Here is a 121,067-nt window from a genome sequence, read left to right on the forward strand (position 1 = left end):
AAAATTTTGCGTGTAAACTCACTTTACACGCAAAATTGTTCCTTTATGGGCTCCATGTCTCCATGTCCAAAAGGCAACCATTTCAAATTTTCTTGCTAGGACAAAACACTATTCTTTGACAAATATTGAGGGCAAAATACATTTTTTGACATCATGATGAGCTCTGTCTGTTTTGATCTTTAACTAACTGTGAGAATAGTATTAATTTAATAGTTTTTTTAAAAACTGTTTCAATCAGAAACAAATAATGTTTTCATCAGAAGACTTGTATTCAGAAGTGCAAAACATATGCCCAGTGTACAGGGGTTGGACAATGAAACTGAAACACCTGCTTTTAGACCACAATATTTTATTAGTATAGTGTGAGGCCTCCTTTTGCAGCCAAAACAGCATCAATTCATCTTGGGAATGATAGATACAAGTCCTTCACTGTGGCCAGAGGGATTTTGAATCATACCTATTCCAGAACAGTGGCCAAGTCTCTATGATGCTGGTTGAGGAAAACGTTTTCTGACTTGCTCCTCCAAAATACCCCAAAGTGGCTGAAAAATATATTGATCTGGGCCATGGGAGATGTTCAACTTCACTTTCGTGTATATCAAACCATTCTGTCACAGGTCTTGCTGTGTGTATTGGTGCATCATGCTGACACACGGCACCCCCTTCAGGGTACAATGTTTGAACCATTAAGTGCACATGGTCCTCCAGAATGGTTTGGTTGTCCTTGGCAGTGACGCACCCATCAAGCACAGTAGGAAATGCCATGATATTGCAGCCCAAACCATCACTGATCCCTTGTGCTTCACTCTGGGCAGCAACAGTCTGGGTGTTAAACCTCTTTGGGGCTTCTTCACACTGTAACTCCCACGGATGTGGGAAAGACAGTGAAGGTGGACTCATCAGAGAACAATACATGTTTCACATTGTCCACAGCCCAAAATTTGCACTGTTGGCACCAATTGAAACCGACAGTTGACATTGGCACGAGTGACCAAAGGTTTGGCTATAGCAGCCCGACCATCATTATTGACTCTGTGGAGCTCCTGACGAACAGTTTTAGTGGAAACATTAAAGTCACATTTAATTTTGCAGGGAGTTGGGCAGCTGTGGTTTTATGTTTTTTGGATACAGTCCGGGTTAGTACCTGGACATCCCTTTCAGTCGTCTTCTTGGACGTGGTTTATCGTATGTGGTGGTGTGCCAACATTACCCTGGATACAATAACTTCTGATACACCACAAAAACTTGCTGTCCTGGTCACAGATGAGCCAGCAAGATGCGCACCAACAATTTGTCCTCTTTTGAACTCTGATTTGTCTCCCATTATGTTGTGTGGATTGTAATATTTTATGTACAGCTCTGCTAATTCAACCTTTACACTCTGCTCTTACTGATGGAATGTAAAACCAGTGAAGATTGGCCACCAGACCGCACATATATAGGCGTGAAACGTCCAACACTATATTGGCAAGTGTTTCAGGTTCAATACCTAACGCCGATATATTAATCATAATAATCACAACAGAATTTATCAGGTGTTTAGAGAGGGCATATTGGACAAGCTTGTATAAAGTTTGCAAATCCTGAGCCCAACACTCCATCATGCATCCAATTTAATAGTAATGCAAAGGCAGTATGCGGGGAACACTAACTCTAAATAACTCCAGCTTACTTTATTGGGTTTGAACAGTGTTAGGAATAGATACAGTATTTGAAATTAGAACAGCAGGAACTGGAGAAAAAAATAAATAAAAATAAAACAAAAAATAGAACAAAGGTAAAAATCAGCAGGACATAGGACATATTCTTAAACACAGTCAATAAAAACATCAAACTCAATCTGACATTCCAAACGAGACAATCATGCTGTATACCAGAAGCCCTCCCCCATCTGCACTGCTTCTGTCTAGCAGGCTGATTTTAACATAAAAGGTTAGGCATCATAAACATGACTAATGTCACTGGCACATGTGACTGGTGTCATTTAATAGACGTATTAATCAGCAGTGGTGGTGCTGCTGAGATCATGTCTTGCCAATGTAGCTGAACAAGTTCTTAACAAGAGTGATTCATCAGTTCACCATCAGTCATTTGAAGGACGCTGTGATGAGGAAAGCACTAGATTGATATTTCTTTATGTTTCATGATTGTTTTACTGTTTTAATTTTCCTGACACTATTGGGGAACTACCAATTTGACCCCTTTCAGTTGCCTCATGTTGCCATAAAATCACATATCAAAGTGCTAATTGTCAACCGTCTTTTACAACACACTCTCTGCTAATTGGCAATCAACATAATATGACTCATCTGTGCAAAAGCCTCAAAAGCAACTGAGATCAAAGTTAAACTTACTTTTCATCTACCGTTTGTATTATTTAATTCCCTTTATCTGCAGTGTGTATGTACATATTACACGGTGACTGAAATATTAGTCCTAACATATCTTGTCCTTAATGAAATTCTAAAATTCAGTGCTAGTTTTCATGTTGGATCACTTAAGTTTAAACCGCCCTTTTTTGTTGATTGTTTCTATAATGTTGTGGGATTGTCCACTTTCGTTTGCTTGTTTTTTAGTGACAAAATTGGATGGGATACTCAGTCAGTGCGTAACAAAGTCAGGTCAGTCTTCGTCATTCATTTCTCAAATTACAGGAAATTTATAAATGTGCAGATTGTATGAACCAACATAGGCATAAAAATCAGTAGCTACACTGAACACAGATATGCTGTAACTGCAACATGCACAACACACACACATACACCATACAGACACCATTGCCAAATAAGACCTAAACCTAACCCTACCCATAATTTATTCCTAAAAATAAAAGGGAAATGATAGGTTAATAACATTGATGTACAATAGAAGCACCTAACCGTGTTTGTAAGCCTAAACTTGACAAACTGTAAACTTGTCTCTCAAATCTGATGTTGTACTTGGTGAAATCACATTCACATAATGACATTGTGTGGACATAAAAGGGCACGTTTATATGTATGCACGTGATTTATTACCTTCAACTAATTTGATAACTTCGTTTTAGCAGATATTACTAATTAAAGTAGAAAATGCACTTGTAAGCAGAACAAGTTCTCCTCTAATGAATCCCATGAGTTGGCTCCTAATAGATTTTTAATATGATCTCCCCCCTGCCACCTAACTAATGGGGATATAAAACATGATCTTTGAGGTGTATCATTTTATATTTATCAAAAATAACATAGATCAGCATTGGGCAGCAGACACTAGGTCATTGATTCTTTTTTTGTTGTTTTTTTGTTTTTTTCCCTGTAATTATCATCTTTTTGAAATCATTCTTGTCAAAAAAAAATGCAACCCATTTAAGCTTAGAGGTGTGGTGTGGTCGTTATTAAAATGGAACCCCCTGAACTTGGAACTATAATATCCAGCTGTGAACTGCTCAATCCACCTCACTCTAACTTGCCAAGACTGCAGTTCTCTATGTAGGACTGACCTAGTAATGGAAATCTGTTTCAGTTGCAATAATGATTACATTTCAGTCCGTTCTTCGCACAAAGGTATACACTCTTAAAAATAAAGGTTCTTTATTAGCATCAATGGTTCCATGAAGAACCTTTAACATCCAAGGAAACTTTCCACTGCACAAAAGGTTGCCCTTTTATATGGAGTGTCTATTTACACCAAGTGAAAATAGCCCGCCTTGTTGGCAGAAGCTATTTACACTAACTCCTCCCACCATAGTCTTATTAAGCCAGACAAAATAACAAAAGAAATCTGCCTGATAACAGGATCAGTGGTGTGGAGAGTAAGTTGGGTGGCATTAGCTTTTGATGTGACTTACCCCTAGTTCAAATCCACCTTTTTCTGAATTCATTCTTCTCCCTTTTCCCATTGCATATCAGCTTGGAGAAGCGTTTGTTTTAAATAAAAATTACGAAGATACTCAAAAAGTGGAAATAAAGTGCCTAGTGAGTATTTATATAGTGGGAATAAAGTGTTTATCGGGTAGGGTTAGGGGTAGGGGAAGGTTTTAGGGACAGTGAGAAAGTAATGTCCCAATAAAGCATCATTCAATTATGATCTTAATAAATATAATCATCTACACTGATTGAATAAGTTGTTATTAATTCTGCCGCACCCTGGCGGATTACATCAATTTCACCCTATTGATTGACAGATCCTCTTTTACAGTGGGCGACGTGGAAGAGGATTCCGTTCCTAGTATCCAGTCACACGTAACATTAGTCACCACACTAGACCCAGAGCCCACGGCCGACTGCAGATAAGGAGCCAGAGCCCACAGCAGACCGAGAGACCCAGGTTATGCCCACCACGGACTTCATGCCTGGGCCGATGCCCGCAACAGAGCCAGAGCCAGCAGCCTCGGCCGTTCCCGGAGGATGAGTCTGGGGTCCCGGCTGACCAGGTGGCTAAGCTAGCCATTAAATCCATGCCAGTGGGAATATTAGTAGAACTGTAAGAAGAAGAGTAGCTCATAGACTGGGAAACGGAGGTAGCACTTCCTACCCTGATCCCCACCCATGTCCCGTCCATCACAGAGTGTTCTTCATCACCTCTGGTCCAGTCTATCACAGAATGTTCTTCGTCGCCATTAGTCCCATTCTGCCCAGATGTTTGTCTATCGTCACTGCTTCTGCCTGCTCCACCGAAGTCAGCCATGCCTTCGGCCCCACCGAAGTCTTTCAGCCCTTCGGTTCCTCTATTAGCTCCGCCAGGCTTCCAGTCACCAGATAGTCCCATTCGTCGCCATTAGTCCCATTCTGCCCAGATGTTTGTCCATCGTCGCTGCTTCTGCCTGCTCCACCGAAGTCAGCCATGCCTTCGGCCCCACCGAAGTCTTTCAGCCCTTCGGTTCCTCTATTAGCTCCGCCAGGCTTCCAGTCACCAGATCCGCCGTGGCGTGGGGATTCCCTGGCTCTGCCTCGTCCCTCCGAGCCCTCAGCTGTCAGCTCCGTCATGGCTCCTCGCCCCCCTCAGACCATCGTCCTTCGGCTCCACCGGGCTCCTTCATCTCAAAGGCTCCACCTTGATCAGTCGTCGCTCTATCATCACCACAGACCTCCAGGCCTTTAGCTGCTCCTCATCCCTCCACCCCTACAGCTCCATCAGGCTCCTCCTTCCCTCCAGCTCTGCCTCTGTCCTCACTCACACCGTCGTTGCCTCAGTCCTCCGGCACCCTGGCTCCACCTTGGCCTCGTCACCACGTCTTGTCATACTAGGTCTCCCGGTCCATCGATGTCACCTGGTCTCTCGGAATTTGGACACCACCTGGGCCTCCACATTTCCCAGTGTCACCACTGTCAGTTGGGCTCAAGTTTCCACCTTGGTTTCTCCCTCCATCAGTTCTGCCATGGGTCACCTTCCTCCTGGCTTTCTCCTGGGTTGCTCTGGGCTCTCTTCTGCCGTCCATTCCTCCATGGGTCCTTCCACAGTCAGCTCCTCCATGGCTCCCCACGCCGTCAATGCCTCCATGGTTCCTCTCACTGTCAACTCAACCCTGGTTTCCTCTACCGGCATCCCTGCCTGGTTCCTGCTCTGTGCCGGCCCCTCATCCCTTCGGAGACCTTCCCTCATCTTCATTGGACTAAAACGTTACACATCTATCGCTATTTACACTTAGCGTAAATATAATTTAATGCTATCTGCACAGTTCAGAGAAAATACTTTTTGTCATGATTTACACTTACTATAAATAGCATCAAACACTATTTGCACTTATTTGCACTGCCTTTTTTATTCTGGAAAGGTTCTTTATATATATATATAGGTTTTTTTTTTTTGTTGTTTTTTTTTTAAATATTCTTTACACTAAGAAAAAACTGTTCACTAAAAGGGTGTGTGTGTGTGTGTGGATTAGAGTATCACAAGAGGCCATTTGTTAATGCTCTTTCATTGCCCAGGAAACATAGTAGACTTATCAGTCATAATTTAAGCACCAGCTTTGTCTCAGACGTGTCTTCTAAAATAGAAAAAAGATTCAAATTAGATCACTGTTGAATAGTACAGAGCTATAAAATAAGTGTGGATAGCACAGCTCAGATAATGTGATCTTTTTTTTCTTTCTTTTTGGATAAAAAATGTTTGAGTTCATAATGAAATCTTAGCAAGACCTTGAGATCTTAGCAAATTTGAGTTTGTGATATTTGTGGTGAGATCTCATGATAATTCTTGGGGAGATTACATGTAAAGAAAAATCTGAGACGCAAAAGTCATAAGCGAAAGTCTCCAATGTCCTCCATTTAATCACATTGCTGTCTGGAAGAAACAATTGAGATATTATAAAAAATATAATTCAGTCAGTTCTTTCCTACTGGTATGTGGACGAAAATGACCCAAGTTAGATCATAATACAAAAGAAAGTTTAAGAATTATTCAAAAAATTTCAGCATACAAATGATCATAATTAGATCGTTACTGTGAAAACTAATGTCTCAGTTGTCTTTTAATGCAATATAGCTGCATATTCAGGATTTCATATTATTGCAGCATACAGTATAACAGTGTATACAGCAGTTCTGTGTTCTTTGTTACAGGATATTGACTTTAAAGCAAGCTGACTCTGTCTAAAGCTGACTCTTGTCGTTCAGACAAGAAATGGAGTGCAACATAAAAATTAAATCTTAGGTTTTGTGAATAAGAGCAAATCCTTCCAACCGCTTAATAGGTTTCATGCTTGAACAGGAATCTTATTATAGTCTGATACTCAGAGTTTTGGTCCCCCCTGCTCCACCCCCCGGATATTTATTTATTTATTTTTTTCCTGTTTACTTGATATATTTCTGACTAAGCTGTTTAGGGTTTTCAGTTAAATCAAAGATCTGAAAGCTATAAAAGTGTTACAAGCAGTGCCGTAGTTTTGATGAGGGGACATTTAAAATTGTATTCCTGAATTCTGAGTGTTTTAGCTAAAACACAATGACGCAAAACATGTGCTCACCTATAGCTACTTGTATACTGTGAATCAGCCATAGAATAATATTCTGTTATTATTTATTAGAGATGCACCAATATTAAAATTCTGCTATAAAAATAAGTCAGATAATCCAAATATTAAAAAATGTTAATAGTGTTAAGTCATTAGTGTTTTAAAAGATTAACTTTAAGTGAGTGCTTGGCCAATGTAATCTAAATGGAAAAAAATAAGGAAAACATGCAAGCACAATTAAATATCCAATATTTAAATAAAAAAAATAAGAAATTTACCATAATTGACCATTTACCAAATTGAAGAAAATTACAATATCAATCATTTGAGGGAAAAAAAAAAAAAAAAAAAATCCAGTGATTGATATGGTACCAATATATTGTGCATCCTTAGTTGCGTCTCAGGGACTATATTCGATCAATTTAATTAACATAATTTTTTTAAATAAAATAATATTGTGTCCTTAATATTTTTAATAAGTTACCATTTAAAAAACATTAAAAATGACATTGTATGAATCATGACTATATTCAACATATAGCAGGGTCTCTCATATCTTAGTGTTAAATATGAAGCTGTTTCAGCTTGTACTGTAATCAGGGCTCGATTTGAGGGGGGATTGTTTCCCCCTTGTTGAAAAAATTTAAAAAGAACCCCCTCTGTAAAGCCACCATCTCCAATTACCATTTCCTTTAGATTAACAGTGTTATGTATTACTATTTTGTAAATCTTATCATGTAAACGAAATTTTAAAATCCTCTGTATATGATAATTAACAAACTATAAATAACATCAATTGACCAATCAGAACTCAGTATTGTAACACAGTCACGCCAGAGCTCTGATTCAAGCAAGCTTTCGTCATTTTTCACGCTTGTTCAAAAGGATCAGGAGAATGGTTCAAGCGCATCTTTTGACCTTCTTTACAAAGAAGAGAACAGAAGGTATGATATTACTTTGATTAGTGTTTTAAGAACATTCCCCTGACACATTAGAACGAATAACGAACATACACTGTAAATTCTAAGTTCAGTTTACTTAAAAAGAGTTTGGAAACCAATTGGCTTATTTTTGCAAAGCAAACTTAAAGGGAAAACTTAAGTTAATAATCTGCTAAAAGTAAAGAAAGCAAACTCTTCCCAAGTAAATTGAGTAATAAATATCAAGTTAGTTTAATGTCAATTCTAGTTAACATTCTCTAGAATATTTACTAATCTTACTTAAGATTTAATAGTAAGATTACTGGAGGAATTCCATTTAACTAACAGATATATTGTGTTATGCAAACATCTTAAATATTATTCTAAACATGGTTTTAATCTGCCATTTTATTGAGACTTAAAAAAAAATTGTGCAGTGGTTTCCACATTTTCTTCAAGTAAAGTGAAAGAGGAATAGTATGTTGTACTGACAAAAGCTTTGTTAGTATAGTTCACTTACACGAGAGTTCTAGTAACTAAAAAAATAACTGTAGAGGGTACTTAATTTACTTTAAATAAAATTTAATTGTTACCATTGTTGTGGTTTGCATGCTGAATGTTGAATCTGTGTGTGACTCAAGCACTATCAGCTGCAAGATATTGTTACAAATACCCAATTAAAAGTTTCCCAAAATGTTCATAACCTCAGCATTAACAAAACAAAAAAAAAAATAATAATTAAAGCATCTAACTAAATGTTCAGTTAGAAATCAGATCACCTTTTAAAAATGACCTACACCTTGATGCACGGCTGCACCAAAATAAAGAGAATTACAAAAACATGAACAAAGCTCCAAGTGCCCAACCAAAGGTAACATGAATCACCATAATGGTAAGTAAAAAAAAAGGCTTTTAGGAAAATCAAAATCAATTTATGAAGTCAGCTTATGTGATGTTCTCTAAAATTATTCAGTTATATTGACAATTAAAAATTACAGATGACTTTGGGAAAAGAGTGAATACAACTGCTGACGTGAAGGAAATGGGTGAAAAGTCTATTAAGATTTGCCCCCCCCCCCCCCCTTTTTTTTTTTTTTTTTTTTTTTTTTTTGCTTTTCTTTTTTTTTTTTTGCTTGACAAAATGGCACTCAAACCAATCAATTAATTTTAACTTGGGTTTTCTGAGTAAACAAGCCATTAATTGGCAGCAAGAATAGCTTTTACCTTGATTTTACCGAAGTAGATCCACTCTGCAAACATAACGTTGAATCCCTTAGTCTGTGTGCTGCGCTGTGTGGGGGGGAGGGGGAATTGTCATCCAGTACGCATGTGTAACAGCATGTCTTGAACATTTTTTGTAATTTTACTCAAATTACGTTAGTTATGGGAACTATCTGTTCTAATATTTCAGCAACAATTAAAAATTTGTAGTGAAGTCAACATTTTGGTTAAAATCAAGTAAACATACTAGTGTTTTTATAGTAAGGAATACTATTTGAATTTAGAGTGTAGCTAAAGTGCATTGATGCCGTAAGGGATCGTTTTTGACAGTGAATGTCATCACTGAGGTGATAATGCACACATGCATATAGCTATATGTTAGCTACATGTACGTGTGTTTATTTATTTGTTTAATCAAAAACTTTACCACTAATTGTTCGTTATATGAACTCAAGAGTTGCATTTAATTCAGAAATAACTCTATTCTTTTTGTCCAAACTATCCAATGTTAGAGCTCTGGAGCCACAAAATCTTTATATTATTTATAGAATCATCTTAGCATTAACAAGCCTGTTAACACGCAGAATCACTGAAGGAAAGAAGAGAACAAAAAAAAAAAGAGACAAACAGAAACACAAGAGCTTCAACTGACTTCAGCCACAGCCTTAGACGAAATCAACTAAAGATAAAAGAAGAGTCAATAACAGTCGTTTTCAGTGTCAGTTTTGTTCCATTATGAGATTTCAATGACTGTTTGTTTTGTTCGGTTACAAGATTTCAGTGACGGTCTGTTTTGTTTCGTTATGAGATTTCAATGATCATCGGTTTGTTCCTTTAGGAGATCTCAAGACAGTATGTTTTGTTCTTTTACAAGATTTTAATGACAGTTGGTTTTGCTCCGTTACGAGAATTCAATGACGGTCGGTTTTATTCAGTTACAAGATTTCAATGATGGTCGTTTTGTTCAGTTGTGATATCTCAATGATGGTATTTTTTTTTTCCATTAAGAGAGCTCAATGATGGTCAGTTTTCATTGTCATTCGGTTTTGTTCCTTTGTTCTTTTACGAGATTTCGAAGACAGTCGCTTTTGTTCCGTTACGAGATTTCAATAACAGTCGTTTTTTTTCAGCTATGAGATTTCAATGACATCTGTTTTATTCAGTTACAAGAATTCAGCGATGGCCCGTCTTGTCCGGTTATGAGATCTCAATGACGGTCAGGTTTGTTCCTTTACATGATTTCAGTGACAGTCGGTCTTCATTGTCAGTCAGTTTTGTTCAGTTACAAGATCTCAAGACAGTCAGTTTTGTTCTTTTACGAGATTGTAATGAGAGTTGGTTTTGTTCCATTACGAGATTTCAGTGATGTCTGTTTTGTTCGGTTACAAGATCTTAATGACGGTTGGTTTTCATTGTCAGTCGGTTTTGTTCCTTTGCTCTTTCACGAGATTCCAAAGTCAGTCGGTTTTGTTTGGTTACGAGATTTCAATGATGGTCGGTTTTGCTCCATTACGAGATTTCAAAGACAGTCATTTTTTTTTCAGTTACGAGATTTCAATGACATCTGTTTCATTCAGTTATGAGATTTCAGCTTCGGCCCGTTTTGTCCGGTTACGAGATCTCAGTGACGGTCAGTTTTGTTCCTTTACAAAATTTCAAAAACAGTTGGTTTTCATTGTCAGTCAGTTTTGTTCAGTTACAAGATCTCAAGACAGTATGTTTTGTTCTTTTACAAGATTTTAATGATAGTTGGTTTTGCTCTGTTACGAGATCTCAATGACGGTCGGTTTTGTTCCATTAAGAGAGCTCAATGATGGTCAGTTTTATTTCGTTATGAGATTTCAATGACAGTCGAGTTCGAAACAATTCAAACTGTTGATTTTGATTTGTGGTGAGATATCAATGACAGTCAGTTTTCAGTGTCAGTTTTTTCCATTATGAGATCTCAATGACGGTCGGTTTTGTTCAGTTGTGCGATCTCAATGATGGTCGTTTTTTTTTTTCCATAAGAGAGCTCAATGATGGTCAGTTTTATTCTGTTACAAGATTTCAATAACTGTCGTTTTTTTCCAGTTACGAGATTTCAGCTCCGGCCCGTCTTGTCCGGTTACGAGATCTCAATGACGGTCTGTTTTGTTCCTTTACAAGATTTCAATGACAGTCGGTTTTCATTGTCAGTCAGTTTTGTTTCTTTGTTCTTTTACGAGATTTCAAAGGCAGTCGGTTTTGTTTCATTATAAGATTTTTTTGCGTGCCCGCCTCCCATGCTGGTGATCTACGTTTGAGTCTGCTCAGAGCGGGGTGGTTAGGACCGGGTGGTGTTATGTTAATGCCATGACCCGGATGGGAGTAAGGTTTAGAGACAGTGGTCTTTAAGCCCAAAGTACGTGTACACAAGGGTCAGCGTACAGTGCATGTGATGCAAATTTCTTCATCAGAAGAGTATCCAAATTTTTGTAAGCACGCATACTTGTATTGCACAAGTATCACACATTCCAAAATATATTAAGCAGCACAACTATTTCCAACACTGATAATAAATCAGCATATTAGAATGATTTCTGAAGGATCATGTGACACTGAGGACTGGAGTAATGGCTGATTAAAATTCAGCTTGCATCACAGAAATAAATATTTTAAAATATATTAAAATAGAAAATCATTATTTAAAATGGTAATAATATTTCACAATATTACTGTTTTTCTGTATTTTTGATCAAATAAATGCAGGCTTGATGAGTATATGAGACTTCTTTCAAAAACATTAAAAATAGTAATGAAGAAAATAGTGCTTCCATATAAGTTGTAAGAACTAAATAATTTACTATATCATTTGTGATGTGAAACTAACTATACCTATATGTGATGTAATGTAGGGATTATTTTTGCCCCAGGGTTACACCCCTTATTTTCTGGGGTTTATTTTATCCCTTTATTCAGTACAGTTTATGGCAACTGTACTGGGGCATTGGGCAGTATGTGATGTGCTGTATAGACTATTTTACACCAGGGTGACACCCTTTATACAATACAGCTTATTGCGACTGTACTGGGGCATTAGGACCCACTCAAACCACAGGTTGATCAGACCCGCTGGTCTCTCTAACACCTCTTCCCACAGCTACTCAGTCAACCAGAAGATCTCCCATCCAGATACAGACTGGGCTCAACCCTGCTTAGCTTCAGTGGGTGTGCAGGTGAAAGCTTCAGGTTGACCGCTGAAGGGCTTCTCAAGTATTTTTCCAACCATACACCCTCTTATGTAGAAATATAAATCTCAACAATGGTGACATGCTTCATGCCACAATGCATTCTATAACATACTGTTATTAAGTTGAAATTAATTGCATTACATCTACATGATCAAAAAAAAAAAAAAAAAAACTCTGTGTAAAATTAGACCACTAGATGATAACAACCTCTTCATCATCAAGTTGTCAACATCCCCTTTTCCCTTGCTATTTTTGCCACATCTAACACAATTTCAGCAGCAAGAGAAAAACACAAAAAGTATGTTTACACAACAACAATGTACTAAAAATGGAAAAGTTTTTTCTTTGTACAGATGACAACATTATCAAAAATCCCCATTCACATGGATCCACGCAAACGACTAAAAACACTATTACGCATGCCAGACAAGTGGCGATGTCACTTTGTAAAGAAAGACTACGCACCTGTGCATATACGCATTCTTTCACAGAGCGCTCGCCTCGTGCATGCCTATCCACCTTAGACTAACCACACACATGATTTTGAGCCCGAATTGAGGTTTCTCGCAAACATCCTCTATCGTGTGGTGTCAAACATGTTATATATTCACGACTCTTGATCGGGCTGCCTTTGACGTGATAACCGCGATAGCCAATGAGAGTGATGTGGCATGTTTGTGGCTGCCAAGTTTTAGCTAAAGAAGCACCCAACATCCGGTAGGTAATGCTTGCTCACTCTCATTGGCTATCGCGAGTATCACGTCAGAGGCAGCCCGATCAAGAGTCGTAAATATCAAACATGTTTGATATTTACAATTTGAGATCGGCAACGCTCCATCTCGATCGGGAGCAGTTAAATAATCGTAATGACACCACACAAAAGAGGATTTTTTTGGACAAAAGACGTTTGTGACAAGCTTGTTTGGGACAGAAACAAGATTATTTTTCTTACCCCATTGGCAGATAATTTTGCTTGTTTTAAGCAAAAACTCACTTCGTTTTGATTTTTTTTTTTTTTTTTTTTTCAAAAACCAAGAAAAAACATCTTATGTCATTTTACTTATCTAGTAAAAGCATCCGGATTAAAGAATTTTTTAGATATTTAGACTGGAAATAACAAAAAAAAAATTTTGCAGTGTAATACATTTACATTACAAACCCTGTGTTACTGCAACATGAAATCATGCTATGTTGCAAAAATCAGTTAAAAAATTTAAAGAAAATTGATAGAGACAGAGATAAAGATAAAGATAAAGATAAAGAAAAAGAAAAAGAAAAGAAAGAGAAAGAGAAAAATTCTAAGATGACACACAAAGACATCAAGAATCAGCACATGAATCTCAACAAGGGGTGACAATCAAAAGTGTCATGCCGCAATGCATACTGGGAACAATAGTACAAAACTCCCAGCATGCATCACAGCATGAATAAATTATGCAGCTGAATTGTCTAATTGTCTAAATTATTATTTTCTTTAATTCTATTTGCTTTTATTTTTGCTCTGGTTTTTTGTTCTGTCTTTTAGTAGCTTTATATGATGTCCAGAGTTGATCTGATTGTCTGAATATATTTTGTTGTCACCATTGTTGAGATTCATATGCTGATTGCTCATATCTGTGATTGTAATTTTTTTTTTTTTTTTTTTTAATGGATTTAATTTTCAATTTTTTAACTGACTTCTGAAATACAATGTAGTTTCATGTTGTAATAAAATAGGGATTGTAATTTAAATGTATTTATGGCAAAACACAATTATCATTTTCAAATGAAATCAGTGACCCAGACTATTTCACAAAAATCATTAAACCATCAACAGCTGAAAAATCAACATCTGATCTTGTTTCAGCTTTTTTGCTACCGTAAACCTGTTTGACAAACACTGTTTATTTCTTTGCTCTTGGTTGACGTGTGGCATTGCTATGGCCTGCTTGTGGCTCACATGTGGCCCAGATCATCATACCACGCGTGGCAGATGTGGAACGGATTTGGGCCAGCACAAAGTTGCTATCTGGGAAGTGTCATTTGGAACTCATTTATAGAGTTATTTTTTATTAAAAATATATGTTGATAATGATTAAACACTTTAGTGCCCTCCAAAGGCACCATTTTAGGGATGGATTGTGTGTGTGAGAGAGAGAGTCTGGTGGTCACTCCAATACTACAACGATATAAATAATTTAATGAATAATGCCTATTTTACTACTCTTTACACCAATAACTAAAAATGTTTAAGGTACAGTAGCCCCCCCCCCCTCCCGCCGATGATGACACCATCCCCCATGATTTTTTTTTACAATTCGGCCTCTGACTGTAATACCAAAAAAAAAAAAAAAAACTTTGAAGTCAAAACTGAAGTGTAGCATTCTAAAATGTTATCAATCATACAACAATGCAAGTTTAAGGAGGGCGAGTCACAATACCAGTATACCTATTAAAACAATCTCTGCATGGTGTATGTTTCTGAATTTCATAATGCACCGATAAGCACAGTTGAATCTCCTCTGAAAACATATGCTCCATATGTCTCTCTCAGCTGCAGTGGATGTAGTGGCAAATGTCATGGGAAGCATAATTAGCATGTGTGATTAATTAAAAAGCATTATCTATCGTTAGCCTTCAGCCACAAAGAATACTCTAAAAGGTCGAAATCTATAATTAGTTTATTTGGAGTAAAACAGATATGAGTGAGCAAACAGGAGTCGCTGACGTCTTCGCCGGAATTATTTTTCACAGTGCTGTATTAATTTGTTCAGTAATTGGCATATAAATGAGGAATCTGATATTCGTCGGTGAGGGGAAGCGCTCTCCGGGGGGAATCGTGCCATGCGAAGCAGTTTCCTCCTGGAAAAACAGAACCCTGTGGTTACAGAGTGCCCACACTAACAGAGATCACAGCACTATGACACTTTATTTAAAAATATCTGCATGTTAAACACTGTTATTTACCTTTTTCATCAACTAGATAATGTTCTGATGACAGAGCAAACCACACTGGAGGGCTTCAGCATGACTCTCACAATAGTTGATTATATAACTATATGAAAATATATGTTTCTGTTTTCTTTCACACACTAAAATCACACCTATAGGTGTGAGAAGAGGAGCAAAAGAAGCCCATATTAAATCTGACTTACTTGTGCTGCATCTGTAGATAGGAGGCCAATGAGTGGAGAGCTGTAGGGATGCCAATAATGTAGATTTTGGACTTAATAACGGACACCGCATGAATATTTGCACAGAGGGAAGTGTAATTAATCTAAATTAGCAATGTTAGAGAGATAAAATGGAAGAACTGGCGGTAGGGAATTTACAATGAGGCCAAATGGATGCATTGCAACAGAGGCAGTTCATTAAAGAAGGTCATTAATCACAAACAGGGGTCAAGTAGAAAGCCGTGCCCGCTTGTTCTCTTAAAGAGTACTGTAAATGTCAAATCTTGTAATGATGACAGCTGTTACTGTAATATGCTCACACAAAGAAACTGTAACGTGTTAGACATGCACGAACAAAGATTAATCAAAAATACTTATTTATTAAACAAAGAGAAAATACTAGGAGATAGATATAGCAATAATACATTCACATGAACAGTACCGAACATGGAACAGACTAAACTAAATATCTATCATCTATCTATCTCAGTTCATGAATGGGAAGGGAGCAAATTCTTTCATTCTGAATTTGGCACAACCCCGGTAAATAATGACAGCATTTTCATTCTTAGTGAAATATTCAGAAATAAATAGGATGGATTAGATGGTGTACTACATCAGAGAGTAAGGGGGTGTTTTTATCTCTCAGAATCACATGGGTTGCAGTTTCCCTCCAATAAAATCAGTCATAAGTAAGCTAAATTGTATGGTCTTCTGGTCTTCTGTTGTCCATTGGGCCACTCAGATGATAGAACCAGGCAGGACAGAAGGCTGTTTAGGGGTGATAAGGACCATGTTGTCTCTAACCCTCAGCGGAGCTCAATACCTTGTGATGGGTCCTGTACATAAGCACTTCTCCATCAGAGACTACCTAGGCATGGTGTGATGAACGAGCTGCTGTAGGGGACAACTGAGCTTACCATGATAATAAAGAAAAAACGGTTGGAGAAGAACCTTTAGTGGGAGAGTTGATTCCAGTAAATTAATTCCAGGGTCCGGTTCCAGTAAGATGGCATGAATAGAGTCTTCGCCTTTCCCGTGAAACATATTTAGCCCTGAAGCCAAACTGACAAATAGTTATTAGAAAAAATTCTCATCAAATTCCTCCATAAATCAAGATAGTAAAAAACAAAACTGTAATGAGAGGCAAATTATGGCTGTTTATGCAAAACGTGGCAGGCGGTGTGCCATTGGAATTATATGAGGAGTCTGACAGCTAGGTCACTCATATGTTTAATTCATGAAAATGTAAATCATAGTATTATGTGCACAATTAGCTTTACCCATCGCTGCTCAAGCCATTTATCACCATGGAATTGGTTGTAAAATACACAATGATAGTAGGCCTACAGAACAAAACATGTGTGAGCAAACAGGATTTTCTTTAAAGAACTTATACAGCAGTTCATAACACCGAAATACAAGTCATTATTCATTGATAATCTTCACCTCACTGTGGTTTTCAAATCAAATATGGCACCCATGCCGCAGGTTGGACACTAATAACGTCAAACATCATTGGTTTTCTAAATGTCTCGTAGCCAAGCACCATGATGTCAGACATGCAATAGACACTGTATTTGATTTGCAAGCCACAGCAGTGGTGAAGATTATGAGTGAAAAATGATGAGAACTATGCAAGCTGCTGTTTGTCATGATTGGTGGCAGTTTTGTGAAAAGTAAAAACTAAATACAGTATATGAAAACAATTCAGACACCATTCACTTTTGACCAGTGTGGGGAATTCTAGTTATTGACAGATGTTGATAAAAACAGATTCACACCATTCACTGAATATTTTAACTTCTGTTTGCAATCATTAGCACTCAATATGCAAAAAAAGTTATAATAAATTTATCAGCAAGTGGCAATTAGCAGGATCCAAGCAGATGGGATAATAGGGAGAAGGGTGATTGCTCTCAAGAATCAGAACCTTGCCAAATTTGTTAGACATTCTCAGAGTACAGGCTTACATATGTGTCCCATTTCACCTAATACTTTTTAATTGCCTGGAGAGTCATGTTGAATTCAAAATTGTGTTTTAGCTTGGTTTTTACAAAAAAAAAACAAAAAAAAACCTCAACATGGCTAAACATTGATACCAATTCCGTTAGATATTTTGACACTATGGATGTTAGACGTCAAAATTCAACTTTCTCAATCAAATGGTTGCAGAGTTATGAGGTTAAGTTATTGCACCCCCTAGAAGCTAATTTTTTACTAAATATGGTGTGTTTCCTCAAATTGATTTGGTGTCCATTTGCACCAAATATCTTTAAGTTTAGACTTTAGGTTCAGAAGATATAGATAGATTAGTGAGTATGGGCCTTGCCTAAAAAAGTCATTGTCCTGAGAATGGCCATTTAGAATTAAAAAAGTTCAACATGTGTTTGGTAATTATTGACAAAGGAACTCCAAAGAAACTTTCTACAATGGTTCTACAACCTAGGAATAATTCAGTTTTGGTAAAACTCAAAAACCTCAGCATCCCAGGCTCATTGGAAAAAAAATAAAAAAAAATATATATGTTATGTTGCTTCTTCTATGTTTCACAACACTTTCAAAATGAACCATCTACCCCACTAGAAATGTTATGTTCCCAGAACATTCTCAGAACGTCCCCACTGGTGTTAAGGACATTGCCTAGTAACATTCCAAGTACGTTCAGAGATGGTCACGATGTGGAGTTCTTTTAAGGGTTGGGGGACGTTATTTGGCGGACCTTCACAGAACATTCAAGATGTTCTCTGAATGTTTAGGAAACCATAATTTATTTGTGATGTTCCCAGAACACCCCTGCTGCCCTTGTCAAAAAATTGGATTGAAAATTAGCTAAATAGACTAACAAAAGTGGCTGTTCAAACATAAAATTTTTCCTAAATGTTTTACAGAAAGAAAAAAAAAGACTTTACAGGAAATTCCTGAGTTATTATTATGAAACCTTTTCTTTAAAATGCAAATCTCTTGCAGTACCTAAGTCATTAACTGACAACAGCAGATGCATGAGCTAATGTAACTACTGTATCACTGCATCAGTTACTGCCTTCAAATAAAGCAACATGCAGTATAACATCAGTGCTTCTGGATCATCACTGACTAAAGCACAGGCTCTACTCTTCAGCACAATGGTAACCCCACAAAATTCAGATAACAGAAACAGAACATTAAACACTAACAGATCACTCTAGATCTCAGCATCTTCACTTATTACAAACCACCCTGACTTTATTTCTTTCATTCAAAACTTCTTAATGAGGTGTTGATGTTTTATTAAAAATGATAAAGTTTGAAGTCACCGTTATGGAGGTAAGCGCTTGCTTTATTTGGGCCCCTGACCCTTGATAGTTTAACTTAAATTTTTCTCCAATGGTTGTAACTGTGTGTTTCTAAAGCGCATTTGTTACAAAAATATTTGAATATTGTATTTTTTTTTCACATTATTGTAGTCCTGTAATTCTAAATTCCTGTTCTGCTTTGATATTTTGAAGGTTTTTGTCATAATGCAGAAGTTATTCAGACAGGATCATAGACAGACATCAGACACAGCGTATGAACCTCAACAATGGTGACAAAATTTTCAGATAAACAGATTAACTCTGAGCACCACAAAACAAGCTACTAAAGTCACAAAAAAGATTTTTGTTTATTGTCACCATTGTTGAGGTTCATACGCTGATTCATGATGTCTGTGTGAATCTGAAAGACACTGCTCAAAACTCTGTCTGTATAATGAATAAAAAAAAAAAAAAGAAAACTCATAAAAATTAAAAAAAAAAAAAAAAAAAACAAGCAGCTAAAACAATCAGAGTCTAGACTCAGGAGAGGATCAGTGTATCACCATCATTAAATAACCAAACTCATCTGATCAGAATTTCTTTTGCAATTTTCACTGTAACAAGCACATTTTGAAAACACAGTTAAAGCAACCAGAAAAAATCTATTGTTAAAATGTCAAGAATCAAGAGCCCATCTAAAGCAAACGCTCACCTCCATAACGGTGACTTCAAACTTTATTATTTTCTATAAAACATCAACATCTAACCTGTCTAACATCTAACAACTTACACTTAACCCTATCCAAATAACAAGTCTCTGAGCTTTTTAATCATCAGTTGTGTTTCACAGGACTTGTATCCGAATGTTGTGCATCACAAGTACAGTGCTGTACCAGGTGAGCTACAAGCAAGTTTTGTACGTCAGAAAAGCCATACATATGTAGTTGGTTATGTGATGCAAACATCATCATTATTTTACAAATAGTTTACAAATTAGTTTTCAAGTGCTAAGTATTCTGTATTCACAGTATTGTGCAAGCAACCATGTGAAAATAAGTCTTCATTAATAAACTGCCCCCTATAATAATATTTTGTGTAAACAGGAATAAAATTTGTTGGTGTTTTACTGCCACTAGTGGTCGTTTCAGCTGGAAACGGCAGTGAATTTTATGTACTGTATATGTACATTTTTAAAAAATAAGGTAGGCACGTTTTTCCAATTAGCCTAGATTGAACTTTAAACATTTCCCAGATAAAAAATAGTAAACCATGTGACTATATAATTTGATCTCTCAAGGATTCAGATGAGAAAAAAAAAATACAAGACTTGCTGTCTTATGCCTACATGGGTTTTAATAAACAGCATTCTAACCAAAAGAGAAACTAATAAGTACCTGATTTCAGAAGTAACAACTGCATAAACTACCACTCAGCCTCACAAAACATTCCTCAAGTAAACTGTACAAAACAATCAAAAAAGATTCACAATTAATTCCAACATTAGCATCTGGCTAGGCTAAAGTCTCAATATTCTAATAAGCACAACAAATATTATCACACACAAAATTGGTGGGATGTATGTTTAAATAGATCAACTCTACAGGGTTGTATTTTCTTCCGCCAGAAATGTTTATACAGCATCTTAGATGGTGGATGAGGTCCACCAGTAATCCTGGGTTTTGAAAATGGCCTGGAGTCGAGCATTCAATCACCTCCTCCATTCATCCCCTGACCAAAAGGACTGAATCACTGCCCAATTGATCAGTCCGACTGCCAGAATGATAAATAGGTATCTGTCAAGAAGAGCCACCCTTTAGATATGAAGCCATGGTGGAGGCAGACTACAGCACAACCTTCACCAAACCCCAATGAATCAGTGACTTATGGGGAATAAAGGAGACCTTCTTGACCAATCAGCTCCACGAGCGGTTGAGGGCTAAATGGTCTGATAGCCTTACCTCTAATCCATCAGGCAGAACATTCTGGAACAAGCATTTACTCAGAAATTTCATCCATTTCCTCTCTGTCTGATCTCCAGTCCTGCCATGCAATCCTTAGGAATTTGAAAATCCATAAATGCACACTAGATCAACCAATGATTTTCTGCCATGGTGAACTGGGACTGCCAGTCCTATAGAGGACAACAGGATGCACCTCCCTACCCATGACCCTCTCTGTCATTGGTACCCTTGGGTTTTCTGGAAAGATTGTTATTTGGCATGTATCCCAGTGGGTTATCCATAGTATTCTTATTGGATGACTGTCTGTCCATCTTTCCTGTTATGGAGTACATTTTCATGTCTGTCACATATGAACATAGAACAATTTTATTTATTTTTCCTTTTCTCTCAGACATTCTGCATGAGATCTCTTTTTTTTTTTTGGTTTCCTTCACAGAAAAGCAGAAAATTAGAAGGATATTGGGTTGAGTAAAGTAAGAGAAACTTCTTAAGAGAACCTTTAAGATATTTACCAGTGATCGCAAAACATCATCAACCGTTGGACAACAAGATGGACCTGAAAAAAAAAACTCCATGTTGGTTTGTTCTCTCATCTCTTCTCCTCGTTGTTTACCTTCCTGCTGTTAAATGTCAACCCCTGTTCCTGTTTTAGATGTAAAGTGATAACATGAAGGAAGTACATGAGTGGTGAACTGAGAGCCAGGACACTGATATGCTTCTCTGATGGATGGCTAAATCAAAGAACAGTCTTATCCCAAAAGGAGGAAGTGGGGAGAAAAGGCAATGATACAATATTGCTATATATTCCTCATGAGATGGATTAGTTCATGATGTTACTTATGTGATATTATAATATGATTTTATAAGTGGCTAATTGTATCGTGGCACTCTCCCCAGCAATAATCTTTTCGTAATTACATTTTTTTTCTCGCATTTATTTCACTCTAAGGTCTCATGCATGTTTTCTCTCATTACAATTAAAGCATTTACTTAATGCCGTGGAGGATTTTGTTTTTGTTTAATTAACCAAACAACCGTTGTTCTTGCTGGAGGCAAAGAGAAAATGCATATCAAACAATAAATCACGATACAACGAATGCATGTTACAGAAGCGGATGTGGGTTGACGGTTTGTGCCCCTCATTAAAATCTCTGTACTTTTACATTATTCATACACTCCTGTTTTGTTATAACTGTTGATCCATAGCAATTGAAAAGCACCAACCAGTCGGTGGATTCGCGCATGATCTGTTTATTAAAAAGGAGTTAGCTTGCCTTGTGTTTCTGAAGGTATAATACAATTCCGGAGCTCCCGAAGCTGAAAACCCAAATAAATCAAATTCATTAACTCTGTAATTGATTTCATTACTTTTCATGCTCAAAACAGAACGTTTTTTTTTTTTTTTTTTTTTTAAGGTTTGCAGGAAGGGATGGAGGCAGAGCTTGGGTGCATGAGGCAAAGGTTAGGCGCATAAACAGTTTGGCCAGAGGGAAAGTCGCTCTTTAATTACACCACAGAAGACCTGTGAGCCGTCGGCAAACCCTTAATCAGACCAGAAGAAATGGCAGCACAGGATTAGAGAGTCAAAATTTAACCAAAAAAAGGAAAAAGCAAGAAAAAAATGAGGTCAATAATATTTATAATTTTTTATATAGGCTATTATATTAATAGAAATTGAGGAAAAAATAATAGTAATAAAATTGACTGGTCAGAGCACTGTGGTGAAACAAGATAAATAACTGGAATTTAGAAAGAAAAGGTATGAAGGAAATAAAGAGTGGGAGAGACTGCCTACTGACCTTTATCTGAACATTTGTAGCTGTGTATGCTGGTGCGTGGGTATGCAAGAGTGTGTATTTGTTTTTGGTTTCTGTCAATTCAGATTATGATCGGTTACGAAGGTGTGACTCCAGATTCACTGACCGCAGGCTCATTCCCATAAGCGCACGCTACAGATTACTGGCCACTTTTCACACAACTCTGCCGTTCGGACATCCCACTCTCCTGAGACACTGAAAACAATGTTCCCTCTCGGCTTGCCTCTCAATAGCATTCAGTGTGTTTACTCAGCTGCTGTCCTTACTGTTAAATGTCTTTGAGATGAAATTTAAAGGATTGTTGACTTTTGAATATCAGGACATGTTCATCCTGTCTTATGTAATTACTTTTTTTTTTTTTTTTTTGGAAATGAGAAGAGTTATTGAAATATTCCCTAGCTCTTCCATCTGCAGAAATTAAAATATAGTCTTGCTTTATCAATTAAAGATGCACTTTGTCATTTTTTTAGCCCCGGGATTCTCAAAATTCAATGGGGTAAAATGTTTTTGACAAACAAAAATATTTTTAATAAATGTATTCACTATTTTTTTTCCATGTTGAGTAATGATATTAATTAAATATGTTTAAGAATATTTTTTAATTTTTGCATTTATTTTTACAAATACTACAAACAGTAATACTGTGAAATATTATTTATTATAAACTTTGTATTTTGATATATTTTAAAATTTAATTTATTACTGCATGGCAAAGCTGAATTTTCAATTCTTCAGAAATCATTCTAATATGCTGATTTGGTGCTCAGGAAACATTTTTATTATTATCACAGATGAAAATGGTTGTGATGCTTAACATTTTTGTGGAAACTGTAATTTTTTCCCCCAGGATTCTCTGATTAATAGAAAGTTTAAAAGAACAGCATTTATTTGAAATTAATTTGGAAACCTTTGAACAGTGCTGTATACTGTAATAAGTTGTATACTGTTATATACTGTATATACATCCATCCATATCCTTGAACAAAGTCTGGACAGGGCATTTGAGGATTCTTAGTATGGAGCTGTGGTTTCAACAAAGAAAAAAAGATTAGAGCAAAAGCCTTTTGTTGTTGTTTTATAGCAGCCCTGGAGCACAATGGTAATTCAATAACAAATGCCTTTGAAACAATGATAAACCCATGCCACTGTGTTGATTTTGTCTGAATGCATTGAAAACAAGACTTTGCTGTTGTACTGCTTTACTGACTGCAGGCTGTAACTCTAAATGCCGGCCTGATGAGCGTGACGGTATCAGATAATAGTATCCAGAATGGATTGCATGGCATAAAAGGTTTCCTTAACCATATAAAAGGAGCATGCAATGCAATTTTATTTCAACTAGAAGTCCTGCACATCGTAATGGTGCTTTCATTTCCCTGGTATGTCTGAATGCTTTCCTTAACATATTACAAAATCAACCCTCTACACAAGTGGCTCATAACAAAACGTATTATTCTTGCATGAACCATGGCAGAATTCTAAGGAGATATGAAAATTTGCTGACATGGAAAGTTTACTCTTAACTATATATAGTGTACACTGAACAATGTAACTATATTCAGACATCAGGTTGTGCATTTGTGTTTTTGCGTGCTGCGCTGGCTCTCTGGAGTATTTGATTTAATTCAGAAATGTAGAAATTCCTGCCATATAGGTGATATATTTGTCAGAAAGAAAGACTCTATCATGTAAGTTAACTCATTTGAAATGATTGATTTGATTGTGTAGCTCAAGGAAAACAGCAAGACTTTCAGAGAATGTAAACTGAGTAACTTATTGTGGTGTAAATTTAACGAGTAACATGTTACCTTAATTAATTTTTGAGTAATCTGTTTGCAAAAATCTCCAACACTGGCCTAATGCATTACAAAATAATAACAGTACAATAGCACAGCAATATTTTAGATGACATGTGATATACAAGATTGTTTTGCTATCTGCATTTTTTTGTTGGGCTATATGCTACCCTGTAAAACCGAACAGTGAAATTAATGAAATTAAATGAGTTTGTTTCACTCAAATAATATTAAAAGTTCATTGTATTTAACAGAAAAAAAGTTGAGTGAACTCAAAATTTCATTGTAGTAAGCTGAACTTAATATAATTGAGTTGCAATTAAGAAAATAAGTGTTATTTTGTATTTTTGCACAAGATTAACATAGGGCCTTGCTCCGCTTCCACGCTCTCGGCCCTGCCCCACTTGTCACAAAAATTTTAAGTTCTACTAACTGAAAAAAAATGAGTTAGTTCACTTAAATGTTTTGAGGTAATAAGTTTCCTCAAAAATTTTGAGTATTCTGAACTTACTGAGTTTTACAGTGTAATATTTTGTGAATTAAGAGGTTCAAAGGCATATAAGCACACGTGGAACACAAATAACCAAGCAGGAATGTATTGATTTCTCACCATAATGCCAAAGCAACAACATTCGACTCAAGGGATTGATTCAAGGAATCCCCAAGTTTCACAGTATACCCTTAAGGTGGTAATCAATCATTGATCTGCACATACTGATGCTGCTTCAGCTAAGGTTGACCACAATGCTGTTCATAAATGCCAAGTTCTTTAATAGGGGTTCCCCATGACCCAGTTCAACATCCAGAAGAATGTTCAGAGGAATATGTCTCATCCTGACCTACTTTTGAGGTTGAGTTCCTCTTTTACAGCAATGTGGCACTATATACATTTTTAATATCCTTTATGAATTTTTTTGTCTGAGTTTATATATATATATATATATAAACATTGTGATCTTTTTGACCCAATTTGAAGGTGGACTTTGTACTAGTTGTTTTAAGATAGGCTTTTTACATGCTATAGCAGCTACAGCACTGCCTTGTCTAAATTTTTTCCCTCATGTTTTGTCAAATATTTGTTTTGTTATATTTTTGTATGATCCGTTATTTTCTCAGTCTTTTTTTTCTTTTCTTTCAAGGAGCCACTACCTCCCCTGTCTCCTCAGAGAAAATGTCTCTGAATCAGATGTAGTCTAATCCTGGATGAAATGAAGCTGTTAGAGGTAATTTAAAAATTTCATATGTTCCAGAGAATATAACCTGGGTAAATCAGCCCAAAAATACTTCAGAAACAAGATGCTAAGTCTAAAGTAGGATATTGGGCTATTCTAGTCTCAAAAATGTTCAGTCCATCACACAACATCCATGCGGAGGCTGATTGAAGGCAAAATTGGGCCTGAAACCAAACTGTTTTTTCCCTTCATTTCTTTGAAAAGAGAGGCTGCATCAAAAGCACATTGGAGTAAAAAATCTATTCCCTGTGTCACAAAGAGAGACTTTAATGAGCTGGCCGACTGCTTTCTCTCTCTCTCTCTCTCTCTCTCTCTCTCTCTCTCTCTCTCTCTCTCTCACTCACTCGCACGCACGCACGCACACACACACACACACACACACACACACACACAAACAACCACTCTTGAACTGAGATAAACTGTGTCAATCTGGCAAGAGAAATCACAGGGAATTTATTCTGTGCAGATTTTTGAAGTCGCGCATCTCTGTTTCATACGCACATCATGGATTCCATTCTGAATACCAGTGGAAGCTCTCTTAAGACTCAGAACACTATAATTCTGTTCCAAAACCTTTTAAGGAACTGTCATGGAACATCACAAGTGAACAAAATTAATTTAAATACTATTTGATGTTAGCGTGTTGCTAAGCTAATATATTACTGCTAAAAAGTTGGTAAGATGTTTTCCAAGATGCCTCTTATGCTCACCAAGGCTGCATTTATTTGATCAAAGATACAGAAATATAATAAAACAGTGTATATATAAATATAAAAACAGTAATATGATAAAATATTATTATTACAATTTCACAGTTTTCTATTTTAATATATCAAAATGTAATTTATTCCTGTGATAAATGTTGAATTTTCAGCAGCCTTCAGTGTCACTGGATCTTTCAGAAATTATTCTAATATGCTAATAGTACATAGAAGGAAGATAGGAATAAATAATACTGTTTTATGGTATACTCGAATGACTTAAATTAATGGCTTATTGACTGTGTCCAGTGATAATGAGGATGGATGGTAGTGCTGAGAGAAGCATTTTGTTCCTACTCAGTGTCTGTAACTAATGATTGAAAAATACCTTTCCTGATCTAAGGTCAGTAGCTAGATGCTACAGTGTGACAAAGGCAATAAATCATGTATTTATCAGATTAATGGTCCATTTGATTCCTCCATCCGTAAGAACAGAGGTGGTTCAACTTGTATCCCTGCAACACTCTTTCACCCTAACCAACTAGACTGACTTTCCTAACGTTTTCAAAATGACACTTTTTTTTTTTAATTACATATAATTTAATTACTTTTTTTTTTTTTTTTTTTTAAATAGGGTACTGTGCATTTTTTTCTGAAAAGAATTGACTCCCTTATGAGATTCAGATGTTAGTAACTAGCTAAGTTACTGTTTCTGGTACAAAAAAAAAAAAAAAAAACCCTTTAATGAGTTTGAATGTTTCCAATCAACACTTTTAAGCAGCTCTGTCCTCCAAACTGAATGGAGAATTCTATTTGAGCTCTTTTATGGAATTTCCTGTTGAAGAGCAGTGTTGCTCAAAATGTCACATGATAGTATTATGGTGAGCTCAGTCAATTTTTATGGGAGCAACAGTGTGCCTAACTTTGTTTTGTATATTTTTATCAATTTTGGTTATGCACTTGTATTTCAGATATTTTTGGATATGCAGACTTTCTATGTTTTTTACATGTACGTGCAGCACTGCCACAAATTTGACTGAAATAAGCCATTCTAGGACGTGGCATAATCTTCTCACAGTTGAGACCTCACTTTGGGAGCGTGCCTATGATGGCTAAAAATGCTGTCTATGTTTGCAGTTCTCCAGGTTTTGAAACCGATCCTTTGGAAAATGCTGACTGTGTTAATTCTCTTGTTGTTGTGTTTCTCATGGGTCAGTGACCCGTGTTATAACCAGCAAGCCTAAGGCACAGCTGAATAGACAGGGATGTGAATGACAGACTTTCTACCTTCAGGCTCTGGGACCAAGAACCCTCTGATACTTAAGAAGGACTAGATGAGCTCGCAAGCAGAAAAGTTATTGCTCCTGTGTAATAAGCTAGGCCTATATAGTCCAATATCTGTAAATATACCTTTCAGCGTGGGAATAAAGAGGAAGTAGGTTTGTGTTTGTGTATGAATTAGAGGAGGACAACAGTAAACGTTATAACTCTGTTGACATTCCCAGCCGGTGAGGGGAAAGAAAGGTTGTGCTTCAGCCTTGGGGGATGCAGCTTTATTCAGAGAGTCCTTCATCTGAAGAGTATGAGTCACAGAGGCATGAACCACCACACATGCACACTCACACACAATGACGGAGAGATACAGTATACGGGACTTACATTATAGACTTTCTGAATAAGATTGAGTTGGTACAGTAATTGCAGTCCTGGAGTGTTTTCAGTGCTGGGTTTTTATTCATGCTTCCAGGCCCCATTTCGTTGAAGATACTGTACCAGAGCATTATAATTTGTTTGTTCTTCAAAAATTAATAGAATATCATATAAATTACTGTTCAAAAGTTTTGGGGTGAGTAAGAATTTTTTTTTTATTTATTTTACAAAGAAATTAATATTAAGGATGCATTAAATTGATCAAAAGTGACAGTAAAGACATTAATGTTAGAAAAATATTTATTATAAATAAATGCTGTTCTTTTCATCAAAGAAACCTAAAAAAAAAGATTTAAAAATATTTATCTTCACTAAAATATTAAGCAGCAATATTAAGAAATGTTAATATTTTCACAATAGTACTCTTTTGCTTCATTTTTGATCAAATGCAATAAAGCCTTGGTGAGCATAAAAGACTTCTTTCAAAAACATGAAAAAAAAAAAAAACTTACTGACTAAAAAAGTCTTTTGAATGGTAGGTACTGTACAATTGTACACTTACATTTAACCATGCCTTTTCCTCCCAAACAGCAATGAGATTAAATGGAGAGGAAATGGAGACTTTTGTTTCCTTCTTGTCAGACTTTCCTCCTGAGAAAAAGACTCATGTGCTGCGTCCGCTGCGTCCGAAATCGCATACTCTCTTGAGTAGGTACTTATTTTGAATAAGTAATTACTTCGTGACAGCTTTAAAATAAAGCAATAAGCCCCAAGAAGCTGTGATTTACAGTGAATTTACAACAGCTAAGGGGCGTTGTTAGGCATGACGCAGAGCGGAGTATTATACAAATATTAAAGCCAAAAAAATATGTATCAATGCAACTTTCATGAAGTAAAAACATTAAAAGCCTTCCTTCCGCTAGAAAAAAATAGTCCCTGACCATGAACAGCAACAGAAGTTACATTTATTACGCCATTAGATGGCGGCAAAGATTGTCTTTATGAGCGAGTCACTTAGTCGCAAAGACTTTTGTATTGAAACACGCAAATGACAAATGCTTTGACTAGTGCTGTCAGTCACGGGAAAAAATGTTAAAAGGACAAGATCGCAGCGGATATTCAAACGGATTTTTTATTATGAACATAGGGCTGACCTGAAGGAAAATGCCCGAGCTGGCTTAACGACAACCAGGAAGTAACCGTGCATATAGCCAGAGATTGTATATAATGTGCAGATAAGAGGGTCTGTATCTCTTACCATTGGAGAAAGCGTAACTTAATCACATGCTCACTTCTCAGCCTATCGTGTAATGGCAGTGACATCAGACGCAACGTTCCCTAGTCTGCCTTCTCTTAAAAAAATACATTTTTATCAAGCTAAAATCTACATATAGTTCCCAACAAAAGAATTGTTTAGTGTAAAACATGCTGAAGATTAGCAAACAGGCTGTCAATTAATTAAATGATTAGCTATCTCCCCACAAAATCGGTTTAATCACCATAGTGAAGCCTCTCATCCATTGACATCCATTCAAAAAACAGCCTCTGGTCTCCTTCTCTGCGTACCGCCAGGGGCGGGGCGTTAGCATTAGCCGTTACGTTTTTTTGGCTAAAGGTTGCATGCTTGCCTTCCAGTGGCTTTGATATAGCCTATTGAGAACAAACATATGTTTACGTTGCTAAGAGTGGTTTCTAAGACAGACGCACACACTCAGTGGTGCAACGTAATGCGGTCAGCTGTATGTTTTAGGTAATTTTACAGCGGCTTCGAAGGTGGCTCAACCAATCAGAATCAAGGGTTGGAACTATCCTTTTTATAAAGTATGTTCTATAGAATGAATGTGTTTTGCCTTCTCTTTTATGAGGACATTGGCTACTTCTGTTGTCACACACTGTTTTTCACCTACTATATAATAGGGAAGTATGCAATTTTGGATGCAGCCCAGGAATCTCACATATCTCCTCTGTAGTTTCAGAAGAGATTTTAACAGTGTCTTACACAGTGATCTACTCAGATTTGTTAAGCTCTTTAAGTCTAAGTCAAAAAGTCAAATTTCAACAGAGATTTCAACATATATATGTATGGAAACTGTGTGTGTGTGTGTGTAGTGTTTGTGCACACTATATATTTTACACTATTTTTACATGAAATCATCTAATTTGTTTCTATTTTTCCAAAGCAATTTCAAAGAAACACCTAATCATATGAGACATAATGAAATAACCGTTAAGCCTCCCAAACCAACCTCTGAGGAATAACAATTTCCTCTGAGATGGTACCATAGTATGTTTTGGTAACTTTTTGTTACTGGCTACAACAGATTTTTGCATCTGTCTGAGAAGAGAAACCGTAATAACTCCCTCAGCACCAAAAACATGAAGCTCAGTGCCTGTTATTCTAATACATCTCCAACAAATCTTCTCCTGCTCTGTCTGGAAATGCTCGTTGACATTCGACTGTTCGTGCTAAAATGTACAGAACAGTGCTGAAAGCACACCATACACAGCATTTGCCTCTCTCTGGTTTGAAATTACTTTGAGTTGGCATGTGTTTCAGTATACTGCTCTTGTCGTTGTTTAGTGTGATGTGAATTGGAGGCTCAAGGTCTGTGTATTGTGTGGAGACACACAGAGATACAATGACTGGTCGTGTATAAGTGTTTCCTATTGTACTGAGGGGTTTCTGGGAATCATGCCAGGCTTTCCAGGACAATGATACTATGATAAAACACAAACACAACATTTAGAGATATTGGAGTCTACCCGCCATTACAAGAGAGGTCGGATGAATGCAGTTGTAATGAAGCAATATATATATCGTTTTGGTCACCATCCTGTTCTTTGAATTCACTTCAGGGATCTACATTCACCCAAAAATGAAAACTCTACCAGTACATTCCCTGTTCAAGCAGCCCAAAAGTGTATGGTGATTTATAAATTGTAAAGAGGCCATGTTATGCACTTTTACAGTCTTGATTTTGTTTTTGGGGTCTACTAGAATAGGTTTTCATGCTTGAATGTTCAAAAAACACATTATTTTTCACATATTTTACATTTTCTTCCCAGTCTGTCAGTAACGCTCTAGTTCCTGTCTCTATGAAGTCCCTCCTTCTGAAAAGCGCACTGATTGGTTGGCTGGACCAGTGTGTTGTGATTGGTCAGTCACTTCGAGCGTGGAAATGTCAAGCCCCTTACCAAAACCGTGAGTTTCAACACACTACTAACTCAACCAGGCTTTGCCCCCTTTATTTTGTGAATGCCTTTAGCTGGGATAATTTATATTATGACGTCTACTTTCCCAGAAAAAAATCTCTAAATACATCATGTAAATAATAATATATAAAAAAAAAAAATTCAATATTTGTTCAGTATTGCTTGATGCCAAAGTGTATGGAATGTGCTTATCTCCTAATGTTGGCTGACAGTTCAATTTGTTTGTCAATACATGTTTGATTGACAGTTCAATATTCATGCTGTTTGGGGAAACAAACAGTTCCTGAATCTGCTTGTGTTGGTTGTTATCCTGCAGAACTTTCATCCAGGCCACAGCGATGAGAACAGACTGTAATCAAGGTGACTGACACCCTGAATGATGGTGCAGGCCTTGCTGTAATAGCAGCTAGTAGATGCTCCCTCTACCCTCTGCTCTGAAAACCTTGTGAAGTTCATACATTTACTCCTGTAGCAGTCAGGCCACATTTCATTAGAATCGGAAGACAGTGTTCTGTGTTCCACATTTCCATAATGCATTTGTCTTGATCTCTAGAAAATGAATATATTCATACCAGTTTAAATACAATATAAGCTTAAAGGAATATTCTGGGTTCAATACAAAGTCAATCGACAGCATTTGTGGCATAATATTGATTACAACAACAACAACAAAAAATACAGCTCACCCCCCTTATATTAAAGCATAAAATTGAGGTTATGGTGAGGCACTTACAATGGAAATGCACATTTTTGGAGGATTTTAAATGTGAACCTTATAAGCTGCATCCTAATTCAGAGGCTGCATCCTTTGAAGGCTGCATTTGATAGCTGAATGCATTACAGTGGTGTCGAAGGCTGTCCCATTTTGAAGGCACCTTCAAACGCGTCCTTCATTTTCTGTATCCTTCGTGGCCAGGACTATCCCAAGATTCATTGCGTGCTGATGACGACAGGATTTTTTTGAGAGAAAGAGCCAGACACTTTTAAATTCAAGTATGTTTCAACTTACTCGTACATCTAACGATACAAATGTTTGAAGAAAAGAAACACTTTAAAGCTGTTCAAATGTTCAATTCAATTAAATTCACATTTATTTGTATAGCGCTTTTCACGATACATATCATTTCAAAGCAGCTTTACAGAGAATGCATGTCAACATTACAATTTAGAGAATGCAGTTAGCTATCAATGTCATAATTTAGGCAATTTAATTTACAATCACTGTTAGCAGTTTAATTGAAGGTAGAAGCAATGAGCTCCTGGAAATAATGAATTACATATTAACAATAATTAGGATATATAGAAATTTGGGAATGTGCATGTTGACATATCTTACCAAGATGCGATTTTATTGATCATTTATACTCTTTATTATGTACAGAAATGGACAAAGATGAACATATTTAGACCGGTTGTGAACCCTATTTTGTTTTCAGAATATAACTTTCAAAAAAGTCCAGTACAGACGTTATTGGCACTTGTCAATGGCAGGCGTCAGAGTCGCTAGGCGACAAAAGCAATCATCTGTAGGCTAGACCATCCCATTTAACAACACTCGGTTCGACCTTTGTGGACTTACGAAGACGTGGCCTTTGAAGTCTGCTTCCTTTGAAGAATGTAGACTTCCATTTTAGGAACATTACTGTAAAGGTGTTTTTTCAAACTGGGGGATGAGTCGAAATCATTTTCTGTGATAATGAACAGCATGCCATACTATAAATGCTAAAAGTACTTAAATTTAATTTAACCCAGAATGTTCCTTTCTGCAAACTTCTCTCATCCCCGTCTGGAAGAACACTGGCTGCAGAGAAGTGAACTGACTTAGACAGAAAAGCATTGCTAAAATGTTTAAAATTGGTTAAAAATTGTTCAAATTAATAGCTGCATGTGTATGTCTGTGCACAAGTCCACTGGGCCATACTCCGTGTCCCATTTGTCCCATTTCAGAAGAGTGCTCATTAGTGCCCCCTTTGAGAACAACTAACTAACTTCTAAATTAAAAAAATAAATGGCAATTTTATAAAAAAAAAAAAAAAAAAATGGTATTAAAGTGAACACTATGTGCATTCAATCCAGAAAAACAAACAACCTTTATGTATTAATGATTCTGTCATTAACACTGAGTGAGGGTGTGCAGGAGGACAATGGATGCAGAGGAATTCCTCGGACTGTGGCTTCCAAATATAGCACATGAATGCATAATGACGTTCCTGAAGGAATGCTAGAGGAGGAAAAACACCCACCAGTTAGACTGAGGAAAAACATAAAGAAAATAGTGTATAGCGATATTTATACAGTATGTAAAAAAGACTTCAGAAACGAATGTCTTTTTGGTCATTTGTACTATACCAGGATATATACTGTGACAAATACCAGCAAGCATTAAGAATACCACACAGGACCAGCCTGATTCTGAATAGCACAGTTTAGTTTGTGTGGGCTGTGCATTGAAAACCTGACTCATCATGACTGGGCGTTTTACAATCAGGCATCAGATGCAATCAAAGCTTCTGGGACATTGAAGGCTTTGGCATTGAAAGGAAGCAGTAACATATACAGTAAATCTAAAGGAATAGATTACCCAAAAATGTTCTGTTGTTTCATCTCTATAAAGTCATATCCGACAATGACCTAAATCATGACACCACTGCAGGTGCAATGTTCACTTCCCTCTATTTCGTCATATACACTTCTATATGCACTATCAGCAAGTTCAAAGATGCTTGTCATTGGTTAGTGCCCGACAGCAAGTTGTTGTTGTTGTTTTTTTTTTTTTTGAAGTGCACTTAGTTGCTTACAATGCCTTTTCTCAGTCTAAGAGCAATGCAAGTTAAGGGAAACTTTAAAAAGCACACACAAACGTTGGTTTTCTTGGCACTTTAAGTGCTTACAAGCACAAGAGTTTACAAGAAATACCCAGGTCCTTGCACGATCTTCAGCTAATCCACTTCTTATTTTTCTATCTCTCTTCATTTCTGTCAGGGTTAACAAGCATGTTGCATTTCTCTCTCTCTCTCTCTCTCTCTCTCTCTCTCTCTCTCTCTCTCTCTTTTGTCTGCAAGCACTGAGACAAAGTGTATTAAGCAAGCATTTCATTTAACAGCAATTTTTGTTTGCCTCTGTAAATAATGCTTTTGCTTTTCATGGCATATAAGGATGTTATAAGGATATAAGGTGAAATTAGTCAATGAAATGTCCATGAGATACATTTATGTATGTGCAGCACATGAGTTTGTATGAAAATGAATCTTAAATTAATTCAGAAACTCACCATATGTCTGTATGCAAAAAATGCATGTCAAATTAGTACAAAGTATACATCTTTATGATGTTCTTCTTCAAATTTGGTACATACTATAAAAATATGGGGATTTGGAAACAGACTGTGACCTCAGAGTGTAAAGACCTGCACATTTGCTACTTCCTGAAATGAGAATGAAACATTTATGACTACAAGGCAGGAGGTGAGAGTAAGTGTGTGAGAGAAAGCAAAGGAGGGGTAAGCGGGAAAATCTATTAATTATTTGTGAGCACTTTGTTTTCTACATATTACATGCGGAAATGTCATGTGTGGAATTATAAACCTATATAAATAAAGTAATATAGCAAAAGAGTATATGATTTATTTATGCTGAATAAGTTGTACAGTACTATACGGTATATAATGATAAAAGTCTTTTACCACACTACAACACCCTAAGCTGGTTTGTATACATACAAGCTGTGATTCGGCCGTAGGTATTTGAAAAAAAAAAAAAAATGGTGTTTGTAAAAAAATATGGTGGATTTGCTCAGCCGCCATGACATTCGCTTCAAGCAGAGTGATACAAACGGTGAAAAGGTAGGAGTGCTGTTATCAGTAGAATATCGCACGGCTCTCAGCCAATCAGATTAGAGAACAAGAAAAAACTGTTGTATGTGTGTGTGTGTGTGTGTGTGTGTGTGTGTGTGTGTGTGTGTGTGTGTGTGTGTGTGTGCGTGCGCGTGTGTGTGTGTGTTTGTGATTTATGAGGACATGAGGATTTGTATAATGACATGGATATTACACTGGTATTACGACGTAAACATTAAATATGAGGACATTTCATGAGTCGTCATTATAATAGCTTTAAAAACGTGCTAAACAATGTTTTATTAAAAATGTAGAAATGCAGAATGTTTTCTGTGATGGGTAGGTTTAGGAGTAGGGGTAGTGTAGGGGGACAGAATGTACAGTTTGTACAGTATAAAAACCATTACGCCTATGGAATGTCCTCACTTTGATAGCAAAACAAACCTGTGTGTGTGTGTGTGTGTGTGTGTGTGTGTGTGTAATGTTAATATTTTATTTTATTTCAGCTATATTTCACTCAACGATAACTACTGCTATAGGCCATTACTTTTTGTAAATCCAATTGGTGCTACTAGAAGTGCAAAAGTTACGCACTTCACCTTTAAACTATTACCAAATATTGACTTTTTGGATGAAATCCTAGGTTAAAAAGAATTCTTTTATAGTAAAAAAAAAAAAAAAGATATCTACAGATATCTTCTAAACATAATAGTCCCTCTAGTGCTGCGTGATCTTCGGGTGAGTAGGAACACAGGAAGCTGAAAAATGTGAGCGAGAGGGGTCTTGGGGGAAAATAATGAGCTGATCAAATGAGGTACTTTTATATCCAAGCAGCAGGCCATGGCAAACTGAGATGTATTTGTGTTGTGTGGGTAATGCGAGCCTGTAATGGATTAAAGAAACACGATTCTATCTCAGCGATGTTGAGCCACACTACCGTGCGCAGAAGTGATGAAGAGACTGTTAGACGGCACTACCTCACTCCTGGTACCGCCGTCGTGACTGTGATACACAACACCATCCTAATGTCACCTAAACGCACAGCAATCTTCAACGCACCCTGCAGAGTACACAAACACACTCCCTCCCTGCTCTTTTTTTTTCTGTCTTCTCTCTCTCTGTAGATGCTGATACATTATCCACTGCTACTTTCTGGAATGGCTTGGAAAAATGCACTTCGGTTTCCAAGCCAGAGCTGGTATGATAATTTTGCAACTCTTCTAAATTTAAGTGGGCTGATAGTTCTTTAATTAAGCGGACCAGTGCTTCCTTCATAAACTCTTGGGTGGCTGAAGTGATCAGCCTATGTGCTTTCTCATTAAATACCAATTTAACTTTCAGGCTTCAGCATTGCTCTTGTTTTAGAGGAGTTAGAAGTGGTAGGCCAGGGAGGGCAGTTTTACAGCTGTTGACCTCTGCCGGGAGACTCTGGCTTTATCAAGTCGGTGTAACACGTTCAATCAAATTACTCCTACCTCACTTCCTCTCTCTTTCTTTCTGTATCCCCCCCCCCCCCCCCTCCTCCTCCTCCTCCTCCTCCTCCTCCTCCTCCTCTCTTTCTCCCTCTTCATTCCCATAAATCAGCTCCTGCTCTTGCCATCTCAAATGTTGTTTGGGGTTTCATTTATGGTATACTCTATTCGTCAGCCAGGATTGGCCATCCAGAGGCTTTAATTTTCACAACTTTTTTCAGTTTCCATTAAAAAAAAAAAGAGAAATTAATACTTTCATTCCCCAAAGAATGCATAAAATTGATCAAAAGTGACAGTAAAAAACATTTAGTAAAAACAAAAGATTTCCATTTCAAATACTTGCAAATAATTTCCAAAAATTCAAATACTGTTTTTAACTTTCTGCTCATCAAAGAATCCTGAAAAAAATCACAGTTTCCACAAAAATATTAAGAAGCAAAAACTGTTTTCAACATTGATAATAATAAGAACCATTATTAATAATTGATCAGCATATTAGAATGATTTCTGAAGGATCAATAATATTTTCAAAATATGTCTGTTTTTACTTTATTTCTTTTCAAATAAATGCAGCCTTGGTGAGCATAAGAGACTTCTTTCAAAAACATAAAAAACTGAATTATTCTTACTAAAATAATGTAAAAAATATTTCAATATTTATAATACAAATAAAATATTGTCAATTTATATGTTACAGGAAAAAAAAAAAATTAATGGCAGTCAATGGCAGTAAACCAGCTTTTTTGGACGTGTCCTTAGTGCTATGATTATTGGACATGAAGTTTTATGAAATACATTGAAAAACCCTGGAGTACCATATAAATATCATGGTATATGAATATGATAATCTTTCAGTACCATAGTATATAAAAACACATACACAAATGCACAATAACCTACTCTTATATTAGTAACGTTGTAAGGTGAATGGGTGGTATAATTCCAGTAATTTGGGTGATCAATTAAAAAAGCATGGTTGAGGCGTTAAGATCTTCAAGGTTATGTTAAAGTCAAATTCCACATGGCTTCTAAAAGTTACAAATCCTTGCGGTGGTACCTATTTCTCCAGGCTGAATTTGATAAACACTGGCCATAAATCAGAGCCGAATCAATCTAGATTACCCTGACAGTGGCTGAAATACACTCAATAGCAATGATAACACAGATAGCTTCTCATGTTTCTCTCCATATAACCCGTTCACTCCCTTAAAGAAAGCTAGTGGAAAAAGTGTGGAGGTGGGCGAAGCGCTCTCACAGATGGATGTATCTGCTTGAGAGAGCGGGTGGAGTGATGGACACTGAGAAAGAAAGCTGGAAAAGAGAGAGCAGATGTATTACCTAATGTCCGAGCACTTGCTTGGGGGAAAAAAATCACCTGTATTGATTGATCTGCTCTTTGCCGGTATGCCTCTTCCACCATATTGTTCTAATCTAATAATGCTGTTAACAGATGTGGCTGATACGGTCTCTCCATTCTGGATTCGGATCGTTTAATGTCTGGTTCGTTCCTCCCATCGGTTCTGCTTTAATGGACTCTGAAATTCCATCAGTAAGGCTGTCCTTTCCCATATTACAATCTAATCTGAAGTGGAGGCATTGTGATCTCAAACACAGCTGAATACCCCACTTAATGCTTTGAATTATATGTAGTGTCCTATTCATTATGTCTTAATAGTTCCTGTTGTTTTTAAGTCAAGCTTTTATGTAATTTACAGTAACTAATTGGGACATGAGTGGAAAAACACTTTAGCCAATAATTACACAGCTACTGACTTAAACTTTAGATAAATTTTGCCACAAACATGTTTTTATATTATTTTAAGTAATCATTATTAATTTGCTTATTTAAATTTTAAAGGGGACCTATAATGCCCCTTTTACAAGCTTTCCAGAAGAGGGCGGAGCTTTAACAGATCACGCTTCGGTTGCTCAACAACAACAAAGCTGGAGAATCTCACGCAGCCAAAATGAAGATTGTCAGTAACGGTGTTCAGCCTTACATTGTTCAAACCGAGTGTCAGACACTGATGGAGAGACTCAGGAAGAAGTTACAAATTTTAGAATGCAACTGGATATTTCTGAATGGTTAGTGGATAAATTTATGTAGTTGCTGTGGAGTTGATTCAACTCATCGACTAGCATGTGCCGTCATGTTAATCTTTTGTGCAAATCCAGCATTGAATTGACGTTCCTTTGTGAAGCAGTCCGGTGTAAAATTACAGAATGGCAACAACACTCTACTACAACAACTCTTCCTCTTCTCTAAAGCAGCCCAACATGGCCTCACCCCCTTTGTTGCATGTTCTCAGGGGCAGGGTTTATGTAAATTTTATGGTTAGTGATGTCACTAACCCCAGGAAGAAGCTTGTTGTAGTCCTTAAAAAGCCAATTATTTAAAAGAAAATATCTCCCTCTGCATTGAACTTTGCGCGTCGTAACTTTGCAGATGTTGTTTATGCTCAAACAGCAACATTACAATCAACCACCCCTTTAATACTTTCAGGGTTTCTTTCACGGTCATGCAAAGCTTGAAAATAATATACAGTGAGACATTTTAAAATTGTTATTTGATTTCAGGCCAGGAAACGTCATGGAATAACATCTGAAAAAGTCAACATAGATGATATTTTATCAGCCAGAAATTGTGAACTCTATAAAAGAACTTTATTTTTTAAAGTTATCCAGTAGCATATAGTTTCACGTGAATAGACTTTCAATGTAGGGACAGAAATCTCTCAGATTTCAGGAAAAATATTTTAATTTATGTTTGTAGTTGAAATATTAAAAGTCTTTGGAATGACATGAGAGTGAGTAATTGATGACAGAATTTTCATTTTTGGGTGAACTATCCCTTTAAGTAAAACAATATCACAGACTCGCAATATGTTCACTAAGCTCTAACTTCACATACATTTCTGACTGTCCTGATAAAATCTTGCAGTAAAAACGGATCCAAAAAGTTTCAGGACCAATAAGCCAAGTTACAGACAATGCTGATGACCTACATGTACTTGTCATCTGGAGACCAGCTCATCTGAACCCCACTGCTCATGGCCCACCACATCCCTCCTCCTGAATGATTACCCTTCTCTGGATGGAGCTTACTGGTAGGAGTGTAATTAGCATGAGTGCAAGTGTAACTGCTGTGCTAATCGGTCTCAGAGCTGTTGTCCCGTTTCTAAGATGTTCTCTCTGGTGGTTTAGAGAGCGTTTGTTTTAATATTTGTGGCAGTGTGGTGCATCTGATTAGCACAGCCAATCATCTGCTGAAGCCCACTCTCCTCAGTTTCTGGGGGTCTAAAATTGGGTATCTCTTACTCTTCTCTCTCCTAAAGGTAACACTCAGTAATTTTTAATTCTAAAAAAAATTTAGTTCTCTTAGGCCTTTTCCTCACCTCACACACCCCAAACTGTGACCATAAACAGCTTAAATCTGGACTCAGTCAGATTTAATTAATATTAACTGCTGTTTGTGTGCCTGTCACTGCGTGTGGAATTTGCCTCAAGCCTTACAGACTGGTCTTTTGTTCAAACAATGGGTGAGTAGTTCACTCCAGTTATTTATGTTACTTCATAAAACATTATATTGGAAAAGACTGTGTTGATAAGCAGGTTTATAGTGATTTTTCAATGTGTTTTCTACTGAGTTCAGTCCACTATGCATGGCAAAAAAGGCTCAGTGCCAAAACACTATGTGGACCTTCTGGTAGGCTTCTGCTGTGCAGCATCTCTTTGCCAATGCAGGCAATGTGAAAACTGTAACCTGTTATTTATTTCCTTCTTTCTCTGCCCCTCTGCTGCCTCTCAGACTATCCTTGTGACAGGAAGCTCAGATGTGTCGATGTGGGTGGTTTCTCATATGTAAGGGTGCAACAGTGGACTCTTCCTCACACTTCACACTCTACCTGAGATTCTGTAGTCATGCCTAAGTTTGTACTGTGGCAGTGTGCTTTCTAATATGACAGTAGCTCTGTTCCAAAATAGTGAGCTGCCTGTCTAACGTCTACATAGGCACATACTTTCTTGACGCATCCTACAGCCGTCAGCTACAGTAACTAAAATGGTACCTTATAAGATTGAAAGACTTGAAAACGTTCTAAATTGGCAGCAATTCTGGTATATGTTCACTCACAAATAGCATATCAAGTACAACCAGAAGATGTTTCAACAAATGAGTGCAGCAATAGGGATATGGAAGTAAAAATACCATTTATTTTCTCCACAGAGAAATATGTTTAACAATAACAAATAAACTACTTAATTACAGATCAAGTAACAAACTTCATTAAAAATAAACAGGCCTAATTAAAAAAAGAACTACTACCTTTAAATACTGCAGATATTACACTTTTATTTTGACTTTATTTTTGCCCTACTATGGGTGCATCCCAATCAGCTCCCTAGTTCAGTAGTCAGGGCACTAATCAGGGCTGTTTCAATCACAAAATCCTACCAGTGCACTGAAACGTTGGCTCCCTAAAACGTCCCACAATGCACCGTGAAAACCAGGGAGCTTCGATGCTTACTGTGTTCTTTTAATGGAACTTCTGAAGCGTGAAACATAAATCACATATTTGTCACAATGCATTCTGGGATGATGCGAACATTTTGGTCCAAAAGAAATAAATTTGGAAGCATATTTAGTCATTTCTAATAGCCATTCTCATTTAACTTCTATAAAGCATGCCTAGTAAGTGACTCGCCGATTGCTGAGTTCCCATCTGTCTGTAGCCACTTATCTCATGTTAACCACGTCTATGTGTTCCATGTTTGGAACATATGACCAGATGGGGAACCACTATAGCATGAAGATCGCCCACTGTTTAGATTAAAATAGACACCACATTCACCCAATGTGTCCACACAACACCTTACAGTGGGTGTCGCATGTCATATAAAGGGCTTATGTCATTCTCATTTCCGATGAGCCCTCCTTTCCAAGAAAAGGAAAAAAAGAAAATCAATTTACCATGCACTGTTCTGAACGTCAGAGATTGTAGTAGTCATTTTAACGCCTAACCATATGGTTAAATCCTAGTGAACAGTGGAGAAGAGACAGGAAAATGAAAATAAATTACCTTTAATGGTCACGGGATGGTGAACATGATTTCACCAAGTACAACAGGTTCCTGGATCAACATCTTTGTTGATCCTGGAACAACATTCCAAACAACCAATCAGATTTGAGGTGCAAGATTAAAGTTTATGTCAAGTTTAAGCTTACAACCAGGGTTAGGTGCTTCTACACTAGTTTTATTCACATATAATTTCCCTCCAATTTTAAGGAGAAGTTATGGGTAGGGTTGGGTTTAGGGGTTAAACATTTTCGGACAAGAATATTGTTCCAGGATCAACAAAATATGTTGATCCAGGAACGTCTTACTTGGCAAAATCAAGGTATAGTCCAGCAGCTTTTGTGATTGGCTTTAAATTGCTTGTAGTTAAAGGAATAGTTCACTCCAAAATGAGCTATTATATGAATTCAGAAAACTTGAAAATGAGCAAGTCGCATGGTCCTTATATGAGACATTTATCTTCATAAATGTATCATATTGAATCTTCAGTCCTTGAAGCTTTAGTCCTTATTCATTTCACGGCATGGAATAAAACGACCAGTACAATTCTTATAAAAAATATTCAAAATAAACTCAATAAACTCAAACTAAATACAGAGAACATTTTGAAACAGAATTTTCTTTTTTGGGTGGGTGAAATATCTCTTTAAAGTCAGCATGAAACGGAAGTACATTCGAGTGAAATCTCGAATCAGAAAACATGTAAGGCGGGACTTGATTTTATCCATTGGGATTTGATTGGCTTATTGTGGTTTGCTATTGCTGTGATCTCATTTGAGTGACAGGTTGTCCCGCCCTCGTTCCAGTAAATGCATCATCAGAAAAGAGATGTTGTTGGGGAAGTTAATTTGATTAAAGATTAAAAGGGCACTTGAATTTTAAAAAAAATAATGATGTGCACATATAAATAATTTATAATAAATACTGCAATATTCCATAAAAAAATAAGAATTTTTAGTTTTGATTCATGGCGACTTTAATGTACCTTATTCCAGTGCATGTTAAAGTATTGAGGGGCGAGGACCTCATCAATCGTCTAATCTAATTATATTTCTCGATCGTGATTGATGCATAGTACTCAATCTCGTCAACAGCTATTTAGAAATGGAAATCAGCACAATTGATCAGATGCAGAGTGATGGTCACAAGAAAGTCATTAGCAAGCACCCTGCAGAGTGATGTATGAAAAATATGAACTGCTTTTCCCCAGTGCAAAACTCTTCCTGACATTACTTCCAACTGGCTTTGGATGATGTTAATTGCATTTGGTGCCGAAATGCTTTGGGTGAGCCTTGTGAAAGCATCAAATGTCTGCAGATGGCTGTGTGGGCTGATCGGTGGAGAGTGTTGAACGGATGATTTTATTTTTATTTGACTCTTTATCATTGTCTGAAAAGAAATGTTACATGGTTAGGTACCAGAATAGCGGTTAAATCGGCACCTTGTAGTTAGTCTCTTCCAAAGCTCTGCTTTCAGTTAACCTGTTCTTCTGTGTTGAGATGCTTGAGTTGGTTGACATCTCCTTACGATCAGAGCGAAAATAGATGTATGCTTGATATTTACAAGGGGAAGAAATAGCAGTGCGATTTTCCCATGCCATTAGTCAATTTTATTATTTCATTAGTTTAAAGGGCATTTTCGAGCACCCTCGGATGATATTAGAGCTTCTCCGTGCAGGCAGAGAGTGGCACTTTGTCTCCCATATCAACACCATCCAAATCATACTCCTGTCTCCAGGCAACCAGGACCAGATTTAGGAGGATGTTATCTAACTGTTCAGAGCTATTGTAAGGTGTCTGACAGGACCATCTCTGGACTGTGAACTTTCTGTTCTTCCTAGATCTTCCCCAACAGATTAATGTAATATCATAAGAGCTGGTCTCATTGCTGGCTATTACAATTGGCTTTTACCTAGCATTGATTGTCTCAGTAATACTCCCACAACCGCTTGTTGATCGTGGAAGCAGGAAAAGGAATGAGTGGTCGGGGTTTTTGAAACGCGATGCCCCTCGCTGTATAACACTTATGTTGCCGATGGATTCAAAATAACCTCGTTTTCCTCACTGCACCAAGACGGTCTGCAGTGAATGAGTGAGACAACAAAGAATTGAATCTCGCTAAAGAGGTTAACACTTTGAGGTTGTATATTGCTCTAGGTCTTAAAGCGTTCACACATGTATAGTACTAACTCTGTGTAGCTCACATCTTTTCTCTCTCACACACACAAAGGCTGTTTGGAATAGCATAATAGAATATTAATCTTACTATTTATGCAGTATAAAGTGTGTATACTGTGTATTAAAGCCTGGAGGACATATGTGCAGTATACAGCAGAACAAAGGGCATTGAATACTGTAATCCCACAATGCAATTCGCTCAAATTTCCTGTAATAAATGAACAGGAAGAAATATCCATCACAATCTGTTTTTCATCTATGTCTCATTATTCATTTTCATAATTATTAATCATTATAGGATTTCCAAGAGTTTAAATGTTTTTACACAAACTTGGATTTAAAGGATTTGTTCACTTTAAAATGAAAATTACCACAAGCTTTACTCACCCTCAAGCCATCCTAGGTGTGTATGACTTTCTTCTTTCTTATGAACACAATCAGAGTTATATTAATAAATATCCTGACGCATCCAAGCTTTATAACGGCAGTGAACGGGACCAATAAGTATGCTCAAGCTCAAGAAAGTGCATCCATCCATATAAACGTACTCCACATGGCTCCTGGAGGTTAATAAAGGCCTTCTGAAGTGAAGCGATGCGTTTGTGTAAGAAAAATATCCATATATAACAAGTTATAAAGTAAAATATATAGCTTCCGCCAGACCGCCTTTTGTATTCAACTTACAAAAAAAGCATAACTGATGTTACGCTTTTTTCATAAGTTGAATATGGAAGGCGTAGGACATAACAAGCATTTTGAATTGCAAGAGGCGTTAGACTTTCTTCGTAAGTTGAATACGGAAGGCGGTCTAGCGGAAGCTAGATATTTTACTTTATAACTTGTTAAATATGGATATTTTTCGCTTCAGAAGGCCTTTATTAACTCCTCAGAGCCGTGTGGAGTACGTTTATGATGGATGGATGCACTTTCTTGAGCTTCATACTCGTTGGTCCCGTTATAAAGCTTGGATGCGTCAGGATATTTATTAATATAACGCCGGTTGTGTTCATCAGAAGGAAGAAAGTCATATACACCGAGGATGGCGAGGGCGAGTAAAGCTTGGGGTAATTTTAAAGTGAATTAATCCTTTAAAATGCAATAAAAAAAAAAACTTTAAACTTACTTTTAGATTAATTTAATATTTGAAAAAGAAAAATGGTAACACTTTACAATAGGGTCCAATTAGTTCTAGTTAGTGAATGCATTAATGAGCAATATATTTGCTACAGTATTTATTCTTCTTTGTTAACATTAGTTATTAAAATACAAATGTTCATTGTTAGTTCATGTTTGCTCATGTCCATTGACTACTGTTTACATTACATTTTTGTTGCATAACAATTATTTTTCAACAGTAATGCAACAAGAGTATGCAACATTCACTGTATACTGTACAGTATGCAGTAAGCACTAAGGTAGTATTCCATGTTGAACACAGCCAAACACTCTTGAGGCAACGTGGTATTGTGAGTGTACTGGATGGAGTCTAGCGCCCTCTGCTGATGAGTCTTATATCTATGTGTGTGTGTGTAATAGTATTGTCATTTCTACTAGACTGCAGCACAACTGAAGTCAGCTATACATCACAACACTAAGCTAGAGAGCAAAATGTAGAATACATGGGACAAATTGGACTAAAAAAAATCATGCATGAAAAGTCAACATTTTGATTTGCTTTAAAAGTATATTAAAATGCATTATTTTGAGTATTTGGTTTATATATATATATAATCGATTTTCTTCAATATATTGACAATAAATGTATTATTATTATTATATTTAAGCTTTCTTTTTTAATGTAATCATGGGCAATCTGTTCTTTACTCCTTCCGCAGATCAAACCTCAGTGTCGCTCTATTTCTGTTCTTGCCACCTGACCGTTCCCCGATAACTCATCTTTAACAGATACTGCTGCATCCTCTTGAGAATGGCTCAGAAAGCACATTCTAGTGTTTCAAAGCTCTGCTTGTAAAAGAGTAGTAGTGATGGGGTGTGAGTGTGCTACTATCAACACGGCCTGCCCTCTTTTACTCATTAAAGCAGCCACGGACAAATGATGAAAACAAAATATGCTCTCATGACACAAAAAAAGTATTGAATTTGTAGAGTTGTTTATCAAAAGAGCACTTCTGCAGCATTGCGCATTATATTACACACACTGAGCTAGAGAAGATGATGAACCATGTTGAACTGTTGACCTTGTTGTCAGTGTAGAAAAACGAATGTGCTTGATCTCGCAGATATCCATTTTATAGAGTTTTTTTTCTCTTTTTCACATTGTCAACTGAAAAAAATGACTTTTATCATTTCTCAAGGGACATATGTTTGCTTTATGTGTGTGTTGTTCAAGTTTTGCTCACATTGTGGAGACCAAATGTTCCTTGAAGTACAGTAAAACCTGAAATCACCTACACTGTGGGGGAAGAAATGGTTCCCACAAGGAAAACAGCATAGTAAATATAATAAATGATGCCTTAATAAAAATGTAAAAATGTGAGGTTAAGATTTAGAGTTTGGAGATATATGATTAGCTCAGTATACAAACAACAGAAGTAAATGGAATGCCCCCACCAAGATTGGAAAATATTGAACATAACATTTCTTTAGTGGCATTGGTGGATTAAATTATGGAAAGTGTGAAATAGATTTGTGTGAAAACATTTTTTTTTACTACTTTTTTTTTTTTTTTTTCCCAGATGAGTGATCAGTCACATGAAAAATGCTCCTGGAACTGAGCACCTATGTGCAAAGATAACAGCATTCAGATTGCACACTTCCGAGGAGCCCTGTGCCAGCCAAGAAGCTGCCATTGAGATGAATAGGAACACTAACACTTCACAAGTACTACATTTACTGAGTGCACCTGGATAGTTCACCCAAAGATGAAAATTCTCTCATTTACTCACCCTCATGTAGCTAAAATCTGTGTTTTTAGCAGAATTTTTAATGCTAAAAAGTGAATAGTGACCAAACTCCAAAAATGACAAAAAGCACAGTCGGTCTAGGCTGAGAAAATGATGACAGAATTATCAGTTTTGAGTAAACTATCCCTTTAATTTAACCGGCAACTGTAGTTTTGAGAGTGTGTGCATTGTTTTATTTGCTGAAAGGGCGAAATTTGACACGCAGGACAAAAAAAGAAAAATGAAAACTACTGTCTATACTGCAGATTCATTACTTGTGCTTAGAATGTGAGCTGTACGAAAGACCAAAATAGAGCTGAATAATATGTGCAAAGCAATTTTTTGAAGTTGTGCTATATGCGCAATAAGGCACCAGAGGACAGGACCTTTGTCTCGCCAGCACTTCTGTGTTTGGAACTCATCACAATGCCATCTGCTCCTCTTCACACAGACCTAAATGTCCCCAAAAGAATAATAAAACCCAAAATTACCTACTTCAACAGTCCTCACATGAGAAACAGCATAATAAACATACTAAATGCCTTAATGTCCATTACTTCTGTTCTGAGTATATCAAAGTTCAATTCATTGATCTTTCTGCAGAATATTGCAAAGCTTCAAATGCATTCTGGTGTGAAACATGGAGATATTTGAACCACTTACACAAATTTCATGGCTCACTGGTTCATTATAATGGCTTATTATAATATTAAAAAGCAAATTATGATGGAAAAAAATATCAGATGTGAATGACAGTATGTGTTGACAGGTTGCCTGGAGAATTGCCAAATATAATGGTGGTTAATTTGAAAGAAAATTGTATTCTTAGTAAATTGGGTGTGAATGAACAAGTCTGCAGTACAGCTAGCTGATTTTTCGAATTAGATAATGTTAAAAGAACACAAGTGATTCCCAAACTGTTAAATTCTTCACTAATGAATAAGATAGGGTATAAATCATACTAATCGTCTGTAAAGTTTATATTTTATCTTTAACAATATATCATGTTACCTTTAACATCAATCAGCACTGTTAAGGAGATGCATTTATTTATGATTGCATTCCTTCACTGTGATTAGATGACTCAAATGAATCACTTTAATTAGTCTGTGCTCATACGGTTGATAAATGATTTTATAATTTGTTAACATGGGTGATGTGTAAAGTGATGAAATCAATGATAAGTGATACAAATATTTTCCATTGACGACACCACAAGTTATCAGCAAATATAAAACAGACTGTAATAAGTGACAACAGCTGTACCACAAGAGGGCAGCTTTTTCAGACATAACCCCATTACACCATCAATGGCTAAATGTTCTAATTCAAGATTCATTCGATCTGCTAAATGACAATAATTAATCCACTTGCTAGGCACAATGATGTAGAGCTGCAAAACAGTGGCAAATGCTGAATCAGGTTTTAAAGCTGGCAGACATGGACACTCTCCAGGTTTATTGGAAGTGGAGGTTGCATCTATCCAAAGCTCCAGATCTCAGCAGATTTGCGAGTGCTGGGTCATTTAGCCCTGAGCGCACAGGGCAGAGGGAGATCAATCAGGGCCCTATCCAGCCCACTGTCGTCCTTGATTTGCAGTACCAGCGTCCAGCTGTTGGGTTTGGAAAAAAATAATGGCTGATTGGACTCTGTGGCATCTTGGCATTGGGGAACAATTCAATTTCCCCGTGATGGATGGTCAAAGAGTGCCGGTCCTGAGACACTGCAGCACGCTGCTACAGACCCAACGCAGAGCTGAAAAACAGTAGCGAGACAGGGAGCGTTTCCAGGCATTCGAGCTGACTGCCAGAAAGCCACTGCATGCAATGATGCACTTTTCCCAAAGTGAAAAAGCCCCAAAAGCCTGGGGAAAGAATGATCGGGATTGATCTAATTTCATTTTCTGGTCTTCTAAACAAGCTTTTTAAAAAAATGTGACAAAATTGACTGTGTAGTAATGAAGAAATAAACCATTTCACATAGAATAAAAAATCTCTATCCAACATGACTATTTTGAATGAAGCATAATGTTGATGAAGCTGACCTTGCAATGGCTTACAATTTGAATGTGGTAGAAAATATTAAATGCTACAGCTTACATGTTTATTCAAGCAAAAAAAAAAAAAAAATGGATTATTAGTATTCAGGCAAATTCAAGCAATTCACATTGCAAAGTTAATTAATTTAATCAAGGCCAGCCATGCTTGCTTTGGATGCCAAAAAGCCTGTCCAAAGTAAAAAAAAAAAAAAAAAAAAATATCAGATTCAGTCCATTACCAGCCAACTTCACATTTACATCAAGAAGCTTCGGAGTTATTCTAAATGCAATACTGCTTTTCATTTACACCCAAGAGAGTATATAAAAATCCTGAGCTGAGTTTAAAGAGGGAAAGTAATGCCCTTAAGATAAATAGAAGTTTAAAATCTGTGACTTTGCGGCCAGACACATAAATCACCATGTAGCACAATCCCTGCAGAAATATCCTTCATTTACACCAGCAGGTATTACAGAGAAAAATATAGTGACCTATGCTCAGCATTTTCATAAAAGAACAAAGCGACACACAGTTACTAATGTATTCGCCTCTGTTGATGTCAAAATGTGTTTTTCCGTTTGATCAATAGCGATAGCAACTGGTTTATCTATTTAAAACTAGATCTTACCACATTGTCATGATTTATCGCTTAGATTTTATAGATAACGAGAAATTCAACAGCTGGCATATGCCGCAGACAGATGTCAGAGCACAGAGACAACTTGCTTTGTTCCCTCCTCTGCTCAAGGGTACATTAATAGAAAAAAAGTAGTAGTATCCTGAATGGAATTTGAACCAGTTCTTGGTGCAAAGATACATTTAATCCATAGATATATATATAGAGAGAGATGCCACATTAGCGGATGTTTCTATGGGCCACTATGCATAAGCCGACTGCCATATTGGAATCACTCGAGAGCAAGTTGGCTATGCATCTGCAAACGTAGTTATATGCATGTATGAATATCTAAATCTGCAATAGACTTCAGCATGTGATTTTGATAAACTAAAACAATACAACAAGACGAAAGTGTTAGCTAACATGACATTAAAATGTTACCATATTTTAAAATCCTGCAATATTGAGTTAATACATATAAAAGCACAAACCAACAAACTCTCACTGCATAATGTTGTGGAATCTTGGAAAACTTATTGGTTTTTAATGTGAGTGACAACAGCATCTGAAATTTATACCATTCCAAGCTGGCGGACGCATCAACGTGTCTGGAGTGGTCGAATGTGGTACCTACATATCTAACCCACCTACTTCTGTAATCAAACTATGCCAACCCTTATATCTGTTTACACAACTGCAACAATGGCAACCGCATATCCACTAACATAAAACAGCTATAATAATCCTCACTTTACTGTCTGTTATGCAATGGACAACAAACTTTTTTTTTTCATTTCAGTCCTCAAGTTAACATGCAGAGTTTCTCCAAAGTTGTTTTCTGCATTCTTAAGACAGATGGTTTTATTCAATCAGAGGATAACAAGGAATAGACATATCAGAGAGTTTATTAGACTGCACTAGGCGGCACGTTTGCGTTCGTCTCATTACAGGCTCCTGAGTCACAGCGAAGCTGATTAACTTGTTTGTGGAGGTAATATAAACATCATGAATTGTTAATAGTTTTATGCCTAAAGGAATCTCCACCAAACAAGGGCGTAGATCTGGTGTGATCACTATGTCATGAAACGTTCATGTGTTATTTTTAATTGCACTAAAATATCCACATTTTTGGTGTGGTCTGTTTAATACTTCTGTGGGGAGGCAACCATCATAAAACCTACTCTATTGCTACCATAGAAAGAATGTCCAATAGTAAACAATATATAAATCCCTCTATTTTGAGCATTTTTACTTCTTCATCTTACCACAACGGTCTAATTTTATCTATTTACTTCAAAATAAACACTATAACTTTTACTCCACAAATCTAAAAACATCAATGTGTCCACAAATCCCTCATTAACAAATAGACACAAAAAAACTTTGATTTTCAACATAATACTATTTCATATATCACTATTTTCCAGAGATACAATATTAGATCAATTAACTGTTTCAACTGACTAAATTTCACAAATGTTGATATTCAGATGAAATGACAAAATTAAAAATAGCATAGCCATTTATCAAAAGTGCTGAAATGACATTTTGTGCCATCTATATGGTGAGGAGAAAAAAATAAGGTGGGGGGATCATCTTACCCCAACCTACCCTATATGTTGATGTGTATGTTCTTTGTTTATATCATCTAGTTCTGTCATTTATGGAAGGTTTTTTCTAAAAAATTATGCCGTTTCATCTGTGCCAAAAAAGTGTTGACTGCTTTGTACATACATTTGTCTACTGTTATTGCTGTTGATTTATTTGTGTCGTCCTTTCTGTCATCTGTTTATGTTGTCTGCTTGTGTCGTCCTCCCTGTCATGCGTTTAGCTCAATTTTATGTTTTATAAGTTACTGCTCTCAGTGAATGTTCTGCAGTGCATTTTACAGATATCCAGGTTTAAAAAAATAGAATGTTTAGATTTTTTCAATAATGTTTTGTCAAAATTTTTTGATACATTTATCTGCTGAGACACTAAACCCAGACTATATCTAGATTCTGGTTAATTTTTCTGACCCTGCTACTGCATATCCAGATGATCGACTAAAGAGACTTAGGCAAACTGATGACTAACTGAAGGAGAGCATCTTGAAAGTGAAGAGTGACCGAGGTTGTCATTCTGACCGAATTTTTAAAAATTTTTGTGAACTATCAATTCAACATAACTACAGATTATATGCAAACGCCGTATTTCGGTGTATCCTAAGCAAAAACTGTATTTATGCTTGCGTCTTCTATGGGAAATGCTTTTTCTCAATGGTAACGCGTGGCACTTCCAGTAAAGATGTTTCATTGGTAAGTGGGCGGAGCTTAGTTTGCGTCAGTGGTGACGTTATTTTTGTACCTCCCGTGATTGGCTTGTTTTTTCAACAAGGTCCGCGTAAAACCCCGCATCTACAATCATATGGATGGACTTTAAATAGCAATACTGATCTATAGGTTTATCCTAATGATTTATGTTGCTAAAATGTGTAACAGCGCGTATGTATAATCGTTCGGCCCTGCCTTTAAGCATCTTCATCTACTGAAGGGGAAAAAAGATGCCGCTGTAAAACTTTTCAGTGTTAACGAGAGAAAGGGAGAGAATTGACGCGATGGGTGAGGACGATAAAACAAAGTGAAGAACTATTCATACGGTCCTACATCATCAAGGAGGATCAGCATGATTACATAGATACCGTCTTTTATTTGTTCAAGGAAAAGAAACAAAAGTTTTGGGCGAAGTATGGCGCGAGAGACTGGAGAGTCTGGAGACACGAAAAGTACCAAAGTGAAAAAGCATAAAAGAAGGAAAAGCAAAAAGGAGAGCAAAACAAGGATTGTACACGCCAACATTTTGTATGACCATACCAAAGGAGGGGATAACCCCAATAGACACTATGCAAACAATAAGATCAAAACCACAAAATACACTCTGCTTTCTTTCCTACCGAAGAACCTTTTCGAGCAATTCCACCGGTTTGCCAACGTGTATTTTGTTTTCATAGCCTTACTGAATTTTGTGCCTGTGGTCAGTGCTTTTCAACCAGAGTTTGCTCTTGCCCCTGTGGTTTTTATTTTGTCCGTTACCGCTATTAAGGATTTATGGGAGGATTACAGACGACACCGCTCAGATAAAGAAATAAATCACATGGATTGTCTCGTTTACAGCAGGTAAGCACGTGCTTAAACTGACCCAGTACAAACTGCCATAAAGCTGTGTGTATTTTTTTAGTTTTCCCGGTCGACAATGAACACAGCTACTGCTATGATTTTGCCCTGCTTCTAAGGACCTGTAGGCCTGCCTACCTGTTGACCGAGGAGTCTCAGGATGTGGATCATATCTGCTTTTTGGACGCGCACCTGTTGGGCTTTTTCACACTTTTAAGTTTTAACCCTGGCGCAATGTAATCCTATGTTATCTTGTCCCAAGTTTCACACTGTCCATACTTCATCATGGGTTGTTACTGAGATGCTGATATTTCACACAGTACATTCGGTAACACTGTGTCAGCGTTCTTACTTGAAAATCTGTTCGTATCTTCCTTTCTAGTATCGCAACTTCTGTTTCATGCTGACTTCAATGGGGTATTGAATCGGTTTATGATTGGTTGTCAGTTGCTAAACAACCCCCAATTACATTCCAGCATTTCATTATATTTGTATACCTTTGGTCCCACAACTCTGGAACAGGGTTTAAAAAAAGCAATGCTCATCCCCTTGAAAGTGTGAAACTGAAACGTTTTACATAGGGTACTGAAACATGACTTTAACCCAGGGTTAAATGCAGTACGAAAACACCTTGAGTCTCAAATGCTGTCTAGGTTGGCAACTCACTAGGTTTTTGAGACTCCTGTTGGGAAGCTTAGGTGGTGGTATTAATGTGCTGCCTTTATTTTATATTTCTGGTACATTTTTTGTTGTTGTTGTTTGAAATGCTTCATACCACACGACATCCATAAGGACATAGTGTAGTATCTGTAGAATGAACTGTAAAGTATCATATTGTGAGTAAATGTGTGCTGTCAGATTGGTGGATACAAATGTGCATTTCAGGCCTCTGTGTCACTAGCTTTTAATAACAATTCAGCTTTGATTGTCTCTAAAATATTTGTAATGTACATCTAGTGTATAAGGTTATTATTATTAGCAATAAGGGCAATTGTAGCTTTATATTCACTGTTGTGTTGAGTGCAGGGTTATTGTAATAATAGGCTAAAACTTAATCTTTTTGTAATAAAATATATATATATTTATTCAGCTAGTTGCCAATGCAGCTTTTTCATTTAGTTTAACTTGATGTACAAAAATAAACCTGAAAACTAAAACTGAAATAAAAATGGATAAACTATATCCATATATAGTATATCCATAATATACTATATATATTTATATATAAAAATGACAAGCACACAACAAAATGTAAATCCCTCTTCAAACTTTAAAAACTGTAGTGAAAGGAGTTCAGCTCTTTTATCATTGATGATGTAATGTGGCAAACGCATTACCCTTAGTTGTGAAAGTGTGTCAGATAACCAAGTTAGTCACTTTTTTGAGTGCTGTTTAAGTTCAGTTTTGTCCTTGGTGTAAAACACTGTGTGCTTACAGTGTGAACTTGCTGGAACAAACAATTCACCACCATTCACTTCAGTTACAGGTCCTTTAGCAGATAAGACTTGTCAAGAAATTTCACTTTGTACAGAAATGAAGGACGTTGTATTGCTGGTGATGAAAAATCTGCCTTGTTTGGAGATCTTCCTGTCTCTCATCTGCACTTTTGAGGGCTTCCACTTGTTTATTTTTTGGAGTCAGAGAGTCAGCCTGGAGACTGTATTTCTTGATGAAAAGCGGCTCTGTCAGCCATGTTAAGGCCATGTATATCAACTCTGTCAAAAGCCACAGTGTTTCTCAGACTCCACAGTCTGAGCTTGTGTTGTACCAATGTTGCTCTCAAGGCTGGGCTAGATTGAATTTTCTCAAGCAAATGAGTATTTTGAAAACCGTTCCCATTGCTAACAAAGCAACACTGAATTACAACAGATCAAATCTGCAGTATGATGTCATCCCAGATGAACCTGATTTGACCTTTAATATGATTGCAAAGTTTGTTCACGAATCTCACACTTGAATTGCTAGCCACTGGTTGGACTGTAAGGACACATTTCCATTTAGTGCTAATGAGTGAAATGTTCTGAAGAATCCAACTGTGATTTGTTCGATGGGACCGCACATTTTTCTTAGCTCTTCTCTCTAGCAATTCCACTGGGTTTGACAGGATGTTTTTGTATCTGACCAATGTTTTCCACGTGTGCATGGCACCCCAGCACTACACTATAACTACAGACATCTGCTGAAAGTGTCATGTTGCCTGATGTTATTGAACTAACAAAGTGATTTAATAGCTTTGTTATAGGAGAGGCTTTATGCACTTTCTGTGTATAAAACACATTTTGTTGTTGAACACTGCAGCACTGTGTAATTAGTCAACATTTTTCCATTTTGTATTGTTATTGCACAATGATGTAAACGTGAATACAATTATAAAGGAATGTGGATATTGTAGAATTTCTTCTGTCTTTCATCATCCATTGCATCTTTGCCTCATCCATGGATTAATGTTTGACTGCACACAAACTTCGAAACAGCTGAGAAATCATAGAGTCATTTATTCCAAGTCATGTGCATATTATGTTTTATATAAAAGATTTCTTCCAAATTTCAAGTAAAAACAACATCATTCAGAGCATTTATTGCAGAAAATGACACCTGGTCAAAATAAAAAAGATGCCATGTTTTCAGACCTTGAATAATGCAAAGGATTTTTTTAACAACACGATACTAATGTTTTAATTTCAGAAGAGTTCAGTAATCAATATTTGATGGAATATTGAATATTTCGGTGGAATATTGGAATACTGTTTTCCAATCACAGCTTTCGTGTGTCTTGGCATACCAGCAGGATAACCTTGTACGTGGCTTGAGTCATGTGTATCAGCTTTACTCAAGTATCGGCAGATGCTCAATATTTAGTGTCTCTGATTGGATCAGAGATTGGATCATTTTATTGGGACATCCCTATTATAAAATGTTTCTTGAAAGTGTTTGTTGATTAGGAAAGCTGAGTGTGACTGAATTTGTTCCCTGGTAGTTTTTTTTTTTTTTTTTTTTTTTTTTTTTTTTTTTTGTAAGTTTAAGCTGAAGGTTTAGACTCGTCTCTGAGGGCCTTGACATTTTTAAGGTTGAATGAGAGACACAGAAGGCCGTTTAATTTGTTGGAGTGAATGAATCCCTCTACACTTACAAATAAAGGTTCTTTATTTGGCATTGATGGTTCCATGAAGAACCTTTAACATTTATGAACCTTTCCATTGTACAAAAGGTTCTTTATAATAGAAAAAGGTTCTTAGAATTTTAAATTGTTCTTAACACTAAGGCTACATTCACACTGTCGGTTTTTGCGATTGACAACCTCATTTACTTACATGTCCTGTTCAAACAGCAACTAAGTGTAGCGTCTCGAATGCTCTCTGTATGAATGTACAACTGGGGTCAAGCCCGTATTCTCTTACCAGTAACCATACTGACGGTGACTGATGTCCATGATGGTGATTTTAAGGACTTAAATACGTATTAAGGACTTAAATACAGGACTGACAACTGTATTCTGTTGCTGTGCGAACGTGGCCTAAGGAAAAAATAGTTGCCTATGGAACCGAAAATAGTTCTTCTATGGCATCACTTCAAAACCCCTTTTTTGGTACCCTTATTTTTGCAAGATTGTAGGTTAGCAAAAATGCCATCTGTATATGGTAAGATGTGTATTGAATGCTAGTCCAATCAATATTTTTAACATTGTGTGTGTGTGGGAAGACCACCTCTGGCCTTAGACATATTTATGAAGTGCAGAGGATGCAGGAACTGTCTGTGGCTTCTTGTTATGAGTTGCTGTTCTGTTGTGACATGTTTATGTTCATATTTTCACCATCTTAAATATGAATTGAAGGTCTGTCTGCCAAGCCATAACATTTCTTTTTTTTTTGCTGATCGGCTGTGCGCATGAAGGTACATGCATTATTTTTTTTCGGAGGGGTCATCCTGTTCAAACAGTGGACTATTTTGGGGGGACACCTACACAAATCGAGTTCCTGTTTAGCTTCAGGGTAAACACAACTTGGAGACATATCAGTGATTTGTTAATGTTGCAGGGTCTCTGAGATGTCAGCACTCAAGGCAGATGCTCTCTGTTGGACGACAGGAGAAAAGGGCTATGTAAGATAAAAATGATTTTTTTTTTTTTATGTAGCAGCAAAGTCTGTTTGTGAGCATTGCAATGGGAACATCTTGAGTCAGTGTGGATTTCTTTTCTTTTTATTCAGGAAAATTACTAAAACCTTCATAACCTGCCTCTCCGACAGTTTGACATGGCCTGTTGTTGTGTGTTTGAGAGCGGTATCAGGTGTAACTCGTAAAATAATGTGAGTAATTTTTCAAGAGAGACAGCGGGATCAGGAAAACAATAGAAATGTCTAGAAAGCGAGTGTGTCCCCTCCTTTCCTGTGTTTGGTGAGCAGCAGCGGGATCAAAAGACTTTCTTTCTATTGTGTTCATTGCTGCTCTTTTCAAATGCTTACAACAAAAATATCACACCGTTTTTATGAAAATCTGTTTACAATGTGACATGATGTCCTGGGGGATTTTGATATCAAAACTTGTTTTCTTTAACGAGAGTTGAGAGAGGACAGGAGGCAGGAATTCAAGGAATTTTGAGCTTTTGCTCAAAGATAGTTTACGCTTTTTCAAATGGTTCAGGTTCACCTTGGATAATTGTAAATCTCTGGTATAGTTCTAAAATGTATCAACAGAGGCCTTGACTGTAGTTTTTATCTCACGGTTTTTAGTCATGATAATCCATTAAAGTTGAGTAAAGCAGTCTTTATTAAGTGATTATTTGTCTTAATTTATTATTTGTCTTAATTTTAAATGATAAAAAATCTTTTGTTACATATTTTTGTCATTTTTGACTAAATACATGTTGTTCTTTTAACTTTCTGTTCATCAAAAATCCTGAACAAAAATGTATCGCAGTTTCCACAAAAATATTAAGCAGCACAACTGTTTTGAACTTTGATAATAATAATACATTTTTAGCATATTGTAATGATTTCTGAAAGATCTTGTGACAGAGACTGGAGTAATGATGCTGAAAATTCGGCTTTGCCATCACAGAAATAAATTAGGCCTACATTTTAAAATATATTCAAAATTTATTTTAAATTGTAATAATATTTAATAATAATGTTTTCTTTTTATGTAGACTAGTCCAGTGATTTTTAAATAAAGAGTTTGTTTAAACATGTTTAGGATATTGGATTGTATATGAAAATTAATTACATTAATTCTAAACTGTGTGTGGTAACTGTCAATTTAATTTAGTATATTTTATTAATTCAGAGGCTCAAGTTGACCCAGGAAAGCTAGATTGCTAAAAAAAAAAAGTGTTTCTGTCCAAGTGATATTTTGGAAAAAATATTAGACCATTCACAGCATTTGATGGCAATCATAAACGTTAGCTGGGCGTGTATGACTCTGTTTGGCAAACAGGTATGCTATGTATAGTGGGCGTCCATACGGGTTTTGCACAAAATATTAACATGACGGCACATGCCAGTCGACGTGTTGAATCAAGTCCACAGCAACTACATAAATTTATCCACTAACCATTCAGAAATGTCCAGTTGCATTCTAAAAGTTGTAACTTCTTCCTGAGACTCTCCATCAGTGTCTAATCCGTTACGGACAATTGTCATTTTGTCTGTGTGAGATTCTCCAGCTTTGTTGTTGTTGAGCAACTGAAGCGTGAGCTGGTAAAGCTCCGCCCTCTTTTGTAAAGCGGCCAGTAGCAGCAGCTCATTTGCATTTAAAGGGACACACAAAAACAGCATGTTTTTGCTCACACCCAAATAGGGGCAAATTTGACATTCTATAATAAATGATCTGTGGGGTATTTTGAGCTGAAACTTAACAGAAACATTCTGGGGACACCAGAGACTTATATTACGTCTTGTGAAAAGGGGCATAATAGGTCCCCTTTAAGTTTTGCATGTTATCTTTGACCAAAATAGAAAAATATCTTTTTTGTTAAAAGAAAAAAACTGACTAATACAAACTTTGTAAATGTTGCAGCAACATTTTGGCAGCCGCAATTTTTGACACTTTTGTCTTACTCAGTTTTTCCATGCACACTTGTTTCTGTTGACTAGATACACCCATAAGCCTTTATTCTGCTGAGCTGCTTGTTTTCTCTCGGAAGTCTTGTTGGTGGACATTGTGTCGCTGGAGGAAATGACCTTAAGAAAGTTCAGTTCCAGTGGCCTTTTCTCTGTAGGACTGTGCTTGAATATCCTCACGTCCCCTTTCCAAACTGCATTTCTTTGCACATTTCCTCCTAAATTAATTGGTTTATGATATTTCATATATTCTTCCATTGCGGTCATGTGCTGCTTTTCAAATAATGCAATGTTTATTGCTCATAACAGCTGTTGGAACTATTGGATATTTGCAAAAATAAACCGATAATGGCTGATCTTTTTTTCCCCTCTGTAGATGGCACTTGAAGGGTTCTAGAGTATGACCTCGACCTCCAGAGGTGAAATAAAAACAATCACTGATTCCTCATGGGGGTTTGTTGTGACACATGACTGCACTCTTCATAGAGCCGACTCTTAAATTTAGATCACTTGGTGATTATCTTTGAGTGAGAGTATGCCAAGAAAATTGCATAAGGAAACGCCCTGTCTGCATAAACATCACGTCTCCATCTGGTGAATGCTTACATTGTAACAGAGCTAAATCTCAATCACTGTTTATGGACTATATTATACTATACTATACTATATATTGCTCTATTATTACATGATAATGGTATTAAATTACTAAATGGTATGAAATTATTAAATGGTATGAAAATTCAGCTTTGCCATCACAGGAATAAATTAAAATATATTAAAATACAAAATGGTTATTTTAAATAGTAATAATAATATTTCACATTACTGTTTTTAAGGTATTTTTGTGTTACTACACCTGTGAAGGTCAAGAAACTAGTGCAGATGCATTTACATTGATAATATGACAGGACAGCAGGTCAGCAAAATGCTTCATTAAGTGTATGAGTTTGGTCACTTTTAGTCCATACCTGTAGCTTTAATAACTTCCTTAAGGCCAGAACACACCAAGCCGACGGTTGGCCGTCGGGCAGTTTTTGTTCGTCGGCCGACTAAGTTTTCTCAGTGTGTTCCGCACCGTCGGCTGAAGTTGGTCCTCGTCGGCTTTTTTTCGCCGATTCGAAATGTTGAATCGCCGTCGGAGCTCGTCGGTCCATCAGGCCATCTGATCATTCTGATTGGCCGTTCAGCTACTGCCACCTGCTGGTACAGAAATGCATTTCATCTTGCGCAGGCGCAGAATTATGTGCTACTTGGCCGTCGGCTGTCGAGCGTCGGTTTGGTGTGTCAGGGCAACTTTGGACACAGACACTGCCGACGTGAGCCAACCCCAGAGTCTGCTTTCGTCGCCACTAGTTCGTCGGCATCGGCTTGGTGTGTTCCGGCATTTACTCTCTCTGATTGATCTTTTTGTTCATCCATGTATCACCCTCTCCCAGCTATGGAAGTTCACAAGCCTCTTCCCTAAATTCTTAAGCTTTTACAGTGACCAGAATTATTTATAAAAGCAATTCACAATCTAGCTTATTTATCAGTGTAACATCCTCATGACCACCCCAGTCTGCTTCTGCTTCCTCTCAATTACATGTTTATCTACTTAAAGCTGGACACTGTCTGACACTACTGGCCTTCAAAGTCATGTGCCTGTAATCAGTAATACAGTTGGTTCAGAGTTGATTTTAAGGTGAAGTGTGTTATTTACACTCCTGGGCAAAAAGATGGGCCAAGCCAAAAATGGCAAAATATTTAATAGTCTTTTAATGGTCTTAACCATTTTAATCACAAATCACTGGTCAGGAAATTAGCAAGAATTGCACAAATACTGTAGATAAAGTAACTTAGCACGGAATAGCCTTCCTCAACTTGCAGACAGCTTTTTACTGGAAGAAGAGTCAGTGTTATTTCTACTCAATGTTAATGGCTTCAAACAGTTCATGAGTAGTTGAAAAATGTCTGTTCGTTTGTTCAATGTGAGACCAAATATTCACTATAGGGTTCAAATCTGGACTCTGACCAGGCCAAAACATGAACCTGATGGGCTTGTTCTCAAGCCACTTCATGGTTGTCTTTGCAATTTGAGCAGGAGCCTTGTCTTGTTGAAAAATAACATCCGATCATTCCTCTTTAGATAACAACTTTTCATTTTTGGGAAGCAAGCCATTCTGCAATATTCTCCTGTACTCCAAAGCATTAAATGACTTTTCACAGTGAAGGCTGCCCACACAATGACACCTCTTCCTCCATGTTTCACTGTGGTAGAGATGCATTTATTATTATTTATTTCTCACCAGATTTTTATAGACACCGCTCTGGAACATCACCATGCAACTCGTGTTTCATTGTGATTCATCACTCCACACATAACTTCCCATATTCTGCCAAAAACTTAATTGTGTCTTTGCTAATTTTGCTAATTTCCTGACCAATAAGACAATTAAATCCTCAGTGTTTAGCCAATTTGGCCTTGGCCCATTTTTTTTGTTTGCCCAGGAGTGTATGTGCCTTCAAACTGCATAGCAAAAATAACAGGTGAAAATGTGAGGGGTTTTTAATGTGGTCATTTATGTGACACATTATATTATCTGTCAAGAGACTCAAAGAAACCTTCTGGCGGCCATCTTTTTACCTTTCCTCCTCTGCCAACAGATGACTCCTCTTCCTTCCCTCTTATGCCATGGAGAATTAGTTCTTCCTCTACTTTGTACTCAACTATTGAAGCTGATTTTGTGTAAGAGGTCACACTAGGTTTCTGTGTGGCAGTAAAAGAGCACTCTTATGTGTGGAAGGGCGGGAAAAGAAACAGAAGGAAGGTTTGTTTAGCAGCAGCTCTCAGAGAGCCAGAGTCCCTGCAGCCATGTTTGCCAAAGCCCTGTAATATTATTTTTGTCCTCATGAAATAGGCGTCATGTTGTCCATCATGTTAGGCCTGCACCATGAACACTACTCTCCCAGTTTTGAACACGGCACAGATGTGGTTTGTTTATTGTTCAGTCCCGTGTGGAGTTTGCTTGTTCTTGTTGTTTTTCACTTTCAGTGCTTACGGATATGTTCACTTTTAATGCAGGAAACGGCAGAAGCATCAGAGGCAAATGTCAAAATAAGTTTTTGGTAAATAAAGCAAATTGTGAAAATTGAACACCTTGTCTTCAGAGTTTCAGACGGTTATTTTTAAGAGCACAGTTCTCTCAGACTGTACAATATACTTGTTAGGTAAGATTTACATTGTAATAATAATAAATATATTTAAAATGCAACATTAGAGTCTCTGACCCCAAACATAGAAATGGTAAGGTTAATCTCAACTTAACTTAAGGTTTAAATTTGGTTTAAATATTCAATATTGAAAGGCATGTATATCTATAGGAAGCAGTGGTGTCTGTGAGATAACAAAGCATCTTAGCTTCGCTATATCAATATAAATAAATTACATTTACAGTTATGTTTTCTTGTGCCCTTTGTAGGAGTGAGAAACGGTATGTGGAGAAATACTGGAAGGAGATACGGGTCGGAGATTTCATTCGTCTGCGCTGCAATGAGATTCTGCCAGCGGACGTTCTGCTGCTCAGCAGCAGCGACCCGGACCGCCTGTGTCACATCGAGACGGCCACACTGGACGGTGAAACCAACCTGAAACAGAGGCAGGTGGTGCGCAGCTTTATCGACCTGGTGAGTGTTCAGGACTGTGGAGTGTTTGCAATGAAAGTTGAGTAAAGAACTGAACAGAAGCATCCTGGTGTCAAGAACAGTTAATGTGGTGATGTGTGTATTCAGCTGGTCTGTGCTTGCCCACTGAGATAACTTTAGTCAATTCACACCAAAGTCAAATATTCATTTCCCTTGGCGCTGGTCACTCTGTATGTGTTACGTCTTAAGATGTCAATAAGAGAAATCTGAAAACAGTTTGGCAACAGAAACCGTATATAAAAATATAGTGTTCATGCATACAACAAAAGGGACAAAAAGTACCTTAAAAGTAGTCGATAAAGCTTGTGCCTTATATATTCCAAGTCTTCTAAAATCGTAAGATTTATGTGAGAAACAGATAAAGGTGAATTAAGGATGGCTCGATCCCACTTTTTTTTTTTTTTTATATGTTCGATACACACACGCACACGCACACACACGCACACACACACACGCGCACACACACACACGCACACACACACACACACACACACATACACATGTAATATATATATATATATATATATATATATATATATATATATATATATATATATATATATATATATATATATATATATATATATATGCATAGCCTATGACAAAATCTTAAATCCATTAATAATTTTTTAAAATCTAAAAAAAAAAAGTCAATGGCTATGTTTCCATCCAAAACTGCAGTTTTAACTTGTGCCAAAATTGAAATATTGCATAAAACATTTGTGAATAAAGAAGTGTTTCCATCCCATGTGTTCAAGAGAACAAAATCATCACTTCCTGGAAAATTGGTGCAAAAGACCTGTAATAAAAGTGGAAGTTGCGGCAATTGGGGAAACCACTGTGGCTCTTTTTTTCCCCCTACATCATAAATGACTTGTGCCTCAGAGCGTGCAGACGAAAACGCAATAAACGCTGTCATGTTATCTTGCATTCAGATGCCTGGTGTTTGGGAATGCAATCATGTGAGAGAGTTCTGGGAGGTCATTATACCAAATCATTCCAATGACAGACTTTACCTCAGACATTTCAGAATGATCAAACCAACATTTGAGATGCAATGAAATTGGTCCGCTGTTTAGTTCAGTTATCCAATCACATACACTGCTGAGGCAAAGTCACATGCGCATTGAGGAATTTATTTGGTAAATGTGTTTTCATCTTAGTTTATGTGCGTCGTCTTATCATATAAAAATGTATCTGCCTCAATTAAGCGCATACGGACCATTTTTAGAATTTATGCATTAGATTTTTTTTTTTTTTTTTTTTTTTAACGTGATCTCAAAATGCGCATATAAATAGGTGGATGCAAACATAGCTAATCTAAGTGTAGGCCTCCTACTGCTACATCTGGTAAAATCTTGATTTTTAAAAGCTGCAATTGCAAATTACTGTTTGTGTTAGAAGAGTGTCAGCCTTCTTAAAATCTTATAAACAATAGAATTTGTGATAGTACTACATAAATATATGCAGATTTTTAATAGGACAACAGACATGACAGATATTATAGAACAAATGAATAGGATAAATATGAATTATCTTTTATTGCACACATCTATCATGGTGTGAAAGGCTCCAATACTGAGTGGCAAGGAAGTGATTATGCGTGTCCTGAATGTGTGATGATGTGCTTAAAGCAACATGGATTTACGGGCAAGCCTCGATCCGCAATGAAAAGTTCATAATAGTTGGAGAACAAATAGAATGAAGAAAAAAAAAAAAAAAAAAAAAAAAATATATATATATATAATATATATATATATATATATATATAATATAGTGTATATATAGTGTATATATATGTGTGTTTGCGCAACACTTAGAGAATAGCGAATACCACACCATTCAGAATCACCAATAAACTCCAGCAAAATACAGTCGTTTTAAACAAAAGCCCAGAACGTTATGTTCAGATTATGCACAATAATGGGGACATTGGAACATCTTGGAGGGAGTTTTACCATGCTGACTCTTGTAACTGAATATAGCACGCTGTTTGAAGATGCTTAAAGGAGAATTACATTTGGCAGCTGCTGCGGAGGGAAGAGTTTCCTTGAACTTAATATACTGTCTGTTCCTCAAATAAAGTAATTTAATGGCTTCAGAAGACTTGGAATATAATGCACTAAACCTTCTGTGGCACTTTTTTATTTTTTTTTTTTTTTTTTTTTAAGCTTAACAACTATGGGTAACACACAGTATCTGATTTTTATCGTTCCAGTCTGACAGATACCTAATCCAAAAAAAAATACAGATATACCGATAGTGAGTATTGGCTGCACCTGAGTACTGAGTATACTGATTATCGGATCGGTGCATCCATAGGGTTGAATAGATGATGACAACAATCCATTGATCATTTATAAAAACTTTTAACTCTTATTATTCTGGTGATTTAGTGTTCAGATCTCCAAATTGCTAAATTTTTTTTTTTTTTTTTTTTTTTTTCATTTGCAGGACTGTGAGTTTGACCCATTAAAGTACAACAGCATTATTGAATGTGAGAAGCCCAACAATGACCTCAACAGATTTCGTGGATACATGTAAGTAAAATGCATTATTGCATTTTAAGGGCATTTACATTGTTGCTTAAAAATGTATTGCCCAACCTAATCATTTGAAGAAAATTGCATTAACGATTTACCCCAGCAGTGTTAATGTAATGGAAATGTCATGTCAGTGTGCATGGTCTTTGTTACATATGTGCATTGTGGATTAGTTTAGCCCTAACAATATATGTATAATATCCCATCTGGAAATTTGTACTCGATTATATTCAATGATTTTTCTTTTCCATAAGCCAGTGGTCTCAAACCCAGCTCCTGGAGGGCCAATGTCCTGCAGAGTGTAGTCAACCAGCTCCAAAACACCTGCCTGGAAGTTTCTAGTAATCCTGAAGACCTGGATTAGCTGGTTCAGGTGTGTTTAATTAGGGTTGGCACTAAACTCTGCAGGACAGTGGCCCTCCAGGACCTGAGTTTGAGACTGCCATAAGCCATTTAGACAAAGCAGATCTTTCCTCTGTTTTGTTTTGCCAGCAGTGATTAAAATTCCATTAGCTCCTGAGATTCAAATAACCGGATGAATGGTTATTTTGTGACCCACATAGAATTCAGTTTAATATATTTGTAATGGAGAGACGGTGTGTATTTCTCTTACTTCAGCATTATTCTGATGACTTTTCAACCCTATTATTCTACCCAATTATTCTACCTCTCACCAGCAGCATTCTCTGTTGGAGAACTGTAGGAATGGGTCACAAAGTCTTTTATTTGTTAGCGTTAGGGTTGGTAGATGGAAGGAGGCGATAAATAATGCTGCCATGCTGCTGTTGAAGTATGTGAAATGTTTTTCCACCAAAATTTTTTTTTTGGTCTGTTTAGATGAATGCAAAAATTATATTCTAAGGGTCATTCTACAAAACGGGTGCCATTTGTGACCCTTATTTATATTATCATTTGTATTTACTGACAGTAACAACAGTGGATGCCAAATTGTTACAAAGTGTAGATGCTTTTCTAAATCTGGTAACTTTATATTTTTTTAAGTTGTTGTTTCATTATGACAATGTGCCCTCATCACGAAGTCTACTTGCTACGTCAGTAGATATACACCAGTAAATATACACCCTTTGATGACAAAAGTTAGCATTTAGTCTTTATTCTCTCTATATATACTTGTGTGTTTCAGGGGATGCGTGTTATTATTGAGGCTTAAAGTTGTGTTCCCTGGGTTATACGTTTGCATTGTTACAGTCATATTTTTTTCCCTTTTTTTTACGTAGCAGTGGTTCTCAACCTTTTTTCCCAGTGGGCCGCACTTTGGTCCAAGTGCAAGTCTCACAGGCAGCATATCATTTACATATGACGTCACCAATGAAAACCAATCAGATTTAATGTTATGGGATTAGCAGATAATAATATTATTATTATTATTATTATTATACCTAGATGTTGCACACACAGAAGAGGCGGTGTTTTCTGGTGGCACATAGAGTATTTTATTTCTGTCACACTCTGCAAAACATGTGTTGAAATGTCTGGAAGTGTGACTTCTTCATATCAAAGTGAAACTCTCTTGTTCAATAAACTCACGTTACACAATCCCCTGATATACAGTATGTCACAGAAAATAACAATGTATTCCACTTAATAAAAATGAACTTACTGACCTTAGCATTACAGTAATCATATAATAGTGCTCAATGAACATACACAAAATGTAAGCACTTTAAGTAACTATTTAACTCTGGATGTGAATTCTCTTCAACAGCATTGTAACAGTCACTAAACAATGACAGAATGCTATTTAGGCCACAAACGCCTTAATAAGCATACTGTCACGTCGCAATCCCTTGCGCAGCAGCCACGGGTGCGCCGACGCGGTTATTTTTAGTTATTTAAAATACAAATACATCAAACAAACGCATTGAATTCACATGTCTTTTGACATTGTAGGTTTTACATATGCTAAGTACTTTACTACAGAGCAAACAAAGGCTGCCCATCTCGCTCATTGACAGCAAACTGATTCTTCCTGATGCTATGACTCTTCTTGTTTGCAATGTGTTCCTTCATTGATATGTTCCTCATTTTGTTTTTCTCCTCTAATAACAAATTTTGATTCCTATATTTACAAAAATAATGACTATTGGAATTATGCCAAAGCGCGCGCTTGTAAGTGTTCGTAGGTCTGCGCATGTCTGAAAATATGTGATCAACAAAAAAAACATTACACTTCAAACTTATATTCATTTAATCCATTTTAATTTAATTTAAAAGCAAAAATAAATTGTAAAACTGGAATTTATTTTTTAAATGTGGTCGGCATATCGTGGGCCGCATTTGCATTCGTGACGGGCCGCAGGTTGAGAACCACTGTTAGGCTATGTAGTATTCCATAAATCAAAAAATTACTAAACTAAAGGATAAAGTCATTGTTTTCAAGAAGTGAATTCTTTAAGGATAAGGTATTTATCCTTTTTTGTTGTTTTATCAATTTATCTTCTGTTGTGTTATGATGTTGAGTAAGGTTAAAATGTCAACCCTATTTCTATGATATTGGTCAATTATCATGCCATAGTAAATAATTGAAAGTAAATATTTAGAGAAATATCATCATTCAATTCTGAGAAGCCCCTTATAGTTTCATGACCTTGAAGGCTTGTAATGTCAAAATAAATTGTAAAACTTTAAAGCCTTTTACTGTCAACCCTGTTACCTTTCTGACAGTATAAACTGGTTTAACAAGATTTGATTAAATGTTTAAAATCCTACAAAATGGTTCTTTAAATCACTTTATCAAACTGGGAAATGCACCTGTTTAATAGAATGATCCATGCATTCCTTGTATTTTCACTTTTTAAAAAGACTTGTTAATCCGGTGTTTAGACTTTCAAAGTGTGGATTAAGATTATTCACTGTTAAACTTGCAGTCTTAAAGTCTTAAATGATGGCTAAAGCATACAGGTCATAGGCTTGGGATTAGCATGCATAATATATTTAAGCAGACTGCTGTAGCAGTAGTAAAACAAGAACTGCAGCCCAGTCAGGGCTGTGCAGGTTGAAGTATATCTCCTGTGTTTAGAAGAGAACCTGCAGCACATGGTATGTTAATGACAGCAGGGCCAGTGAGTCAGCTGACAGGAACCAGAAGGATTATGACATTTATTTCCCTGGATGATGGAGAACAGATGCTTCTGGTGTGCTGCCAGCTTTTTTGTCCAGTTACCACAAAGTGGCTTACCGGAGCAAAAGGGGGAACATAATGCACGATGGGCGCCAAGGACTGTGCCTTGTTGGAGCGACAGCTTATTGCATTAAGGCACAGTATCATCCCAGCTGGCGAATATGTGCAGTGCAAACTAAAGAGATAATACCTGGAGGGCAAAGGCATGTCTGCAACCAGGTTATTTTGAGCCAGTCACCTTAATGATAAATACTATGCAACTAATGTGCCCTTCAAGTGAAGTCAAAAATGTTGTAATTATGTGTTCCAAGCACATGAATGACCAAGCGAATTTGAATTTATAAATGGAAAACTCATTATTTTAGCTGCTACACGAGTTGTGGTGTTGGAACGGGAGTGTTGATTTGAAACATTGTGTCTTGAATACGTGACATCGAAATAACGTACTTGACTCAGCGGTACGAGTTTCCTTAGTGCTCCTTAAGGCAGCATATTTACTTTATGACAGTGCTGACTGATTGATGACACCACACAAAAAGGTACATAAGCAGCTGAAGGACATACTATGAAAGTCAGTGGCATCCAAAATTACAATGAGCCCCCATTGACTTGCATCATATGGACAAATTTTGACATTTTTCAGACAATTTTGATACGTATTTTATATGTATTATATTTGTGTGTGTGTGTTTTGCAGAAAAAAAAAGTCTTACAGGCTTAGAATGACAAGTAAATTGTTATTTTAATTTTTGGGTGAATGTATGCCTTTACGAGCCCTCCAAACAATTGTGCAATAGTAATACATTTACTAGTGTATATAATGAAATATTTACAGTTTGCAGGCCCTATTTTAACGATCTAAGCGCATGGTCTGAAGCGCATGGGACAGGTGCACTTAGGGCATGTCTGAAAAATGGTTGGTGTGCTAGGCGTATGGTCCAAAAGTGTTGTACCTAGTCTCTTTTAATGATGGGTGTGTTTTGGGCGTAACGTGCAATAAACCAATCAGAGTGTCATCCCTCTTTCCTTTTAAAAGCCAGGTGCGCTTGCACCATGGCAGATTGCTATGTACATAGCGGAATAATAGACACCCTCAACCTGATGAGTCAATTTATTGCCACGAATGGTCAAATAATTAGTAATAATTACTGCAAATAGGTAATTCTGCCATTGACATAGACCAGGTTTTTGTTGGTCAGTGGCGCATTCGTGTTCAGTTGCCTCAATGGCAACACACCAACAATGCGCCTGAACACACTCGTTTTCAGACCAGCACGCCCATGGGTGAACAGATGGGCATGAGTGCATTTGCTCTTAAACAACATGGGCGCTCGATGTGAAAATGATAACTCAATAAACTAATTTATTGTGTCAGAATACATGAATTACTTTTGAATGATCTTCAGTGCTTCAGCTTTTTGCAGGCATATGATATGTTAGTAGTTATGACATCAACCAGCAGGGGATAACTGGACCAAAATTTGACTCCTTAACTAGCCAAAGTTTGACCCCTTGGTGCAAGCTAACAAAGAGACCAATGGCTCTGAAATAAAGCAGAACTGTGATTGACAGCATGGGGCATGTAGACAGCTAATATTTCAGGTCAGCCTTTAAACCGGGGCAAAGCTCAAAGATTAATGTACTACTATGGGATAAAAAAAACTTGCCAGGGGCCGTGTCAGATAATTGACAAAATGAAGAGTTCACAGATATAATCCTGAATTTAGCACTGGGATTAGTGCTTGCATTAAAGCTTATTGAGCTCCCACCACAGGTGTTTGGCATTCAGCGCTCATTCAGTGTGAGTTAATTTGCATTTGCCACCATGTTTTATCGGGAAGCTTAGCCCTGGGGCCTCTTGAACTTTTTCCCAGTGTTGGAGTCACGCACAACATCGTTGGATTTAAGATTTCATTCTTCGCCACTCCTTCTCTCTCAATAATCCTGAGAATCTATTCACTTTGCTCAGTTATTTTATGACGCGGCTTTGGGGTTTTACAAAAAGTGCTGCATTGACTGAACGCGAGATCCAGTTGGCCTCAGGGCTTTACCTGTGTACAGAGCCGTTTTAAGTGAGGTCTTGGCTTTACTATTGATTTTGTGCTGAGAAAGAGGGATCCTGGGGGAAACCCTGTGGACTGTCAACGATGATGGATCGATGTGGTCAATATCAAGGGACGCGGAATTATGTGGATATCCCTTGGCAATATCCACAGCATATGGTTATAAAGGCCAGTGCTCTTAGCTTACAATTGTAAAGTTCTAACAAATGAGGACAGAGAAATTCAGATCGGAACTAGATTATGTATAGTCCTCACTGATATGTTGTATTTTAAGTGTGATTTATGAGCCTGTGTGGTGTGTGTATGACAGAATCCATCGCAGTGGGAGGAGAGACGGCCTATACAAAGACAATCTGCTGCTTAGGGGCTGCACCATCCGCAACACAGAGGAGGCTGTAGGAATTGTCATCTATGCAGGTAGGCTGCCGCCTTTACAAACCAGGACTGGAAACTTCCACTACAGTGACATTTCCACCACATCTCAAATTATGAATTGTGTTTGACAGCTCTCCGTTGTCTGACTAAGGTCGTTTTATTGCTATCCCAAAAACGCAGAGTTAACATTTTCACAATTTTTGTGCTACCAACAAATTATGCAGCTTTTTTTGGAAATGTTGTATATTTAAATATTTTGCTCAAAAGTGATATTTACATTGATTTTCTTTATTGAAAGTGCTTCATGATTATAATTAGTATCTATTATAGCTTTTTAATGTATTTTTTTTTTTTAGCTTGGATTTTGGTATTTTAATATGCGTTGTTTTTGCTTTTTCACATTTTTATATTTTAAATTGACAAAAATACAATAAAATCTTTACTTATGGCATTTGAAAATAAGCAAAAAATAAAGTTATAGTAAATGTATGCTATTAAGACCACGAAAAGAACAATATTGTCAAAATGTGCATTTTACTTGGTTTCCTGTCATTTCATTTGTACATACAGATACCAGAAATCTTATATTATCTTTACAAAAAGTGTTTTGCTTTGTACTGATTCTCAGGTCATGAGACAAAAGCAATGTTGAACAACAACGGTCCTCGCTATAAACGAAGCAAACTTGAGCGGCAGATGAATGTAGACGTATTCTGGTGTGTCATTATCCTCCTAGTCATGTGCCTCTTTTCTGCCATTGGTATGTAACACTTTAAATCAATACAGTTTTTTTTTCTTTCTTCTTCTAGAAAATATAGTATTGTAAGATATCAATATTTTCATGTCTGAGATTTTTGGAAGTTGTTTGTGTTTATCTGCTATTTTAAATGTGGCTCATCCCATCAGAGTCAGAACTATCTGTATAATATTAGTTACTGTACTGTTTTGAGTCTTACTGTTTTTGAGTCTTACTGTTGCATCATGTGAAGCTGCCAGATTCCCAAATAAAAACTCAAAATAATCAAACAAGATGAAGTATTATGTAAGGCATGTGGTAATGTCTATTTTGGGACAATCTTCTTATTTAATATATAAACATTTTTTAATTGCATTTTAAGCAAAAATAATTATATTGTAATGCCTGTTACCATGATAAAAAATACTCTTAGAGCGGTTGATGAATGTATCTGATTTGAGGAAGCGTAGGAGAGGAAGCAGTGGTTTAACAGTTTTGGTTTCTTTGAACATTTTTGATTCCTTTAACATCTTCAGTGCCTCTTGAATAGCAATACCCATGATACCATTTCACGTTTGTCTCTGAAACCTTCTTTAGGACATGGCCTGTGGATGTTTCAGTACGGAGATAAGAGGCCCGTCTTTGACGTCCTGGGCCCAGAAGGAACAGACTTATCTCCAGTGGTCTCAGCCATTTATCTCTTTCTGACCATGATTATAGTATTCCAGGTAAATAGCAAGTGGTATGAGGGGAATGTTACAGTGTGCTTTAGATTCTTTTATGTATAAAAATTACAAAACTATTCCATTTGAAGGAACCATTCAATTAAACAATGCCACAGTTTTAATTTAGGGATGAACTGTTCCTTAAATTCCTCATTAGTGGTTGAAACCCTATGAATATACACCAAACCTCTCTGTTTTTCTTTCTCTCTGGTGCAGGTGCTGATCCCAATCTCACTCTTTGTTTCCATTGAAATAGTGAAGATATGCCAGGTGTACTTTATCCATCAGGACGTGGAGCTGTATGATGAGGAAACAGACTCTCACCTCCAGTGCAGGGCTCTAAACATCACAGAAGATCTTGGCCAGATGCAGTACATTTTTTCTGATAAGACTGGCACACTCACAGAAAACAAGATGGTGTTTCGCCGTTGTACTGTGGCAGGAGTCGAGTACTCGCATGATGCCAATGGTTAGGATTCTCAGTGTCTATTGTAGTTTTGTGGACACAATATTAATTCTCTGTAAATGAGCAATATGTTGTATAAATAATAGTGCTGTCAATCAATGTAGAATGTAAAATTTTACTCAAATTAATTACATGATACACTGATTAACGTAATTAATCGCATTGATTGTAATTAATAGCATATATCAAAATGCCCCTAAATCAAGATCATTCACAGACATGTAGCAGATTTATTTTTGAAAGAAATTAAAACTTTAATTCAGCAAGGATGCATTAAATTGCTCAAAAGTGACAGTAAAGACATTTATAATGTTTTAAAAGTTTTCTCTTCCAAATGAATGTTGTTGTTTTTTAACATTCGAATTGTTAAAGAGTCCTGGGAAAAATGCATCATGGTTTCCACAAAAATATTAAGCAGCACAACTGCTTACATTACTAATAATAAGAGAGGTGTTTTTTTTTTTTTTTTTTTTTTTTTTTTTGAGCACCATATCAGCATATTAGAATGTTTTCTGAAGGATCATGTGACACTGAATACTGGAGTAATGGCTGCTGAAAATTCAGCTTTGCCATCACCGTAATAAATGACATTTATTAATATATTAAAATAGGAAACAGTTATTTTAAATTTGCAATATTTCACAATATTACTGTTTTTACTGTATTTTTCAAATAAATGCAGCCTTGGTGAGCATAAGAGATCTCTTTTTAAAAGCATTAAAAACCTTACATGAATACTGTATCATAGCTTGGGCTTCTAAATTAACATGCAACATTAGCAGCCCTAGTAAATATATAATTTCATATTGAATGTGAAGAATGAAGAAAAACCTTACTGTAGGTGTTCCACGAAGCCCAAAAGTTTCAAACAGTCTAACAAAGTGTTTTTCCCACAGCGAGGAGGATTGCTATGTACCAGGAGGTGGATTCAGAGGAGGAGGATTGTACATCTCATGGTGGAACTCTCCCACGGCGGGACAGCGTCACCAGTCACCAGAGCGGAAAAGTGGTGTTGCGATCACAGAGCACCAAATCTCACCGTCGCACCGGGAGCAGAGCTGAAGCCAAACGGGCCAGCATTCTGTCCAAACACACTGCCTTCAGTAGTCCTATGGTTAGCAAGTGCTTCCTTTCCACATTAAGTTGTTCATGTATCGCTCAGTAACCTAGTGCTTAATAATGTTTTCAATTTTATTTTATTTGTTTGACAGGAGAAGGACATCACTCCAGATCCACAGCTCATGGATAAGGTCAATGAGTGTAGCAGTCAAATGGAGTTCATGCGTTTTCACAGTCAGCCCCTGAACCAGATCCCCCCTGACCTGTGTGACGTCTTTGACTTTTTCATTGCCCTCACTATCTGCAACACTGTTGTGGTGTCCTCACCCAATCAACCCCGACAGAAGGTAAGCAAACAGACCACCAGAAATTAGCAGGAACTGACATTTGCAACCTATTTTACCTCTCACTGTGACTGTAGTGTTTTGACCGCAGTTAACTTCCTGTGGTTTTCTGCTGTAGAGTAGGAGCAACTTCCTGTTTCTGCATTAAAGATGTGTGGACTATCCTTCATTGTAAAATCTTGACCCTCTGCTAGTTTATGGCATGAGATTCCCCCAAAACCCAAACTGTCTGTTGCCTTTCAAGCATTAGGAAATGACCTGTGTGTAAGTTTAGATTGATGCTGCAATCAAAGACTTATCCTTCCTTCATGCTACAAATCTGAGCTTAAACTGAGTGATTTGCATTTAGTGTTTAATGAAATTGATGCCTGATAAAAATCCTGTAATCCTTCTCTATTAACCTGCAGTTTCTTTAACAGTGGTAAAACTCTTTTTTTGAAAATGAATCTCCTTTTTATATGAAGTCTTATGTACTTAAGGTTGAGGGGAAAAAGGTTGAGAAAAGGGTACTGTTATTTGGACAATTAAGCTAGACTTAAAATGTAAGAATGTAACTGCATTAGATTACAAAATATCAAACCAAGTAGCATCTTGATTGTTATTTGCTCTTCTCATTTTTGCAATTACTTTAACCAAATGATCTCAAGGGGATATTTAGTGGATATATGAAGTCAGTTCACACAGGTGCATTTTTTTTAAATTATTTAAATTGTTTAATGATTAATTTAATAAATGATATTTCATAAATCGTCTTGTGAAAGAGTATCTTTTTTTATTTAAAATAAATGCCACTTGGTTTGATATTTTGTTTAAAACAACTGAAATAATGCGTTAAAGGTAGGGTAGGCAATTTCGGAGAGGCTAGCAATAGCAAGCTAGCTTTGAAAGCATAAGATCCCATCCTCCCTTCAGAGCGTCTCCAAAGCCACGCCTCCTCCAAAACACATCAACGCGTACAGCCAGAGCAGAGTCTACTTAAACTTACAGAGCTATTTGTACCACCTGACTGCTGCAGATTCTTTTCAGCGTTGATAGTGTTGACATAGAAACGCAAAAATCCGAGTCTGAGGATGTGAACAGCTCCGAGTAGAAAGTCACGGGTTGCCATCTCGTAATTACGGTTAGGACATAGCATGAACGCAGCTTGTTGTTTTGGTTCAGGAAGAACTGTAAAAGGTGACTGCTGTTTGTTTGTGGTGCTCGTGACTGTCTGTCTACAACTCTGCATACAACTCATGAAATGTGCTGATGGCATGTGATGTCAGCACAAGCAGGGTGCGCGGAGGTATGGAAATACATATGTTGACAGGCAGGTAGGACATCGTATCATTGCATTCGGACTGATTTTTTTTTTTTTTTTTTCCATCCTGAGATTTCCACAGAAGATATATGTACTTTTTTTTTTTTTTTTTTTTTTTCTTCATATTTACACCACTTCTATTATTAATTGCTATCAGGATGTGAAGAGAGTTTCATAAAGTATAAAGTTTATAAAAATTGCCTAGCCTAAGTATGCTTAAGTATTTGAATACTTCTTGGGGTCACTGTATGTGTGATTAAAAAAACATTTGCCTTGTCATCTATTATGGAATGCTTTACAAATCATCTTCCCCGTTTTGCTGCCATACTAATAAAACAACTATTGCATGACTTATTAAAGTGGCTCAATCATGCACAAATATTTAAGGAGTTATGTTTTGACAACATTTCCTTGGATCTTATCAAGGTACGTCGCTACGAGTTGAAGTCTCCAGTGAAGACCATCGAGGACTTCATCAAGCGCTTCACTCCGAGCCGCCTGACCTCTGGCTCTAACAGCAGCAGCTCCTCCAGTCTGACCACCAACCGCTCATCCTCCCATAAATTGGGTTGCAGCATGCTGTCCTCCCCCTCGGCCGAGAGCACGCTCACCAAGCTGAATGAGGAGAAGCGTCCGGAGCGTGACCTACAGCATGCCTTCAGCCCCGTCCCACCCAACTTTGATAAAACAAAAGCTTTGGCTCAAGATGAATGCGAGCTCAGATATGAGGCAGAGTCACCGGACGAGGCGGCGCTGGTTTATGCAGCCCGGGCCTATAAGTGTGCTCTTGTTGGACGTTTACCAGATCAAGTGACCGTGGAGCTTCCGCACCTGGGCAAGCTAAGCTTTGAGCTTCTGCACACACTGGGGTTTGACTCCACAAGAAAAAGGATGTCAGTGGTGGTAAAACACCCGCTGACTGAGCAAATCACTGTCTACACCAAGGGTGCTGATTCGGTCATCATGGATTTGATCAGACCAGCCACAGGTATGCAAGCACTGTTCCCACACTTTTTCTAGGGTTCAAAATTTGGGCACCCCCAATGCAATCAATGACAATACAGTCCAGTTCTGATGCATTGAAGTGTATGTTTAAAATATAAAACAGTGACGCAGTTTGGCCTGAGTCATGTCCCAATCCCAATGACCCTTTCTCTCCCTATAATATAAAAAAGTTTGTGCTCCATGGGGTATGTAAGATTTTTTTAATGTGCTCACCCATGATGCATTTATTCAACCAAAATATTGTTAATAATATTTCACAATATTCATACATAATATTTATAATTTAAAGTTGATAGCTGATTTCTATTTTAATATTTAGAAAAGAAATGTATTAATTTAGCAAAGCTGAATTTTCAGTATCATTACTCCAGTCTTCTGTTTTGCATGATTCTTCAGAAATCAATCTAATATGCTGATTTGGTGCACAAGAAACATTTCTTATTATTATTATTATTATTATTATTGTAGAAAACAGTTGTGCTCCTTAAAGGGTTAGTTCACCCTAAAATGAAAATTTCAGTCATCATTTACTCTCCCTGGTTTTGTTCTAATGCCGTAAGCCCTTATTTCTTTTTTGGACCACAAAGGCTCGCACTTTAATGGCAGTGAAGAGCGACCAGCATCAAGCTTTTTAAAACTGAAATTTAATGAATTATTTAATGAAAATCCTGACCTTGGTTGTTGGTCTTCCATGCTCGACTTCGCATGTGAAAGTTTTTACTGTCATTATTGATCAATTTAATGTATCCTTGCCCAATAAAAGAGTAAAGGTTTTTTTTTATTTATTTTTTTTGTCAAACAAACAAACTGTAAATAACCACCTCCAGTGTGGTGCATTATTTTTTCATTAATTCAACTTCACATTGTCAATTATTGTTTTTTACAACCCAGTCATCACAACAACAAAAAACATCAGAACTCATAACGTCTTATTGAAAAAAGAAAAAAAAAGTTCTGACGTGAGTTTTCCTCTCATTCGTCTTATAGAATTGTTCTTTCTATTTATTAATGGCTCTACTTTTATATTTGGAATTCAGATTAACAAACATCTGGCATGCTGTCAAACCTTCCCCCATATGAAATGAATCAAATATTCTGGGTTAGTTTATTTTGATTTTCAGTGTTGATTATGCTTTAGAACGCTTGTTGATCATACTAAAGTTTTAATGAAGTCTGTGTTTTCTCTTCCATGCCCCAGTTAGACAGTGCATGAAGCCTATTCCTGCAGAATTAATGAATAACGGCTCACGGCCAAATGGCCGAAAGTCATGTGAATTCTTCAGAACATTAAATAGATAAAAAAAAAAAAAAAATTCTTCTTTTTTTTCAAGAAATGGCAACCATCTACTAAGAGCAGACAGTGAGATGGTGTTATTTTGTATTTTCCGGGATATGTTTTGAATTTTTCATGATCAATGCTGATAGACATTTAATTCCCACATAGTCATCATGGTAAGGTCACGTCCCCTTCGTCCCCTTCACCCAAACATCTGCTGGATGGTTTCCAGATTGTTCCTGGCTCTTGATGTAGCCAAGGGTTTTAGTGGTAATAAACTATCCTAATGGCATAGGTAGACTGACTTGTTAGTATTCCAGGCACGAGAACTGCCTCAGTGGCAGTTTTCTCTAATGCTGTGTACATAAATGACTGAACAGAAGTACTACATACACAGCCCTGTGCTTTATGTCTAAATGTCAAGGCGACAGCCAAAAAATAGAATAGTGCACAAGCGGTCTAGTTGCTTATCTTTTTTGAGGAAAGAGCAGAATAAATTAGAGAACATGTGGTGTTCTTTCTTTTTTCAACATTTCACTGTGGTATGTTGCCAGTTACAAAAGCAAATAATTTATCACTCATTTTGTAAAAACAAAATTAACATTACAGTTAGTTTTTGGTGTACAGTAATGGATTTACATCAAGTTAATATGGCAGTTCCAGAAGGTTAAAAAGCAGAAATGTGATGTTAATGTTTTTGTATACAAAAATGTGTGTTATTTGAATGGTAATATTTGTCTAATTGTCATGGGCTACTGTTCTAGACACAGGTTTCTGGTTATTTATTGTCAACGCCCTTCCTTTAGGTGGAGTTTTCTGGTTTTCTTGTGCGTTTTATATGAAGTTACAGGGATTAGCAGTTTTACATGGTCATGACAGGAGTTGAAAGATTGGCTAATATTTTGCAGACTGCAGAAAATCATATGTTGTCATGTTTTCTAGTTAAAATATCTAAATAATACATAAACCAAGATGAATTTACTTGAAGCAACGCTGCAAAGATAAGTATATTTCATCTTTTCAGCACTGACAGATTTTGTCCCTTTGTTTAATTTGTTTATACTTAAAACAAGTGATTAAAATCTGCTTGTGAATTAAGACAAAATATATATTCAAGATACAGTCTATAAATACAGTGTTGCATCTCAAGTAAATGTATCCTGTTTCAAGAATATTCAGATGTTTAACTTGAAATCAGTAAAGAAAGGTTACACTTTATTTTGATGGTCTACTTTAGACATTCTACTAACTATAAATAACTACATGTCAACTACCAGTCATTAGAGTATTAGTAGACTGTCTGCTTAATATCTGCTAACACTATATTTTCATGCTCCCCCAACAGACATTCTACTATGTAAATTTGCAACTACATGTCAGCTTATTCTAATAACCAGAACCCTAACACCTAACCCTAACCTAACAATCTACTACAGTCTAGTTGACATGTAGTTGCAAAGTTACTTATAATTTTAGAATGTCTAAAGTGGACAATTTAAAAAAAGTGTAACTAAAAAAGACTAGTAATTGAGATGCTGACTTTTCCTGCTATATGGACCACAAGTATTTCTAGTGCAAGTAGTTAGGAAGTTTCCTCTCATTTGCTCCTTCTGCCATGTGTATTGTTGGCAGTCTAGAAATACGTTTAGAGACCCAGGTTTATTAGTGTCTAGCCTATGTTGGAGTTAGTTAGCATGAGACTGCAAACACACACCCAGGCTGCGCCTCACTACAGACTGTGGATTATTTCATGCACATAGACACACATGCTCAGTGTATATTCCTGTACTTTTGGATCCTGAGCCACTGTTCACCTCTGGGTGTGGACTTCCAATTAGCACAGTGGACCGACTTGAAGGTACAATAGCTTCTTTCAGAAGCAGTGGGACATTTGCCATGCTTGTCTAATGACACAATGCGTAAAAACAGACTACAGGTGCCAGTCTGAGCCACACAGCTTTCAAGGTTTTGACCAGTAAATTGTTGTAACTTTAAATGTATTGACATAACTTCATTGACATAAAGCAGTTTTGACCATACAACCATAAAGATTTGGAAAAACAAATGGTACCTGTGTGTTTCCAGTCATTATGTAACATGTTAAAATGAAGCACAAATGTTTCTGAATGTTGGAAAGGACATCATGTTTTGCTGAGGGAATGGCAGTAATTTCTGTCTTTCAGTAATATGAAACTGGTGCATAATTTTTATTTCAGTGAGTAACCTTCTCTCTGGTTAAATTTCCAGACTAAAGCTGTTTGTTATTATACAATCCATCATGACAGCCAGGTCTAGACCATTCTGTGTTGTTTCTGTTTAGTTTTTGGTGTCTTGCTTTGTGTTTTTTTTTTTTTTTTAAATAGTTTTTGTTTACTCTTTGGTGTTTTGTTTAGTTTTTGGATTTTTTTTTTTTTTTTTTTTTTTTTTTGTCATTTTGTTTGTCTTTGGTGTCATTTTGTTTTGTCTAGTTTTTGGTGTTTTGTTTAGTGTTTTGTGTTTATTTTTTAGTGGGTCGTTTTTAGTTTTTGGTTTCATAGATTGTCCCACACAATACCACTCCATTTGTGTTACTAGTTTAAAACTGCACACTTCGCCTTTCAATAGTGTTGCTTATTTTGATGACATTGATACAGTTTTCCTTTTTACTCTTTGGAGGGTCATGTAAGGGCATGATATGGGGATTTGGTTTATCTATAGAATTATTAAGACCATTTAACACCTGAATCAGTGCATCAGTCTCTGGAAAAAAACGGGTCCAGTCATCCCACAGTTGCAGGGGTGGTGATGAATCATTCGGTGAAAATGTGAGGTTTGGCACTCTCACCCCCTCGTCTTGGCTGACAGTCCTCCATGTTGGGAAGTGATCATCTCAAACGGTTTGTACTGTTCTGAGCAATGCACTGAGCAATAACGCAGGAGCAATAAACCTCAGAATGCTCCGTCGCCAGATTATCCAGTCAACCTGTCAAAACACTTGTTGAGGAAGCCAGTGGCAACAAAGAGAACCAACCTTGAAGAGGCTGGAGTGATTAGTTTAGGCTGTCTTCTTACAGTATGTGTTTGTCTCAGTGTGTGTGTGTGTGTGTGTGTGTGTGTGTGTGTAATATTAGTTTAATAAATTCTATGTTATGTTAGAATATTCTGATGAATTGTCTAATTCTCTTTTTTTTTTTTCTCTGTTTTTGTTTTTGTAGATGATTGCAAAGGAAAGCGACAAAGGAAAATGTTGTATAAAACTCAAAACTACTTAAATCTTTATGCTGCAGATGGCCTCAGAACGCTCTGTATTGCCAAAAAGGTAACACTGACTTTCATCAATAATTAGATAATTACATTTTAAGGGCTGTCAATTATGTTTAAGTTTAGAACAATTAATTACAGTATATACAGAACACACACACACAAAAAATCAATGCATTCAATGTACATAAATTCAAGTAAATAGTAAGACTTGATTCAGTGGGCAAAGAATATAATATAATATATAGACTTGCACAAATAAAGTTTTTGAATTACTTGAAGTATCTTAAATTGGGTTATGTTGATATTTATCATTCATTTATCATTCAATTAAAATCTTTAATTGATTGACAGCCCTAATTTTTATTTTCACATTTACACTTTTGTGTTGACTTTATGGATAAAAATGAAGTGTTTGCCTTGGGGGGAAAAAAAAGTGTTTTTGCACAGATGGTTTACAAGTGTATGTGAGCTTTTTCCCAGACTGCTGATCTGTGTGGCAGATCAACAACCCTCTCTCTCTCTCAACAAACGTTTACGTTCCCACGGACCTACAGATTTTTGCTGTCATAAACTTTTTAACCATCAAAACATGCTACTTTTTCTCTCCATTTCTTCATCACTAAATACCAGCTGTAATTGGACACTTCCTATATGTTTTAATAAAAGTATGATTTTTTTGTTTTGTTTTTTTGGCATGTTTCACTGCCACTGTTGCTAAATAGTCACCTTAACAGAAGGGAAGCTTTAAACAGCTTGGGTACAATTATTTTTCACACAATTAAGTGTGAAATCATACATAAATGGAGCTGCTTAAAGTTTAACAAGCCTTTTATTGTTAGTTTTATTTTCTCCACCTGTTTGTTTTTTAAGCCAGTCACCAAAATACCTTATTGCGTTCTTCTTTTTTTCCTTTTTTCACACGTCTCTTTAAAACTGTAAAAACGTGGATGGATGGATGGATGGATGGATAGATAGAAAGAAAGAACACTTTGTCAACCACTGCGTTTATAGCAAATATTTATTGAACATCATTGAGTTGATGTTTCACCTCTCTCTGTGATATGATGATAGTTTTTGTTTGGTCCAGGTGCTCAGTAAGGAGGAGTATGCCAGTTGGCTACAGCGCCACCTGGAGGCAGAGACAGCCATACAGAAGAGGGAGGAGCTGCTATTTGAGTCTGCGTTACGACTAGAGACCAACCTCCAACTTCTAGGTAAAAATAGTTCCTAAAGCACCTAAAAGCTTCCTAAATAGTTCCTCCATCAAAGGACTTATTTAAGCCCGATGTTAATATACATCTTTGGGATTTTATATAAATAAAATCTTTCTTTCTGTCTTTTTCAATAGGAGCAACAGGTATTGAGGACAGACTTCAGGATGGGGTCCCCGAGACTATTGCCTCTCTGAGGAAAGCGGGCCTTCAGATCTGGGTGCTGACAGGAGATAAACAAGAGACTGCCATCAACATTGCCTATGCCTGCAAACTGCTGGACCCAGAGGAGGAGATAATCACTCTTAATGCTGACTCACAGGTACACCCAACATGTACTGCTGCAGTCTCTTCTTATGGGCTCTGCTCTTTCTCATCACTTCCTTCTCCCACTGATTGCTGACTAAGTGAGGTTTCCGTCTGCATTTAATGGCTATTTTAATGTATGATTGATCTGTTGATTATTTCTTTAGTTTATCATTTAATCAGATTCCACATCTCCAAACAATATGAAAGTTGACGGCCACAAAAGGACATCTGTTTTGTCTTCAGAGAATCAGTACATTTGAATTTGTTTCTGATTCATTGAAATTTGAAAAATTTGAAAGAATTGATTTACGGAAATGCTTCAGAATTTCCAACACTACAAGCATTATTTTAAAAAATAACAATTACTCTCAGACTTCCCACTCCAGCTGTCAAATTTTAGGAATGCTGCCCGGTCCCGCCTACCACTACAGGGTTTGGAAATGTTTAATATAAGTTCTCACAAGGGGTTGAAAGCCCATTTATAATTATATTATGTCTCAGGAGTAGTTCTTGTATTTAATTATTCATTCTCTGATTTTATTATTGTTCTTGTTTTGCTTTTTGCTACCAGGAATGACAGAAATGTCTGAAGGTATTGCCCATAACCTGTAGGCCTGATTATGCCAGTTGAAAACAAACCATAGTTCCATTTCTACCATAATTGTATTCCCACCCACCCACCCTCATTCATCTATCTATATGCATATGGGTGTTTTTTCCACTATGGGCATTTTAATCTTCCAGGGACTAGTTTTTATTGCTATAAATCTAAATGATCTCAAAATTAGCTTTTCTGTTTGGCCAATAATTGCCAACAACAGGACTGTTATATTGACAGCACCAGAACTTTTATTTTGACAGTGCTGAGAAGCTCCCATTCGCTGACTTCATTAGTTCACTGTCTCTGTTTAACAGTTCTGTCTAATAAATGATGTCTATAAAATTAGCATTACTTGGGCTTTCTTTAAGGAGTGTTTATTTAAGATTGGATTTTTAGTTATAGTGTTTACTTCGTTTTTAGTCATGCATGTAGCTTTTTCTTTATTTGCAAAAAATACTATGATTTCAGAATTTTTGTTTATATTTATTAATTTTCAGATAAGTAATTTCTTATTTAGTGAATATTATGTGGAAAGAAAATTTAATTTCAGCATGTGATATCACACTTTTTTATTTAAATATAGTAAATATCACACATTGGCTTTATATCGGCCATTGGCCAGCCTGCTTTCTAAGTTATCAGTTTCCACCATCAAAAACTCCATATCGGTCAACCACTAATGAAAATATATTTTATTTTTATTTATTTTGGATACTTGAAATATTAGCTATGAAATTAGCCTAAGCTAGATTAAAAAGTTCCCTATTTTATTCCTAAAATGTTTGAAATGCAATTTATTCCACCTAATGTTGTAAGCAAAATACATAATTTGAGATGTGTTAAATAAGATTTGTTAATTCAGAAAGAAATGACAGAACTCTTCTGTGATTCATATAGTACAGTATGTATTCACTGTTGGATGTTGTTAGTAGACAAATTTAGTAAACTTATACCAAACTTTATCCACATTCCCCTGTTTAAAATGTTTATAATTTATCCTCTTTAGACCTAAATGGCCAAAAGTGTCTATAGTTGAAAAAAACACCCATATACCAAACTATATTCATATTCCCCTGCATGACATTACACTGTTCATTATTAGACTGTAGATGTTTCCCCCCACAGAACAGCTGGACTGACTTGAATGAGCCCTCGTGATGTTTCATTTTGTCTCCTTAGAAAACACGTGAAGCATCCACATGAGTTTTGTTTTGAAAAAACAAAGAGTTGTCATATACTGTAGGAATGTCTTAATCACTAACTCGTTCCATTAGTCAGAACTTTCTCCTTGCTTAAAGGGATAGTCCACCCAAAAATGAAAATGTTGTCATCGTTTACTCTCATGTCGTTCCGAACCTGTATGACTTACTTTCTTCTGTGGAACACAAAAGATATTTTGAAGAATGATGGTAACCAAACGATTTGGGTTACCATTAAACTAAAAAGATATTTTGGGAGATGTTTCAGTGTTTGTTTCACAGAAGAAAGTAAGTTTGGAATGACATGAGGGTGACTAAATGATGACAACATTTTCATTTTTGGGTGGACTAACCCTTTATTAAAAGTGATTTGGTACAATAAATTTATGTAATTAATATCATAATTGTGATCTAAGTTTAGTTGCGTTTCTGAGCTGAGTCATCTTTTTTTGTAAAATTATGTTTGCCAGATGTTGTGTAACCCTCGTGAGATCCTCATTGTGACCTTTTAAAACCTTCCTGATTTTTTTTTTTTTTTTTTTGGGGTGTGTGTCTGAATATGGACTCTTACCAGGAGACGTGTGCTGTATTGCTGGAGAACAGTCTGCGCTACATCCAGACTAAGTTCCTTTGCAACCCTCGACCAGATCCTCAAGCAGCTAGAGACTACGCTGGCATCCACTTCTCTTCTCCGGTGTGTTCCCCGGCCTCCTCTGGCCACTCCAGCCCCTTCCTGGTGCACCGGCTAGGGCTGGTGATCGATGGCCGGACCTTGGCCTACGCACTGGACAAGAGTTTGGAGGACAAGTTCCTGGCAGTGGCTCGAAGTTGCAGGTCCGTTCTATGCTGTCGCTCGACACCCCTGCAGAAGAGCATGGTGGTCAAGTTAGTGCGCAACAAGCTCAAGGTCATGACATTGGCAATAGGTAAGTAAAGTATTGTATTGGTCATTTTTATGATTCTCTCCTATCTAGTGTTTGTTGCAATTGCTTAATCTCAAGTGAGCTTTTAACAGTGTTTAGTTGAATTTGTTGCTTAAAAGAGAACAAAGGGTTTTAAAGTCCAATCCGCAGCTGATGGGCCCATAGTTGTCCGTAAACATCTCGCAACTGCAAAATTAGGCAATAATACACACAAATAAACTTCATTGTGTTCTCAATGCTGGTGATTTAAGGTAATAGCTCATCCAAAATTAAAGATAGCATAATTTACTCACCCTCATGTTGTTCCAAGCCCAGAAAATGTTTTCATGCTCTTTTCCATGCAATTACATAAAACAGAGACTGAAGCCATGAAAGCTCCAGAAAGGACACAAAAGCACCATTAAAGTAGTCAATGAGAGGAAAAGACAAAGGTTTTTCACCAGAGCATTGTATTACAACCCACATTTATGATGTTACAAAAATTTTCTGTTTCAAATAAATGCTCTTCTTTTTAACTTTCTATTCATCAAATAATCCTAAAAAAATGTTTCCACAAAAATATTAAGCAGCACAACTGGTTCCAACATTCATAAGAAGAAATATTACTTGAGCACCAAATCAGCATATTAGAATGATTTCTGAAGGATCATGTGACACTGAAGACTGGAGTAATGGCTGCAGATAGGATGGAATGGATCTTGAAAATAAAGGAAACAAGAACGTTCAAACTGTCAACTCAATGTGAATAAACAATGACCGATTCATGCATCTGTTACTCAGTATGTATTTTTATTAATGTTAAAGTCAAATGTAATATTTATATTTTTTTGATTATGTACAGTGCGCTTCCAGAGAGATTCTGCCACACGCTCTTCTGATTGTCTGTGATTTTTGATTGTTTTTGTTGTGTTTCGTAGCCGCGTCATGTCTGGTGTGGACAGACAAATTGTTTGTTGCTGGAATCTTATCGCGTCGTGTCTGGTTAGGAAACGGTGTTAAGCATTCAGGACTTATGCTTTTTTTATTGAAAGTTCAAGTACCATTATGTGATTCTATGGTATATTAAGCCTAATTTATTGGACTGTTTGAAGTATAACTAGGTAAACGTCTAATTCAGAAAGACTTTAATAGATGTTTTTAAAAAGTTTTCGAATTGTCAAAAAAACAAATTAAAATAAATGTAAAAAAAAAAATAGCCCTTTTGTCATGTTTATGACCAGTAGCAATGTCTGTTTTGGATTTGTTCAGGTGATATGATTCACAGAACCGATCTGGGTAGCGTTTCCCAAAAGCATTATAAGCCTAAGTTGATCGTAGCTCCATTGGTGGCAATGGTTCAACGATCAACTTAGGCTTACGATGCTTTTGGGAAACGCAGCCCTGATTGGTTAGTTCACGGATCTGACTGACCTTTGATATCAGCTCACTGATTCAGTGGCAAGATTATAGAATATGTACATTATTATGCACTGATAAAGTCGTATGGACCACTTTTATGAAACTTTTGCATTTCCATTCACTCCAGTTGCATGGAAGAGCACGACCAGTACAAAATATGTTCATTTGAGTCATACGGGTTTGAAAAGATATGAGGGTGAGTAAATGATGAGAATGGTAAGAAGCACAAGATGGGTAGCATAGATGTTTTTTGTTGTTGTTGTTGTTGTTGTTTCATTTACTTTTTGCTTGGCAAGTCGAATTTGGAGATTGATGGTCCCCAGTGTTGCCAAGTAAACATTTCAGTGGACTGGTGACTGGACAGCACGTGTCTGTCCTTTCCCCAGTGCAGAATGCCACATTTACAAGCCTACGCAGCACTCTGGCTAATTATCCAGATGGCTTCAGGGAGAGAGAGAAGAGAGAGAGAGAGAGAAGGAGAGATGCAAGGTGCATCAAGACTGAGCCACCTGCCTGCAGGAAGAGTGGGTTACCTCAGGTCATCCCCCTGCTTTAAAGATATTGTAATTCATTATGCCTCATGAAAAGAAAGGAGCAGATTTGTTAAACATTAACACTGTTGTTTTGGATAAAAAAACGAGAGAGGGAGTGCTCAAACAACCCTCAGCAGTGCTGTAAATAAACTCCTTTGCCTTCGAAATTGACAGACTTCATTACAGAATGAACCAGAGCCTTGTCTCTAATGAAAGGACATTTATGGTGTACAGACACGTTCGCAGCAGATGTTACCGGTTCTCACGCTAAGCATATTTGCTTTGTTGGTGTACTTCAAATAAAGGTGGTCTTGTTGAATTTGGCTGCCATGCTTGTTTGTTTCAGTTTAGACAAAGGCGACTGATGGTCTCAGCGGGCTTTTACTTTTCTATATACTTCAAAGCCTACTAGCTTTTTAGCTTGAAAGTCAGCTTTTGATGATAGCTTGGGGTCAAGTCAGCACTGCGCCTCACGCCTCAGGGCTCAGGCAACAGAAGATGATTTTAAAAACCACCTTGAGGCAGATTCAAAGGTCCAAGACAAACATCTTTGAAAACATATTATGTGTTAACTGAAGCACACTGCCTCTCACCATACAGAAGATTCACATGTTGTCAATTTAGTTCATAGTTAATGATGTAGTTCATAATTATGTAACTGTGTTCTCATTGTTTATATTTTCTTTCAAAAATGCTACACCTTTATTCTCATGCTTATAATAAAGTGGTGTTCACACTTGACTTGAATTATAGTATCATACAAAAAAATTACTTCAGACTTCCAAACAAGCTGGATGCTATATAATTTCTAACATTACTAGCAGTTTTCCTGTGATCAGATAATCTGAAATATTCTGAGACTGTGCAACTTTGACTATGCTTATTTCTTCTAACCGCTTGCTCATAATTTCAAACTCTAACAATCAAACACAAACACCTTTTAACCCGCTCTAAATATCTGTCTGTCTAACCCTGCTTAATGCTATATAACCATTAAAATTGCATTTGTCTCTTTGTACCATTTTCTGGTTAAAGTTTCAGTTTAATAGTTTAACAAAGTGCTTCATTTAGTTTAAGTAGTGCTTAAATGAAGTTTGTGTTCTTTAAAACTTAACTTAAAAGTATTGTATAGAACAGAATTAAATTAAACCCAAAATATTAGATTTTCAGTCAAGAAGTTAATTTGTAATGTTTAGATCCTTTGTTGGACAAATGTTGCCGTATGAATTTGCAGCTTAGACAGCATGACTGCCCCCTAATACTTGGTTTTCTGTGTGATTTGACTTCGTAGTAAGCATTTTTCAGGCTATAGGTGTGTAAAAGGTGACATTGATATAAAGTCATGTCACCCCGTTATTGCACAGTGTCATTCTGGTTAATTTCAGAGACCACAGCTTGCTTCTGGGCGCTTTGCGTTTAATTTATGTTGTTTATTTCTGCCAGCAGAGCACTTTGCTGCTGATGCAATGTTTGCATTAATGCAGGCTGACATTGTGCAAAGTGAACAGGAATTAATAAATCCTATACCCTTCTCTCTTGCCCTCTTTTTGTCTGTCTTTTTCTCATTCATCCTAGGTGATGGAGCTAATGATGTTAGTATGATCCAAGTGGCTGATGTAGGGGTGGGGATCTCCGGACAGGAGGGCATGCAGGTAAGGAGAACCCGAAAAGATTAGGGGGAAGTAATGCTGTTTGAAAGAGGACGAGGAGATGACTACATTCTGGCTAAATCTAGAGCACGCAGTGTGAGCACACTTTTTACGCTCTACCTTAAGTGTAGAGTACAAGAGGAATGAACATTCCAAAGCAGGACTGCAGAGTTAATGCACCAAAAAAACGTATGCGTATACATAATTCATGTTTTATGAAGATGTTTTGGCCAAGATACGGAGAGGCAGTCTGTTCTCAGACAGTTGATAAATGGTACCTTACACCAGTGGTTCTCAACTGGTGGTTCACAACCCAATTATGAGTTGCAGGTCTCCTAAATACAAATAATAAGATGCAGTTAACCGTATTATTGAGTATAGTTACATATTTTCATGTTATCTTCTGATGCATAAATTACATGCAGTTATAACTCAAATGTGCTGTTTGTTTTTGTTTAGTGTAAGTTGCTAAATAAGGACTATAACAACTACCACAGTAATGGGATTTTATGTGTTTGACAAATTTAACAAACACTGTAGTGCTTACATATTTATAACCATCGTGATCCAGGATAGGATAGAAAAATACACTTAAGTTTGGGGTCGGTAACCATTTTTAAAGGATTAGTTTACTTCAGAATTAAAATTTCCTGATAATTTACTCACCCCCATGTCATCCAAGATGTTTGTCTTTCTTTCTTCAGTTGAAAAGGAATTAAGGTTTTTGAGGAAAACATTCCAGGATTTTTCTCCATATACAGGTGCTGGTCATATAATTAGAATATCATCAAAAAGTTGATTTATTTCACTAATTCCATTCAAAAAGTGAAACTTGTATATTATATTCATTCATTACACACAGACTGATATATTTCAAATGTTGATTTCTTTTAATTTTGATGATTATAACTGACAACTAAGGAAAATCCCAAATTCAGTATCTCAGAAAATTAGAATATTGTGAAAAGGTTCAATATTGAAGTCACCTGGTGCCACACTCTAATCAGCTAATTAACTCAAAACACCTGCAAAGGCCTTTAAATGGTCTCTCAGTCTAGTTCTGTAGGCTACACAATCATGGGGAAGACTGCTGACTTGACAGTTGTCCAAAAGACGACCATTGACACCTTGCTCAAGGAGGGCAAGACACAAAAGGTCATTGCAAAAGAGGTTGGCTGTTCACAGAGCTCTGTGTCCAAGCACATTAATAGAGAGGCGAAGGGAAGGAAAAGATGTGGTAGAAAAAAGTGTACAAGCAATATGGGTTACCGCACCCTGGAGAGGATTGTGAAACAACCCATTCAAAAATGTGGGGGAGATTCACAAAGAGTGGACTGCAGCTGGAGTCAGTGCTTCAAGAACCACTACGCACAGATGTATGCAAGACATGGGTTTCAGCTGTCGCATTCCTTGTGTCAAGCCACTCTTGAACAACAGACAGCGTCAGAAGTGTCTCGCCTGGGCTAAAGACAAAAAGGACTGGACTGCTGCTGAGTGGTCCAATGTTCTCTGATGAAAGTAAATTTTGCATTTCCTTTGGAAATCAGGGTCCCAGAGTCTGGAGGAAGAGAGGAGAGGCACACAATACACGTTGCTTGAGGTCCAGTGTAAAGTTTCCACAGTCAGTGATGGTTTGGGGTGCCATGCCATCTGCTGGTGTTGGTCCACTGTGTTTTTTGAGGTCCAAGGTCAACGCAGCCGTATACCAGGAAGTTTTAGAGCACTTCATGCTTCCTGCTGCTGACCAACTTTATGGAGATGCAGATTTCATTTTCCAACAGGACTTGGCACCTGCACACAATGCCAAAGCTACCAGTACCTGGTTTAAGGACCATGGTATCCCTGTTCTTAATTGGCCAGCAAACTCGCCTGACCTTAACCCCATAGAAAATCTATGGGGTATTGTGAAGAGGAAGATGCGATATGCCAGACCCAACAATGCAGAGGAGCTGAAGGCCACTATCAGAGCAACCTGGGCTCTTATAACACCTGAGCAGTGCCACAGACTGACTCCATGCCACGCCACATTGCTGCAGTAATTCAGGCAAAAGGAGCCCCAACTAAGTATTGAGTGCTGTACATGCTCATACTTTTCATGTTCTTACTTTCAGTTGGCCAAGATTTCTAAAAATCCTTTCTTTGTATTGGTCTTAAGTAATATTCTAATTTTCTGAGATACTGAATTTGGGATTTTCCTTAGTTGTCAGTTATAATCATCAAAATTAAAAGAAATAAACATTTGAAATATATCAGTCTGTGTGTAATGAATGAATATAATATACAAGTTTCACTTTTTTAATGGAATTAGTGAAATAAATCAACTTTTTGATGATATTCTAATTATGACCAGCACCTGTAGTGGACTTCAACAGTTACCAACGGGTTGAAGTTCCAAATTGCAGTTTCAATGCAGCTTCAAAGGGCTCTACACGATCCCAGACGAGCAAAACGATTGGTCATTTTCTAACAAAAAATAAATAAAAATTATATATATACATTTTAACCACAAATGCTCGTCTTGCACTAGCTCTGCGATGCTCCACTCATCACGTAATCACATTGGAAAGGTCACGTGTGACGGAGGCAGAAGTACAGAGTAAGTGTTTACAAAGCAAACGTGCAAAGATCAAGTCAAACGGCCTTTACAAAAAAAGGTCAAACAACGATGTCGGACGATTTTAAAGATGGAGGAGAAAATGAGATGGAGTTTTTCACCCTACCGTGGTACTTCCGCCTACGTCACGCATGACCTTTCCAATGTGATTACGTTTCACAATGCAATGCGATCGTTTCGCTAGATAAGACCCTTATTCCTCGGCTGGGATCACATAGAGCCTTTTGAAGCTGCATTGAAACTGCAATTTGGACCTTCGACCCATTGTTAACTGTTGAAGTCCACTATATGGAGAAAAATCCTGGAATGTTTTCCTCAAAAACCTTAACTTCTTTTCGACTGAAGAAAGAAAGTCATAAACATCTTGGATGACATGGGGGTGAGTACTAGGGATGCACCGATACCATTTTTTTTAAGGACCGAGTACGAGTACCGATACTTTTTTTTTTTTTTTTTCTGGTACTCGCCGATACAGATGCCTATACATTTATTAATTTCTCTCTCTTTTTTTTTTTTTTGGTGATGTTGCAGTTTTCCAAGCACAACACAGTGAGACTAATGAATGTAGGACAGCTACTTTATTATTACTCTAATGAAAAAAGTAATAATTTTTATGTGCTTGTCACAAACTTAAAGAACAAAAATTTCAGTGTCCAATAACCTTCAATGGAAATAATTACCTATATATATATATATATATATATATATATATATATATATATATATATATATATATATATATATATATATATATATAATAAATTGTTATATAAAAAGAAATTTACAAACAAATTACAAACAAAACAAATACTATAGAGATACAAATGAAATAAACTTGTTTTTCAGATACAGTAGGTTTATTTACCATGTATACATTTATTTAACATCTTTTGTTGTTTTATTAACATTGACAAATATAGGCTACGGTCCCTTTAAGACCGAATCCATGGATACTGACACACATCCTGTTTTCACCCAAATGTTTACGTCCGCTTAAGCTATAACCGACTGTATTTACGTGAGATACTCCGCACGATGGACATTTTGACAACTGTGTGTGCATTCAGGCGCGAGGAGAACCGATCGCGCGCAAGAAAGAGAGAGCGCGCACGCGAGAGAGAGCGCTTCTAATCTGTCATTCAGCGCGATTCCGCCTATCCCGCCTTTACTAATCGATAACGAATTGTGATTGAAAGCATGCAGTTCGCAATGTGTGGATTGTCATCATTAATTTTGAAGTATTTCCACACCCCTGAGGCTGACATTGTTTCTGCTGCTGCCGCCGGTGTCTCTGTACACGGAAAGTTCTGTCAGTTACGTCACGCGAGGTATTGGTCTTTGGTAACGGGGGTATTTTTACGAGTACAAGTACACGAGCTTGGTATGCATCCCTAGTGAGTACTAATCCTCAATGAGGCTGCATTTATTTGATCTGAAATACAAGAACAGCAATATTGTGAAATATTTGTGCAATTTAAAAAACTGTTTTGTATATTAATACATTTTAAAATGTAATTTATTCCTGCACAAGAGCCATTTCTTATGATCAATGTTAAAAACAATTGTGCTGCTAACTAGTTTTGTAGAAATTGTGATACATTTCTTTCAGGATCTTTTTGATAAATGCAGTATTCATCAGTTCAAAATCAATGCTTTATTTTAGAATATTTTCTTTTTTTGCAATAAAGAAATTTAGGACTGTATTAACTTGCCACTTAATTTAAAATCTGGGTCCTGAAGCAGAACCGGTAGAGAACCACTGCCTTACACAACCTTATTGTTAAATTGACACTTCCACTGATATTGACTCATGCCTTTTCTTAACGGCAGTTAACCTAAATGCACTGTATTGCAATGGTAGCAGTCTGACGTTGTTTAGGTCACATGCAGCATTTGGCTGCTTCAGCGGTTTATTTCTAAAGCACCCTCCACTTGTTTGTCTCTGGGAACAGCAAATCTCGTTGTGGTTTCTCAGAAAATCTCCTCTTTGCACACAAAATACTTACCCACCCCCTTCCGCCCCATTCTCAGTGGCAAGCCTACAGAATCTACATCCTGATGAGGTGAGAAGAGAGACAGGAAGCGCTATGAGCTCATCTGTTTGACACTCTGTCTCATGCAGATTAATTAATTCAGAGAAAGATCTGGACGTAATGAGGCACCACTCTCCGCTGTGTGCCAAAGTACTCTTCTTATCCGAGATCTCGTTGAGGTCAGCATTCAGTATAAACATCCCTAATGAGAATCTGTTTATGACTCTGTCCCGTAGACATAATGTACCAAACACAGCAGGGTAATATTTGATCTCACCTGCTTTTTTATGCTTTTTTTTATGTTGAGAGAACGACGGTGAGGGTGGAGAACATGGCTGATGGTGCTGTCAGGCCAATTGTAACTGATTAAAATCCCAAATGCCATTAGAGGCGACAAGGCAGTATCTGTCACGCTGATAGATGACATGTTAACTGCCTGATGCGTGCAGCTGTCGAAAACACATCATAAAGAATAGATGAGTGATGGACGGGGGATCGTTTTCACCAGATTCCACAGCCAAGAAGGCTTTTCATAATTCTTTTATGCAAAAATGTCCTTACAAGTGTTTTGTCACCAGGCTGATGTTAATCTTTTGTCTTATGAATGTATATGGATGCCATGCCACCATGTTTGTGTGTCTCACATGATGGATCTTGGGCCTCAAGGCAGATGTCACCAAAATCAATTTTATATGAATGTGTTTGAACACTTTAACTCATTGGGCCAACATGTAACAGTAGCATAGGGAAACAGTGTACATTTTAATTATTTTTCCCACTTTGTAATAATGCTTAAAGTATACTTTAATTTTTTTCAAAGCTATTCTACCTTTCTGAGTATTTGACATTGTGGGCATAATATAAATGTTGTCAAATCTTTATTAACATTTACTGTTCTGTTCACATTGTGTTCATAGGCGGTAATGGCCAGTGACTTTGCCCTGCCACGGTTTCGATACCTGCAGAAGCTGCTCTTGGTTCATGGCCATTGGTGTTACTCTCGTCTCGCCAACATGATCCTCTACTTCTTCTACAAAAACGCTGTGAGACCCTGAAGTTTACTCATTTCCTGATTATAATTAGCTTTAATGTATAGGTTGATCTACTTCAAAAGGACTTTGAAGAGCTCTATGGCAGGGATAATATATAAGCTGGTCATTATTGCAAAATAAACTCAATTATTACTTTTTCACATGGTGCTCAGTCTTGTATCACCCTGAATGAGGTTTATTTTGTGATAATGACCAGCATGCTGTACATTATCTTGCTTATTACCTGGCTTATTACCAAATAAATTCATAAATATGAATGAAATATTGATTTTATGTTAGAAATGTTTGATTAACGTGAGGAGATTGAGTGCTACGAGCGATATGGAAGGAAGAAATTAGTTGTCAGAGTCGACGGTCAAATTTACAGTTTACAGGGTGTTTATGGATCCTGCAAAATTATTTAAAAATGTTAAATTCACTTTTTAATATCTATAAACATCTTGATGCCTTAAAATATCGCGGTTTAATCATTCGGAAAAAAAAATTCACAAAACTTTAATGGCCCCCAGAATATTTTGTTGTATAAATATCAGAACATGGAATATATCAAAATGAACAAAAAGAACGGAAAAAAACATGGATTATTTTTTTATCAACACTTGAATGTGGGTAAGTTTCATAAAAAAAAAAAAGCAACATTCTGAGCAAGAAGCTTTGAAAATAGATTTTTTAAGACTACAAAGTGCATAAGCAATGCTTTTATTGCTTGTTCCTTTTTTTGCCTGTGTTTTGATCCAGAGATTCCGTACTCTTTCAGAAGTTGCGTAACAGCGCCCCCTACCATATAATAGTGACAACACAGAAAGCTGGAAAATTCGGGGAAGCGTCGTCTCACACATGACAGAAAATTTTGTCAATGGCAGGGATGGAGTTAAATTATTAAATTTGCACTAAACATTTTTTAATGCTTTAAATTTAGTTTCTGTAAACATACAGATACCCTATACTTCAGCCATTATACTAAATAAATTGACTTTAGGATTGACCAGTCAGAATAGAGTATTCGAGAGAGCCATGTAATAGTGCATCCAATTTAATTTCCTATTTAGTTTCATGATGTGACTAGTTTATAGCTAGAAGCTCTTAAACGTTGTTGTCTGTTCTTCATATACTCTGATTAATGAAGATCTATTCTTAGGGAGGTCCTAGAAACGTCTCGGACATAATGAAGATGCATGACTTGTAATGAGGCAACAGCTGCAGTCCTCATTGTAGACCTTTTTTGTATTTCTCTTACCCTTTTCCCCTCTCTCTCACCCTAGATTTTTGTTGCCCTCACCTTCTGGTATCAGTTCTACTGTGGGTTCTCTGGGTCAACCATGGTTGATCAGTGGTATGTGATCTTCTTCAACCTGATGTTTACCGCCTTCCCTCAGCTCATCACTGGCACCCTGGACAAAGATGTGTCAGCAGAAACCCTGCAGGAGTTGCCGCAGCTCTACATGAATGGACAAAACTCAGAGGTACCTCCAGAACATAATTACACCATCCATGAATAGCATAAGTTGAATTATAATTGCGACTGAAAAGACTATTGAAAGTGTTATGTAAATGGTAAATAAAAACCCATAAACAGCATTTTGCCACATGTATTCACACATGAGTTGCCCCCAGTTTGCAGCATCAGCAGTTCCTCTATAAGCAGATGAAGTATATTACCCATGCAGCGGTTGCCACAGTTATTGCTTTGATTGTTTTTTGCTGACCCGTTTCAAAATGGGTCTTTTATTCTGTGCTGAGTTTCATGAGGGGGAAAACAGCACGAGCAAGAGCAAACATTTTATAAAAACCACTAATCATCCTGAAATTTTGCAACCTGGGATAATTAAACTGCTGTGGTTGCCTCTGCTTTGCTAACAATGCGCCTCTGCAGAGGTCTTCCTTTATTTTGATTTATTCACAAACCATTTCTTCATGTTCTATGACTCTATTAGTGGAACATCTAATGACATTATAATAAAAAATGGTCATCTGGAATCGTGGAATGGTTTTTGCCTGCCCCTGATTGTCTCAATTTCTTTTACAGGAATATAAACCCTACATGTTCTGGATGAACATGATTGATGCCTTTTACCAAAGCCTCATCTGTTTCTTCATCCCCTACTTTGTAAGTTTGATTTGATTATTTTGTGCATTTGCCGAAATGTCCATGATTTGGCTGCTCAAGTATGCCATGCTTGAGATGAAGTCAGTCTGATCTTCAGTCAGTCTGGAACATTCGGTAACACTAAAGCCGTTATTTCTAATGCATTATAAAAGTGTTTTTAAAGTATTAATTATTCCTTGTAATGCACCATATAATGCATTGTATGGTCTCATGAATAATTGTAATCACTGTTATAATACATTATAATACTTATCTATTCATTGTTACACCTCTAGAAAGTATAATGCATTAATGGCAAGCAACCAATTTCAGAAGCAACAAGTAATCTGCAAATGTTATAATGCATTTTAATTTTGGTAACAATTATTTATGAAAGTATATGATGCATTATAACATACATTATGAATACTGTTATAATGCATTATACATAAAAGCTTTAAGTGTTACCAAACATTCTAGTACAGTATTTAAAGTTGAAGTGCACTGCAAAAATGACTTCTTAAAGTCCCCGTGAACCGGAAGTTGCAAACAACTTTTCTCCAGTGTTGTGACGTATTTTCTAAGTGAAACAGAATATTGAATAGAGGGCGGGGTTTTATTTTAGCGCTCCTCCTCTCCATCTCTGGCTCATAGCAGACTAACGGTTGGAGGGGAGTGGTTTAAGCGTTTTCAACCCAAGCCGTCAAACTGACATCATCAGAGAAGGAATGCCATTCCAGACTGGAAGTAACTTTTTCAGATTTTGATTAAAGATTACCACAACAAACTTTTTTTTTTTTTTTTTTTTTTCCCTGTGTATTAACTTGCACGGATTAATTGTTCACCACAAGACTAGTAATATGCGCTTACAAAGTAAATAGGGTCCATTTTGATTTCATGATGGCTTCTAATAAAATCTAATGATTTTTTTTACTTGTTTTCCAGTAAAAATACTGATTTTAAAAAATCCTTAAATTTGAGACTTATTTTCATAGATTGTATCTTCACTAATTGTGTATTTTATTGCACTGGCAGATGTTTTCTTTCAACCATCACCTTTTTAATCATTAATATTTGTCTTGTTTCAAGGATTTTCAGATATTTTAAATGCAAATTTATTCAAAAATACAAATTAAAACTAGGATTTTTGCAGAGTGTAATGTTAAAATACTTAAAACAGAGTCTATAAGTAAGCAACAGTGTTGTCTGAACTCTGAATGTCATATTTTTGCAGGCTTACGTTGACTCTGATGTGGATTTGTTTACGTGGGGAACTCCCATCACAACCTTGGCACTCTTTACCATTTTGCTGCACTTGGGCATCGAAACCAAAACCTGGGTGAGTGAGTCTTGTTTTATAAAATGCAAAATTTCATAGGATGGTGTGATGTAGTCGCTAAAACTCAGGGCCAAACTCACTCCTAAAGCTCACTAAGTCTTCATGGTTCTTCTGTACACCTTTTGCAGTGTAAAGACGGTTGTGTGCTTGTTCAGATTGTCAAGGGTCTCTGGTTAAGCCTGTTTATTCTGTGTCTAATCCTAAACATCATTTGCAAAAATGCTGATAAGAGTAGTGAAGTCTGTTGTCAATCAGATCAACGTCCATTTCAGTGAATCGACTGAGCAGTTTATTTATGCCATCAATAAGAAATAGACGTCCCTGCATGGCATTTGCATGCTCGTTGTTCATTTGTATTTTGATTTACATTTCTAAAATAAAAATTAGATTTAGAATAAAACAGAAACATTATTCTTTCATTAAAGTACTTAGCGAAAAACTTTTTTTTTCTTTTTTATATATATATATATATATATATATATATATATATATATATATATATATATATATATATATATATATATATATATATATATATATGTATATATGTATATATGGACATACAGTATTAATTTTATTTGTTCAGGTCTTTAAAAGATCTTAAATTGTAATAAATTTGATTTAGTAGACAAAACAGCAGCAACCCTGATATTGACTTTGTACTGCATATTTGTCATTGTTGGTTAATCTTCTTCTAAAACAATCCGTTAGGGTGTCGCAATATGTATGAGTATATATACATCTTGTGTACGATCCTCCTGAGGATTTGGAAATGATAAAGTGCTTTAGCTTTCAGAATCAGAAACCCATCCCACGCACGTGTACGAGGGGGAAGAGAAAGCAAGCCTTTCCTTACTTTCTCCAAGTATGAAATGAGGCTGAACACTGTAGCGAGGAAGACCAGGATGATGCTGACACGGCCAGAGACATTTATGCAGGGAGCCTCCATGATTGGTTTGAACCGGGAGATACTGCGCCATCAGGGGCCATACATCAGCCTGACAGCCCATGCAGGCAGCCTGAGTCCAGCCCACTGTGCTTGTCTCTCTCGCTCACCACGGTGGCGTATACATGGCCGACACGCACAGGGTGGCCAAAGCTAATAGTTGATTTTACCGATGCATATCCTGTGGTGTATTGCGAACTGCAGTTATGTATGTGTGCAGCCCTTACCTGCTTCCCCTCTATTTTTCCCTCTTTTTGTGAGTCACTGTTTTAGATTTATGAGGGCGAATTGGATTAGAGCTTTTTCCATTACACCGGCGCTGTAAATTTTCAGCTGACAAGTTTCGGTGCGTGAAAAATGTCCTCTGCAGCCTCACTGTCTTTCCGGACATGATGATGGCTTCTGGTGTGAAAGAGGCTGTTCTTCACAGTAAATGGCTCAAGTAGAGAGTAAACGTTTCCTATAGATGGGCTGGCAGGTTCATCGTTCCACATGCTGCCTGGGAAAATGAACACATGTACTAGAGAGACCGAGTGAAACTCCTTTTAGGTCATTTGAGGTGAGGTCAGTGTGGAGGCCAAGTACACGTCAGAAGGTCGTCACACATGAATTTCCGTGCCCAACCCTTTTCAGTTCCATAATGTGATGCATTTCAGGATTAAAACAACAAGCTTTACTCTTGCTACACCAAGCATGCTCACCAGAAAATTGTTGAATTTTGTCACTAAGTTTTCCATTTTCTGCTGTACATAGTGTAGAGACTGAATTATGTAATAGAAATAACCAGAAACACATTTTATCCAGTGTTCTTGCATTCCTTAGTTTTCACTAATAACAATGTGAATAATGTATGAAACGTTTTCAAAATTGTTCTCATTTTGAGTCGTGGTAAAATTATCTAATTCAGGCAATTTAGCAGCTCTTGGTTAACTCTGCCTTGATTGTCTTTAATTATTTCACAGACATGGATGAACTGGGTATCGATTGGCTTCAGTATAGCTGTCTTCTTTACTGTGGCGCTGTGCTACAATGCCTCCTGCCCTACCTGTTTCCCTCCTTCCAATCCTTACTGGACCATGCAGAAGCTGCTCGGAGATCCTATATTCTACTTGCTGTGTGTTGTCACACCTGTTGCCGCTCTTCTTCCCAGGTATTTCTAAACGTAATTATGCCCTGTTGGAAGTATTTGATCTAATTCAAATTATTTGAGCTAACCATGTATTTAAACATTTAATTGCATGTTGTTGTTTAGATAAGGGAAGTTAATGCCAATGATATATTACACATTTCTATTACAAGTAACAACCTTCTACAATGCGAGTAAAACGCTCGCAAATGCAACTAAATTTTCAATGGTCGAATTTATAATATGAATTAGCCATTGGCTAATACATTCTTATATTTTACTCGCCAGTGTGTGTTAGAGGCTAAATACAAGTTTAGCATAGATATATTTTCACTCGCTGAACACTGACTGAGCGCTTGAGTTTCACTCTCCATCAAGCGATCTGTACTATTTAAATTCAGCTCAATGGATGCGCGGCATAGCTGTATTTGACGAACCGCAAACTCTAGTGAAGGCGCACGACTCGCTGTCACTTTGCTGAGAGCGCTTTTTTTTCTCACACGCACCCAAAGAGTGAGAGAAAAAGAGATTTTTACATACCACACAGAATCGAGGCGTTACATGTATACTATATACTTTGTTGTATAAAACTAAGTCTCTCACTTCCGCTAAAATGGATCACGGATTTTCATGACATCACCGTGGACTTCAGCTTCTCATCAAATCTTTTGTCCAATTAAATGTTCTCTAGAATCTGAAGTCCTGCCCCCTCCTACACTAAACAGACGCTGAAGCTGCAGTTGAAATCGGTCATTTGTTCACACATTTACTAGTTTCTATATGGTGAATGGCACATAGTGCACTATATAGAGGATAAGGAACAATTCAGATAGTGTAAATATTATTTGCATTGACGCAAATGAAGTCCATTTTCGCGTGTCACGTGGACCACCGCAGCGCGAGCACAGTCCGCTCCGGTCCAGAGACACAAGAGCACAGAGTGGATCATATGCGCGAGTCGGCAAAGACCACAAAACGTTCAGGCGTTGATTTCTACAAACAATGCTATATTTTAAAGCGATATGGAGGAGAAACGGTTAGAGATTATGAGGAAAATGGGGTATTACGAGCTCAACGGCTCTGTCCGAGCTGTGATCTTGGCAAAACGCTATTGGCTATTTTGAAAAAAGGGGAGGAAGTTTTAGATATACCCCACCCTGTCTTCCTGTTTCATTGGAAATTACGTCAACGCAGTGAATAAAGCTGCGTGTTCCAAGGCACTTCAATGGACCTTTTAAAAACAAGCAGAGATGCCAGTTTCTCCAGTAGTGGGCAGGACTAATGCGCAAACGGCCATCTCATTGGCTGGTGCTCATCTATTACTGTCCCTGTTTTGATTTCAGTTCGAGCGAACGCTGACAACATGATTAATATTCATGAACCCAGCAGCTCATCAATCCTTAGTGCGTTGTATATTGTTATTAGTAGTAGAATTAGTAGCAGTATTATTCATTTATCTTTTAATAATAATAGAAATAGATCACAGTAATTATTATTATCTATTTTTTTTTTTTATTATTATTTTTTTTTTACAAGTTTTTCAGTCTGGCAAGTAAACTAAAAAATTTACTAGCCAATGGCATAACAGGCTGTGTAATAATTTAAAAAAATATATATAATATAATATATAATATAATATAATATAATATAATATAATATATATATATATATATATATATATATATATATATATATATATATAAAATGATTTCAATATATCATTTCTGATCACAGATTTGTTGTTTCCTCTTTAACTCTTTACTGTGTTCATTTCTCAGATACTGTTATAGAGCTTGTCAGGGAACTCTATTCCCAAACCCTGTCCACGTGGGAAGACAACTGGACAAACTGCCAGTGGACACGCGTAGAATCTTCATGAGTCAGAGCCAGATGAAGCTGGGCTCACTCGGGTCACTGTTTGCCCCCCGCGACCCTTTTTTCCCTCTCTGCAGGCCTTTCCAGAAAAATTATGGGCCCAGGGTAAGGCAAGCCCACATGAGTGGCACCAAACGGAAGGAGAAAGCTATAGCCAGCCCCATCCTATCAAAGAGAATGGAGATGCCGGACACCCCTTTAAGCTCAAAGAACTCTGACAACCATATCACACTCAACTTCAGAATGCAGGAAAAAGTTCAGTCCTGCAGACAGGGTTCAGACGGCCCCCTATCGGAGAACTTACACTGTGTGAAGGAACCTTCGAGTCCCATTACAGGCACTTTGCAATACTCCAAAGACACTCCTGGCTCCAGGACTATCTTAGATAGCACGGGCTTGGACGCCCCGCTGAGCCCAACAGACCTCTGTCAGGTCGGGTTGCTCACCTCCACTCCGTTGCTTCCTCAAACCGAGACTATGCAGCTCATGTCGCCTCCCAGAAGTTGTTTTTTGGGACAAAAGCTAGACGATGAGGACCAAATAAACCAAAAGTCCCTACTGAAACGGGCCGGGGATGTGGATCACACCCAGTCATCTAGCTGCCTACAAGAACATTCACTCAAAACTACATTTCTATGATTCTTTCTACCCGTTACGCTGTTTCAAATTTGCACGTTAGCTTTAATAAATGTTATTATATTCATGAATATTTTATGAAGATATAGGTTGGTACTACATATATATATATATTTTAGATGTATAAAGTTTAGAATAAAGTTTGTTTTTTTGTTTTTGTTTTTTGAGAGAGAGAGAGTGGCCAGCATATGCAAACTGGATGGTCTTATTTTTTACTATGACTTTTTGGAATTTTTTTTTCTTTTTAAACCATCTCAAAAGAGGAGGAGGTTTATTTCTCGAGGCAGAAGCAGTGCAGACACATTCCTTTATCGGTTTATTTGAACCTGGATGTTCTGGCGCACTTTAAAGAACCTTCCTCTTCTACCATCAGACACTGCTGATAGCACTACATTCGTATTTCCCCTTCCCAATCCTAAAAATTCATGGTACCCTTCACTGTCAGTAGCTACAGAAATTCCAGTAATACTTTGCCAAAAGTGTACATGTGAAGTCATTTACTAATACCTGAACTGATACTTACATTTGAATAAAGGTATGAGCTAATCAAGAACTATTAATGTACTTAGCTGTGACTGGAGTCATTTGCATTAATAACAGCCTTAACAAAATATTAGTGTTGTAGAATGTTAGTAAACACTTTCGGACAAATTAAATCAGGTGATTTCTATGACAAAGAATGTAATGGGGCAAACCCTACTCTGACTTTTAATAAATGAATCATTTTAATTCATTATAATGCCTTCATAACATTTGCTTCACATTCACATCTGCTGTTTTGTTAAGAACATTATTGGATAGTCACGCTTTTACATTTATAATCCCACTTAAAATCTAATTAAAACCTTCATTTATTAAAGTCAGACTAAGTCAGATTAGCCAATCTAATGCATTAACTATCAAACTTGTTCAAACGTGTAGTTAAGGTGGCTATTATTCACATGACTCCCTCTGACTCCAGTCGTAGCTCATGCTAGCGCTTAATTAGTTCTTGATTAGTTCATTCACCAATAGTTCATGTTAAAGAAACTATTTGTTCAAGTATCATTACATGATTTATGTACCCCTATTTGTAAAGTGTTAGTGAAATTCCTTAAATATGCCTTTAACGGTTGTGTTTGTCGTTAGATCCCCTGTGCGACTTGAGTTAGAGCTGGCCAAGTTTTAGCAGTTTGTTTTTGCTGTTAGAAGGACTATGCATAACACTTTTACTCCATTATTGAAGCTCTTAGACATCTACCAGACATTAAAATGTCAGTAACTCTCACAAAAGTGTCATCACAGACTTAAACGAGTCAAACATTTCTTTGTAAAAATGGAACGGTCCTCAAGTCTAGTGCAGATGAGCACATCTTTCTCGCTTTTCATACATGTACAGATGGTGCTTGTGGCAGGTTCCAGCTCAAATATGTCTTTTTGTTAATTTTTTGCTGCTGCTTTTGTTTCTACACACATTCCTGCAGGATAGGATATCACTTTTGGCTTTTTTTATATATAGTTATATTCATTCAGTCATAGAGCAGAGTGCTTTAGGAAATAGAAGCCGACGCATAAAGCTACTTAGTGTTGATTGACAGCAAAAGATCTTGACAGATGGCCTTAGAGAAGATATGATTCAGTGCATGTACGAACAGAAGGATGTGCTGATATGTTTGCTTTAGCCATTTATGGCCTTATCAGTTCATATATGCATCTTCTCCTATGATTGTATTTTTCTGCTGTTTCCTCTATACATGATCCTTGACCAAAGATGCAAGAAGCACATGACTGCTGGAGTGTTTGTACTGTAACCGGTAGCTCTTGCTGATCGATTTATCATTTAGCGATTTAATCGGCTCAGCGTTGCTGCTCCTTTATTAAAGGGAAATTTCAGCTAAAATGACAATTCTGTCATCATTAATTCATCCTCATTTCATTCCAAACCTGTTTGACTTTGAAGAAAAACTGTTTTGTCAATGCAATAAAAGTCAGTGGTGTCCAAAAGAACATTGGACCCCAGTGACTTTCATTGCATGGATTCCACAGAAGAAAGTAAGTCATAATGGGTTTAGAACAGCATGAGAGTGAATGAATGAAGACAGAATTGTCATTTTTGTTGGAACTATCCCTATAAGTGTCTAGCAGCCCAAGTTACTGTATCCAAACTGGTCCTATTTTTTCATTACAAGGAAGCACTATGTATTGTATGCATTCGTGACTCGCTCGCCCTCAGGAAACGCCAGCATATCTTCATGAAAACATTCCATTTTGATCAGTCTGTTCTAAGGGAACTAATGGACTAGGCTGTGACTGTGCGACTTCTCATTATTTTAAAGCTGTAATATGTGTAATGGACGGTTCAGGCGAGCACATGGGTGGTTATCCTTTTGTTCCGCAATAGAATATTCCACGATTCTGCAAATGTCAGGGGTGTGGCGTATCATAGAATCCCCTAGAGAGATGCTAAAATAGTTTTTATGAGATGATTTGTCATGCTGTGCTCGCATAACCTCAAGGCCTCACCAATCTGTTCGTTCAGGATCTCATTTGGGCAGTCGCTATCAAAACCGCTGATTTATGAACAGCCTACCAGGAGGATTATGAGATCTATTGTGCTCATTACACAATGAATGGTGCGAACAGAATGTGCTCAGACCAAAAAAAACACAAAAGCTCCTCGACTTGTACTTTCTTGTGATTCTTAAACGCAAAAACCTCATGTTTTTTGTGGGAGGGTCTGAAAGGAATAAACATAGGGGTGTATATAGAGGGCGACGCAGTATTAAGCTGGGTGCGATCTGAAGAAAATGACTGAATGTGTTCGTATGTGTCTGCATACTATAGTAAAACCCTAAAGAAGCTAATATGAAGCACACAAGTACTTTGTCCCCTCAGTTTTTCTTCTGCACAGCTCAGGTTCAGCATTTGCCGCTTTGAGCAATATTTTTTTGTCTCGTTGAAATTGTAATGTTTATAGCATCCTAAACTTTGCCGAAACGATTTTTTATTTTCATAGTCTGATAATGACATTTTGTATGTGCTAAAGTGCTTTAGTATATGCAAGAAAAACAGTTTTATACTATGTGGAATATATGTTATGTGCCTTAACACTGGAGAACACATATGTAGACGGCAATACATACAGTGAATTTTATATACATGCAGTATATGTAAAGTTATTTGGAGTTCTATTAATGAATGAGGTTTAATAAAAGAAAAACATTTGGTTTTTAAAGAATTTAAGAGATTTTTTTTTTTCTGTACTCTATTTGTTTTGTTGTTTTTAGATTGGAATGTGCCAGAACTTTGATCCCAGGTTTCAGGTCTGTCAAGTTCTTGGCCAAGCATCACATGCTGTAATAGAATCCATTCACAGCTGCATTCCAAAGCCTTTCCTTAACTTCAGGGCAGGTCACCAGCAGGAATGCCGTCCTTCAGAATTTGTCATAGCACACATTTAACCATTGGGTGGACTTTTTGATACTCAGCATGACTTTTGTCACTGTCGCTGCCATGACCGTTTCTGGCTCATTGTACTGTAATTGGTGTTTGTTATAGTCTCACAAAGTTTCTCACTACATTGGCAGCCCTTTGTAAAAACACCTGTTTCAAGTGGTTCTGTGACATTTTGGGGGGGTTGTTAAATTGTTCACTCGTTCTGTTTGTTTCTTGACAAGAACAACTCTTTGTCATAAAACTAAAATAAATGGTAAGTGAATGTTTCTTGTGCTCTCATTCTGTTGTTTTATTTTCTTCCTTGAACACTCTAAAAGTACAAAAGCATCATAAAACAGGTCTGTATGACTTGTGCGCTATATATTCAAAGTCTTATGGAGCCTTTGTTTGAGGAACAGGCCAAACTTAGTCATTATTCCCAGAAAAGTTTTTTTTCTTTTTCTTTTTTTTTCTGGTGTGGCTGCCAAATTTGTTCATGTCAATGTGCATTCATTCGTTTAAAGGGCATATCAAGGCAAATTTATGATTCTCATGAGGCTCATTGACATCAAACTTGGTGTTATGCATTTTGATGCACCATGTTGAATAGAATATGGTTAAGTTAATTGATCTTTCTTTATTGCTCAATTCTGCTAAATAAGTCATGGGCAATATCAGGGTGGTTTTTTTTATTATTTTTGGTTGAGCTATTCCTCAGTCTAAGTCATGACTTGCCCTGTAATACACCTCAGAGACTCTTCCTTTTTCTCAACAGGATGGCACATGTATTCCAGCACATTGTAATTGCTCCCTCGCAACAGGATCTTTAGAATGGCTATTGCACATGACAGCTGAGTGGATGCACTCACCTCAGGGCACAGCTGGAGACATTTCCCTTGGGAATGATATACACAACTAGCAGTGGCTGGAAGCATCTTTCAGCTCAAGAAGTGCTTGGTCACCCAAAGGCATGATGGTGTTTTGTATTTTTTTTTTTTTTAATGCCCTTTTACTGGTTTTACATAATGGCTGAGTTGACTTGATGGCAAAGATCCAATATATCTCATTCTTTGAGAGTATGTGAGGGAATTTTGGGTCAAACTTTTACATTGCCTACACTAAAAAATGCTGGGTTAAAAACAACCCAAGTTGGGTTGAAAATGGACAAACCCAGCAATTGGGTTGTTTTAACCAAGCAGTTGGGTTAAATGTTTGCCCAAATTGCTGGGTAGTTTTATTTAACTCAACTATTGTTTAAAAATGACTGTATTCTTTGCTTAAAATGAACCCAAAGTATATTGGAAATTAACATTTATTAATGTTTAATAAATGACCATGTATTAATAAGTTTAATGAATACTAATTAATAAACATTTATTAAATTGCTTATTAATACAAGTTCACCTTTTGATTATTATCATTGCCTCTAGTGATTATGTGTCTGTTTTTTAATTTCCAACTTATTTTGGGTTCATTTTAAGCCAGCCATATAGTAATTTTTAAACAAAAGTTGGGTTAAATAAAACTGCCCAGCACGTTGGCCAAACATTTAACCCAACCGCTGGGTTAAAACAACCCGATCACCGGATTTGTCCATTTTCAACCCAACTTGGGCTGTTTTTAACCCAGCATTTTGTAGAGTGTATTAAAAAGTTGTTCTTATTTATAAATAAATGGTTTTAATCCATTTCATTTGTCCAAAACACGGATAGTCAATTAATTGACAAATGTTGAATAAATTTAGCCTTGTGTATGCATTTCATTTAAATAGAACATTGGAAGTGTTTGGATTTGCTCACTTTACTCATAATTGGGTAGATATGACTAGAAATAGTAATTTTGTTAGTAATAATTAATAATATGAATGCAGAGAGAATCAATCACCTGCCTCCTTTTACCTTCACAAAATTTTTTTTTTTTTTTTTTTCTTCTCCCCAGTGTATGGTTACAAATGGCCTGAGCATTAGTACCAGCTGTTCAAAACAACTTCATCTTATTCTGATTTTTGCTGAATCAACTTTTCTCTCATGACTCAAGATGTTGAGATGAAAAACTCTACTGTACAGTTTTATCCTAAGCAGGAGTTGGCAAGGCCTTCAGAAGTGAAGATGGAAGATGGATGATATCTGGCCCAGATTTGCCCTTGCTGGTCGTTGGGTGGGACATTTAGCATCTGTGGTCCCTCTTCAGGAGGCAGGAAAGATGTTATTAATGAATTTCCTTTAAAGCACGAGAGAGGGAGGGGGGAGTTTGTGCTGATGTTGCCGTACAGAGCTTCCCTCCGGCTCCTGCCCCTGGCAAATTACTGGCCGCCTTCTTTGCACTTTTCAAAATCAACTTCCGTCATCCAGACAAGGAGATAATGATCTTCCTTTACTTGCTAACGTTGTCTCTTTTCAGAGGTTAGCACAGCACACTAGAGATCTTACCTCTATCTTTTTCCTTACTCTTTTTACTTCGTTCTCTCTTGTGCACTCAGGTCTTCTGTGACTGTCTATTTGTGGTGATGAAGTTTGTTTTGCCTTTGCACTATTATTATTTGTCCCTCAGAGACCAGCTGTGATATCTGGAATGGAGAGGTTCACGTAGTTTGTCATAAACAGCCATTAAACTCTTAAGTAAGGGATAATGTGCAGTCAGCTGATGGTTACTGCAAAATAACCCCCAACAGGCAAATTAGGACCCCAATGTGAAGCACAGGTGTCCTTTATCGTCCTAAAGGGGTTTATTTTGCAGTAATGACTGGCTGACTGTGCATTAAGTGCAGTGAGTGTCTTTGATAGATGCGTGAATCAAAAAACAGTAATACAACCCAAATTCCGGAAATGTTGGGATGTTTTTTTTAATTTGAATAAAATGAAAACTAAAAGACTTTTAAATCACATGAACCAATATTTTATTCACAATAGAACATAGATAACATAAATGTTTAAACTGAGAAGTTTTATACTTTTATCCACTAAATGAGCTCATTTCAAATTTGATGCCTGCTACAGGTCTCAAAAAGGGTGGCACGGGGAAAACAAATGGCTGAAAAAGCAAGAAATTTTGAAAAGATTCAGCTGGGAGAACATCTATCAACTAATTAAGTTAATTGATATCAGTTCTGTAACATGATTAGCTATAAAAGGGATGTCTTAGAGAGGCAGAGTCTCTCAGAAGTAAAGATGGGCAAAGCCGTGAAAGAGTGCATAAAAAGATTGTGGAATACTTTAAAAACAATGCTCCTCAACGACAAATTGCAAAGGATTTGCAAATCTCATCATCTACAGTGCATAACATCATCAAAAGATTCAGAGAAACTGGAGAAATCTCTGGGCGTAAGGGACAAGGCTGAAGACCTTTATTGGATGCCTGTGGTCTTCGGGCCCTCAGATGACACTGCATCACTCATCGGCATGATTGTGTCAATGACATTACTAAATGGGCCCAGGAATACTTCCAGAAACCACTGTCGGTAAACAATCCGCTGTGCCATCTGCAGATGCCAACTAAAGCTCTATCATGCAAAAAGGAAGCCATATGTGAACATGGTCCAGAAGCTCCGTCGTGTCCTGTGGGCCAAGGCTCATTTAAAATGGACTGTTTCAAAGTGGAAAAGTGTTCTATGGTCAGATGAGTCCAAATTTGACATTCTTGTTGGAAATCATGGACGCTGTGTCCTCTGGGCTAAAGAGGAGGGAGACCTTCCAGCGTGTTATCAGCGTTCAGGTCAAAAGCCAGCATCTCTGATGGTATGGGGGTGCATAAGTGCATATGGTATGGGCAGCTTGCATGTTTTGGAAGGCACTATGAATGCTGAAAGATATATAAAGATTTTAGAGCAACATATGCTCCCCTCCAGATGATGTCTATTTTAGGGAAGGCCTTGTGTATTTCAGCAGGACAATGCAAAACCACATACTGCAGCTATTACAACAGCATGGCTTCGTCGTAGAAGAGTCCGGGTGCTGAATTGGCCTGCCTGCAGTCCAGATCTTTCACCTATAGAAAAAAATACGTCAAAGACGACCACAAACTCTTCAGCAGCTGGAAACCTATATCAGGAGACTGTCCTCCAAAAAAAAAAACGACCTTATAGGTCGTTTTTCAACCACCTTATTACGACCTATATTTACGTTTTAAAGTCATGCGCCCTCTAGCTGGCGTAAAAACAATGACAGTGTCATGTTACGTCTGTCGTCATGAAATGACGTATGACTGTCATTTACCAATCAAAATGCGTGTTCATTTAAATGCAATGTGTGGACTTTTTACACCATTTGTCCTATTTCCATTTAGCAAAACTTTTTATTAACGACTACACCCACCCCAACCCTAAACCTACCCTTAGTGATTTATAGTGCATATACACTTTATAAGCACATGCGTTCCCTGGGATCGAACCCACGATCGCATGATTGCATATTGATATATATTGCAATGCTCTACCAATTGAGCTACACGAAACCTGGAATATGATGCAGATAAAGGGGAACAATGTATTAAAATGAAAGTGTCCTGTTGTCAATAGGGGCGCAACTTTAGTAAATGCTCCTATGGGTCGTATTTCAGGGAAGTGACAAACGACCTATATAGGCGTATTGGTTGGAGAACATGTTGTATATCAGGCAAGAATGGGACCAAATTTCAACACCAAAACTCCAGAAACTCATAATCTTGATGCCCAGACGTCTTCACACTGTTTTAAAAAGAAGAGGAGATGCTACACCATGGTAAACATGCGCCCGTCCCAACTATTTTGAGACCTGTAGCAGGCATCAAATTTGAAATTAGTTCATTTTGTGCATAAAATTGTAAGATTTTTCAGTTTAAACATTTGTTATGTTATCTATGTTCTATTGTGAATAAAATATTGGCTCATGTGATTTGAAAGTCTTTTAGTTTTCATTTTATTCAAATTTAAAAAAACGTCCCAACATTTCCGGATTTCGGGTTGTAATTATGAGTAATAACTTATTCTTGTGATGGCAAAGCTGAATTGCTCCAGTGTCACATGATCCTTCAGAAATCTAATAAGCTGATTTGGTCCTCAAGAAACATTTCTTATTATTATCAATGTTGAAAAAAAAAAAAATCTGCTTAATATTTCTGTGGAAACCGTGATACATTTTATATAGGATTCTTTCATGAACATAAAGTTAAAAAAAACAGAATTTGTTTGAAATAGATTTTTTTGTAACAATGTAAATGTCTTTTTTGATCAATCAAACAGTCTTTTTTGATCAATATGATGTCTCCTTGCTGCATAAGAATATTAATTTCTATAAAAACCAAAAAAAAAAATATGTGTATAGTTTAGCAGTCATTACATCAAAATATTTGACAACAGAATGCCATGACAGAATCAGAATTAAGTATCCCAGAGAGACACATAATACGGATTGTTGATGGATATCTACATTTTACATACAATTAAACATTTTTTTGAATCATGTCAGTATTTTGTACTTTAGAAACCCTTTCTACCAATAAAATTGTCTCTTGCTTCCAAAACTTCCAAAATCTTCACAAAGACAGCTAAAAAGACAATGAAAAAAAAAATGTGGATAGATGTTGCAGTTCTTCTGTTCTGGAGGTAACTGAGGGTTTGCTGTGAGATTTAAATGTGAGGTTTAAATGCAAGGCGATTCATTATTCATCTCTTTTACAGGTGTGAATCTTCAATTTTTTATGCAGCCTTGTAAAACAAGCTACTGTGGCAGTGTGTCTTCTTCACAATTTCCCTTCAGGCTGCCTGTAGGAATAGTTCACTTGGGAGCTCACATAGGACTCATCTTGAGTTCACGATCAGAGTTTCACTTTACTAACCTGATACAATGTCCCTAGAAAAGTTACTAATCTTTTCATAAAATTTCAATTGATTGTTGTCATTTTTCACCACTTTTTAAAAGTATTTTTAGTACTTGGCTTGCTAAGTCACATCTATCATCTTTGTGCGTGGAACCACAGGCCAAAACATTGCAAAATCCTCAACAAAAAAAAACAATGAAATATTTGGAATTTATATTTTCATATTTGCTTGCAAAAATTGCATTTAGTCAATGCACTGATACTTTTAAATAGCTTTCATAAGAGAAAGATGCTATGTGGGCTCAGATGGTGTATTTACAGCATCTATCAGCAGGGACTAACTAGTACATGCTAACTATCCAAACACTGACCCCTTAGGCCACTAGTAACGTATTACAAGTAACACGAGTTATGTAATCAGATTACCTTTTTGAAGTAACTTGTAAAGTAATGTGTTACTTTTAAATTTACAACAAAATATCTGAGTTACTTTTTCAAATAAGTAACGCAAGTTAATTTGTTTTCCCATTTATAGACTGACACCTCTCCTGTTGAGAGAAATCGAGAGCAAGTGCTGAGGCGTTGTATGCGCTGTATAAACATGATAGTTATTGTAGTTCTAGACTATATTCCTCACAATTAATAAAAACAGTGAAATGCAAACTCATAATATTACACAAACCTGCAGTACTTAAATGTTAAATTAAACAAATATACTTTATGTATTTAATCTTACTTTATTAACCAATGTCTTCACTGTTTACCTTTGATGATCCTATTCAACCATACTAATAAGTAAAAATGACTTCGGATAAACATCACATTCGTGTTTCATTTTGTTTGTTTTTATTGCTGAAGTAAGGCTAAAACCCAAATGGCTGCCGCGTGTGCGTGTCCGTTAAGTCCACAAGACCGTAGGGTGTCTCATTCATCTTTTTAGGTTTAAGATGGGTGCTCATTTGCGGCTGCTATGCGCCCTCGATGCACACTTCAGCTGAGCCAGCAAGTTTGCGAGCTACGCAGAGGACTTTACCCATCAGAAAGTATGGACTCAGAGGAAGACCATGAGGGTTTAGGGTGCCATTTGGGATCCTACAGTGCCCCGCACATGACAGGCAAGAAAAAAATTTAATCGTGCGCACGATTTACTAATTTGTTCCCTCAATTTACTAAATCGTGCACATGACTTAGTAATTCGATCCCTCGATTTACTAAACCGTGCGCACGATTTAGCCTACTATTTTTTTTTCCTGCATGTAATGTCTGGTGCTCCATAGGATCCAGCCTAAGAGTGTTGAACTTCTCTTCTCCATCTTATTCTTCTGTAATCCATTATGGCAGCACAGCTAAAAGGTTTGTTTGAGCTGCGCCCTCCTACTGTATAAGCGTAAATTTGCATTTCATTCAGCCTGAGGGTTATTCATTTCACTTTTGGTGTGAAAGAGCCTTTACATTTGCCAAAACAGAATTTTTTTCGTTGTTGTTGTTGTTGTCGTAGTTATTAAAAACAAACAAGCAAGCCCAGCCCAGGTGAGAAAAAGTAACGTACTGAAGTACTTTCCATAAAAAGTAACCAAGTAACTCAATTATTTACTTTTTTTGAGGAATAACACAATATTGTAATACATTACTTTTAAAAGTAACTTTCCCCAACACTGCTAGTAACAATCCACAAAACCATAGCAATGCACTAAAAATCACTCAGATGGTCACAGTGAGGTTTTATATTTCTCTACATATTGAACAATCTCTGTCAAACAATCACCTCCTGTCTAAGCAGGTGATAAAGAATAAGCTGCAATGTAGAACAGACCTTATTACATTTATTTAAAGTCAGAATGAAAAGTTGCAATAGTCTTTTTTTCCATATTGTGACGTATACAGTATGCTAGTGAAATGGCTTCTCGGACAAGAAAAAATGTAGGGCGGGACTTAATTTTGTCCATTGGGAATTAATTGGATAGTTGGATGGTTGTGGTTTGCTATTGCTTTGGTACACTTCATCAGAGAGGAGATGCTGGAAGAAGGATTACGGGAGCACGTGGATTTAAAAATGATGTGCGTGGATGAATCATTTATAATAAATACTGCAATATTTCATTAAAAAAGAAATGTCATTTTAGATTTCATGGTGACTTTAATGGCCACTCAAGACTAAACTGCACTGCATTGTAACTTAAGGGTGTGAGAGTCCAATCCCCAAAGAATTGTCTTGGAACGTGACAACGAGAATATTTTAAGCTTAAAATGAGATTGCAATTAAACAAATGTGACAGGACACCTGCTGAGTGACAGCCTGCCTCAGGTATGTGGAAGGAACGGTCTTATTAAGATCATGACACACGCTGACACTCTCCTAATTGCCTTTTTGTCCCTCACTACACACACACACACAAACTCTTTCACTGTAACTGTGGCTCCTTTCCAAAATTCACTTAATGATCAGAAGAGCCGTTAATATTTTCTGAGCCCGTTCAGCAACCTTCATTAACACTCCCGTCGCACCCCGCCCCTGGGGGTGGGGCATGATGAGCACATGAATATTCATTAGAATCATGCAGGGACATTTGGCTCCTTAGTGTTTAATGTGCATCCTGCATCTGGGAGGTCAGCACATCAGGTTGTGTGATGAGTGTTGGACATTCTCCTTAAATAATGCATGAAAGTAGTATTTTGAAAGGTTTGTGCTGTTGTGGAGTGCCCTTGCACACTACAAATCAAGCAAGCTTGCTAAATATCTCTGTAAATCAACATTAGTGCAGGACAGTCATTCATCAATGCCTTTGAAATCAGCTTATTGCATGACTGAGTAACAGACCTAAGCGTACAACATTATCTGTGCAGAAAGATCAGAAGTTGTGGCAGGACTTTGACTAAATGACAGAGTCTGGTCCACATTGCAACTTATTCTGGTCAAGAGCCACCCACTTAGACAGGAAGAGACTATTTGACCAACATGTAAAGCAACCAATCACAGTTTTTTTTTGTTTGTTTTTTTTTAACCATTCTGGACCTCAAAAGGCGCAATGTCGTTGCTGCCTATGTGTGGATCAGATACCCTCGGATTTCAACAAAAATGTCTTAATTTGTGTTACGAAGACAAACAAAGGTCTTATGGGTTTGGGACAACACGAGGGAGAGTACTTAATGACAGAAATTTATTTTTTGGGTGAATGGGGGAACTAACCCTTTAACATTTCAAAGATGAGCTACACAACATCAGCTACATTCTACAGCTCACAGATTACATCAGGAGGAGAGTAACAGAACATCAGAAAGAGCAAACACAATGATCACTGACCAACACAGAAAGTTAAGGGAAGTCAATGATCCAGTAATATATGTGGAGAAGAAGAAGAGAGAAGAGTGTTTTCCAGAAATACTGTCATGGAGCAACATCAGCTGCTATTTTGTTGAGATCATCTGTCGGAAGAGGTGGATTTCAACAAATACTACATTGATAAACCCAGAGATGAAGTCAGTGTTTTACTCAAGATGAAGGAGAACATGATACTCCTGCAGAAGAGGATCATGGAAGCAGCACACTGTAAAGAACAGTGGAGATGCTGATTTGTGGTTGAAGAGTTTCACACAGCACCTCTCAAATGTGCTGATATTCTCTGGAAAAAGACCTCAGTGGGGTGAAACGTGATGGTGTTGATGTGAAACTTAACGACGTGATCAGAAAAGAGCTTCCTGCTATAATGTCTGACATCAGTAGAAGATTCAACACAAAGACTTTTCCAGTAAATCTGGACAACAAGGACAGACTAAAGATTTTGATTGATCACTTCTGCCAGTGCTGTTGGATTCAGTGTCCGTTTTGTGGAGCCACCTGCACCAACACCATAGAAATCACCATCCTGGAGAGCATAGTGTTTTATTCCATCGTAATATTGGACTAAATTGGATAAATTACAATAATCCCACTAACTTGTCTGCTCATATCTGCAATAGTAAACAGCAATCTATATTTTTATCCCATTGGAATGTATGATAAAATCCTATGGAGAGAATACAGAAAAGCAGGGGTAGTTTATGAAAATTGGAGCATCACCTCTGACCTCTCTGATTTGCCGTACTAGAAGTGGTTTGTGAGCAAATTCCAGAATGATCTGGAAAAACACCACAATAAAACATTTCAAGGTCAGGGTGAGATTCGAGATGAATGGAGTAGACTTTAGATAAATACGTTTAATTGAACAAAAGTTTCTTTCAGGGCTTTAACAGAACAGTTAGAAATTATGGTAACACTTTATTTTAGGGTCTTTTAACTAGTTGCTTATTAGCATGCATATTACTAGAATATTGTCTATTTATTAGTACTTATTAAGCACATATTAATGCCTTATTCTGCATGACCTTATTCTATATTCTTAATCCTACCCAATACCTAAACTTAACAACTACCTTACTAACTATTAATAAGCAGTAAATTAGGAGTTTATTTAGGGAAAAGTTGTAGTTAATAGTTTATATGTGTTCCCTATACTAAAGTGTTACCAAAATTTTTCACATCACTGAGACTTAAATCATTGAAACCTCAGTCAGTTCAAAGAATATATTAGAGAGAAGAGTTTAAAGTACAAAAGACTGTAAATGTTCCACAACCTAGTATCTGTACTCAAAGACAGTTGCCAAAAGAAAATAATATATAATCATTTCTACTCTTCACTCCGTTTGACCATTTTCACACTTCCAGGGAAGTCATCATAAATTTGTAAAATTCTACAGTGGTGAATGGGAGACTACAGCAAATAGGAAACACTCTAGCAGCAAGTGTTAACTCTTTTTATTATTATTTTTTTTTTTATTATTATTATTATTATTAATGTAATATAACACAGAGTATCATGTTATAAATGTACATTACATTTTTTTTTTAGAAATGGGAGATCTGGGGAATTTGGAGGCCAAGTCAACACCTCAAACCATTCCTGAATCATTCTTGCTTTGTGGCAGGGAGCATTATCCTGCTGAAAGAGGCCACAGCCACTAGGGAATACTGTTTCCATGAAAGGGAGTACATGGTCTGCAACAATGCTTATGCAGGTGGCAAATGTCAAAGTAACATCCACATGGATGGCAGGACCCAAGGTTTCCCAGCAGAACATTGCCCAAAGCATCCCACTGCCTCTGCCGGCTTGCCTTCTTCCCATAGTGCATCCTGGTGCCATGCATTCCCCAGGTAAGCGACGCACACGCACCCGGCCATCCACGTGATGTAAAAAAAAAACGTGATTCATCAGACCAGGCCACCTTCTTCCACTGCTCCATGGTCTAGTTCTGATGCTCACATTCCCATTGTTGGCGTTTCCGGCGGTGGACAGGGGTCAGCATGGGCACCCTGACTGGTCTGCGGCTATGCAGCCCCATACGCAACAAACTGCGATGCACTGTGTATTCTGACACCTTTCTACCAGAACCGGCATTAACTTCTTGAGCAATTTAAGCTACAGTAGCTCGTCTGTTGGAACAGACCAGCCAGCCTTCGCTCCCCATGTGCATCAATAAGCCTTGGCCGCCCATGACCCTGTCGTGGGTTCACCACTGTTCCTTCCTTGGACCACTTTTGATAGATACTGACCACTGCAGACCAGGAACACCCCACAAGAGCTGCAGTTTTGGAGATGCTCTGACCCAGTCGTCTAGCATCACAATTTGGCCCTTGTCAAACTTGCTGTTTCTAACACATCAACTGAGGACAGAATGTTCACTTGCTGCCTAATATATCTCACCCACTAACAGGTGCCATGATGAAGAGAAAATCAATGTTATTCTCATCCCCTGTCAGTGGTCATAATGATGTGCCTGATCGGTGTAAATAATAATAATAACACACTACCATTCTTCCAAGTGTAATTCTGCACTGAACACACACTTCACATTCATTGCAAACCACATTCCTCACATGCTGGTTGAATCAAAGTTTTCAAGGACAGACCATGTACTAAAAGCATATAAAATCTACCGTCATAGTTTGCTGACCATTTAACTCCAGGTTAGCATCTGCTTTTTTGCCCTTGTGAGTCCCATGAGTTGTTTTACAGGCTAAGCTTGCATTTGCTTATTTACTTTACATCAGATGGTTCATGAAAATAACCAATAACCAAATAACAAATAACCAACAAGTTGTAACCACCATCTGTTAAAAATTATTTTTGTCAAGGTTTTTATTTTATTTTAATTACGTTATGTTACAAAACCTACATAAGTACCAGCAGTCACGTTTATACTACATAGATCAAGGCTACGCAATATCTAAGTACACAACTGGCACAACTCAATATACTCTATGTAAGAATATACAATCAATAGCTGAACAAATATGTACAGCTAAATGTAATTATACCTACAATGATTTTTTTTGTTCTCTCTTTGTTAAAAGAAAAAAAAATGCAAATTGAATTTTAAAGGAGCACAATAATTCTTAAGCAGACACTGAGTAAAGGAATGTTCGCATTATCATGCATGAGTGAGATTACAGAGACTCCCAGTGTTCAACTGAGTAATAGCAGAAACACCAGCGTTCTGCAGTTTGATGAAATATGCAAAGGCATCGCTTCACTCTTCAAGCACACTGCATTCAACTTGCTCTGTATATCTATTCATTTTGTTCACTATAAATTCAGTTGTGGTCATAGATCACAGCAGCGGCCAGCAATAATTCATCTATATGTGATTTAATATACCATGCTGTTAGTCTGCTTCTTTTTGATGAAGATATCTGTCTTTGAGCATGTGTATGAACTGAGGCTCACATCAGGGTTCAGCAGTCCCCACTTCTGTAATATATAACTCAAATCTTATGATTTCTGTCTTTGATTTAGAGTCTACAGCCTTTCAGCCACAAATACAAATGACAGCTGCCTGAATCAAACGGCGCAGTGAATGTACGACTCCATTTCCAATTCAATACAATTACAGAATAATGACACTCTCAAGGCCACATGGGAACGGCGTACATCAGCTAGATGAAACCATACATTATTTAAAAAAAATAAATAAATCTATTTCAGAGCCTGATACAAGTCAGTATGTTCTTACATGAGATGATAAACAAAATTTAGAATGTAATAAATTGGATGAATATGATTCATCTAGCATTGGTAGAGTTCGGATTCACAAATATATTTTTGCATATGTATGTAGCTTATGAATATCGGTGAACGTTTCTCAGGGTTGTTTTGTTTTTGAAAGTGAATGTCTGTGTTGACACATACAAAAATTATCCAACTATAAAAAATATATATATCATACATGTTGGTGAAAATGAAATATGTAAATAATTTGGCTAAATATTTGAATTGTTATTATGAATTGTCATGAATTATTAATTTAAGCATTTTCCCCAAAATCAGCTGGGGTAAAGTGTGCCAGTGTCTCATTAAATAGTAATAGTGAGCTTTGCCATCAAATTCAGTAAATACAAATAAATTAAAACATTTTTATTTATGAAAATGGGGAAAATATGAGATTTAGTGTGCATTAGTAAGTTGTTTTTCTCTCTCATTTATGTTCATATTTTTATTTTAAAAAATAATTGTTCACGTATTCCCCAATGATTCAACTTTCTCCTTGACATGGCACATCTTACCCCTATGGGCCTTTGTTATAGACGATTTCTTCTCATTTCATTTGATTGAAGGCATCCTGAAATATAATTAAACGCATTAGTTTTACCTCATTTCTCCTTGCCTAGAGGATAATTTAAGTAAAAAGTGTCACTGCTTACCCTACTCTCCCCTGTATTAACAGACACAAGAGACAGAAAGAATTAACACTTTATGTGGTTCTTTTTCTTCTTGCTCAGTTGATTACAACAACAGTATCATTCTGCCTTTGCAAAAGGTCTTGTGCTGATCTTAGCAAAGTTGTTTGCCCATTAGGCCTTTGAGAGAGTGACTTTGATGGCTTCCGTCCAAGATTAAAATGAATTGTTAAGACAGAAAGGCTCAGGGGCTGGCTGATTGATGAGCGTTTCTTCGTCATTGCCATTTAACCAGATTCTGAAGCTGATGAGAAGGAAAGCATCGAGCGATGAGCTATCATGTGCATACTGAAGACTGCTGCTGCCATGTTAAAGAGCTCCTCGCTGCTTCTGCTTGAACAATAGCCATGAATTAACTTATTACTCCATTGATTAGAATTCTGCAATCTGTTCTACATACATTTGAACCTTCGTATTGAAGTCAACATGAAATCAAAATGAACAATTCTTATGTTTTTATGGAATATTGCGGTTTTTATTATAAATGATTTATAACAATATCCTGATAACGTGTTTACTGGTGCGAGGGCGGGATAACCTGTCACTCACATCAGATCACAGCAATAGCAAACCACAACCATCCAACCATTCAATCAGTTCTCAATGGACAAAATCAAGTCCCGCCCTAATTTTTTTCTTGTTCTTCTTCACTTGGATATACAGGGGTTGGACAATGAAACTGAAACACAATAATAATAATTTTTTAGCATGGTGTAGGGCCTCCTTTTGCAGCCAATACAGCATCTATTCATCTTGGGAATGACAGATACAAGTCCTTCACAGTTGCCAGAGGGATTTTAAAGGGGGGGTATCACACACAGTTTCTGCCAATCTTATGTTAATCTTGAGTACCTATAGAGTAGTAGTGCATCCTTCATATCTCCAAAAAGTCTTTAGTTTAATCATATTTATAAAAGATACATATGCTGTACCGAGTATTTCCGAAAACAGCCGAGCGCCTGGAGGCGTGTCCTGTGAGCGGAGCTAGAGTCACGAGTACACGCAGCTTTTGTGTAGAGATCGTCTACAAGCTATCAATGGTCAGCTAAACAACTGTATTCAAACACACAATACACCATGGCATTATCCATGGATAACTTTTGAATCACTATAATGAATATAGCGTATGAATGATGAATAATGAATTTATGAATTCACTACGTTCGTGTTGTTTACATTATATGCACTTAGGCACCTATTGTCAACAAAACAGACATTTGATGCAGTTTTACTCACCGACTCATGACCGGGATCATTATCACTGTGACCACTTTTGTTTATAAAACCATAAGCGCCGATCCTGAGGGCTCGAGCAGCCACGGAAAATTCTCTATTCATTTTAACCAATAAAAAAGTGATTGCAACTATCAGTTTCTATATTTTAATAACAAATATCAAGAGCGCATCAATGTAATGCGTGAGAACAAATCTCTCAGCTCCACTGAACACAACCAAAAACACACTTTTTTGGTGACATTGTTGATTTCGTTCAGTCCTGTGACCTGTGCAGCGCTGCTGATGACTTCCGTAAACCCGAACGCATGTTGATGGGCGTGCTCTTGCGCTCTCGCTCAGGTCCACGTGTGCGCGCGCGCCCTTCCGGGAGAAGTGCCCGTACAAGGAATTCCGCCCCCGTTTACGTCACTCAGGCCGATACTCGAAAAAAAAAAGTCCGAATCCTGTGAGGATTTGGAAGAGATTTTTGGGAACAGAAATACCGTCCAGCTCATGTTTTGAAACTTTGGCCATGTTTAGCATGAGAATCCAACTCTTTAACAGTGTAAATAAGTCAGAATATATAAAATAGCATTATACCCCCCTTTAAACCATTCCTTTTCCAGAGCAATGACTAGGTCACTATGTGATGTCGGTAGAGGAAAACATTTTTTGACTTGCTCCTCCAAAATACCCCAAAGTGGCTGAAAAACATTTAGAACTTCACTTTCATGTTCATCAAACCATTCTGTCACAAGTCTTGCTTTGTGTATTGTGCATTATCATGCTGACACACGGCACCCCCTTCAGGGTACAATGTTTGAACCATTAAGTGCACATGGTCCTCCAGAATGGATCAGTTGTTCTTGGCAGTGACGCGCCCATCAAGCACAGTAGAGAATGCCATGATATAGCAGCCCAAACCATCACTGATCCACCCCCGTGCTTCACTCTGGGCAGCAACACTCCAGGTGTTAAACCAT

The 121,067-nt window shown here is 37.0% G+C and overlaps 1 protein-coding gene across 2 annotated transcripts; it reads left to right on the forward strand.

The window, feature by feature from the left end:
• The first annotated feature begins 51,610 nt into the window (after positions 1-51,610).
• atp10a (ATPase phospholipid transporting 10A) lies at positions 51,611-105,593 on the forward strand. 2 transcript variants are annotated; one of them, XM_051897318.1, is made up of 21 exons: positions 51,614-52,350; positions 61,862-62,066; positions 64,539-64,624; positions 70,143-70,249; positions 70,836-70,967; positions 71,541-71,671; positions 71,885-72,137; positions 73,031-73,248; positions 73,346-73,540; positions 75,264-75,825; positions 80,313-80,416; positions 81,449-81,575; positions 81,710-81,894; positions 84,256-84,607; positions 88,111-88,187; positions 93,749-93,874; positions 95,146-95,346; positions 95,910-95,990; positions 97,204-97,308; positions 99,217-99,404; positions 101,159-105,593. In XM_051897318.1, the coding sequence occupies exons 1-21, from the start codon at positions 51,923-51,925 to the stop codon at positions 101,892-101,894; spliced, it is 4,599 nt and encodes a 1,532-aa protein (XP_051753278.1). In that variant the 5' UTR covers positions 51,614-51,922; the 3' UTR covers positions 101,895-105,593. The 2 variants fall into 2 exon arrangements, 1 of the variants encoding a protein (XP_051753278.1); XR_007930644.1 differs by lacking the exons at positions 88,111-88,187; positions 95,910-95,990; positions 97,204-97,308; positions 99,217-99,404; positions 101,159-105,593 and having other exon boundaries at positions 51,611-52,350; positions 95,146-95,342.
• The last annotated feature ends 15,474 nt before the right edge of the window (positions 105,594-121,067 follow it).

Source organism: Ctenopharyngodon idella, chromosome 6 (assembly GCF_019924925.1).
Source record: "Ctenopharyngodon idella isolate HZGC_01 chromosome 6, HZGC01, whole genome shotgun sequence".
Taxonomy (NCBI): Eukaryota; Metazoa; Chordata; class Actinopteri; order Cypriniformes; family Xenocyprididae; genus Ctenopharyngodon; species Ctenopharyngodon idella.

Excerpts from the sequence above, each read along its gene's own strand:
- atp10a (XM_051897318.1), top strand. The coding sequence starts at position 51,923 with ATGGCGCGAGAGACTGGAGAGTCTGGAGACACGAAAAGTACCAAAGTG. Across the intron at positions 95,347-95,909 it reads TGAATGGACAAAACTCAGAG|GAATATAAACCCTACATGTT; the intron begins GTACCTCCAGAA and ends TTTCTTTTACAG. Across the intron at positions 99,405-101,158 it reads GTTGCCGCTCTTCTTCCCAG|ATACTGTTATAGAGCTTGTC; the intron begins GTATTTCTAAAC and ends TTCATTTCTCAG.